At 44.8% G+C, this 144,179-nt stretch overlaps 3 protein-coding genes across 12 annotated transcripts; 1 reads left to right on the top strand and 2 right to left on the bottom strand.

Annotated features, from left to right (window-relative positions):
- Positions 1–31,786: 31,786 nt before the first annotated feature.
- On the bottom strand, positions 31,787–62,263 carry LOC134292966 (uncharacterized). Of its 6 annotated transcripts, none has more exons than XR_010000048.1 (4): positions 61,558–62,263; positions 41,535–41,721; positions 38,404–38,590; positions 31,787–37,334 (listed from the first exon to the last, which is right to left on the bottom strand). XR_010000048.1 is itself a non-coding variant. In XM_062958900.1 (4 exons), exon 1 carries the CDS (start codon positions 45,708–45,710, stop codon positions 44,664–44,666), a length of 1,047 nt encoding a protein of 348 aa, XP_062814970.1. In that variant the 5' UTR covers positions 45,711–45,999; the 3' UTR covers positions 31,787–37,361; positions 38,404–38,590; positions 41,535–41,721; positions 42,851–44,663. The 6 variants fall into 6 exon arrangements, 3 of the variants coding, with proteins under 3 accessions (XP_062814970.1, XP_062814969.1, XP_062814971.1); XM_062958900.1 differs by lacking the exon at positions 61,558–62,263 and adding an exon at positions 42,851–45,999 and having other exon boundaries at positions 31,787–37,361; XM_062958899.1 differs by lacking the exon at positions 61,558–62,263 and adding an exon at positions 42,851–45,999.
- A 7,427-nt stretch (positions 62,264–69,690) lies between these two features.
- stk11 (serine/threonine kinase 11) lies at positions 69,691–119,860 on the top strand. Of its 5 annotated transcripts, none has more exons than XM_062960013.1 (11): positions 69,691–72,389; positions 84,882–84,965; positions 86,906–86,995; positions 88,856–88,988; positions 89,263–89,399; positions 90,872–90,999; positions 98,936–98,993; positions 100,654–100,859; positions 101,273–101,344; positions 116,822–117,070; positions 118,985–119,860. In XM_062960013.1, exons 1-10 carry the CDS (start codon positions 72,103–72,105, stop codon positions 117,064–117,066), a joined length of 1,440 nt encoding a protein of 479 aa, XP_062816083.1. In that variant the 5' UTR covers positions 69,691–72,102; the 3' UTR covers positions 117,067–117,070; positions 118,985–119,860. The 5 variants fall into 5 exon arrangements, with proteins under 5 accessions (XP_062816083.1, XP_062816082.1, XP_062816086.1 ...); XM_062960012.1 differs by having other exon boundaries at positions 101,270–101,344; XM_062960014.1 differs by having other exon boundaries at positions 69,692–72,389; positions 101,309–101,344.
- Positions 119,861–120,458: 598 nt separating this feature from the next.
- Positions 120,459–140,454, bottom strand: cbarp (CACN subunit beta associated regulatory protein). The gene is made up of 10 exons (XM_062960008.1): positions 140,409–140,454; positions 140,207–140,283; positions 138,476–138,624; positions 137,502–137,563; positions 134,858–135,023; positions 129,203–129,380; positions 127,050–127,190; positions 125,438–125,633; positions 124,819–125,002; positions 120,459–123,256 (listed from the first exon to the last, which is right to left on the bottom strand). The coding sequence occupies exons 2-10, from the start codon at positions 140,255–140,257 to the stop codon at positions 122,113–122,115; spliced, it is 2,271 nt and encodes a 756-aa protein (XP_062816078.1). The 5' UTR covers positions 140,258–140,283; positions 140,409–140,454; the 3' UTR covers positions 120,459–122,112.
- Positions 140,455–144,179: the final 3,725 nt, after the last annotated feature.

The following is a 144,179-nucleotide window of genomic DNA, read 5'->3' as shown; positions in this document are numbered from 1 at the left end:
TTCCTTGCGCAAAGGCCTAGCGCACTGCTCTTGAATGCAAAGGCCTAGGAGCCTGCTCTTGAATGCAAGGTAGGCGTTAAATGCCTGGTCTAACATTAATGACAGGGGATCTCAGTGGGGGGGCCCTCCCCATCAGTGGGGGGCCCCTCCCCCTAGCAACAACATACTACTATAGAACATATGAATATTGTGCTAGGATAATAATATACTCTATTGTATATTAATGTCATATTGATACTAATATGAATAAATAATATTAACATACATACTACTATATAACATAATAACATTGTGCTAGGATAATAATATACTCTATTGCAGGGGTCCCCAAACCTTTTAAACAGGGAGCCAGTTCACGATCCTTCAGACCATTGCAGGGCCAGACTATAGTTGGCCACCAAGCAATAATAATAATTAATAATAATAATAATTATGAGGGTTGGAAGGGTTGGCCATTGAGTCCAATCCCTTTCTGCCTTTGTGCACCGAAAGCACAAGCAAAGCACCCCTGACAGATGGCCACCCAGCCTCAATGCTAATAATAATAATAATAATAATAATAATAATAATAATAATAAGGGTTGTGCTGTGGGGGCCGGATAAATGGCTTCGATGGGCCGCATCCCGCACACGGGCCTTAGTTTGGGGACCCCTGCTCTATTGTATATTAATGTAATATTGATACTAATATGAATAACTAATATTAACATCTAATGACTAATACTGACATCTAATAATTAAGATGCTCCTCCCCTAATAACATGCTATTCTAATTTTTATATACAGTAGAGTCTCACTTATCCAACACTCGCTTATCCAACGCATTTTTGTAGACAATGTTTTCAAGACATCATGATATTTTGGTACTAAATTCATAAATACAGTAATTACTACATAGCATTACTGCATATTGAACTACTTTTTTTGTGAAATTTGTTGTATAACATGATGATTTGGTGCTTAATTTGTAAAATCATAAACTAATTTGATGTTTAATAGGCTTTTCCTTAATCCCTCCTTATTATCCAACATATTCGCTTATCCAACATTCTGCTGGCCCGTTTATGTTGGATAAATGAGACTCTACTGTGTGTGTGTGTGTGTGTGTGTGTGTGTATATATATATATATATATATATATATATAAAATTTAATATATAATAATTACAACATATTGTATATACATATATTCATAATATTATATTGTAATACGATATACTAATAATACAATATAATAATATTAATTATATATTATATTTTGCATGTAATATTACTAATAATACTACCATATATTGATATAGTACAATATAGTAATTTATTGCCAGTATTGTACTATGCTAATAATATAATATTGTATGTAAATTTAATTTTTAAGCCGTTCTGAGTCCCCTTCGGGGTGAGAAGGGCAGCATATAAATCTAATAAATAAATAAATAAATAAATAAAGCAATATAATACTAACAATGATACAATAATATTAATTACATATTATATTTTAAATGTAATATTGCTAACAATATTTCTATATAGTGGTATAGTGCAATGTAGTAATATATAATGCTAATATTGTGCTATGCTAATGAGATAGTGTATATAAATATAACTTGTAAGCCGCTCTGAGTCCCCTTTAAGGGAAAAGAGGGCGGGGTATAAATGTAGTAAATAAATAAATACATAAATCTCTTTTTACCAGGCTTCAAATTAATAATATGGGATCCCTTCATGCCTGGCTATGCAGTCATTGAGAATAAGGCTGGACCCCATAGGCCTGCATTGAGGTTAAGATTCTGCCAGGCATCCTATTAAAAATGGAGGGTCCCTCCCCTTACGTTAACCAGAGGGGATCTCCTTTATCCAACAAGAGAGGTTCCCACCTGCTAGGTTTGGCTTTAAACGCAGCGGGTCCCTCAGAAGCCTGGTTTTAAATTAATTGCAAACCTCCTTTAACGAGGGTTTGCCTTACAAATAGAGTTTTCCACGTGCCAGGCCCTTTTTATCAAGGTTGGCCCGGGCTGTGGCGCAGGCGGGAGAGGAAGCCAGCTGCAATTATAACTGCAATGAATCACTCTGACCAGGAGGTCATGAGTTCGAGACCCGCTCGGAGCTTATGTTTGTTTGTCTTTGTTCTATGTTAAAAGGCACTGAATGTTTGCCTATATGTGTCATGTGATCCGCCCTGAGTCCCCTTTGGGGTGAGAAAGAAGGGCGGAATAGAAATGCTGTCAATAAATAATAAATAAAAGGGGCTCCACGTATACCTTGAATGGGTTCTCTTTGCGAGCGCTTGGCCGGAAGCCCCAAACTGCTTCAAGGCATTTCCAATGGCCAATTGCCGGAGTGGGAGTCCCCGATCTATTGGGGGGAGAGTCCCTGAGGGCCCCCAGCTGTATATGCGTGTGTGTGTGTGTCATGTGTGTGTCATGTGTGTGTGTGCAAAGCAGCCGTGGAGGTTGGAAGGAACGTCTCACCTGGCTTTAGGGCTCCGCTGTAGGAATCTCCTTCCCGGAATCTTCTTTTTACCTGTGTAGCAGATGCTTTCCAAACAGGAAGGATCCCTCTCGGCCGATGGGAGACGGTGTCCGGCAGGAGCCCTCCGGGAGTCCAGGCACATGAAACGGGAGAGAAAAGAGAAGGTCTATACCCGACTTTTCATGAAAAAAGAATAGGATATCTCCCCAGGCAGGCCTTAAGGGTTAAAAGAACCAGGGATCTCCCCACGGTTGGCCTTAAGGGTTAAAAGAACCAGGGATCTCCCCACGGTTGGCCTTAAGGGTTAAAAGAACCAGGGATCTCCACATCGCCTGGCGTTACCTTAAAGAATAGGAGATCTCTATAGGCCAGGCCACCTTAGTTTAACAACAAGAGATCTCTATAGGCCAGGCCACCTTAGTTTAACAACAAGAGATCTCTATAGGCCAGGCCACCTTAGTTTAACAACAAGAGATCTCTATAGGCCAGGCCACCTTAGTTTAACAAAAGGGGATCTCTATAGGCCAGGCCGCCTTAGTTTCTGGATAGGAGATCTCTATAGGCCTTACTTTAAGAATAGAGGATCCCCTTTAACCAGGTCCCCTGGGTGGGTGGCCTTACATAAATAAAAGGGGGTCCCTACATGCCTATGTTTGCAGTCCAAAACCAGGTTGGCCATGTTCTGGCGGCCACGGCTGGCCTCCCCTTGTGTGTGGCGCCGAAGCTCCGCCCGGGGAGGGAGGGGGCGTCCGTTGGCCCTGGGCGGACGAGATACAGGCGGCAGGGGTCATGGGTTGGGGGAGAGCGGGGGGCCCAGCCCTGGCACCGTGGGGGGCACACTGAGGGCCCCAGGGGCTGCTCTCAGGACACCTTGCGGGCATTTTGAATGTCCTTCTAGGGGAGCCCTTCTATGGGGGGCCAGGAGGCCCCCTTCCCTCCCAGCTTGGTTCTTGCCAGCAGGCAAAACACAGTCCTATTTAAAAGGCCAGCCTGCCCTAGTTAGAATGGTGTTAGTAGGGTTAGTAGGTGAGTTAAGGTATTAATATTTTTATTGCTAGCCACTGTCTAAGTTTAAGGGAGCTTTTAAAATGCCCGTAAGGTGTGCTGCTCCCCGCGGTGCCAGGGCCGGGCCCCCCGCTGCCCCCCAAGCTGTGGCCCCTACGGCTTGTATAGGAAAACCCCCATCATCTGCCTAGAACAAAGGGAGGACCCGTCCGTTCCCGAGTGGGAACCTTCGATGCCACACACGAGGGGAACCGTGTTATTCATGCAAAAGCCTAGCACACAGGTAGCCTGTTTTTTATTGCAAAGATAGACATTAAATGCCTAGCCTGACACCCATTACCCTGACAATGACCTTTTTTGGGGGGCGGGCGGTGTCCTTGCGAGAGTGTCTTCAAGCATCTTCTGTCTTCTGTCTCTTCGACCTTTTGTTTCTTCCCTTTCTTCCCTTTGACTTGAATTCAGCGCTGGGAGAAGAGTGAGTGGGAAGAAAGCTTTCAGAAAAAAAAAAAAACAGGCATTGTCTTCTTTCTATTTTGCAAGGCCAGGAAGACAGTTCCCATCTTGTCTCCCGTAACATGCTATGCTAATAATATAATATGTATTGTGTATATATAGTATATTGTATATAATATACAATATAATAGACAATGATATATCATAATATAATATATTGAATATAAATATAATATTGAGAATATTATAATGTAATACAATATAATTCAAATACTAATGAAATATAATATTAATTATTTTATATATTACATGTAATATTTCTAATAATATTACAGTATGATGGTATAGTACAATATAGTAATATATAATGCTATTATTGTGTATGCTAATATAATACTTTGTATGTACATATATAATTATATATAATATATATAATATATAATCAATATCATTGTTTTATTATTAAATTGTATTACATTACAATATTACTATCAATATTATATGTATATTCATTAGATTATAATATATTATATTGTCCATTATATACAAAATTATTTTTATATATATATATATATATATATATATATATATATATATATAATTTTCAGCATAGCATGTTATGGGTCTTAAGGCTGGAAATAAATCAGATTGGTAAAAAAAATGCAATTATTATTCTACTCATTTCCTCTGGAAAGCTGTGTGAATTTTCAAAAATGTTGCCATGTGTTGTCAAAGGCTTTCATGGCCGGAATCACTGGGTTGTTGTGAGTTTCTGGGCTGCCACCTCAAAAAGCAGGGCCAGCTAACACCTCCAAACACAGGATTCCCCCAGGCAGGAAGCAGCCAGGCCTTGAAACTGCAGGCCATTCAATGCTAATCAAGGTGGCCAATAGCAGCATTCACATTGGCCTCCAACAGACAAGAGTTCTTTCTCCCACCCTGGACATTTGGCAGATATATAAAAACTTCACCAGCAATCTATGGTTTCCTGCCATAGATGCGGGCGAAACGTCAGGAGAGAATGCTTCTGGAAACCAATTATTATTTCAGATTATAATAAATAAAATGCAACAATATTCACCTGGTCCCTTCAGAAAAAGCTGTGCTAATTTTCAAAAGTTTTGCCTTTGTTTCTCCCTTCCGTTTCACAAGGCTTGGCCATTTCTGAGGTAAAGTCTGAGGTGACAATCTCTTAATAAATAAAATTGGCATTTTCTTCTTTCTATTTCACAAGGCTTTTCTGAGGTAAAGGTTCGATAAAGAAATTTCTGAAATAATAAGGAAACATACATGAATAAAGTGAAAAGAAGTTCTCCAGATGACAGAAAAAACATATTCTGAGGTAAAACTTATGGCTCAGAGTAAAGCCACCTGGCTCTTTATGGCCCTTTGTGGGTCTTAGGGCGGGAAATAAATCAAATGGTGTAAATTTCCAAAAATGTTGTTCTTTGTCTTTCTCTGGACAAAAGTTTTGTCATTTTTGAGGTGATAGAATAATAAACTATTCATCAATAAAGCAGGTATTACAGTAGAGTCCCGCTTATCCAACGTAAACGGGCCGACAGAACGTTGGATAAGCGAATATGTTGGATAATAAGGAGAGATTAAGGAAAAGCCTATTAAACATTAAATTAGTTTATGATTTTACAAATTAAGCACCAAACCTTAATGTTATACAACAAATTTGACAGAAAGTCGTTCAATATGCAGTAATACTATGTAGTAATTACTGTATTTACGAATTTAGCACCTAAATATCAGGATTTATTGAAAACATGGACTACAAAAATGCGTTGGATAATCCAGAACGTTGGATAAGCGAGTGTTGGATAAGTGAGACTCTACTGTATTTGTGAATATTTTTTCTGAGTATTTTGCTTATTTTTGGCAAATGTTTCCACAAATATTTGTATGATTTTTTGGGTGAATATTTTATTTCAATGTTTGTGAATGTTTCCATGATTGTTTTTTTTCTGAATACGTTTGTGAATATTTTTATGAATATTTTTCCCCAAATACTTTGCTTATTTTGGGCAAATGTTTCTGCAAATATTTTTTATGACTATGTTTGTCAATACTTTAATGATTTTGTAAATATTTCAGTGAACATTGTTTCCAACTGTATCTTCTCTCTTACTAGAGAAAGGCTTTGTGACGAGGTGATTTCGGAGGCAAAACCTCATGGAAGTCTTAATCAACGAAATAGTTTCCTTCTTTCTGTTTCACAAAGCCTTTATCCACCTTTATCTGGAGAAAGACCTGGTGCTATTTGAGGCCGTTTTTGAAAATTTAAGACCAGAGTAATATAATAAAGCAGGCCTTTCCTCCTCTTTGTATTTCACTTTTGAGGGGATTCCTGAGGGAATGAAAGAACCCCCAAAACAACAAGGAAACCAACCTAAAACCGAGTGGGAGAGAGAGGGTCCTCTGGACGGGAAGAAAAGCCTTTCCTGAGGTAAAAGTGACTCCCCAAAGGAAAGGCGTCTCTCTCCTCTTGAAACTCTTCAACTGGGCGCCAAACGAGGCCCCGTTTCCTGAGGTAAATTCACGGCTGAGGCGCCAAGAAGAAGCCCCGCCTCCACCACGGCCGCCTTTTCGGCCATGGTCCCACCCCTCCTCCCTCTGCCGCCGCCCGATTGGACGATTCTCCCGCACGTCACAGGCTCAGCGAGGGCTTCGCCCATTTGGGCGGGAAAGCAGGGAGCGGCTCGACGCATGCGCACTCCGTTGTCATCTAAAATAGATACAGTAGTCTCACTTATCCAACGTTCAGGATTATCCAACACATTTTTATAGTCAACGTTTTCAATATATCGTGATATTTTGGTGCTAAATTCATAAAGTAATGACAACATAACATTACTGCGTATTGAACTGCTTTTTCTGTCAAATCAACTTATGATTTAGCACTAATATGTTACATAATACTAATAATATAACATACCCGTGGTGTATTATAGACATTGTGGTATATGATTAATATAGTACAATCTAAGAAAAAATAATTGGTTTCCCAGAAGCATTCTCTCCTGACGTTTCGCCCACATCTCTTATGCAACTTATGATTTAGCACTGGTATGTGACATAATACTAATGATATAACATACTAGGGGTGTATTATAGACATTGTGGTATATGATTAATATAGTACAATCTAAGAAAAAACAATTGGTTTCCCAGAAGCATTCTCTCCTGACGTTTCGCCCACATCTCTTATGCAACTTATGATTTAGCACTGGTATGTGACATAATACTAATAATATAACATACTAGTGGTGCATTATAGATATTGTGGTATATTATTAATATAGTACAATCTAAGAAATCATAATTGGTTTCCCAGAAGCATTCTCTCCTGACGTTTCGCCCACATCTCTTATGCAACTTTTGATTTAGCACTGGTATGTGACATAATACTAATAATATAACATACTAGTGGTGTATTATAGATATTGTGGTATATTATTAATATAGTACAATCTAAGAAATCATAATTGGTTTCCCAGAAGCATTCTCTCCTGACGTTTCGCCCACATCTCTTATGCAACTTATGATTTAGCACTAAAATGTGACATAATACTAATAATATAACATACTCGTGGTGTATTATAGACATTGTGGTATATGATTAATATAGTACAATCTAAGAAAAAATAATTGGTTTCCCAGAAGCATTCTCTCCTGACGTTTCGCCCACATCTCTTATGCAACTCATGATTTAGCACTGGTATGTGACATAATACTAATGATATAACATACTAGGGGTGTATTATAGACATTGTGGTATATGATTAATATAGTACAATCTAAGAAAAAACAATTGGTTTCCCAGAAGCATTCTCTCCTGACGTTTCGCCCACATCTCTTATGCAACTTATGATTTAGCACTGGTATGTGACATAATACTAATAATATAACATACTAGTGGTGCATTATAGATATTGTGGTATATTATTAATATAGTACAATCTAAGAAATCATAATTGGTTTCCCAGAAGCATTCTCTCCTGACGTTTCGCCCACATCTCTTATGCAACTTTTGATTTAGCACTGGTATGTGACATAATACTAATAATATAACATACTAGTGGTGTATTATAGATATTGTGGTATATTATTAATATAGTACAATCTAAGAAATCATAATTGGTTTCCCAGAAGCATTCTCTCCTGACGTTTCGCCCACATCTCTTATGCAACTTATGATTTAGCACTAAAATGTGACATAATACTAATAATATAATATACTCGTGGTGTATTATAGACATTGTGGTATATGATTAATATAGTACAATCTAAGAAAAAATAATTGGTTTCCCAGAAGCATTCTCTCCTGACATTTCGCCCACATCTCTTATGCAACTTTTGATTTAGCACTAAAATGTGACATAATACTAATAATATAATATACTCGTGGTGTATTATAGACATTGTGGTATATGATTAATATAGTACAATCTAAGAAATAATAATTGGTTTCCCAGAAGCATTCTCTCCTGACGTTTCGCCCACATCTCTTATGCAACTTATGATTTAGCACTAAAATGTGACATAATACTAATAATATAATATACTCGTGGTGTATTATAGACATTGTGGTATATGATTAATATAGTACAATCTAAGAAAAAACAATTGGTTTCCCAGAAGCATTCTCTCCTGACGTTTCGCCCACATCTCTTATGCAACTTATGATTTAGCACTGGTATGTGACATAATACTAATAATATAACATACTAGTGGTGCATTATAGATATTGTGGTATATTATTAATATAGTACAATCTAAGAAATCATAATTGGTTTCCCAGAAGCATTCTCTCCTGACGTTTCGCCCACATCTCTTATGCAACTTATGATTTAGCACTAAAATGTGACATAATACTAATAATATAATATACTCGTGGTGTATTATAGACATTGTGGTATATGATTAATATAGTACAATCTAAGAAAAAATAATTGGTTTCCCAGAAGCATTCTCTCCTGACGTTTCGCCCACATCTCTTATGCAACTTATGATTTAGCACTGGTATGTGACATAATACTAATGATATAACATACTAGGGGTGTATTATAGACATTGTGGTATATGATTAATATAGTACAATCTAAGAAATAATAATTGGTTTCCCAGAAGCATTCTCTCCTGACGTTTCGCCCACATCTCTTATGCAACTTATGATTTAGCACTGGTATGTGACATAATACTAATGATATAACATACTAGGGGTGTATTATAGACATTGTGGTATATGATTAATATAGTACAATCTAAGAAATAATAATTGGTTTCCCAGAAGCATTCTCTCCTGACATTTCGCCCACATCTCTTATGCAACTTATGATTTAGCACTAATATGTTACATAATACTAATAATATAACATACTAGGGGTGTATTATAGACATTGTGGTATATTATTAATATAGTACAATCTAAGAAAAAATAATTGGTTTCCCAGAAGCATTCTCTCCTGACGTTTCGCCCACATCTCTTATGCAACTTATGATTTAGCACTAAAATGTGACATAATACTAATAATATAACATACTAGGGGTGTATTATAGACATTGTGGTATATGATTAATATAGTACAATGTAAGAAATAATAATTGGTTTCCCAGAAGCATTCTCTCCTGACGTTTCGACCACATCTCTTATGCAACTTATGATTTAGCACTAAAATGTGACATAATACTAATAATATAATATACTCGTGGTGTATTATAGACATTGTGGTATATGATTAATATAGTACAATCTAAGAAATAATAATTGGTTTCCCAGAAGCATTCTCTCCTGACGTTTCGCCCACATCTCTTATGCAACTTTTGATTTAGCACTAAAATGTGACATAATACTAATAATATAACATACTAGGGGTGTATTATAGATATTGTGGTATATTATTAATATAGTACAATCTAAGAAATCATAATTGGTTTCCCAGAAGCATTCTCTCCTGACGTTTCGCCCACATCTCTTATGCAACTTATGATTTAGCACTAAAATGTGACATAATACTAATAATATAATATACTCGTGGTGTATTATAGACATTGTGGTATATGATTAATATAGTACAATCTAAGAAAAAATAATTGGTTTCCCAGAAGCATTCTCTCCTGACGTTTCGCCCACATCTCTTATGCAACTTTTGATTTAGCACTAAAATGTGACATAATACTAATAATATAACATACTAGGGGTGTATTATAGACATTGTGGTATATGATTAATATAGTACAATCTAAGAAATAATAATTGGTTTCCCAGAAGCATTCTCTCCTGACGTTTCGCCCACATCTCTTATGCAACTTTTGATTTAGCACTAAAATGTGACATAATACTAATAATATAACATACTAGGGGTGTATTATAGACATTGTGGTATATGATTAATATAGTACAATCTAAGAAATAATAATTGGTTTCCCAGAAGCATTCTCTCCTGACGTTTCGCCCACATCTCTTATGCAACTTATGATTTAGCACTAAAATGTGACATAATACTAATAATATAATATACTCGTGGTGTATTATAGACATTGTGGTATATGATTAATATAGTACAATCTAAGAAAAAACAATTGGTTTCCCAGAAGCATTCTCTCCTGACGTTTCGCCCACATCTCTTATGCAACTTATGATTTAGCACTAAAATGTGACATAATACTAATAATATAACATACTAGTGGTGTATTATAGATATTGTGGTATATTATTAATATAGTACAATCTAAGAAATCATAATTGGTTTCCCAGAAGCATTCTCTCCTGACGTTTCGCCCACATCTCTTATGCAACTTATGATTTAGCACTAAAATGTGACATAATACTAATAATATAACATACTAGGGGTGTATTATAGACATTGTGGTATATGATTAATATAGTACAATCTAAGTAATAATAATTGGTTTCCAGAAGCATTCTCTCCTGACGTTTCACCCACAATGTAATTTTATTGGTATCTATTTTTATTTCTGAAATTTCCCACCCTCGGCTTATACTGGAGTCAATGATTTCCCAGGGTTTTTTTTGTGGTAAAATTAGATGCCTCGGTTTATATTCGGGTCGGCTTATATCCGGGTATATAGGGTATTTGAAGAATATTCCATGGAGAGGCCTTCGTCCTCATCCTCCTCCTCCTCATCCTCCTCCTCCGTCTCCATTGACGGCAATGCGGGGAATTTTCCAGTCCGCCTGCAATGCGCGCCTTTCACCACTGGATGGAGACAAACACACACAGCGGCTTCTTCCCATTCATTTTCTCTCCGCCTGCAATGCGCGCCTTTCACCACTGGATGGAGACAAACACACACAGCGGCTTCTTCCCATTCATTTTCTCTCCGCCTGCAATGCGCGCCTTTCACCACTGGATGGAGACAAACACACACAGCGGCTTATTCCCTATTCACTTTCTCTCCGCCCGCAATGCGCGCCTTTCACCACTGGATGGAGACAAACACACACAGCGGCTTCCTGGCCATTGAATAGCCTTGCAGCATCAAAGCCTGGCTGCTTCATACCTAGGGGACTCCATTGTCGGCAAACTTGAATCCCATTGAATAGCCTTGCAGCATCAAAGCCTGGCTGCTTCATACCTAGGGGACTCCATTGTCGGCCAACTTGAATCCCATTGAATAGCCTTGCAGCATCAAAGCCTGGCTGCTTCATACCTAGGGGACTCCATTGTCGGCCAACTTGAATCCCATTGAATAGCCTTGCAGCATCAAAGCCTGGCTGCTTCATACCTAGGGGACTCCATTGTCGGCCAACTTGAATTCCCATTGAATAGCCTTGCAGCATCAAAGCCTGGCTGCTTCATACCTAGGGGACTCCATTGTCGGCCAAGTTGAATCCCATTGAATAGCCTTGCAGCATCGAAGCCTGGCTGCTTCATACCTAGGGGACTCCATTGTCGGCCAACTTGAATCCCATTGAATAGCCTTGCAGCATCAAAGCCTGGCTGCTTCATACCTAGGGGACTCCATTGTCGGCCAACTTGAATAGCCTTGCAGCATCAAAGCCTGGCTGCTTCATACCTAGGGGACTCCATTGTCGGCCAACTTGAATCCCATTGAATAGCCTTGCAGCATCGAAGCCTGGCTGCTTCATACCTAGGGGACTCCATTGTCGGCCAACTTGAATCCCATTGAATAGCCTTGCAGCATCAAAGCCTGGCTGCTTCATACCTAGGGGACTCCATTGTCGGCCAACTTGAATAGCCTTGCAGCATCAAAGCCTGGCTGCTTCATACCTAGGGGACTCCATTGTTGGCCAACTTGAATACCCTTGCAGCATCAAAGCCTGGCTGCTTCCTACCTACGGGGAATCCTCTTTATGCCACAAAGAAAACCCCACTAAGGACTACGCCACAGCAACGCGTGGCCGGGTACAGCGAGTTATATTATACGACTATATTGCAATATTATTAGTAATATTTCATATAATAAAAATATACAATTATAGTGAATTATATGTACATCCTCTGGAGGAGAGAGGGCGGTCTAGAAATAAAGTTTTGTTGTTATTATGTTATTCTTATTGGAAAACTAAGCAAGGGGGGGTTATATCTCCTAGGCTCCAATGGCATTGAGCTGTTGTAGAGTTTGTCTAGGATGGTGGGAGTTGTAGTTTGACAAGGCACCGGCACTCCTGGGCAGAAGACGGGAAAGACCTTGCAAAACCCTAACTCCCAGGATGTTATTATTAGTAGTATTACTATTGTCATGTAATTATATTTCCCAAATGGCTCAATGATCTATCAATGGGATTCCTAATGTCTTTTCTCTTTGTCGCCCTCCTGTGGACAGAAGAATATTGCACTTGCCTTGGGATTCTGAGTCTTCGCTCTCTGCTGCCATCCAATGGTCAGAGGCGGAAGTGCAGCCTCGAGCGTTGAAGGCGCCTTTGTGCTGCACTTTTCTATCTGACCATTGGATGGCAGCAGAGAGCAAAGAATCAGAGTTTCAAGGCAAGTGCAATCTTCTTCTGTCCACAGGAGGGCGACAGACAGAAAAGCCATTAGGACTTAATGTAATATTAATTGATATTTCTTTGATCCAGGGTAATCTTAAATAATATTAATATTAATAATAATAATCTTGGGAGTGAGAGGTTGGCCCGCCCTGTTTTTTTTTTTTTACTGTTTTCTCTGATTTGTGCTGTAATGTATTTGATTATTTTTGAACTGTTATATTGTGTTTTGATATGTTGTTTTATTTTGTTTTCTCTGATTTGTGCTGTAATGTATTTGATTATTTTTGTACTGTTATATGGTGTTATGATATGTTGTTTTATTCTGTTATATTGTATGGTGTCTGGGCATGGCCCCATGTTAGCCGCCCCGAGTCCCCGTTGGGGAGATGGTGGCGGGGTATAAATAAAGTTTTATTATTATTATTATTATTCTCTATTATTCTATTGTGAAATTGATACAGGAGACATGATGGACAGGTGTCTTCCTGGTCCCGCCTTCTTCCTTCTGGTCTACTTTTTTACTTTCTCAAACCTATTAGTAGAAATAATTTCTAAGCCGAAGCGCCGGCGTTGTCCGTAGACACCTCCAGGGTCATGTGGCCACTGGCACGACGGCATGGAGCGCCGTTACCTTCCCGCTGGAGCGGTACCTATTGATCTACTCACACTCTGGAGGTTGGTGCTCACCTCCATTTCTTTTTTTTAAATCATTTTTATTGAAATACATAAAAATACATAAAAAAGAAGAGGCCTGGGTGAACTTGGGACTCCAACTCCCACAATGCCTAGCAGCCAGCCTACGGGTTGGGAAGAGTCCCAAACTCCGGCAGGCAGGGAGGGCGCGCAGGCCAAGGGGGTTTTCCTGCCTGGGATTCCTTCCCCGCCTTGGCCTGCAAACGTCCGGGCAGTGAAGGGAGGCAGGCGCGGCCTCACGCCCAACCCCGGCTCGGTTTGGAAGGCCACGCTCCCGGCGCCCTTCCTCCTCCTCCCGGGCCTTGGCGACGAAGCCTCGACGGACCCGGGTCACCGTGGAAACGCCGCCCCGAACGCCTCTGACCGGGCCGGGCCGCCATCTTGCCGCCCTGTGACGGAGCTTCCGGTGACGCCGAGGAGGCCGCGCAGGCGCAGAAGGGAGGGAGAGGGATGCCTGTCGTGGGCGGGGCCACGTTCGCTCTCCTAGGGAGCAGGCCGCACAGGCGCATAAAGGGATGCCTGCAGTGGGCGGGGCCAGGTTCGCTCTCATACGGAGCAGGCCGCACAGGCGCATAAAGGGATGCCTGCAGTGGGCGGGGCCAAGTTCGCTCGCATAGGGAGCAGGCCGCGCAGGCGCATAAAGGGATGCCTGTAGTGGGCGGGCCAAGTTCCCTCGAATCGGGAGCAGGCCGCGCAGGCGCAGGAGTGTCTGCAGTGCCTTTTCTGTTGCATGCTTGCTGCGGGGCAGAGTGCTGGGCTTGGTGGTCCCTGTGTAGACTTGCCCACGGCTGCATGGGACAGGAAAGGCCCTGCAGACTCATCCTGCCAGAGAAGTCAACCATGAACCAACCTGGACACAGAATATTTATTTATTTATTTATGACAGTATTTCTTCCCAAACCTTCTCACCCAATAAGGGGAGACTCAGGGTGGCTTACAAATAGAAAATACACATATAAACAATTACAATGACATTTCAATTCAATTCAAAATTCAGTGACATTAAAACATTCATAAAACTATTATTATTAAGGCAAAAATTCAATGCCTTATTATACAAAGCAAAAAAAAAACATAACATAAAATCAATAGGAACAATCAACATATAAATACACTTTAGTGCCATGTAGGCAGAGTTAAATACTCTTTGGCACTTGCCAGAGGTACTTGGGGTGCAAGAAAATTATATATAATAAATATTATAAATAATAATAATAATACAAAATAATACTTTATTTTTATATTCCCGCTCCCATCTCCCCCAGGAGGACTCGGGGTGGCTCACATGGGAAACAAGCCCAATGTCACATGTAATAAACAGTCATACATTAAAAATATAAACAATATAAACAATTAAACCATATAACAGCATATCAGAACAATGAGTCTGAGCATAGTACAATATATATATAGAGAGGCAAAAATTATACAGGTACTTTATTTGTAAAAACAAGGTCAGGTGTATAAAATGCAGTAACATAAACTGTCCTGTAATCTAGATGTTTAATGCTGTCAAATATTGAACGTTGTGCCTTTGAATAATAACCAGAACACACTTTTTTGGGAAGAGTTTTCTTCTTGAAAGCTGACCTCGTTGGAAAGGGGTCGACCTCAGCAGCTCCGAAAAGGCAAGGCGTCCTGCTCTCCGCTCTCTCTCTGGGATCTCCGTCCGTCCGTCCGTCCGTCCGTCCGTCCTTGGCTCTTGTCCAGGAGGAGCCCCTCCCTCGGGGATTTTGGAGACATGGAACAAGGGAGAAGACAGGGGTCAGGAGGGCTGAACCCAGGGGAGCATCTCGCTTTTGGGGGGCTCTTGGGAACGACGGGAGCAAAGGCACCGCTTTACGCACGTGGCTTTTCCTCCTGCTAAGAGGAGAGGATCCCCTGTCACCAGGCATTTGTGGGGGTCCCTGGGGGGGTGGCCCTGCACGGAGACAAGGGGGGGGGGTCCTGGGCCCCACGTTTGCATTCAGAAACAGGCTCCCGTGCGCCAGACCTTTGCGTGAGGAACGCGGCTGCCCCTGGGAGGGAGGGAGGGCCGTCCGTTGGCCCTGGGCGGATGGTGGGGGGCTTTCCTAGGCCGTCGGATGGGGGCAGAGCGGGGGCCAAGCCCGGTACCACAGGGAGGCCTCTGGGGGCCCGGGCGGGGGGCTCCCAGCACAGGGCAGGGGCCGGGGGGCCGGGGGGGCCGGAGCCCTTCTTCCCACGGGAGGCCCGGAGGCCCCCTCCCACTTGGTTCTTGCCAACAGGCAAAAACAGTCCTATTTAAAAGCCTAGCCTGCCCGGGTTAGAACTGGGTTAGTAGGGTTAGCGGTTAGTGCAGGGATTAATCTGAGCTACTACATCCCGGGGACGTTTTAAAATGCCCGTGACGTGGGCTGAGAGCGGCCCCTCGGGTCCCCAGGGGGGTGCCAAGGCCGGGCCCCCGCTCTCCCCCCAGCCGTGACCCCCTGCACATCCAGGGAGACCCCCCCCCACGACCTGCCCAGGGCAAAGGGAGGACCCGTCCGTCACCGAGTGGGGCCTCAACGCCACGCACAAGGGGAGCCGTGGGTGGTGTTCCTTGCGCAAAGGCCTAGCGCACTGCTCTTGAATGCAAAGGCCTAGGAGCCTGCTCTTTAATGCAAAGGTAGGCGTTAAATGCCTGGTCTAACATTAATGACAGGGGATCTCAGTGGGGGGGCCCTCTCCATCAGTGGGGGGCCCCTCCCCCTAGCAACAACATACTACTATATAACATATTAATATTGTGCTAGGATAATAATAGACTCTATCGTATATTAATGTCATATTGATACTAATATGAATAAATAATATGAACATACATACTACTATATAACATAATAACATTGTGCTAGGATAATAATATACTCTATTGCAGGGGTCCCCAAACCTTTTAAACAGGGAGCCAGTTCACGATCCTTCAGACCATTGCAGGGCCAGACTATAGTTGGCCACCAAGCAATAATAATAATAATTAATAATAATAATAATAATAATTATGAGGGTTGGAAGGGTTTGGCCATTGAGTCCAATCCCTTTCTGCCTTTGTGCACCGAAAGCACAAGCAAAGCACCCCTGACAGATGGCCACCCAGCCTCAATGCTAATAATAATAATAATAATAATAATAATAATAATAATAATAATAATGGTTGTGCTGTGGGGGCCGGATAAATGGCTTCAATGGGCCGCATCCCGCACACGGGCCTTAGTTTGGGGACCCCTGCTCTATTGTATATTAATGTAATATTGATACTAATATGAATAACTAATATTAACATCTAATGACTAATACTGACATCTAATAATTAAGATGCTCCTCCCCTAATAACATGCTATTCTAATTTTTATATACAGTAGAGTCTCACTTATCCAACACTCGCTTATCCAACATTCTGGATTATCCAACGCATTTTTGTAGACAATGTTTTCAAGACATCATGATATTTTGGTACTAAATCATAAATACAGTAATTACTACATAGCATTACTGCATATTGAACTACTTTTTCTGTCAAATTTGTTGTATAACATGATGATTTGGTGCTTAATTTGTAAAATCATAAACTAATTTGATGTTTAATAGGCTTTTCCTTAATCCTTCCTTATTATCCAACATATTCGCTTATCCAACATTCTGCTGGCCCGTTTATGTTGGATAAATGAGACTCTACTGTGTGTGTGTGTGTGTGTATATATATATATATATATATATATATATAATTTAATATATAATAATTACAACATATTGTATATACATATATTCATAATATTATATTGTAATACGATATACTAATAATACAATATAATAATATTAATTATATATTATGTTTTGCATGTAATATTACTAATAATACTACCATATATTGATATAGTACAATATAGTAATTTATTGCCAGTATTGTACTATGCTAATAATATAATATTGTATGTAAATTTAATTTTTAAGCCGTTCTGAGTCCCCTTCGGGGTGAGAAGGGCAGCATATAAATCTAATAAATAAATAAATAAATAAAGCAATATAATACTAACAATGATACAATAATATTAATTACATATTATATTTTAAATGTAATATTGCTAACAATATTTCTATATAGTGGTATAGTGCAATGTAGTAATATATAATGCTAATATTGTGCTATGCTAATGAGATAGTGTATGTAAATATAACTTGTAAGCCGCTCTGAGTCCCCTTTAAGGGAAAAGAGGGCGGGGTATAAATGTAGTAAATAAATAAATACATAAATCTCTTTTTACCAGGCTTCAAATTAATAATATGGGGTCCCTTCATGCCTGGCTATGCCGTCATTGAGAATAAGGCTGGACCCCATAGGCCTGCATTGAGGTTAAGATTCTGCCAGGCATCCTATTAAAAATGGAGGGTCCCTCCCCTTACGTTAACCAGAGGGGATCTCCTTTATCCAACAAGAGAGGTTCCCACCTGCTAGGTTTGGCTTTAAACGCAGCGGGTCCCTCAGAAGCCTGGTTTTAAATTAATTGCAAACCTCCTTTAACGAGGGTTTGCCTTACAAATAGAGTTTTCCACGTGCCAGGCCCTTTTTATCAAGGTTGGCCCGGGCTGTGGCGCAGGCGGGAGAGCAAGCCAGCTGCAATTATAACTGCAAGGAATCACTCTGACCAGGAGGTCATGAGTTCGAGACCCGCTCGGAGCTTATGTTTGTTTGTCTTTGTTCTATGTTAAAAGGCACTGAATGTTTGCCTATATGTGTAATGTGATCCGCCCTGAGTCCCCTTTGGGGTGAGAAAGAAGGGCGGAATAGAAATGCTGTCAATAAATAATAAATAAAAGGGGCTCCACGTATACCTTGAATGGGTTCTCTTTGCGAGCGCTTGGCCGGAAGCCCCAAACTGCTTCAAGGCATTTACAATGGCCAATTGCCGGAGTGGGAGTCCCCGATCTATTGGGGGGAGAGTCCCTGAGGGCCCCCAGCTGTATATGCGTGTGTGTGTGTGTCATGTGTGTGTCATGTGTGTGTGTGCAAAGCAGCCGTGGAGGTTGGAAGGAACGTCTCACCTGGCTTTAGGGCTCCGCTGTAGGAATCTCCTTCCCGGAATCTTCTTTTTACCTGTGTAGCAGATGCTTTCCAAACAGGAAGGATCCCTCTCGGCCGATGGGAGACGGTGTCCGGCAGGAGCCCTCCGGGAGTCCAGGCACATGAAACGGGAGAGAAAAGAGAAGGTCTATACCTGACTTTTCATGAAAAAAGAATAGGATATCTCCCCAGGCAGGCCTTAAGGGTTAAAAGAACCAGGGATCTCCCCACGGTTGGCCTTAAGGGTTAAAAGAACCAGGGATCTCCCCACGGTTGGCCTTAAGGGTTAAAAGAACCAGGGATCTCCCCACGGTTGGCCTTAAGGGTTAAAAGAACCAGGGATCTCCCCACGGTTGGCCTTAAGGGTTAAAAGAACCAGGGATCTCCCCACGGTTGGCCTTAAGGGTTAAAAGAACCAGGGATCTCCCCACGGTTGGCCTTAAGGGTTAAAAGAACCAGGGATCTCCCCACGGTTGGCCTTAAGGGTTAAAAGAACCAGGGATCTCCCCACGGTTGGCCTTAAGGGTTAAAAGAACCAGGGATCTCCCCACGGTTGGCCTTAAGGGTTAAAAGAACCAGGGATCTCCACATCGCCTGGCGTTACCTTAAAGAATAGGAGATCTCTATAGGCCAGGCCACCTTAGTTTAACAACAAGAGATCTCTATAGGCCAGGCCACCTTAGTTTAACAACAAGAGATCTCTATAGGCCAGGCCACCTTAGTTTAACAACAAGAGATCTCTATAGGCCAGGCCACCTTAGTTTAACAACAAGAGATCTCTATAGGCCAGGCCACCTTAGTTTAACAAAAGGGGATCTCTATAGGCCAGGCCGCCTTAGTTTCTGGATAGGAGATCTCTATAGGCCTTACTTTAAGAATAGAGGATCCCCTTTAACCAGGTCCCCTGGGTGGGTGGCCTTACATAAATAAAAGGGGGTCCCTACATGCCTATGTTTGCAGTCCAAAACCAGGTTGGCCATGTTCTGGCGGCCACGGCTGGCCTCCCCTTGTGTGTGGCGCCGAAGCTCCGCCCGGGGAGGGAGGGGGCGTCCGTTGGCCCTGGGCGGACGAGATACAGGCGGCAGGGGTCATGGGTTGGGGGAGAGCGGGGGGCCCAGCCCTGGCACCGTGGGGGGCACACTGAGGGCCCCAGGGGCTGCTCTCAGGACACCTTGCGGGCATTTTGAATGTCCTTCTAGGGGAGCCCTTCTATGGGGGGCCAGGAGGCCCCCTTCCCTCCCAGCTTGGTTCTTGCCAGCAGGCAAAACACAGTCCTATTTAAAAGGCCAGCCTGCCCTAGTTAGAATGGTGTTAGTAGGGTTAGTAGGTGAGTTAAGGTATTAATATTTTTATTGCTAGCCACTGTCTAAGTTTAAGGGAGCTTTTAAAATGCCCGTAAGGTGTGCTGCTCCCCGCGGTGCCAGGGCCGGGCCCCCCGCTGCCCCCCAAGCTGTGGCCCCTACGGCTTGTATAGGAAAACCCCCATCATCTGCCTAGAACAAAGGGAGGACCCGTCCGTTCCCGAGTGGGAACCTTCGATGCCACACACGAGGGGAACCGTGTTCTTCATGCAAAAGCCTAGCACACAGGTAGCCTGTTTTTTATTGCAAAGATAGACATTAAATGCCTAGCCTTACACCCATTACCCTGACAATGACCTTTTTGGGGGGCGGGCGGTGTCCTTGCGAGAGTGTCTTCAAGCATCTTCTGTCTTCTGTCTCTTCGACCTTTTGTTTCTTCCCTTTGACTTGAATTCAGCGCTGGGAGAAGAGTGAGTGGGAAGAAAGCTTTCAGAAAAAAAAAAAACAGGCATCGTCTTCTTTCTATTTTGCAAGGCCAGGAAGACAGTTCCCATCTTGTCTCCCGTAACATGCTATGCTAATAATATAATATGTATTGTGTATATATAGTATATTGTATATAATATACAATATAATAGACAATGATATAGCATAATATAATATATTGAATATAAATATAATATTGAGAATATTATAATGTAATACAATATAATTCAAATACTAATGCAATATAATATTAATTATTTTATATATTACATGTAATATTTCTAATAATATTACAGTATGATGGTATAGTACAATATAGTAATATATAATGCTATTATTGTGTATGCTAATATAATACTTTGTATGTACATAGGGTTGTTGTGAGTTTCTGGGCTGCCACCTCAAAAAGCAGGGCCAGCTAACACCTCCAAACACAGGATTCCCCCAGGCAGGAAGCAGCCAGGCCTTGAAACTGCAGGCCATTCAATGCTAATCAAGGTGGCCAATAGCAGCATTCACATTGGCCTCCAACAGACAAGAGTTCTTTCTCCCACCCTGGACATTTCGCAGATATATAAAAACTTCACCAGCAATCTATGGTTTCCTGCCATAGATGTGGGCGAAACGTCAGGAGAGAATGCTTCTGGAAACCAATTATTATTTCAGATTATAATAAATAAAATGCAACAATATTCACCTGGTCCCTTCAGAAAAAGCTGTGCTAATTTTCAAAAGTTTTGCCTTTGTTTCTCCCTTCCGTTTCACAAGGCTTGGCCATTTCTGAGGTAAAGTCTGAGGTGACAATCTCTTAATAAATAAAATTGGCATTTTCTTCTTTCTATTTCACAAGGCTTTTCTGAGGTAAAGGTTTGATAAAGAAATTTCTGAAATAATAAGGAAACATACATGAATAAAGTGAAAAGAAGTTCTCCAGATGACAGAAAAAACATATTCTGAGGTAAAACTTATGGCTCAGAGTAAAGCCACCTGGCTCTTTATGGCCCTTTATGGGTCTTAAGGCGGGAAATAAATCAAATGGTGTAAATTTCCAAAAATGTTGTTCTTTGTCTTTCTCTGGACAAAAGTTTTGTCATTTTTGAGGTGATAGAATAATAAACTATTCATCAATAAAGCAGGTATTACAGTAGAGTCCCGCTTATCCAACGTAAACGGGCCGACAGAACGTTGGATAAGTGAATACGTTGGATAATAAGGAGAGATTAAGGAAAAGCCTATTAAACATTAAATTAGTTTATGATTTTACAAATTAAGCACCAAAACATTATGTTATACAACAAATTTGACAGAAAAAGTCGTTCAATATGCAGTAATACTATGTAGTAATTACTGTATTTATGAATTTAGCACCTAAATATCAGGATTTATTGAAAACATTGACTACAAAAATGCGTTGGATAATCCAGAACGTTGGATAAGCGAGTGTTGGATAAGTGAGACTCTACTGTATTTGTGAATATTTTTTTCTGAATATTTTGCTTATTTTTGGCAAATATTTCCGCAAATATTTGTATGATTTTTTTGGGTGAATATTTTATTTCAATGTTTGTGAATGTTTCCATGATTGTTTTTTTCTGAATACGTTTGTGAATATTTTTATGAATATTTTTCCCCAAATACTTTGCTTATTTTGGGCAAATGTTTCTGCAAATATTTTTTATGACTATGTTTGTCAATACTTTAATGATTTTGTAAATATTTCAGTGAACATTGTTTCCAACTGTATCTTCTCTCTTCCTAGAGAAAGGCTTTGTGACGAGGTGATTTCTGAGGCAAAACCTCATGGAAGTCTTAATCAACGAAATAGTTTCCTTCTTTCTGTTTCACAAAGCCTTTATCCACCTTTATCTGGAGAAAGACCTGGTGCTATTTGAGGCCGTTTTTGAAAATTTAAGACCAGAGTAATATAATAAAGCAGGCCTTTCCTCCTCTTTGTATTTCACTTTTGAGGGGATTCCTGAGGGAATGAAAGAACCCCCAAAACAACAAGGAAACCAACCTAAAATCGAGTGGGAGAGAGAGGGTCCTCTGGACGGGAAGAAAAGCCTTTCCTGAGGTAAAAGTGACTCCCCAAAGGAAAGGCGTCTCTCTCCTCTTTCAACTCTTTCCAGATGAATCCCCAAGAAAGGAGGCTGAACCATGGTATATGATTAATATAGTACAATCTAAGAAAAAATAATTGGTTTCCCAGAAGCATTCTCTCCTGACGTTTCGCCCACATCTCTTATGCAACTTATGATTTAGCACTAAAATGTGACATAATACTAATAATATAACATACTAGGGGTGTATTATAGACATTGTGGTATATGATTAATATAGTACAATCTAAGAAAAAATAATTGGTTTCCCAGAAGCATTCTCTCCTGACGTTTCGCCCACATCTCTTATGCAACTTATGATTTAGCACTAAAATGTGACATAATACTAATAATATAACATACTAGGGGTGTATTATAGACATTGTGGTATATGATTAATATAGTACAATGTAAGAAATAATAATTGGTTTCCCAGAAGCATTCTCTCCTGACGTTTCGCCCACATCTCTTATGCAACTTATGATTTAGCACTAAAATGTGACATAATACTAATAATATAACATACTAGGGGTGTATTATAGACATTGTGGTATATGATTAATATAGTACAATCTAAGAAAAAATAATTGGTTTCCCAGAAGCATTCTCTCCTGACGTTTCGCCCACATCTCTTATGCAACTTATGATTTAGCACTAAAATGTGACATAATACTAATAATATAACATACTAGGGGTGTATTATAGACATTGTGGTATATGATTAATATAGTACAATGTAAGAAATAATAATTGGTTTCCCAGAAGCATTCTCTCCTGACGTTTCGCCCACATCTCTTATGCAACTTATGATTTAGCACTAAAATGTGACATAATACTAATAATATAACATACTAGGGGTGTATTATAGACATTGTGGTATATGATTAATATAGTACAATCTAAGAAAAAATAATTGGTTTCCCAGAAGCATTCTCTCCTGACGTTTCGCCCACATCTCTTATGCAACTTTTGATTTAGCACTAAAATGTGACATAATACTAATAATATAACATACTAGGGGTGTATTATAGACATTGTGGTATATGATTAATATAGTACAATGTAAGAAATAATAATTGGTTTCCCAGAAGCATTCTCTCCTGACGTTTCGCCCACATCTCTTATGCAACTTATGATTTAGCACTAAAATGTGACATAATACTAATAATATAATATACTCGTGGTGTATTATAGACATTGTGGTATATGATTAATATAGTACAATCTAAGAAAAAATAATTGGTTTCCCAGAAGCATTCTCTCCTGACGTTTCGCCCACATCTCTTATGCAACTTATGATTTAGCACTAAAATGTGACATAATACTAATAATATAATATACTCGTGGTGTATTATAGACATTGTGGTATATGATTAATATAGTACAATGTAAGAAATAATAATTGGTTTCCCAGAAGCATTCTCTCCTGACGTTTCGCCCACATCTCTTATGCAACTTATGATTTAGCACTAAAATGTGACATAATACTAATAATATAACATACTAGGGGTGTATTATAGACATTGTGGTATATGATTAATATAGTACAATGTAAGAAATAATAATTGATTTCCCAGAAGCATTCTCTCCTGACGTTTCGCCCACATCTCTTATGCAACTTATGATTTAGCACTAAAATGTGACATAATACTAATAATATAACATACTAGGGGTGTATTATAGACATTGTGGTATATGATTAATATAGTACAATGTAAGAAATAATAATTGGTTTCCCAGAAGCATTCTCTCCTGACGTTTCGCCCACATCTCTTATGCAACTTATGATTTAGCACTAAAATGTGACATAATACTAATAATATAATATACTCGTGGTGTATTATAGACATTGTGGTATATGATTAATATAGTACAATCTAAGAAAAAATAATTGGTTTCCCAGAAGCATTCTCTCCTGACGTTTCACCCACATCTCTTATGCAACTTATGATTTAGCACTGGTATGTGACATAATACTAATAATATAACATACTAGTGGTGTATTATAGATATTGTGGTATATTATTAATATAGTACAATCTAAGAAATCATAATTGGTTTCCCAGAAGCATTCTCTCCTGACGTTTCGCCCACATCTCTTATGCAACTTATGATTTAGCACTAAAATGTGACATGATACTAATAATATAATATACTCGTGGTGTATTATAGACATTGTGGTATATGATTAATATAGTACAATCTAAGAAAAAATAATTGGTTTCCCAGAAGCATTCTCTCCTGACGTTTCGCCCACATCTCTTATGCAACTTATGATTTAGCACTAAAATGTGACATAATACTAATAATATAACATACTAGGGGTGTATTATAGACATTGTGGTATATGATTAATATAGTACAATGTAAGAAATAATAATTGGTTTCCCAGAAGCATTCTCTCCTGACGTTTCGCCCACATCTCTTATGCAACTTATGATTTAGCACTAAAATGTGACATAATACTAATAATATAACATACTAGTGGTGTATTATAGACATTGTGGTATATGATTAATATAGTACAATCTAAGTAATAATAATTGGTTTCCAGAAGCATTCTCTCCTGACGTTTCACCCACAATGTAATTTTATTGGTATCTATTTTTATTTCTGAAATTTCCCACCCTCGGCTTATACTGGAGTCAATGATTTCCCAGGGTTTTTTTTGTGGTAAAATTAGATGCCTCGGTTTATATTCGGGTCGGCTTATATCCGGGTATATAGGGTATTTGAAGAATATTCCATGGAGAGGCCTTCGTCCTCATCCTCCTCCTCCTCATCCTCCTCCTCCGTCTCCATTGACGGCAATGCGGGGAATTTTCCAGTCCGCCTGCAATGCGCGCCTTTCACCACTGGATGGAGACAAACACACACAGCGGCTTCTTCCCATTCATTTTCTCTCCGCCTGCAATGCGCGCCTTTCACCACTGGATGGAGACAAACACACACAGCGGCTTCTTCCCATTCATTTTCTCTCCGCCTGCAATGCGCGCCTTTCACCACTGGATGGAGACAAACACACACAGCGGCTTCTTCCCATTCATTTTCTCTCCGCCTGCAATGCGCGGCTTTCACCACTGGATGGAGACAAACACACACAGCGGCTTCTTCCCATTCATTTTCTCTCCGCCTGCAATGCGCGCCTTTCACCACTGGATGGAGACAAACACACACAGCGGCTTCCTGGCCATTGAATAGCCTTGCAGCATCAAAGCCTGGCTGCTTCATACCTAGGGGACTCCATTGTCGGCCAACTTGAATCCCATTGAATAGCCTTGCAGCATCAAAGCCTGGCTGCTTCATACCTAGGGGACTCCATTGTCGGCCAACTTGAATTCCCATTGAATAGCCTTGCAGCATCAAAGCCTGGCTGCTTCATACCTAGGGGACTCCATTGTTGGCCAACTTGAATCCCATTGAATAGCCTTGCAGCATCAAAGCCTGGCTGCTTCATACCTAGGGGACTCCATTGTCGGCCAACTTGAATCCCATTGAATAGCCTTGCAGCATCAAAGCCTGGCTGCTTCATACCTAGGGGACTCCATTGTCGGCCAACTTGAATAGCCTTGCAGCATCAAAGCCTGGCTGCTTCATACCTAGGGGACTCCATTGTCGGCCAACTTGAATCCCATTGAATAGCCTTGCAGCATCAAAGCCTGGCTGCTTCATACCTAGGGGACTCCATTGTCGGCCAACTTGAATCCCATTGAATAGCCTTGAAGCATCAAAGCCTGGCTGCTTCATACCTAGGGGACTCCATTGTCGGCCAACTTGAATCCCATTGAATAGCCTTGCAGCATCAAAGCCTGGCTGCTTCATACCTAGGGGACTCCATTGTCGGCCAACTTGAATCCCATTGAATAGCCTTGCAGCATCAAAGCCTGGCTGCTTCATACCTAGGGGACTCCATTGTCGGCCAACTTGAATCCCATTGAATAGCCTTGCAGCATCAAAGCCTGGCTGCTTCATACCTAGGGGACTCCATTGTCGGCCAACTTGAATCCCATTGAATAGCCTTGCAGCATCGAAGCCTGGCTGCTTCATACCTAGGGGACTCCATTGTCGGCCAAGTTGAATCCCATTGAATAGCCTTGCAGCATCGAAGCCTGGCTGCTTCATACCTAGGGGACTCCATTGTCGGCCAACTTGAATCCCATTGAATAGCCTTGCAGCATCAAAGCCTGGCTGCTTCATACCTAGGGGACTCCATTGTCGGCCAACTTGAATCCCATTGAATAGCCTTGCAGCATCAAAGCCTGGCTGCTTCATACCTAGGGGACTCCATTGTCGGCCAAGTTGAATCCCATTGAATAGCCTTGCAGCATCGAAGCCTGGCTGCTTCATACCTAGGGGACTCCATTGTCGGCCAAGTTGAATCCCATTGAATAGCCTTGCAGCATCGAAGCCTGGCTGCTTCATACCTAGGGGACTCCATTGTCGGCCAACTTGAATCCCATTGAATAGCCTTGAAGCATCAAAGCCTGGCTGCTTCATACCTAGGGGACTCCATTGTCGGCCAACTTGAATCCCATTGAATAGCCTTGCAGCATCAAAGCCTGGCTGCTTCATACCTAGGGGACTCCATTGTCGGCCAACTTGAATCCCATTGAATAGCCTTGCAGCATCAAAGCCTGGCTGCTTCATACCTAGGGGACTCCATTGTCGGCCAACTTGAATCCCATTGAATAGCCTTGCAGCATCAAAGCCTGGCTGCTTCATACCTAGGGGACTCCATTGTCGGCCAACTTGAATCCCATTGAATAGCCTTGCAGCATCGAAGCCTGGCTGCTTCATACCTAGGGGACTCCATTGTCGGCCAAGTTGAATCCCATTGAATAGCCTTGCAGCATCGAAGCCTGGCTGCTTCATACCTAGGGGACTCCATTGTCGGCCAACTTGAATCCCATTGAATAGCCTTGCAGCATCAAAGCCTGGCTGCTTCATACCTAGGGGACTCCATTGTCGGCCAACTTGAATAGCCTTGCAGCATCAAAGCCTGGCTGCTTCATACCTAGGGGACTCCATTGTCGGCCAACTTGAATCCCATTGAATAGCCTTGCAGCATCAAAGCCTGGCTGCTTCATACCTAGGGGACTCCATTGTCGGCCAACTTGAATCCCATTGAATAGCCTTGCAGCATCAAAGCCTGGCTGCTTCCTACCTACGGAGAATCCTCTTTATGCCACGAAGAAAACCCCACTAAGGACTACGCCACAGCAACGCGTGGCCGGGTACAGCGAGTTATATTATACGACTATATTGCAATATTATTAGTAATATTTCATATAATAAAAATATACAATTATAGTGAATTATATGTACATCCTCTGGAGGAGAGAGGGCGGTCTAGAAATAAAGTTTTGTTGTTATTATGTTATTCTTATTGGAAAACTAAGCAAGGGGGGGTTATATCTCCTAGGCTCCAATGGCATTGAGCTGTTGTAGAGTTTGTCTAGGATGGTGGGAGTTGTAGTTTGACAAGGCACCGGCACTCCTGGGCAGAAGACGGGAAAGACCTTGCAAAACCCTAACTCCCAGGATGTTATTATTAGTAGTATTACTATTGTCATGTAATTATATTTCCCAAATGGCTCAATGATCTATCAATGGGATTCCTAATGTCTTTTCTCTTTGTCGCCCTCCTGTGGACAGAAGAATATTGCACTTGCCTTGGGATTCTGAGTCTTCGCTCTCTGCTGCCATCCAATGGTCAGAGGCGGAAGTGCAGCCTCGAGCGTTGAAGGCGCCTTTGTGCTGCACTTTTCTATCTGACCATTGGATGGCAGCAGAGAGCAAAGAATCAGAGTTTCAAGGCAAGTGCAATCTTCTTCTGTCCACAGGAGGGCGACAGACAGAAAAGCCATTAGGACTTAATGTAATATTAATTGATATTTCTTTGATCCAGGGTAATCTTAAATAATATTAATATTAATAATAATAATCTTGGGAGTGAGAGGTTTGCAAGACCTGTCACGCCCTCCGCCCAAGAGTGCTGGTGCCTTATATCATTATAATAGTGTATTATTATTATATTGTAATACATTGGAATATTATCAATATTATATGTATATTATAATATTAGTACAGCACAATATAAGCATTGTAAATTATTATATTGTACTATATTACTATATTGCAATATTATTTGTAACATTACATGGAATATAAATATACAATAGTATATTATTATTATTACATTGTATTAACCCTAGGGGAGTGATGGCATATACGTTTAAATAATAAATAAATAAATATTACATCAGAATATTATTATCAATAATATATGTATATACAATATATTATAATATTAGTACACCTCAATATAAGCATTATATATTATTGTATTGTACTATATGACTATGTTGCAGTATTACTACTAACATTACATGTAATATAAATATTTAATTATAATAGCATATTATTATTATTATATTGTAATACATCGGAATATTATTATCAATATTATATGTATATACAATATATTATAATATTAGTACAGCACAATATAAGCATTGTATATTATTATATTGTACTATACGACTATATTGCAATATTATTAGTAACATTACATGGAATATAAATATAAAATAGTGTATTATTATTATTATTATTATTGCATTGTATTGCATCAGAATATTATTATCAGTATTATATGTATATACAATTATAATAGCGTATTATTATTATTATATAGTAATACATTGGAATATTATTATCAGTATTTTATACATTATAATAGTACAGCACAATATAAGCATTATATATTATTATATTGTACTATATGACTATATTGCAATATTATTAGTCATATTACATGTAATATAATTATCAGTATTATATGTATATACATTATAATATTAGTACAGCACAAAACAAGCATTATATATTATTATATTGTACTATAGGACTATACTGCAATATTATTAGTCATACTACATGTAATAAAAATATACAATTATAATAGTGTATTATTATTATTATTATTAAATTGTATTGCATTGGAATATTATTATCAGTATTATATGTATATACAATTATAATAGGGTATTATTATTATATTGTAATACATCGGAATATTATTCTCAGTATTATATTACATGTATATACATTATAATATTAGTACAGCACAATATAAGCATTATATATTATTATATTGTACTATATTGCAATATTATTAGTAATATTACATGTAATAAAATTATACAATTATAAAAGTGTATTATTATTATTAAATTGTATTGCATCGGAATATTATTATCAATATTGTATGTATATACATTATAATATTAGTACAGCACAATATAAGCATTATATATTATTATATTGTACTATAGGACTATATTGCAATATTATTAGGAATATTACATGTAATTTAAATATACAATAGTGTATTATTATTATTATTACATTATATTACATCAGAATATTAATATCAGTATATATATATATTATAATATTAGTACAGCACAATACAAGCATTATATATTATTATTTGTACTAAATGACTATATTGCAATATTATTAGTCATATTACATGTAATAAAAATATACAATTATAATAGTGCATTATTATTTTTATTAAATTGTATTGCATTGGAATATTATTATCAGTATTATATGTATATACAATCATAATAGTGTATTATTATTATTATATTGTAATACATAGGAATATTATTATCAGTATTATATTATAAGTATATACATTATATTAGTACAGCACAATATAAGCATTATATATTATTATTTTGTACTATAGGACTATATTGCAATATTATTAGTAATATTACATGTCATAAAATATATAATTATAATAGCGTATTATTATTATTATATTGTAATACATCAGAATATTATTATCAATATTATATGTATATACATTATAATATTAGTACAGCACAATATAAGCATTATATATTATTAGTAATATTACCTGTAATATAAATATATAATTATAATACCGTATTATTATTATTATTCTATTGTATTACATCGGAATATTATCAATATTATATGTGTATACAGTATATGATGAGTATAGTATAATATGAGTATTCTCTATTATTCTATTGTGAAATTGATACAGGAGACATGATGGACAGGTGTCTTCCTGGTCCCGCCTTCTTCCTTCTGGTCTACTTTTTTACTTTCTCAAACCTATTAGTAGAAATAATTTCTAAGCCGAAGCGCCGGCGTTGTCCGTAGACACCTCCAGGGTCATGTGGCCACTGGCACGACGGCATGGAGCGCCGTTACCTTCCCGCTGGAGCGGTACCTATTGATCTACTCACACTCTGGAGGTTGGTGCTCACCTCCATTTATTTTTTTTAAATCATTTTTATTGAAATACATAAAAATACATAAAAAAGAAGAGGCCTGGGCGAACTTGGGACTCCAACTCCCACAATGCCTAGCAGCCAGCCTACGGGTTGGGAAGAGTCCCAAACTCCGGCAGGCAGGGAGGGCGCGCAGGCCAAGGGGGTTTTCCTGCCTGGGATTCCTTCCCCGCCTTGGCCTGCAAACGTCCGGGCAGTGAAGGGAGGCAGGCGCGGCCTCACGCCCAACCCCGGCTCGGTTTGGAAGGCCACGCTCCCGGCGCCCTTCCTCCTCCTCCCGGGCCTTGGCGACGAAGCCTCGACGGACCCGGGTCACCGTGGAAACGCCGCCCCGAACGCCTCTGACCGGGCCGGGCCGCCATCTTGCCGCCCTGTGACGGAGCTTCCGGTGACGCCGAGGAGGCCGCGCAGGCGCAGAAGGGAGGGAGAGGGATGCCTGTCGTGGGCGGGGCCACGTTCGCTCTCATAGGGAGCAGGCCGCACAGGCGCATAAAGGGATGCCTGCAGTGGGCGGGGCCAGGTTCGCTCGCATAGGGAGCAGGCCGCACAGGCGCATAAAGGGATGCCTGCAGTGGGCGGGGCCAGGTTCGCTCTCATACGGAGCAGGCCGCACAGGCGCATAAAGGGATGCCTGCAGTGGGCGGGGCCAAGTTCGCTCGCATAGGGAGCAGGCCGCGCAGGCGCATAAAGGGATGCCTGTAGTGGGCGGGCCAAGTTCCCTCGAATCGGGAGCAGGCCGCGCAGGCGCAGGAGTGTCTGCAGTGCCTTTTCTGTTGCATGCTTGCTGCGGGGCAGAGTGCTGGGCTTGGTGGTCCCTGTGTAGACTTGCCCACGGCTGCATGGGACAGGAAAGGCCCTGCAGACTCATCCTGCCAGAGAAGTCAACCATGAACCAACCTGGACACAGAATATTTATTTATTTATTTATGACAGTATTTCTTCCCAAACCTTCTCACCCAATAAGGGGAGACTCAGGGTGGCTTACAAATAGAAAATACACATATAAACAATTACAATGACATTTCAATTCAATTCAAAATTCAGTGACATTAAAACATTCATAAAACTATTATTATTAAGGCAAAAATTCAATGCCTTATTATACAAAGCAAAAAAAAAACATAACATAAAATCAATAGGAACAATCAACATATAAATACACTTTAGTGCCATGTAGGCAGAGTTAAATACTCTGGCACTTGCCAGAGGTACTTGGGGTGCAAGAAAATTATATATAATAAATATTATAAATAATAATAATAATACAAAATAATACTTTATTTTTATATTCCCGCTCCCATCTCCCCCAGGAGGACTCGGGGTGGCTCACATGGGAAACAAGCCCAATGTCACATGTAATAAACAGTCATACATTAAAAATATAAACAATATAAACAATTAAACCATATAACAGCATATCAGAACAATGAGTCTGAGCATAGTACAATATATATATATATAGAGGCAAAAATTATACAGGTACTTTATTTGTAAAAACAAGGTCAGGTGTATAAAATGCAGTAACATAAACTGTCCTGTAATCTAGATGTTTAATGCTGTCAAATATTGAACGTTGTGCCTTTGAATAATAACCAGAACACACTTTTTTGGGAAGAGTTTTCTTCTTGAAAGCTGACCTCGTTGGAAAGGGGTCGACCTCAGCAGCTGGGAAAAGGCAAGGCGTCCTGCTCTCCGCTCTCTCTCTGGGATCTCCATCCGTCCGTCCGTCCGTCCGTCCGTCCTTGGCTCTTGTCCAGGAGGAGCCCCTCCCTCGGGGATTTTGGAGACATGGAACAAGGGAGAAGACAGGGGTCAGGAGGGCTGAACCCAGGGGAGCATCTCGCTTTTGGGGGGCTCTTGGGAACGACGGGAGCAAAGGCACCGCTTTACGCACGTGGCTTTTCCTCCTGCTAAGAGGAGAGGATCCCCTGTCACCAGGCATTTGTGGGGGTCCCTGGGGGGGTGGCCCTGCACGGAGACAAGGGGGGGGTCCTGGGCCCCACGTTTGCATTCAGAAACAGGCTCCCGTGCGCCAGACCTTTGCGTGAGGAACGCGGCTGCCCCTGGGAGGGAGGGAGGGCCGTCCGTTGGCCCTGGGCGGATGGTGGGGGGCTTTCCTAGGCCGTCGGATGGGGGCAGAGCGGATGGGGGCCAAGCCCGGTACCACAGGGAGGCCTCTGGGGGCCCGGGCGGGGGGCTCCCAGCACAGGGCAGGGGCCGGGGGGCCGGGGGGGCCGGAGCCCTTCTTCCCACGGGAGGCCCGGAGGCCCCCTCCCACTTGGTTCTTGCCAACAGGCAAAAACAGTCCTATTTAAAAGCCTAGCCTGCCCGGGTTAGAACTGGGTTAGTAGGGTTAGCGGTTAGTGCAGGGATTAATCTGAGCTACTACATCCCGGGGACGTTTTAAAATGCCCGTGACGTGGGCTGAGAGCGGCCCCTCGGGTCCCCAGGGGGGTGCCAAGGCCGGGCCCCCGCTCTCCCCCCAGCCGTGACCCCCTGCACATCCAGGGAGACCCCCCCCCACGACCTGCCCAGGGCAAAGGGAGGACCCGTCCGTCACCGAGTGGGGCCTCAACGCCACGCACAAGGGGAGCCGTGGGTGGTGTTCCTTGCGCAAAGGCCTAGCGCACTGCTCTTGAATGCAAAGGCCTAGGAGCCTGCTCTTGAATGCAAAGGTAGGCGTTAAATGCCTGGTCTAACATTAATGACAGGGGATCTCAGTGGGGGGGCCCTCCCCATCAGTGGGGGCCCCCTCCCCCTAGCAACAACATACTACTATAGAACATATGAATATTGTGCTAGGATAATAATATACTCTATTGTATATTAATGTCATATTGATACTAATATGAATAAATAATATTAACATACATACTACTATATAACATAATAACATTGTGCTAGGATAATAATATACTCTATTGCAGGGGTCCCCAAACCTTTTAAACAGGGAGCCAGTTCACGATCCTTCAGACCATTGCAGGGCCAGACTATAGTTGGCCACCAAGCAATAATAATAATTAATAATAATAATAATTATGAGGGTTGGAAGGGTTGGCCATTGAGTCCAATCCCTTTCTGCCTTTGTGCACCGAAAGCACAAGCAAAGCACCCCTGACAGATGGCCACCCAGCCTCAATGCTAATAATAATAATAATAATAATAATAATAATAATAATAATAATAATAATAAGGGTTGTGCTGTGGGGGCCGGATAAATGGCTTCGATGGGCCGCATCCCGCACACGGGCCTTAGTTTGGGGACCCCTGCTCTATTGTATATTAATGTAATATTGATACTAATATGAATAACTAATATTAACATCTAATGACTAATACTGACATCTAATAATTAAGATGCTCCTCCCCTAATAACATGCTATTCTAATTTTTATATACAGTAGAGTCTCACTTATCCAACACTCGCTTATCCAACGCATTTTTGTAGACAATGTTTTCAAGACATCATGATATTTTGGTACTAAATTCATAAATACAGTAATTACTACATAGCATTACTGCATATTGAACTACTTTTTTTGTGAAATTTGTTGTATAACATGATGATTTGGTGCTTAATTTGTAAAATCATAAACTAATTTGATGTTTAATAGGCTTTTCCTTAATCCCTCCTTATTATCCAACATATTCGCTTATCCAACATTCTGCTGGCCCGTTTATGTTGGATAAATGAGACTCTACTGTGTGTGTGTGTGTATATATATATATATATAAAATTTAATATATAATAATTACAACATATTGTATATACATATATTCATAATATTATATTGTAATACGATATACTAATAATACAATATAATAATATTAATTATATATTATATTTTGCATGTAATATTACTAATAATACTACCATATATTGATATAGTACAATATAGTAATTTATTGCCAGTATTGTACTATGCTAATAATATAATATTGTATGTAAATTTAATTTTTAAGCCGTTCTGAGTCCCCTTCGGGGTGAGAAGGGCAGCATATAAATCTAATAAATAAATAAATAAATAAATTAAGCAATATAATACTAACAATGATACAATAATATTAATTACATATTATATTTTAAATGTAATATTGCTAACAATATTTCTATATAGTGGTATAGTGCAATGTAGTAATATATAATGCTAATATTGTGCTATGCTAATGAGATAGTGTATGTAAATATAACTTGTAAGCCGCTCTGAGTCCCCTTTAAGGGAAAAGAGGGCGGGGTATAAATGTAGTAAATAAATAAATACATAAATCTCTTTTTACCAGGCTTCAAATTAATAATATGGGGTCCCTTCATGCCTGGCTATGCAGTCATTGAGAATAAGGCTGGACCCCATAGGCCTGCATTGAGGTTAAGATTCTGCCAGGCATCCTATTAAAAATGGAGGGTCCCTCCCCTTACGTTAACCAGAGGGGATCTCCTTTATCCAACAAGAGAGGTTCCCACCTGCTAGGTTTGGCTTTAAACGCAGCGGGTCCCTCAGAAGCCTGGTTTTAAATTAATTGCAAACCTCCTTTAACGAGGGTTTGCCTTACAAATAGAGTTTTCCACGTGCCAGGCCCTTTTTATCAAGGTTGGCCCGGGCTGTGGCGCAGGCGGGAGAGGAAGCCAGCTGCAATTATAACTGCAATGAATCACTCTGACCAGGAGGTCATGAGTTCGAGACCCGCTCGGAGCTTATGTTTGTTTGTCTTTGTTCTATGTTAAAAGGCACTGAATGTTTGCCTATATGTGTCATGTGATCCGCCCTGAGTCCCCTTTGGGGTGAGAAAGAAGGGCGGAATAGAAATGCTGTCAATAAATAATAAATAAAAGGGGCTCCACGTATACCTTGAATGGGTTCTCTTTGCGAGCGCTTGGCCGGAAGCCCCAAACTGCTTCAAGGCATTTCCAATGGCCAATTGCCGGAGTGGGAGTCCCCGATCTATTGGGGGGAGAGTCCCTGAGGGCCCCCAGCTGTATATGCGTGTGTGTGTGTGTCATGTGTGTGTCATGTGTGTGTGTGCAAAGCAGCCGTGGAGGTTGGAAGGAACGTCTCACCTGGCTTTAGGGCTCCGCTGTAGGAATCTCCTTCCCGGAATCTTCTTTTTACCTGTGTAGCAGATGCTTTCCAAACAGGAAGGATCCCTCTCGGCCGATGGGAGACGGTGTCCGGCAGGAGCCCTCCGGGAGTCCAGGCACATGAAACGGGAGAGAAAAGAGAAGGTCTATACCCGACTTTTCATGAAAAAAGAATAGGATATCTCCCCAGGCAGGCCTTAAGGGTTAAAAGAACCAGGGATCTCCCCACGGTTGGCCTTAAGGGTTAAAAGAACCAGGGATCTCCCCACGGTTGGCCTTAAGGGTTAAAAGAACCAGGGATCTCCACATCGCCTGGCGTTACCTTAAAGAATAGGAGATCTCTATAGGCCAGGCCACCTTAGTTTAACAACAAGAGATCTCTATAGGCCAGGCCACCTTAGTTTAACAAAAGGGGATCTCTATAGGCCAGGCCGCCTTAGTTTCTGGATAGGAGATCTCTATAGGCCTTACTTTAAGAATAGAGGATCCCCTTTAACCAGGTCCCCTGGGTGGGTGGCCTTACATAAATAAAAGGGGGTCCCTACATGCCTATGTTTGCAGTCCAAAACCAGGTTGGCCATGTTCTGGCGGCCACGGCTGGCCTCCCCTTGTGTGTGGCGCCGAAGCTCCGCCCGGGGAGGGAGGGGGCGTCCGTTGGCCCTGGGCGGACGAGATACAGGCGGCAGGGGTCATGGGTTGGGGGAGAGCGGGGGGCCCAGCCCTGGCACCGTGGGGGGCACACTGAGGGCCCCAGGGGCTGCTCTCAGGACACCTTGCGGGCATTTTGAATGTCCTTCTAGGGGAGCCCTTCTATGGGGGGCCAGGAGGCCCCCTTCCCTCCCAGCTTGGTTCTTGCCAGCAGGCAAAACACAGTCCTATTTAAAAGGCCAGCCTGCCCTAGTTAGAATGGTGTTAGTAGGGTTAGTAGGTGAGTTAAGGTATTAATATTTTTATTGCTAGCCACTGTCTAAGTTTAAGGGAGCTTTTAAAATGCCCGTAAGGTGTGCTGCTCCCCGCGGTGCCAGGGCCGGGCCCCCCGCTGCCCCCCAAGCTGTGGCCCCTACGGCTTGTATAGGAAAACCCCCATCATCTGCCTAGAACAAAGGGAGGACCCGTCCGTTCCCGAGTGGGAACCTTCGATGCCACACACGAGGGGAACCGTGTTATTCATGCAAAAGCCTAGCACACAGGTAGCCTGTTTTTTATTGCAAAGATAGACATTAAATGCCTAGCCTGACACCCATTACCCTGACAATGACCTTTTTTGGGGGGCGGGCGGTGTCCTTGCGAGAGTGTCTTCAAGCATCTTCTGTCTTCTGTCTCTTCGACCTTTTGTTTCTTCCCTTTCTTCCCTTTGACTTGAATTCAGCGCTGGGAGAAGAGTGAGTGGGAAGAAAGCTTTCAGAAAAAAAAAAAAAACAGGCATTGTCTTCTTTCTATTTTGCAAGGCCAGGAAGACAGTTCCCATCTTGTCTCCCGTAACATGCTATGCTAATAATATAATATGTATTGTGTATATATAGTATATTGTATATAATATACAATATAATAGACAATGATATATCATAATATAATATATTGAATATAAATATAATATTGAGAATATTATAATGTAATACAATATAATTCAAATACTAATGAAATATAATATTAATTATTTTATATATTACATGTAATATTTCTAATAATATTACAGTATGATGGTATAGTACAATATAGTAATATATAATGCTATTATTGTGTATGCTAATATAATACTTTGTATGTACATATATAATTATATATAATATATATAATATATAATCAATATCATTGTTTTATTATTAAATTGTATTACATTACAATATTACTATCAATATTATATGTATATTCATTAGATTATAATATATTATATTGTCCATTATATACAAAATTATATATATATATATATATATATATATATATATATATATATATATAATTTTCAGCATAGCATGTTATGGGTCTTAAGGCTGGAAATAAATCAGATTGGTAAAAAAAATGCAATTATTATTCTACTCATTTCCTCTGGAAAGCTGTGTGAATTTTCAAAAATGTTGCCATGTGTTGTCAAAGGCTTTCATGGCCGGAATCACTGGGTTGTTGTGAGTTTCTGGGCTGCCACCTCAAAAAGCAGGGCCAGCTAACACCTCCAAACACAGGATTCCCCCAGGCAGGAAGCAGCCAGGCCTTGAAACTGCAGGCCATTCAATGCTAATCAAGGTGGCCAATAGCAGCATTCACATTGGCCTCCAACAGACAAGAGTTCTTTCTCCCACCCTGGACATTTGGCAGATATATAAAAACTTCACCAGCAATCTATGGTTTCCTGCCATAGATGTGGGCGAAACGTCAGGAGAGAATGCTTCTGGAAACCAATTATTATTTCAGATTATAATAAATAAAATGCAACAATATTCACCTGGTCCCTTCAGAAAAAGCTGTGCTAATTTTCAAAAGTTTTGCCTTTGTTTCTCCCTTCCGTTTCACAAGGCTTGGCCATTTCTGAGGTAAAGTCTGAGGTGACAATCTCTTAATAAATAAAATTGGCATTTTCTTCTTTCTATTTCACAAGGCTTTTCTGAGGTAAAGGTTCGATAAAGAAATTTCTGAAATAATAAGGAAACGTACATGAATAAAGTGAAAAGAAGTTCTCCAGATGACAGAAAAAACATATTCTGAGGTAAAACTTATGGCTCAGAGTAAAGCCACCTGGCTCTTTATGGCCCTTTGTGGGTCTTAAGGCTGGAAATAAATCAAATGGTGTAAATTTCCAAAAATGTTGTTCTTTGTCTTTCTCTGGACAAAAGTTTTGTCATTTTTGAGGTGATAGAATAATAAACTATTCATCAATAAAGCAGGCATTACAGTAGAGTCCCGCTTATCCAACGTAAACGGGCCGACAGAACGTTGGATAAGCGAATATGTTGGATAATAAGGAGAGATTAAGGAAAAGCCTATTAAACATTAAATTAGTTTATGATTTTACAAATTAAGCACCAAACCTTAATGTTATACAACAAATTTGACAGAAAGTCGTTCAATATGCAGTAATACTATGTAGTAATTACTGTATTTACGAATTTAGCACCTAAATATCAGGATTTATTGAAAACATGGACTACAAAAATGCGTTGGATAATCCAGAACGTTGGATAAGCGAGTGTTGGATAAGTGAGACTCTACTGTATTTGTGAATATTTTTTCTGAGTATTTTGCTTATTTTTGGCAAATGTTTCCACAAATATTTGTATGATTTTTTGGGTGAATATTTTATTTCAATGTTTGTGAATGTTTCCATGATTGTTTTTTTTCTGAATACGTTTGTGAATATTTTTATGAATATTTTTCCCCAAATACTTTGCTTATTTTGGGCAAATGTTTCTGCAAATATTTTTTATGATTATGTTTGTCAATACTTTAATGATTTTGTAAATATTTCAGTGAACATTGTTTCCAACTGTATCTTCTCTCTTACTAGAGAAAGGCTTTGTGACGAGGTGATTTCGGAGGCAAAACCTCATGGAAGTCTTAATCAACGAAATAGTTTCCTTCTTTCTGTTTCACAAAGCCTTTATCCACCTTTATCTGGAGAAAGACCTGGTGCTATTTGAGGCCGTTTTTGAAAATTTAAGACCAGAGTAATATAATAAAGCAGGCCTTTCCTCCTCTTTGTATTTCACTTTTGAGGGGATTCCTGAGGGAATGAAAGAACCCCCAAAACAACAAGGAAACCAACCTAAAACCGAGTGGGAGAGAGAGGGTCCTCTGGACGGGAAGAAAAGCCTTTCCTGAGGTAAAAGTGACTCCCCAAAGGAAAGGCGTCTCTCTCCTCTTGAAACTCTTCAACTGGGCGCCAAACGAGGCCCCGTTTCCTGAGGTAAATTCACGGCTGAGGCGCCAAGAAGAAGCCCCGCCTCCACCACGGCCGCCTTTTCGGCCATGGTCCCACCCCTCCTCCCTCTGCCGCCGCCCGATTGGACGATTCTCCCGCACGTCACAGGCTCAGAGAGGGCTTCGCCCATTTGGGCGGGAAAGCAGGGAGCGGCTCGACGCATGCGCACTCCGTTGTCATCTAAAATAGATACAGTAGTCTCACTTATCCAACGTTCAGGATTATCCAACACATTTTTATAGTCAACGTTTTCAATATATCGTGATATTTTGGTGCTAAATTCATAAAGTAATGACAACATAACATTACTGCGTATTGAACTGCTTTTTCTGTCAAATTTGTTGTAAAACGTGATGCTTTGGGGCTTAATTTGTAAAATCATAACCTATTCTGATGTTTAATAGGCTTTTCCTTAATCCCTCCTCATTATCCAACATATTCGCTTATCCAACGTTCCGTCGGCCCGTTTATGTTGGATAAGTGAGACTCTACTGTACTTTTTCTGTCAAATTTGTTGTAAAACATGATGCTTTGGGGCTTCATTTGTAAAATCATAACCTATTCTGATGTTTAATAGGCTTTTCCTTAATCCCTCCTCATTATCCAACATATTCGCTTATCCAACGTTCCGTCGGCCCGTTTATGTTGGATAAGTGAGACTCTACTGTACTTTTTCTGTCAAATTTGTTGTAAAACATGATGTTTTGGGGCTTAATTTGTAAAATCATAACCTATTCTGATGTTTAATAGGCTTTTCCTTAATCCCTCCTCATTATCCAACATATTCGCTTATCCAACGTTCCGTCGGCCCGTTTATGTTGGATAAGTGAGACTCTACTGTACTTTTTCTGTCAAATTTGTTGTAAAACATGATGCTTTGGGGCTTAATTTGTAAAATCATAACCTATTTTGATGTTTAATAGGCTTTTCCTTAATCCCTCCTCATTATCCAACATATTCGCTTATCCAACGTTCCGTCGGCCCGTTTGTGTTGGATAAGTGAGACTCTACTGTACTTTTTCTGTCAAATTTGTTGTAAAACGTGATGTTTTGGGGCTTAATTTGTAAAATCATAACCTATTTTGATGTTTAATAGGCTTTTCCTTAATCCCTCCTTATTATCCAACATATTCGCTTATCCAACGTTCTGTCGGCCCGTTTGTGTTGGATAAGTGAGACTCTACTGTACTTTTTCTGTCAAATTTGTTGTAAAACATGATGTTTTGGTGCTTAATTTGTAAAATCATAACCTATTTTGATGTTTAATAGGCTTTTCCTTAATCCCTCCTTATTATCCAACATATTCGCTTATCCAACGTTCTGTCGGCCCGTTTGTGTTGGATAAGTGAGACTCTACTGTACTTTTTCTGTCAAATTTGTTGTAAAACATGATGTTTTGGGGCTTAATTTGTAAAATCATAACCTATTTTGATGTTTAATAGGCTTTTCCTTAATCCCTCCTTATTATCCAACATATTCGCTTATCCAACATTCCGTCGGCCCGTTTATGTTGGATAAGTGAGACTCTACTGTATATAAAAACTTCACCAGCAATCTATGGTTTCTTGCCATAGATGTGGGCGAAACGTCAGGAGAGAATGCTTCTGGAAACCAATTATTATTTCAGATTATAATAAATAAAATGCAACAATATTCACCTGGTCCCTTCAGAAAAAGCTGTGCTAATTTTCAAAAGTTTTGCCTTTGTTTCTCCCTTCCGTTTCACAAGGCTTGGCCATTTCTGAGGTAAAGTCTGAGGTGACAATCTCTTAATAAATAAAATTGGCATTTTCTTCTTTCTATTTCACAAGGTTTTTCTGAGGTAAAGGTTCGATAAAGAAATTTCTGAAATAATAAGGAAACATACATGAATAAAGTGAAAAGAAGTTCTCCAGATGACAGAAAAAACATATTCTGAGGTAAAACTTATGGCTCAGAGTAAAGCCACCTGGCTCTTTATGGCCCTTTATGGGTCTTAAGGCGGGAAATAAATCAAATGGTGTAAATTTCCAAAAATGTTGTTCTTTGTCTTTCTCTGGACAAAAGTTTTGTCATTTTTGAGGTGATAGAATAATAAACTATTCATCAATAAAGCAGGTATTACAGTAGAGTCCCGCTTATCCAACGTAAACGGGCCGACAGAACGTTGGATAAGTGAATACGTTGGATAATAAGGAGAGATTAAGGAAAAGCCTATTAAACATTAAATTAGTTTATGATTTTACAAATTAAGCACCAAAACATTATGTTATACAACAAATTTGACAGAAAGTCGTTCAATATGCAGTAATACTATGTAGTAATTACTGTATTTACGAATTTAGCACCTAAATATCAGGATTTATTGAAAACATTGACTACAAAAATGCGTTGGATAATCCAGAACGTTGGATAAGCGAGTGTTGGATAAGTGAGACTCTACTGTATTTGTGAATATTTTTTTCTGAATATTTTGCTTATTTTTGGCAAATATTTCCGCAAATATTTGTATGATTTTTTTGGGTGAATATTTTATTTCAATGTTTGTGAATGTTTCCATGATTGTTTTTTTCTGAATACGTTTGTGAATATTTTTATGAATATTTTTCCCAAAATACTTTGCTTATTTTGAGCAAATGTTTCTGCAAATATTTTTTGATTATGTTTGTCAATATTTTAATGATTTTGTAAATATTTCAGTGAACATTGTTTCCAACTGTATCTTCTCTCTTCCTAGAGAAAGGCTTTGTGACGAGGTGATTTCTGAGGCAAAACCTCATGGAAGTCTTAATCAACGAAATAGTTTCCTTCTTTCTGTTTCACAAAGCCTTTATCCACCTTTATCTGGAGAAAGACCTGGTGCTATTTGAGGCCGTTTTTGAAAATTTAAGACCAGAGTAATATAATAAAGCAGGCCTTTCCTCCTCTTTGTATTTCACTTTTGAGGGGATTCCTGAGGGAATGAAAGAACCCCCAAAACAACAAGGAAACCAACCTAAAATCGAGTGGGAGAGAGAGGGTCCTCTGGACGGGAAGAAAAGCCTTTCCTGAGGTAAAAGTGACTCCCCAAAGGAAAGGCGTCTCTCTCCTCTTTCAACTCTTTCCAGATGAATCCCCAAGAAAGGAGGCTGAACCATGGTATATGATTAATATAGTACAATCTAAGAAATAATAATTGGTTTCCCAGAAGCATTCTCTCCTGACGTTTCGCCCACATCTCTTATGCAACTTATGATTTAGCACTAAAATGTGACATAATACTAATAATATAATATACTCGTGGTGTATTATAGACATTGTGGTATATGATTAATATAGTACAATGTAAGAAATAATAATTGGTTTCCCAGAAGCATTCTCTCCTGACGTTTCACCCACATCTCTTATGCAACTTATGATTTAGCACTAAAATGTGACATAATACTAATAATATAATATACTCGTGGTGTATTATAGACATTGTGGTATATGATTAATATAGTACAATCTAAGAAAAAATAATTGGTTTCCCAGAAGCATTCTCTCCTGACGTTTCACCCACATCTCTTATGCAACTTATGATTTAGCACTGGTATGTGACATAATACTAATAATATAACATACTAGTGGTGTATTATAGATATTGTGGTATATTATTAATATAGTACAATCTAAGAAATCATAATTGGTTTCCCAGAAGCATTCTCTCCTGACGTTTCGCCCACATCTCTTATGCAACTTATGATTTAGCACTAAAATGTGACATAATACTAATAATATAATATACTCGTGGTGTATTATAGACATTGTGGTATATGATTAATATAGTACAATCTAAGAAAAAATAATTGGTTTCCCAGAAGCATTCTCTCCTGACGTTTCGCCCACATCTCTTATGCAACTTTTGATTTAGCACTAAAATGTGACATAATACTAATAATATAACATACTAGGGGTGTATTATAGACATTGTGGTATATGATTAATATAGTACAATCTAAGAAATAATAATTGGTTTCCCAGAAGCATTCTCTCCTGACGTTTCGCCCACATCTCTTATGCAACTTTTGATTTAGCACTAAAATGTGACATAATACTAATAATATAATATACTCGTGGTGTATTATAGACATTGTGGTATATGATTAATATAGTACAATCTAAGAAAAAATAATTGGTTTCCCAGAAGCATTCTCTCCTGACGTTTCGCCCACATCTCTTATGCAACTTTTGATTTAGCACTAAAATGTGACATAATACTAATAATATAACATACTAGGGGTGTATTATAGACATTGTGGTATATGATTAATATAGTACAATCTAAGAAAAAATAATTGGTTTCCCAGAAGCATTCTCTCCTGACGTTTCGCCCACATCTCTTATGCAACTTTTGATTTAGCACTAAAATGTGACATAATACTAATAATATAACATACTAGGGGTGTATTATAGACATTGTGGTATATGATTAATATAGTACAATGTAAGAAATAATAATTGGTTTCCCAGAAGCATTCTCTCCTGACGTTTCGCCCACATCTCTTATGCAACTTATGATTTAGCACTAAAATGTGACATAATACTAATAATATAATATACTCGTGGTGTATTATAGACATTGTGGTATATGATTAATATAGTACAATCTAAGTAATAATAATTGGTTTCCAGAAGCATTCTCTCCTGACGTTTCACCCACAATGTAATTTTATTGGTATCTATTTTTATTTCTGAAATTTCCCACCCTCGGCTTATACTGGAGTCAATGATTTCCCAGGGTTTTTTTTGTGGTAAAATTAGATGCCTCGGTTTATATTCGGGTCGGCTTATATCCGGGTATATAGGGTATTTGAAGAATATTCCATGGAGAGGCCTTCGTCCTCATCCTCCTCCTCCTCATCCTCCTCCTCCGTCTCCATTGACGGCAATGCGGGGAATTTTCCAGTCCGCCTGCAATGCGCGCCTTTCACCACTGGATGGAGACAAACACACACAGCGGCTTCTTCCCATTCATTTTCTCTCCGCCTGCAATGCGCGCCTTTCACCACTGGATGGAGACAAACACACACAGCGGCTTCTTCCCATTCATTTTCTCTCCGCCTGCAATGCGCGCCTTTCACCACTGGATGGAGACAAACACACACAGCGGCTTCTTCCCATTCATTTTCTCTCCGCCTGCAATGCGCGCCTTTCACCACTGGATGGAGACAAACACACACAGCGGCTTCTTCCCATTCATTTTCTCTCCGCCTGCAATGCGCGCCTTTCACCACTGGATGGAGACAAACACACACAGCGGCTTCTTCCCATTCATTTTCTCTCCGCCTGCAATGCGCGCCTTTCACCACTGGATGGAGACAAACACACACAGCGGCTTCTTCCCATTCATTTTCTCTCCGCCTGCAATGCGCGCCTTTCACCACTGGATGGAGACAAACACACACAGCGGCTTCTTCCCATTCATTTTCTCTCCGCCTGCAATGCGCGCCTTTCACCACTGGATGGAGACAAACACACACAGCGGCTTCTTCCCATTCATTTTCTCTCCGCCTGCAATGCGCGCCTTTCACCACTGGATGGAGACAAACACACACAGCGGCTTCTTCCCATTCATTTTCTCTCCGCCCGCAATGCGCGCCTTTCACCACTGGATGGAGACAAACACACACAGCGGATTCCTGGCCATTGAATAGCCTTGCAGCATCAAAGCCTGGCTGCTTCATACCTAGGGGACTCCATTGTCGGCCAACTTGAATCCCATTGAATAGCCTTGCAGCATCAAAGCCTGGCTGCTTCATACCTAGGGGACTCCATTGTCGGCCAACTTGAATCCCATTGAATAGCCTTGCAGCATCAAAGCCTGGCTGCTTCATACCTAGGGGACTCCATTGTCGGCCAACTTGAATAGCCTTGCAGCATCAAAGCCTGGCTGCTTCATACCTAGGGGACTCCATTGTCGGCCAACTTGAATCCCATTGAATAGCCTTGCAGCATCAAAGCCTGGCTGCTTCATACCTAGGGGACTCCATTGTCGGCCAACTTGAATAGCCTTGCAGCATCAAAGCCTGGCTGCTTCATACCTAGGGGACTCCATTGTCGGCCAACTTGATTCCCATTGAATAGCCTTGCAGCATCAAAGCCTGGCTGCTTCATACCTAGGGGACTCCATTGTCGGCCAACTTGAATCCCATTGAATAGCCTTGCAGCATCAAAGCCTGGCTGCTTCATACCTAGGGGACTCCATTGTCGGCCAACTTGAATCCCATTGAATAGCCTTGCAGCATCAAAGCCTGGCTGCTTCATACCTAGGGGACTCCATTGTCGGCCAACTTGAATTCCCATTGAATAGCCTTGCAGCATCAAAGCCTGGCTGCTTCATACCTAGGGGACTCCATTGTCGGCCAAGTTGAATCCCATTGAATAGCCTTGCAGCATCGAAGCCTGGCTGCTTCATACCTAGGGGACTCCATTGTCGGCCAACTTGAATCCCATTGAATAGCCTTGCAGCATCAAAGCCTGGCTGCTTCATACCTAGGGGACTCCATTGTCGGCCAACTTGAATCCCATTGAATAGCCTTGCAGCATCGAAGCCTGGCTGCTTCATACCTAGGGGACTCCATTGTCGGCCAACTTGAATCCCATTGAATAGCCTTGCAGCATCAAAGCCTGGCTGCTTCATACCTAGGGGACTCCATTGTCGGCCAACTTGAATAGCCTTGCAGCATCAAAGCCTGGCTGCTTCATACCTAGGGGACTCCATTGTTGGCCAACTTGAATACCCTTGCAGCATCAAAGCCTGGCTGCTTCCTACCTACGGGGAATCCTCTTTATGCCACGAAGAAAACCCCACTAAGGACTACGCCACAGCAACGCGTGGCCGGGTACAGCGAGTTATATTATACGACTATATTGCAATATTATTAGTAATATTTCATATAATAAAAATATACAATTATAGTGAATTATATGTACATCCTCTGGAGGAGAGAGGGCGGTCTAGAAATAAAGTTTTGTTGTTATTATGTTATTCTTATTGGAAAACTAAGCAAGGGGGGGTTATATCTCCTAGGCTCCAATGGCATTGAGCTGTTGTAGAGTTTGTCTAGGATGGTGGGAGTTGTAGTTTGACAAGGCACCGGCACTCCTGGGCAGAAGACGGGAAAGACCTTGCAAAACCCTAACTCCCAGGATGTTATTATTAGTAGTATTACTATTGTCATGTAATTATATTTCCCAAATGGCTCAATGATCTATCAATGGGATTCCTAATGTCTTTTCTCTTTGTCGCCCTCCTGTGGACAGAAGAATATTGCACTTGCCTTGGGATTCTGAGTCTTCGCTCTCTGCTGCCATCCAATGGTCAGAGGCGGAAGTGCAGCCTCGAGCGTTGAAGGCGCCTTTGTGCTGCACTTTTCTATCTGACCATTGGATGGCAGCAGAGAGCAAAGAATCAGAGTTTCAAGGCAAGTGCAATCTTCTTCTGTCCACAGGAGGGCGACAGACAGAAAAGCCATTAGGACTTAATGTAATATTAATTGATATTTCTTTGATCCAGGGTAATCTTAAATAATATTAATATTAATAATAATAATCTTGGGAGTGAGAGGTTTGCAAGACCTGTCACGCCCTCCGCCCAAGAGTGCTGGTGCCTTATATCATTATAATAGTGTATTATTATTATATTGTAATACATTGGAATATTATCAATATTATATGTATATTATAATATTAGTACAGCACAATATAAGCATTGTAAATTATTATATTGTACTATATTACTATATTGCAATATTATTAGTCATATTACATGGAATATTACATGGAATAGTGTATTATTATTATTATTATTATTATTATTATTACATTGTATTAACCCTAGGGGAGTGATGGCATATACGTTTAAATAATAAATAAATAAATATTACATCAGAATATTATTATCAATAATATATGTATATACAATATATTATAATATTAGTACAGCTCAATATAAGCATTATATATTATTGTATTGTACTATATGACTATGTTGCAGTATTACTACTAACATTACATGTAATATAAATATTTAATTATAATAGCATATTATTATTATTATATTGTAATACATCGGAATATTATTATCAATATTATATGTATATACAATATATTATAATATTAGTACAGCACAATATAAGCATTGTATATTATTATATTGTACTATACGACTATATTGCAATATTATTAGTAACATTACATGGAATATAAATATAAAATAGTGTATTATTATTATTATTATTGCATTGTATTGCATCAGAATATTATTATCAGTATTATATGTATATACAATTATAATAGCGTATTATTATTATTATATAGTAATACATTGGAATATTATTATCAGTATTTTATACATTATAATAGTACAGCACAATATAAGCATTATATATTATTATATTGTACTATATGACTATATTGCAATATTATTAGTCATATTACATGTAATATAAATATACAATAGTGTATTATTATTATTATTACATTGTATTGCATTGGAATATTATTATCAGTATTATATGTATATACATTATAATATTAGTACAGCACAAAACAAGCATTATATATTATTATATTGTACTATAGGACTATACTGCAATATTATTAGTCATATTACATGTAATAAAAATATACAATTATAATAGTGTATTATTATTATTATTATTATTAAATTGTATTGCATTGGAATATTATTATCAGTATTATATGTATATACAATTATAATAGGGTATTATTATTATATTGTAATACATCGGAATATTATTCTCAGTATTATATTACATGTATATACATTATAATATTAGTACAGCACAATATAAGCATTATATATTATTATATTGTACTATATTGCAATATTATTAGTAATATTACATGTAATAAAATTATACAATTATAAAAGTGTATTATTATTATTAAATTGTATTGCATCGGAATATTATTATCAATATTATATGTATATACATTATAATATTAGTACAGCACAATATAAGCATTATATATTATTATATTGTACTATAGGACTATATTGCAATATTATTAGGAATATTACATGTAATTTAAATATACAATAGTGTATTATTATTATTATTACATTATATTACATCAGAATATTAATATCAGTATATATATATATTATAATATTAGTACAGCACAATACAAGCATTATATATTATTATTTGTACTAAATGACTATATTGCAATATTATTAGTCATATTACATGTAATAAAAATATACAATTATAATAGTGCATTATTATTTTTATTAAATTGTATTGCATTGGAATATTATTATCAGTATTATATGTATATACAATCATAATAGTGTATTATTATTATTATATTGTAATACATAGGAATATTATTATCAGTATTATATTATAAGTATATACATTATATTAGTACAGCACAATATAAGCATTATATATTATTATTTTGTACTATAGGACTATATTGCAATATTATTAGTAATATTACATATCATAAAATATATAATTATAATAGCGTATTATTATTATTATATTGTAATACATCAGAATATTATTATCAATATTATATGTATATACATTATAATATTAGTACAGCACAATATAAGCATTATATATTATTAGTAATATTACCTGTAATATAAATATATAATTATAATACCGTATTATTATTATTATTCTATTGTATTACATCGGAATATTATCAATATTATATGTGTATACAGTATATGATGAGTATAGTATAATATGAGTATTCTCTATTATTCTATTGTGAAATTGATACAGGAGACATGATGGACAGGTGTCTTCCTGGTCCCGCCTTCTTCCTTCTGGTCTACTTTTTTACTTTCTCAAACCTATTAGTAGAAATAATTTCTAAGCCGAAGCGCCGGCGTTGTCCGTAGACACCTCCAGGGTCATGTGGCCACTGGCACGACGGCATGGAGCGCCGTTACCTTCCCGCTGGAGCGGTACCTATTGATCTACTCACACTCTGGAGGTTGGTGCTCACCTCCATTTCTTTTTTTTAAATCATTTTTATTGAAATACATAAAAATACATAAAAAAGAAGAGGCCTGGGCGAACTTGGGACTCCAACTCCCACAATGCCTAGCAGCCAGCCTACGGGTTGGGAAGAGTCCCAAACTCCGGCAGGCAGGGAGGGCGCGCAGGCCAAGGGGGTTTTCCTGCCTGGGATTCCTTCCCCGCCTTGGCCTGCAAACGTCCGGGCAGTGAAGGGAGGCAGGCGCGGCCTCACGCCCAACCCCGGCTCGGTTTGGAAGGCCACGCTCCCGGCGCCCTTCCTCCTCCTCCCGGGCCTTGGCGACGAAGCCTCGACGGACCCGGGTCACCGTGGAAACGCCGCCCCGAACGCCTCTGACCGGGCCGGGCCGCCATCTTGCCGCCCTGTGACGGAGCTTCCGGTGACGCCGAGGAGGCCGCGCAGGCGCAGAAGGGAGGGAGAGGGATGCCTGTCGTGGGCGGGGCCACGTTCGCTCTCCTAGGGAGCAGGCCGCACAGGCGCATAAAGGGATGCCTGCAGTGGGCGGGGCCAGGTTCGCTCGCATAGGGAGCAGGCCGCACAGGCGCATAAGGGATGCCTGCAGTGGGCGGGGCCAAGTTCGCTCTCATAGGGAGCAGGCCGCACAGGCGCATAAAGGGATGCCTGCAGTGGGCGGGGCCAAGTTCGCTCTCATAGGGAGCAGGCCGCGCAGGCGCATAAAGGGATGCCTGTAGTGGGCGGGCCAAGTTCCCTCGAATCGGGAGCAGGCCGCGCAGGCGCAGGAGTGTCTGCAGTGCCTTTTCTGTTGCATGCTTGCTGCGGGGCAGAGTGCTGGGCTTGGTGGTCCCTGTGTAGACTTGCCCACGGCTGCATGGGACAGGAAAGGCCCTGCAGACTCATCCTGCCAGAGAAGTCAACCATGAACCAACCTGGACACAGAATATTTATTTATTTATTTATGACAGTATTTCTTCCCAAACCTTCTCACCCAATAAGGGGAGACTCAGGGTGGCTTACAAATAGAAAATACACATATAAACAATTACAATGACATTTCAATTCAATTCAAAATTCAGTGACATTAAAACATTCATAAAACTATTATTATTAAGGAAAAAATTCAATGCCTTATTATACAAAGCAAAAAAAAACATAACATAAAATCAATAGGAACAATCAACATATAAATACACTTTAGTGCCATGTAGGCAGAGTTAAATACTCTTTGGCACTTGCCAGAGGTACTTGGGGTGCAAGAAAATTATATATAATAAATATTATAAATAATAATAATAATACAAAATAATACTTTATTTTTATATTCCCGCTCCCATCTCCCCCAGGAGGACTCGGGGTGGCTCACATGGGAAACAAGCCCAATGTCACATGTAATAAACAGTCATACATTAAAAATATAAACAATATAAACAATTAAACCATATAACAGCATATCAGAACAATGAGTCTGAGCATAGTACAATATATATATAGAGAGGCAAAAATTATACAGGTACTTTATTTGTAAAAACAAGGTCAGGTGTATAAAATGCAGTAACATAAACTGTCCTGTAATCTAGATGTTTAATGCTGTCAAATATTGAACGTTGTGCCTTTGAATAATAACCAGAACACACTTTTTTGGGAAGAGTTTTCTTCTTGAAAGCTGACCTCGTTGGAAAGGGGTCGACCTCAGCAGCTGGGAAAAGGCAAGGCGTCCTGCTCTCCGCTCTCTCTCTGGGATCTCCGTCCGTCCGTCCGTCCGTCCGTCCTTGGCTCTTGTCCAGGAGGAGCCCCTCCCTCGGGGATTTTGGAGACATGGAACAAGGGAGAAGACAGGGGTCAGGAGGGCTGAACCCAGGGGAGCATCTCGCTTTTGGGGGGCTCTTGGGAACGACGGGAGCAAAGGCACCGCTTTACGCACGTGGCTTTTCCTCCTGCTAAGAGGAGAGGATCCCCTGTCACCAGGCATTTGTGGGGGTCCCTGGGGGGGTGGCCCTGCACGGAGACAAGGGGGGGGTCCTGGGCCCCACGTTTGCATTCAGAAACAGGCTCCCGTGCGCCAGACCTTTGCGTGAGGAACGCGGCTGCCCCTGGGAGGGAGGGAGGGCCGTCCGTTGGCCCTGGGCGGATGGTGGGGGGCTTTCCTAGGCCGTCGGATGGGGGCAGAGCGGGGGCCAAGCCCGGTACCACAGGGAGGCCTCTGGGGGCCCGGGCGGGGGGCTCCCAGCACAGGGCAGGGGCCGGGGGGCCGGGGGGGCCGGAGCCCTTCTTCCCACGGGAGGCCCGGAGGCCCCCTCCCACTTGGTTCTTGCCAACAGGCAAAAACAGTCCTATTTAAAAGCCTAGCCTGCCCGGGTTAGAACTGGGTTAGTAGGGTTAGCGGTTAGTGCAGGGATTAATCTGAGCTACTACATATCCCGGGGACGTTTTAAAATGCCCGTGACGTGGGCTGAGAGCGGCCCCTCGGGTCCCCAGGGGGGTGCCAAGGCCGGGCCCCCGCTCTCCCCCCAGCCGTGACCCCCTGCACATCCAGGGAGACCCCCCCCCCACGACCTGCCCAGGGCAAAGGGAGGACCTGTCCGTCACCGAGTGGGGCCTCAACGCCACGCACAAGGGGAGCCGTGGGTGGTGTTCCTTGCGCAAAGGCCTAGCGCACTGCTCTTGAATGCAAAGGCCTAGGAGCCTGCTCTTGAATGCAAAGGTAGGCGTTAAATGCCTGGTCTAACATTAATGACAGGGGATCTCAGTGGGGGGGCCCTCCCCATCAGTGGGGGGCCCCTCCCCCTAGCAACAACATACTACTATATAACATATGAATATTGTGCTAGGATAATAATACACTCTATTGTATATTAATGTCATATTGATACTAATATGAATAAATAATATTAACATACATACTACTATATAACATAATAACATTGTGCTAGGATAATAATATACTCTATTGCAGGGGTCCACAAACCTTTTAAACAGGGAGCCAGTTCACGATCCTCCAGACCATTGCAGGGCCAGACTATAGTTGGCCACCAAGCAATAATAATAATTAATAATAATAATAATAATAATAATAATAATAATGAGGGTTGGAAGGGTTGGCCATTGAGTCCAATCCCTTTCTGCCTTTGTGCACCGAAAGCACAAGCAAAGCACCCCTGACAGATGGCCACCCAGCCTCAATGCTAATAATAATAATAATAATAATAATAATAATAATAATAATAATAATAAGGGTTGTGCTGTGGGGGCCGGATAAATGGCTTCGATGGGCCGCATCCAGCACACGGGCCTTAGTTTGGGGACCCCTGCTCTATTGTATATTAATGTAATATTGATACTAATATGAATAACTAATATTAACATCTAATGACTAATACTGACATCTAATAATTAAGATGCTCCTCCCCAATAACATGCTATTCTAATTTTTATATACAGTAGAGTCTCACTTATCCAACACTCGCTTATCCAACATTCTGGATTATCCAACGCATTTTTGTAGACAATGTTTTCAAGACATCATGATTTTTTGGTACTAAATTCATAAATACAGTAATTACTACATAGCATTACTGCATATTGAACTACTTTTTCTGTCAAATTTGTTGTATAACATGATGATTTGGTGCTTAATTTGTAAAATCATAAACTAATTTGATGTTTAATAGGCTTTTCCTTAATCCCTCCTTATTATCCAACATATTCGCTTATCCAACATTCTGCTGGCCCGTTTATGTTGGATAAATGAGACTCTACTGTGTGTGTATATATATATATATATATATATAATTTAATATATAATAATTACAACATATTGTATATACATATATTCATAATATTATATTGTAATACGATATACTAATAATACAATATAATAATATTAATTATATATTATGTTTTGCATGTAATATTACTAATAATACTACCATATATTGATATAGTACAATATAGTAATTTATTGCCAGTATTGTACTATGCTAATAATATAATATTGTATGTAAATTTAATTTTTAAGCCGTTCTGAGTCCCCTTCGGGGTGAGAAGGGCAGCATATAAATCTAATAAATAAATAAATAAATAAAGCAATATAATACTAACAATGATACAATAATATTAATTACATATTATATTTTAAATGTAATATTGCTAACAATATTTCTATATAGTGGTATAGTGCAATGTAGTAATATATAATGCTAATATTGTGCTATGCTAATGAGATAGTGTATGTAAATATAACTTGTAAGCCGCTCTGAGTCCCCTTTAAGGGAAAAGAGGGCGGGGTATAAATGTAGTAAATAAATAAATACATAAATCTCTTTTTACCAGGCTTCAAATTAATAATATGGGGTCCCTTCATGCCTGGCTATGCAGTCATTGAGAATAAGGCTGGACCCCATAGGCCTGCATTGAGGTTAAGATTCTGCCAGGCATCCTATTAAAAATGGAGGGTCCCTCCCCTTACGTTAACCAGAGGGGATCTCCTTTATCCAACAAGAGAGGTTCCCACCTGCTAGGTTTGGCTTTAAACGCAGCGGGTCCCTCAGAAGCCTGGTTTTAAATTAATTGCAAACCTCCTTTAACGAGGGTTTGCCTTACAAATAGAGTTTTCCACGTGCCAGGCCCTTTTTATCAAGGTTGGCCCGGGCTGTGGCGCAGGCGGGAGAGCAAGCCAGCTGCAATTATAACTGCAAGGAATCACTCTGACCAGGAGGTCATGAGTTCGAGACCCGCTCGGAGCTTATGTTTGTTTGTCTTTGTTCTATGTTAAAAGGCACTGAATGTTTGCCTATATGTGTCATGTGATCCGCCCTGAGTCCCCTTTGGGGTGAGAAAGAAGGGCGGAATAGAAATGCTGTCAATAAATAATAAATAAAAGGGGCTCCACGTATACCTTGAATGGGTTCTCTTTGCGAGCGCTTGGCCGGAAGCCCCAAACTGCTTCAAGGCATTTACAATGGCCAATTGCCGGAGTGGGAGTCCCCGATCTATTGGGGGGAGAGTCCCTGAGGGCCCCCAGCTGTATATGCGTGTGTGTGTGTGTCATGTGTGTGTCATGTGTGTGTGTGCAAAGCAGCCGTGGAGGTTGGAAGGAACGTCTCACCTGGCTTTAGGGCTCCGCTGTAGGAATCTCCTTCCCGGAATCTTCTTTTTACCTGTGTAGCAGATGCTTTCCAAACAGGAAGGATCCCTCTCGGCCGATGGGAGACGGTGTCCGGCAGGAGCCCTCCGGGAGTCCAGGCACATGAAACGGGAGAGAAAAGAGAAGGTCTATACCCGACTTTTCATGAAAAAAGAATAGGATATCTCCCCAGGCAGGCCTTAAGGGTTAAAAGAACCAGGGATCTCCCCACGGTTGGCCTTAAGGGTTAAAAGAACCAGGGATCTCCCCACGGTTGGCCTTAAGGGTTAAAAGAACCAGGGATCTCCCCACGGTTGGCCTTAAGGGTTAAAAGAACCAGGGATCTCCCCACGGTTGGCCTTAAGGGTTAAAAGAACCAGGGATCTCCCCACGGTTGGCCTTAAGGGTTAAAAGAACCAGGGATCTCCACATCGCCTGGCGTTACCTTAAAGAATAGGAGATCTCTATAGGCCAGGCCACCTTAGTTTAACAACAAGAGATCTCTATAGGCCAGGCCACCTTAGTTTAACAACAAGAGATCTCTATAGGCCAGGCCACCTTAGTTTAACAACAAGAGATCTCTATAGGCCAAGCCGCCTTAGTTTAACAACAAGAGATCTCTATAGGCCAGGCCGCCTTAGTTTAACAACAAGAGATCTCTATAGGCCAGGCCACCTTAGTTTAACAACAAGAGATCTCTATAGGCCAAGCCGCCTTAGTTTAACAACAAGAGATCTCTATAGGCCAGGCCACCTTAGTTTAACAACAAGAGATCTCTATAGGCCAGGCCACCTTAGTTTAACAACAAGAGATCTCTATAGGCCAGGCCACCTTAGTTTAACAACAAGAGATCTCTATAGGCCAGGCCACCTTAGTTTAACAACAAGAGATCTCTATAGGCCAGGCCACCTTAGTTTAACAACAAGAGATCTCTATAGGCCAGGCCACCTTAGTTTAACAACAAGAGATCTCTATAGGCCAGGCCACCTTAGTTTAACAACAAGAGATCTCTATAGGCCAGGCCACCTTAGTTTAACAACAAGAAATCTCTATAGGCCAGGCCACCTTAGTTTAACAAAAGGAGATCTCTATAGGCCAAGCCGCCTTAGTTTCTGGATAGGAGATCTCTATAGGCCTTACTTTAAGAATAGAGGATCCCCTTTAACCAGGTCCCCTGGGTGGGTGGCCTCACATAAATAAAAGGGGGTCCCTACATGCCTATGTTTGCAGTCCAAAACCAGGTTGGCCATGTTCTGGCGGCCACGGCTGGCCTCCCCTTGTGTGTGGCGCCGAAGCTCCGCCCGGGGAGGGAGGGGGCGTCCGTTGGCCCTGGGCGGACGAGATACAGGCGGCAGGGGTCATGGGTTGGGGGAGAGCGGGGGGCCCAGCCCTGGCACCGTGGGGGGCACACTGAGGGCCCCAGGGGCTGCTCTCAGGACACCTTGCGGGCATTTTGAATGTCCTTCTAGGGGAGCCCTTCTATGGGGGGCCAGGAGGCCCCCTTCCCTCCCAGCTTGGTTCTTGCCAGCAGGCAAAACACAGTCCTATTTAAAAGGCCAGCCTGCCCTAGTTAGAATGGTGTTAGTAGGGTTAGTAGGTGAGTTAAGGTATTAATATTTTTATTGCTAGCCACTGTCTAAGTTTAAGGGAGCTTTTAAAATGCCCGTAAGGTGTGCTGCTCCCCGCGGTGCCAGGGCCGGGCCCCCCGCTGCCCCCCAAGCTGTGGCCCCTACGGCTTGTATAGGAAAACCCCCATCATCTGCCTAGAACAAAGGGAGGACCCGTCCGTTCCCGAGTGGGAAACTTCGATGCCACACACGAGGGGAACCGTGTTATTCATGCAAAAGCCTAGCACACAGGTAGCCTGTTTTTTATTGCAAAGATAGACATGAAATGCCTAGCCTGACACCCATTACCCTGACAATGACCTTTTTGGGGGGCGGGCGGTGTCCTTGCGAGAGTGTCTTCAAGCATCTTCTGTCTTCTGTCTCTTCGACCTTTTGTTTCTTCCCTTTCTTCCCTTTGACTTGAATTCAGCGCTGGGAGAAAAGTGAGTGGGAAGAAAGCTTTCAGAAAAAAAAAACAGGCATTGTCTTCTTTCTATTTTGCAAGGCCAGGAAGACAGTTCCCATCTTGTCTCCCGTAACATGCTATGCTAATAATATAATATGTATTGTGTATATATAGTATATTGTATATAATATACAATATAATAGACAATGATATATCATAATATAATATATTGAATATAAATATAATATTGAGAATATTATAATGTAATACAATATAATTCAAATACTAATGCAATATAATATTAATTATTTTATATATTACATGTAATATTTCTAATAATATTACAGTATGATGGTATAGTACAATATAGTAATATATAATGCTATTATTGTGTATGCTAATATAATACTTTGTATGTACATATATAATTATATATAATATATATAATATATATTCAATATCATTATATTTTATTATTAAATTGTATTACATTACAATATTACTATCAATATTATATGTATATTCATTAGATTATAATATATTATATTGTCCATTATATACAAAATAATTAATATATATATATATATATATATATAATTTTCAGCATAGCATGTTATGGGTCTTAAGGCTGGAAATAAATCAGATTGGTAAAAAAAATGCAATTATTATTCTACTCATTTCCTCTGGAAAGCTGTGTGAATTTTCAAAAATGTTGCCATGTGTTGTCAAAGGCTTTCATGGCCGGAATCACTGGGTTGTTGTGAGTTTCTGGGCTGCCACCTCAAAAAGCAGGGCCAGCTAACACCTCCAAACACAGGATTCCCCCAGGCAGGAAGCAGCCAGGCCTTGAAACTGCAGGCCATTCAATGCTAATCAAGGTGGCCAATAGCAGCATTCACATTGGCCTCCAACAGACAAGAGTTCTTTCTCCCACCCTGGACATTTGGCAGATATATAAAAACTTCACCAGCAATCTATGGTTTCCTGCCATAGATGTGGGCGAAACGTCAGGAGAGAATGCTTCTGGAAACCAATTATTATTTCAGATTATAATAAATAAAATGCAACAATATTCACCTGGTCCCTTCAGAAAAAGCTGTGCTAATTTTCAAAAGTTTTGCCTTTGTTTCTCCCTTCCGTTTCACAAGGCTCGGCCATTTCTGAGGTAAAGTCTGAGATGACAATCTCTTAATAAATAAAATTGGCATTTTCTTCTTTCTATTTCACAAGGTTTTTCTGAGGTAAAGGTTCGATAAAGAAAATTCTGAAATAATAAGGAAACATACATGAATAAAGTGAAAAGAAGTTCTCCAGATGACAGAAAAAACATATTCTGAGGTAAAACTTATGGCTCAGAGTAAAGCCACCTGGCTCTTTATGGCCCTTTGTGGGTCTTAAGGCGGGAAATAAATCAAATGGTGTAAATTTCCAAAAATGTTGTTCCTTGTCTTTCTCTGGACAAAAGTTTTGTCATTTTTGAGGTGATAGAATAATAAACTATTCATCAATAAAGCAGGTATTACAGTAGAGTCCCGCTTATCCAATGTAAACGGGCCGACAGAACGTTGGATAAGCGAATATGTTGGATAATAAGGAGAGATTAAGGAAAAGCCTATTAAACATTAAATTAGTTTATGATTTTACAAATTAAGCACCAAAACATTATGTTATACAACAAATTTGACAGAAAAAGTCGTTCAATATGCAGTAATACTATGTAGTAATTACTGTATTTACAAATTTAGCACCTAAATATCAGGATTTATTGAAAACATTGACTACAAAAATGCGTTGGATAATCCAGAACGTTGGATAAGTGAGACTCTACTGTATTTGTGAATATTTTTTCTGAATATATTGCTTATTTTTGGCAAATGTTTCCACAAATATTTGTATGATTTTTTGGGTGAATATTTTATTTCAATGTTTGTGAATGTTTCCATGATTGTTTTTTTCTGAATACGTTTGTGAATATTTTTATGAATATTTTTCCCAAAATACTTTGCTTATTTTGAGCAAATGTTTCTGCAAATATTTTTTGATTATGTTTGTCAATATTTTAATGATTTTGTAAATATTTCAGTGAACATTGTTTCCAACTGTATCTTCTCTCTTCCTAGAGAAAGGCTTTGTGACGAGGTGATTTCTGAGGCAAAACCTCATGGAAGTCTTAATAAACGAAATAGTTTCCTTCTTTCTGTTTCACAAAGCCTTTATCCACCTTTATCTGGAGAAAGACCTGGTGCTATTTGAGGCCGTTTTTGAAAATTTAAGACCAGAGTAATATAATAAAGCAGGCCTTTCCTCCTCTTTGTATTTCACTTTTGAGGGGATTCCTGAGGGAATGAAAGAACCCCCAAAACAACAAGGAAACCAACCTAAAACCGAGTGGGAGAGAGAGGGTCCTCTGGACGGGAAGAAAAGCCTTTCCTGAGGTAAAAGTGACTCCCCAAAGGAAAGGCGTCTCTCTCCTCTTGAAACTCTTCAACTGGGCGCCAAACGAGGCCCCGTTTCCTGAGGTAAATTCACGGCTGAGGCGCCAAGAAGAAGCCCCGCCTCCACCACGGCCGCCTTTTCGGCCATGGTCCCACCCCTCCTCCCTCTGCCGCCGCCCGATTGGACGATTCTCCCGCACGTCACAGGCTCAGAGAGGGCTTCGCCCATTTGGGCGGGAAAGCAGGGAGCGGCTCGACGCATGCGCACTCCGTTGTCATCTAAAATAGATACAGTAGTCTCACTTATCCAACGTTCAGGATTATCCAACACATTTATATAGTCAACGTTTTCAATATATCGTGATATTTTGGTGCTAAATTCATAAAGTAATGACAACATAACATTACTGCGTATTGAACTGCTTTTTCTGTCAAATTTGTTGTAAAACGTGATGTTTTGGGGCTTAATTTGTAAAATCATAACCTATTTTGATGTTTAATAGGTTTTTTCTTAATCTCTCCTCATTATCCAACATATTCGCTTATCCAACGTTCTGTCGGCCCGTTTATGTTGGATAAGTGAGACTCTACTGTACTTTTTCTGTCAAATTTGTTGTAAAACGTGATGTTTTGGGGCTTAATTTGTAAAATCATAACCTATTTTGATGTTTAATAGGCTTTTCCTTAATCCCTCCTCATTATCCAACATATTCGCTTATCCAACGTTCTGCCGGCCCGTTTGTGTTGGATAAGTGAGACTCTACTGTACTTTTTCTGTCAAATTTGTTGTAAAACGTGATGTTTTGGGGCTTAATTTGTAAAATCATAACCTATTTTGATGTTTAATAGGCTTTTCCTTAATCCCTCCTCATTATCCAACATATTCGCTTATCCAACGTTCTGTCGGCCCGTTTGTGTTGGATAAGTGAGACTCTACTGTACTTTTTCTGTCAAATTTGTTGTAAAACGTGATGTTTTGGGGCTTAATTTGTAAAATCATAACCTATTTTGATGTTTAATAGGCTTTTCCTTAATCCCTCCTCATTATCCAACATATTCGCTTATCCAACGTTCTGCCGGCCCGTTTGTGTTGGATAAGTGAGACTCTACTGTACTTTTTCTGTCAAATTTGTTGTAAAACGTGATGTTTTGGGGCTTAATTTGTAAAATCATAACCTATTTTGATGTTTAATAGGCTTTTCCTTAATCCCTCCTCATTATCCAACATATTCGCTTATCCAACGTTCTGTCGGCCCGTTTATGTTGGATAAGTGAGACTCTACTGTACTTTTTCTGTCAAATTTGTTGTAAAACGTGATGTTTTGGGGCTTAATTTGTAAAATCATAACCTATTTTGATGTTTAATAGGCTTTTCCTTAATCTCTCCTCATTATCCAACATATTCGCTTATCCAACGTTCTGCCAGCCCGTTTATGTTGGATAAGTGAGACTCTACTGTACTTTTTCTGTCAAATTTGTTGTAAAACGTGATGTTTTGGGGCTTAATTTGTAAAATCATAACCTATTTTGATGTTTAATAGGTTTTTTCTTAATCTCTCCTCATTATCCAACATATTCGCTTATCCAACGTTCTGCCGGCCCGTTTATGTTGGATAAGTGAGACTCTACTGTACTTTTTCTGTCAAATTTGTTGTAAAACGTGATGTTTTGGGGCTTAATTTGTAAAATCATAACCTATTTTGATGTTTAATAGGTTTTTTCTTAATCCCTCCTCATTATCCAACATATTCGCTTATCCAACGTTCTGTCGGCCCGTTTGTGTTGGATAAGTGAGACTCTACTGTACTTTTTCTGTCAAATTTGTTGTAAAACGTGATGTTTTGGGGCTTAATTTGTAAAATCATAACCTATTTTGATGTTTAATAGGCTTTTCCTTAATCCCTCCTTATTATCCAACATATTCGCTTATCCAACGTTCTGTCGGCCCGTTTCCGTTGGATAAGTGAGACTCTACTGTATATAAAAGCTTCACCAGCAATCTATGGTTTCTTGCCATAGATGTGGGCGAAACGTCAGGAGAGAATGCAAAAATTTAGCCTTTTTTTTCTTCTTCTCTGGAAAAGACCTTGTAATTTTTTTTGGTTTGATATAATAAAGTATTATTACCTAAAATAGAAATTGTTTTATATTTCACGAGGCTTTGCCGTTTCTGAGGTAAAAGTTTGAGGTAAAGAAAGAAATGACTAAAATAATCAGGAAACAGACACGAATAAAGTGAAAAGATCTGGATTGCTTGAGGTAAAAGTTGTGGCTGAAAGAAATGTGGCTCTTCTGGCTCCATGAGGGTCTTTGGCAAGAAATAAACCAGATTATAATAAATCAAACGCAACACTATTTATCTCGTCCCTTCAGAAAAAGCTGTGCTAATTTTCAAAAGTTTTGCCTTTGTTTCTCCCTTCCGTTTCACAAGGCTCGGCCATTTCTGAGGTAAAGTCTGAGATAACCATCTCTTAATAAATAAAATTGGCATTTTCTTCTTTCTATTTCACAAGGCTTTTCTGAGGTAAAGGTTCGATAAAGAAATTCCTGAAATAATAGGGAAACGTACATGAATAAAGTGAAAAGAAGTTCTCCAGATGACAGAAAAAACATATTCTGAGGTAAAATTTATTGCTCAGAGTAAAGCCACCTGGCTCTTTATGGCCCTTTGTGGGTCTCAAGGCGGGAAATAAATCAAATGGTGTAAATTTCCTAAAATGTTGTTCTTTGTCTTTCTCTGGACAAAAGTTTTGTCATTTTTGAGGAGACAGGATATTAAAGTATTCATCAACAAAGCAGGTATCATCTTCTATGTCGCCAGGAGAAATGGCACAGCTGAGGCAAGAGTGACAACTGAAGAGCCAAGAAGAAGCCCCGCCTCCCAATCCGGCCGCCTTTTTGGCCTTGGTCCCACCCCTTCTCCCTGGGCCGCCTCCCGATTGGACGATTCTCCCGCACGTCACAGGCTCAGACAGGGCTTCTCAAAATTGGGCGGGAAAGCAGGGAGCTGCTCAACGCATGCGCACTCCGTTGTCATCTAAAATATATGTTAGCCTGCCAATCCGGCCGCCTTTTTGGCCTTGGTCCCACCCCTTCTCCCTGGGCCGCCGCCCGATTGGACGATTCTCCAGCTCGCCAATTTGGGCGCGAAAACAGGGCGCTGCTTGACGCATGCGCACTCCGTTGTGATTTAAAATATATGTTAGCTTCCCAATCCGGCCGCCTTTTTGGCCTTGGTCCCACCCCTTCGCCGTGTGTCGCCGCCCGATTGGACAATTCTCCCGCACGTCACAGGCTGAGACAGGTCAAATTGGGCGGGAAAGAAATAATAATTTGTTTTCCAGAAGCATTCTCTCCTGACGTTTCGCCCACATCTCTTATGCAACTTATCATTTAGCACTGGTATGTGACAGAATACGAATAATATAACATGCTAGTGGTGTATTATACATATTGTGGTATATGATTAATATAGTACAATCTAAGAAATAATAATGGGTTTTCCAGAAGCATTCTCTCCTGACATTTCGCCCACATCTCTTATGCAATTTATGATTTAGCACTGGTATGTGACATAATACGAATAATATAACATGCTAGTGGTGTATTATAGACATTGTGGTATATGATTAATATAGTACAATCTAAGAAATAATAATGGGTTTTCCAGAAGCATTCTCTCCTGACATTTCGCCCACATCTCTTATGCAACTTATCATTTAGCACTGGTATGTGACATAATACGAATAATATAACATGCTAGTGGTGTATTATAGACATTGTGGTATATGATTAATATAGTACAATCTAAGAAATAATAATGGGTTTTCCAGAAGCATTCTCTCCTGACATTTCGCCCACATCTCTTATGCAACTTATCATTTAGCACTGGTATGTGACATAATACGAATAATATAACATGCTAGTGGTGTATTATAGACATTGTGGTATATGATTAATATAGTACAATCTAAGAAATAATAATGGGTTTTCCAGAAGCATTCTCTCCTGACATTTCGCCCACATCTCTTATGCAACTTATCATTTAGCACTGGTATGTGACAGAATACGAATAATATAACATGCTAGTGGTGTATTATAGACATTGTGGTATATGATTAATATAGTACAATCTAAGAAATAATAATGGGTTTTCCAGAAGCATTCTCTCCTGACATTTCGCCCACATCTCTTATGCAACTTATCATTTAGCACTGGTATGTGACATAATACGAATAATATAACATGCTAGTGGTGTATTATAGACATTGTGGTATATGATTAATATAGTACAATCTAAGAAATAATAATGGGTTTTCCAGAAGCATTCTCTCCTGACATTTCGCCCACATCTCTTCTGCAACTTATCATTTAGCACTGGTATGTGACAGAATACGAATAATATAACATGCTAGTGGTGTATTATAGACATTGTGGTATATGATTAATATAGTACAATCTAAGAAATAATAATGGGTTTTCCAGAAGCATTCTCTCCTGACATTTCGCCCACATCTCTTCTGCAACTTATCATTTAGCACTGGTATGTGACATAATACGAATAATATAACATGCTAGTGGTGTATTATAGACATTGTGGTATATGATTAATATAGTACAATCTAAGAAATAATAATGGGTTTTCCAGAAGCATTCTCTCCTGACATTTCGCCCACATCTCTTCTGCAACTTATCATTTAGCACTGGTATGTGACAGAATACGAATAATATAACATGCTAGTGGTGTATTATACATATTGTGGTATATGATTAATATAGTACAATCTAAGAAATAATAATGGGTTTTCCAGAAGCATTCTCTCCTGACATTTCGCCCACATCTCTTATGCAACTTATCATTTAGCACTGGTATGTGACATAATACGAATAATATAACATGCTAGTGGTGTATTATAGACATTGTGGTATATGATTAATATAGTACAATCTAAGAAATAATAATGGGTTTTCCAGAAGCATTCTCTCCTGACATTTCGCCCACATCTCTTCTGCAACTTATCATTTAGCACTGGTATGTGACATAATACGAATAATATAACATGCTAGTGGTGTATTATACATATTGTGGTATATGATTAATATAGTACAATCTAAGAAATAATAATGGGTTTTCCAGAAGCATTCTCTCCTGACATTTCGCCCACATCTCTTATGCAACTTATCATTTAGCACTGGAATGTGACATAATACGAATAATATAACATGCTAGTGGTGTATTATTCATATTGTGGTATATGATTAATATAGTACAATCTAAGAAATAATAATGGGTTTTCCAGAAGCATTCTCTCCTGACATTTCACCCACATCTCTTATGCAACTTATCATTTAGCACTGGTATGTGACATAATACGAATAATATAACATGCTAGTGGTGTATTATAGATATTGTGGTATATGATTAATATAGTACAATCTAAGAAATAATAATGGGTTTCCAGAAGCATTCTCTCCTGACATTTCGCCCACATCTCTTCTGCAACTTATCATTTAGCACTGGTATGTGACATAATACGAATAATATAACATGCTAGTGGTGTATCATACATATTGTGGTATATGATTAATATAGTACAATCTAAGAAATAATAATGGGTTTTCCAGAAGCATTCTCTCCTGACATTTCGCCCACATCTCTTATGCAACTTATCATTTAGCACTAGTTATATTATGTAATACTAATAATATAATATACTAGGGGTGTATTATAGACATTGTGGTATATGATTAATATAGTACAATGTAAGAAATAATAATTGGTTTTCCAGAAGCATTCTCTCCTGACGTTTTGCCCACATCTCTTATGCAACTTATGATTTAGCACTAGTATGTGACATAATACTAATAATATAACATACTAGTGGTGCATTATAGATATTGTGGTATATGATTAATATAGTACAATCTAAGAAATAATAATGGGTTTTCCAGAAGCATTCTCTCCTGACGTTTCGCCCACATCTCTTATGCAACTTATGATTTAGCACTAGTATGTGACATAATACCAATAATATAACATACTAGTGGTGTATTATAGATATTGTGGTATATTATTAATATAGTACAATGTAAGAAATAATAATGGGTTTTCCAGAAGCATTCTCTCCTGACGTTTCGCCCACATCTCTTATGCAACTTATGATTTAGCACTCGTATGTTACATAATACTAATAATATAATATACTATTGGTGTATTATAGATATTGTGGTATATGATTAATATAGTACAATGTTAGAAATAATAATTGGTTTCCAGAAGCATTCTCTCCTGACGTTTCACCCACAATGTAATTTTATTGGTATCTATTTTTATTTCTGAATTTTCCCACTCTCAGCTTATACTGGAGTGAATGATTTCCCAGTTATTTGTGGTGAAATTAGGTGCCTCGGCTTATATTCGGGTCGGCTTATACTCGAGTATATACGGTAATGTAATTTTATTGGTATCTATTTTTATTTCTGATATTACCCACCCTCTGCTTATACTGGAGTCAATGATTTCCCAGTTTTTTTGTGGTAAAATTAGGTGCCTCGGTTCATATTCGGGTCGGCTTATATTCGAGTATATAGGGTATTTGAAGAATATTCCATGGAGAGGCCTTCCTCCTCCTCCTCCTCCTCCTCCTCCTCCTCCTCCTCCCTCTCCATTGAGGGCAATGCGGGGAATTTTCCAGTCCGCCTGCAATGCGCGCCTTTCACCACTGGATGGAGACAAACACACACAGCGGCTTCTTCCCCATTCACTCTCTCTCCGCCTGCAATGCGCGCCTTTCACCACTGGATGGAGACAAACACACACAGCGGCCTCCTGGCCATTCACTCTCTCTCCGCCTGTAATGCGCGCATTTCACCACTGGATGGAGACAAACACACACAGCGGCTTATTCCCTATTCACTTTCTCTCCGCCTGCAATGCGCGCCTTTCACCACTGGATGGAGACAAACACACACAGCGGCTTCTTCCCATTCATTTTCTCTCCGCCTGCAATGCGCGCCTTTCACCACTGGATGGAGACAAACACACACAGCGGCTTATTCCCTATTCACTTTCTCTCCGCCTGCAATGCGCGCCTTTCACCACTGGATGGAGACAAACACACGCAGCGGCCTCCTGGCCATTCACTCTCTCTCTCTGCAGAGAAGGTACTACCACCTAGTGGCAGAGAAGGTGCGCCTGATGAGGTTTGTGAGTCTGTGTGCCAAAATATGTTTTCCTACTTGTGTGAGATGCACCCCATCACTTGCCAGTAGGCCATCCTCCTGGAAGACTAGGCCATGGTCAAGGCAGCCAAAATGCTCCTCTTGGCACCATTTTCTGAGCCAGTTATTGACCTGTACTATTTTTCCAGCCCTTGTAGAGCCGTGTCCTACAACGGGGAGGAGGGATGAAAAGATAACATGTACATTACACCGTTTTAGCTTTGTTCCCAGAGCTCAAAAATCATTTGTGATCTTTTGAAAAGTATGCCTAGCGGTGTCTTTGGTTCCTACATGAATCAACATAAGGTGGGGAGGGTGATGGGGCTTGAGGAGCCTGCTGAGCCTCTGAGTGATATGGTGTATTTTTGCCCCCGGGAGGCAGCATGTTTCTCGGGCCATCCCATCCGGTCTGGAAATGATGGCTTCCGTTCCTCTAAGGAGGGAGTCACCTACTACCAAGACCTGTTTCCTTTGAGGATTGACAGGGTCCCTTTTGTGCAAGACAGTGTGTATGTCCCCTGAAGACTGCTTTCGGCATAGACTGCTATCAATATGCGGACGACACCCAACTCCTTCTGCGCTTGGAGCCTGGAGCAACGTCAATACCAGACCATTTCACCGTATGTCTGGAGGCTCTGTCGAACTGGCTACGTGCTAGGAGACTGAAGGTGAACCCGGCGAAGACTGAGATTCTCTGGCATGGCCGCTCGACTGGTCTGACCCACTTGCTTCCCACCTTCGATGGTGCTGCCCTATCTCCTTCGCCCACCGTTAAGAGCCTGGGTGTCGTTTTAGATTCACAGCTGACAATGGAAGCTCAGGTCGCTGCTGCCAGCAAACAGGCCTTTTTCCACCTACGACAAGCGAGGCAACTGGCACCTTATCTCTCTGATGAGGCTCTGGCAACAGTCATCCAGGCCACGGTCACGTCTAGGCTGGACTATTGCAACGCCCTGTATGTTGGGCTTCCGATGTCCACGACCCGAAAGCTCCGTCTTGTTCAGAATGCGGCAGCCAGGCTACTCACAAGAACACCCATGAAATGCCACATCACACCAGGGCTGCAGCATCTGCATTGGCTTCCAATTGATTACCGTGGTCTATATAAGATGCTAGTCCTGACTTTTAAAACTCTTTTTGGCCAGGGCCCATCGTCCCTTAGGGACCGTCTCTCCTTCTCCCATCATCGGAGGTCACAACAACCATCCCAACGAGACTTACTTTATGTACCGGGTCCTAGAGAAGTGCACTTGGAGAGGACCAGGCGCAGAGCTTTTTCTGTTTCTGCCCCTGCCTTATGGGATGCCTTGCCGCCCCATATGAGAGCCATGCGTGAGTTGGGGCCTTTGACCCTCGCACTCAAGACATGGCTCTTTACTAGAGCTTTTAATCTATGTTAATTTTATTAATATTTGTATGTATGTGTTTTTATCCTTTACAATTTTATCTTGTAAATCGCCTAGAGCATCGTGGATGGAGGGCGATTAATAAGTAATTAAATGATGATGATGATGATGATGATGATGAAGAGTGTTTCTGTTGAAGTGAATCGTGTAGGTGTAAAGTGTTGTCCTCCTCCTCCTCAACATCCCCAGTGCATTCATCAATGACAATCCATTGAGATACCTCCGAGAGCCCATCACTCTCCCAAGGATGTTCCTGTTGCTCCTGGTCTACGATTGAGGATGGAGCATTTGCATGATTACATAAGTGTGAATGTGGTGATGCACTGTCCCCGACAGGGCTACCCCCTGCGCATTGATCAAGGGTGGCCCACTGAGGGGTATCTAAGAGACTGTGGTCCTCCACAAGATGTGTTTCCTGATTGGATGTTAATGATGTAAGAATTTCTAATCTGTTGTGTAAATGCAGCTGAGCAGAGGAGTTCAGCGGAGGCTGCCTGGTCCTGTGTCTCCTTCTATGGGTGACCTCCTTCCAAGCCTGAGGAAGTTGAGTTGATCTTTGAGTTGATCTCCTTCCCCATAAGGTTCCTGATCATGGTCATGGTGGTGTTGGTGTGATGCAGGCTGCAGATCTACAGCAGCGTGTTGTGCAGTGTCCAAGAAGAGCTCGAGTGCCTGAGTGTCCTTAAGGGTCTTAATACGGTGCTCGAGCTTTGGATCCTCTGCTCCATCAGAGTCATCTGTTTGCATTTGGAGCAGATGTAGTTGACTAGTTTTTGTGTGAAAAAGCAGAACATGCCACAGCTGGTGCATGTGCTGGGAATGTTTTGCTTTTGTTGCATCTCTTGGTGAGTGTGGTGGCCAAGTGGGATCTTTGTACAGTTAAGTAATATGCATGCACTTTATGTGCAGACTGCCCAAAACCACCTCTTTGTGTATTTGTTTATGTTGTTTTGTTTTCTGTATGTACTGCAAAGGATAGTTAGTAAAGGTGTCTTTATGGCAAATAAAGCTTTCCCAGGCACTCAATTAACAGGGGACAAAGCCTGCTGTCAATCAACTTAAGTACCTGGCTCTCCTTCAACACAACAGTCACAACAGCGGTTTGGACTCCAACTCCCACAATTCCTCACAGCCTTTCCGCTTAAGCGGCTGAGGAGGAAAAGGCCTGAGGCTGTTTGGAATTGTGGGAGTTGGAGTCCAAAACACCCGGAGGGAGGGAGGGAGGGGGGCCCAGGTTGGCCCAGGCCCGGTACCGAGGGAAAGGGCGCCTAAGCGGACCTCGCAGGCCCCTCGCCAACAGCTCCGCCTCCTACACGGACAGCGCCAAGCGAACTGATTCGCCCGGGAGGCTTGGCAAGGAAGGGGCAGGCTTCCGCGAGGACTAGGCCGCAAAGCCTCTCCGTGCCTACGCGTCGCCATGGCAACTCCTCCATGGCGACGCGTAGGAAAGGAGAGGCTTTGGGGCCTAGGCCCCGCCCCCTCCGTGCTCTGCCTCTCTCCTCCAATCGCCGCCTTCCCTTTCCCTCAACCGGGCCAATCCAAAGTCGCGGAGGGGGAAGGGAAAGGCGGGGCGGGGAGCCAATGGCGTCGCCCGCGCGCTCGCGCCCGGGCCCCGCCTCCATCCCCGGCCCGAGCCAGTGCGCAGGCGCCGAAAGGGAAGGCGAGAGGGGTAAACAAAATGGCGGCGGCGTGCTAAGCCTGCGGCGGGAGGAAGGCGAAGGCGAAGGCGAAGGCGAGGCGAGGCGAGGCGGCTTTTGGGGGAAGGACGGGGCGCCCGTCGGGGAGGGGCTCAGAGAGGGACGGGGCCGGTTGGTCGGTCTGTCGCGCTAGCTGGAAGGAGAGCGCGTGAGGGCCGGCGGGGCCTGCCTCCCCTGCGTGGATTTCGGGGCAGAGCCGTGAGGAGAAAGTAGGCCTCTGCGCCCTTCGGCCTCGAGTGAGGCCCTCGGCCTCCCTTTCCTTTCCTTTGCGGGGAATGCTTCACAGTCGCCCGGCCCTGCTGGCGGTGGATGTGCCGCTCGGCCCTGGCCTGGTTGGGCCTGGGAGGGCTGCAGGGAGCCGTCGGTCTCCCTTCCCAGAGGCGTTTCTCACTGGACACCGCTTTGGGGCAGAAGAGATACAGCCTGTGCATATAGATATGTAGAGATAGATACACGCCCCGAAGCTTCTTATTTATAGTATATACACGTTTATCTATCTTTCCCTTCACTGAACGTGAGAAAGGCCGTGGGAGTGTTTGTGTTGCTGGAGGCAAAGCCAGCCCTGGTTTCCTACAGCACCACGAAGGCCTGTCTGTGCATTTTGCCCCTTTTGCTTGCCTGCCTCCCGGATCCAGAGGGAGAGGGTTGTGCCTTTTGCTGCCCTTTGCTTCCCTTTTCAGGGACAGGTTTCCTTCCGCTGCCACCCTGTCCCGTTAATACTCCCAGTTGCGCTTGGACATCACCGTGGCCTCCTTTGCAGTGGCCTCATTCATTGCCCCCTTTTCCGAACAAGTGTTGTAGGTCCTTCCACGGTTTCTGTGTCTCCGTTGTTCTCCCTCTTTCGGCTCTTCTTCCCCCAATTTCTGCCCCTTTGGGATTAAGTTGGCTCGTTGTTTTCCTCCCGTAGCAGAGCGTTGTCGGACAAGAAACTCTCGCTGAGCAGGGCCCTCGGATGTTGTTGAGCTGAGGCTGTCAGGTGGGATTCCCCTCCTGTCTTCGTTCTAGAGCAAGGAAGACCCGCCTCTTTGACATATTTATTTTATTTCCCCGGATGCCAAAGCTTTTTGCTTGCAAAGAAAATCCCAAAGGGCAACAACCCCTTTTGCAATTGGAGGGAGGTGAGGAAAGATGGGGGGAAAAGACCGGCGTTGGTGTTCTTCCCACCTCTTGCTCCCTGACTGCTGAGTGTACCTGTCCAGCACTCTCCCTGCCCTTCCTGTCTCAGATTGTTAGGTGTTTCTTTGCCTCTCCTTGCTTGGATTGAAGGGAAAGGTGAAGTGATCTTCAGTAGCGGTAGGGAGGTGGACATTACTGCAAAAGTTGGAGTTGATGAAGATGGTTCGGAGGCTATTTTTCTGGAGAAGGATAGTGGCTTAATCCGACTGAATCCATTGAGTCACTTAAGCTTGTCTCGGGAGGAGTTTGCTCTGGCCTTGTCCCCTTTTACGGTGGGAGCTTATCTCTAGGAGACGTGAGTGGGTCTTGCCTGCCTGCCTGCCTGCCTCAAAGCCTTGCCGCCTGAAGCACTGGGGTGACACATCATGTGTCAGGCAGACCCCAGGCTGTTGAAGGATGCCCCTGGAAGTACTTACTACTAGGCACAGAAGGCCTCGAACCTTTGTTGCTGACCCCGTTGACCTCAGTATTGACAATTCCTTTAAAGAGACTTGGTTCCAGCTTCCCAACGGCTGAGAGAGAGGCCCCTTCCCGGGAGGCCATCTTTCCCTGAGTGGCGAAACCAGCAGAAGTCATTGGTTTCGGTCCTTCACTTTGACAGCAGAAGCCACCATTCCCTCCTGGTGATGGAATCCCCTTATAGGAGCTAATTTGCTGCTTTGATTTTGAATATGGCCAGCATTTCAAGGATGACATAAGTGTCAAGCAAAGGAGGACTTTGAAAGGTGGGAAAATAGACTGGCCTGAAGGTTTGCAGCAATAAAGCAACATCTGAAAGTTAAAGCTAACTCAGCTGAAGAGGAGGGAAAAGGCGTAATATATATTTTTTCCTTTACCCATCTACATGCACATGTTCTTTAAAAGAGACACTGTGGTATTGGAATAAGGTGCTGGATCTCTGCAGGACCTTGTTGGGCCATCAGAAGAATTCTCATAGCCTCCTTGTGGTTTTTTCATTTTAAAATTAAGCCGTTTGTACAATCTTCTGGACAACTTCTTACTGATTTACCTCTGTTGAATCCATCTCCTTCGGGTCCTTTCATCCCCGCCCCTCCCCTCAAAAGTTTGGAATAAAAGGGAGAGTCTTGGATACACCAGGAAACTGGATTTATAAATTTTTGACGCACACCTGTTTGACTGGTTTAGGGTTTTCTTTTTTAAAGAAGTCCAAAATGGATCTGGAGCCCCAGCAGTTGGGCATGTTTGTCGAAAGCGAATTGATGTCGGTAGGCATGGACACGTTCATCCATCGCATCGACTCCACGGAAGTGATCTACCAACCCCGGCGGAAGAGAGCCAAGCTCATTGGCAAATACCTGATGGGGGATTTGCTCGGAGAAGGGTCTTATGGCAAAGTCAAGGAGATGCTGGACTCCGAAACCCTCTGCAGGAGAGCGGTCAAGATCCTGAAGAAGAAGAAACTGCGCCGGATCCCCAACGGCGAAGCCAATGTGAAAAAGTAAGTAGGAGGAGGGGGAGTGGCAGCCCATGCCTACAAAGATTGGGTCACGGGATTTCCATGGTTTATGTGGTAAAGCTGCTCCCTCCCTTGTGATCATGCAGATGTATTAGAACAGTGGTTCTCAACCTGCTCAGGCAGGAAGGTAACTGCGCTCCATGCAGTCATGCCAGTGCCCACATGACCTTGGAGACTTCGGCTTAGAAATTGAGATGAACACCAACCCCCAGAGTCAGACACGAGGAGACTCAATGTCAGGGGAAAACCTTTACCTTTTAACCTCGCAACCTGTGGGTCCCCAGGTATTTTGGTCTACAACTCCCAGAAATCCCAGCCAAGCCCAGTAATGCAACAGTAAAATACAACAACGTAAGATACATTCAATGTGTTGTTGAAGGCTTTCATGGCCGGGATCACAGGGTTGTTGCATGTATTCCGGGCTGTATTCCCTTCTGGAACATAGCCATATGGCCCGGAATACATGCAACAACCCTAAGATACATTCAACTACCATGAACTAATACATAAAGACATGTATGTTAGGATTTCTAGGAGTTTAAAGCCAAAACATCTGGGGACCCACAGGCTGTGAACCACTGTATTAGAACACGCACCCTCCAGCTGTTTGGGCCTCCAACTCCCAGGCTTCCTGGCCATTGAACAAGCTGGCAATGGGAGTGTCTGGGAGTTGGAGGCCCAAACAACTGGAGGGCCACAGGTTGAAGGTTTAGCATTGAATAGCCTTGCAGCTTCGAAGCCTGGCTGCTTCCTGCCTGAGAAAATCCTTTGTTGCAAGGTATTAGCTGTCTCTGGTTGTTTCATGTCTGGAATTACTCTATCTTCTGGGTGGTGTTCATTATTTACTGTCCTGATTTTAGAGTTTTTTTTAATACTGGAAGCCATGTTTTGTTCATTTTCATGGTTTCCTCCTTTCTGTTGAAATTGTCTACAAGCTTGTGGATTTCAATGACTTCTCTATGTAGTCTGACATGGTGGTGATTAGAGTGGTCCAGCATTTCTCTATTCTCAAATAATAATATGCTGAGACCAGGTTAGTTCATCAAGTGCTCTGCTACGGCTGACTTCTCTGGTTGAGTTAGTCCGCAGTGTCTTTCACTGTGGACAAGTCTACATAGGGATCGCCAAATGCAGCAGCATTGTCCAAACACAAATCAAGGAACATGAAAGACTCACTCAGCCAGAGAAGTCAGTCATAGCAGATTACTTGATGAACCAACCTGGTCACAGCATATTATTTGAGAACGCAGAAATGCTGGACTACGCTAACAACCATCATGTCAGACTACACAGAGAAGCCATTGAAATCCACATCTGGCGGGGAATTTTAACAGAAAGGAGGAAAGCATGAAAATGAACAAAATTTGGCTCCCAGTATTAAGAAACTCTAAAATCATGATAGTAAATAAAGAACAACACTCAGAAGACAGGGGAATTTGAGACATGAAATAATCAGGGCCAATTTATACCTCCCAACAAAGGATTCCCCCAGGCAAGGAGCAGGCAGGCTTTGAAGCTGCAAGGGTAATCAAACTGGCCAATGGGAACCTTCACACTTGCCTCAAACAGAGAGGAGTTCTTTTTCCCATCCTGGACATCATTCCACAGAGATATAAACCCCACTTAGTTTCCCACTTAGTTTCCAACAGACCTCACAACCTCTGAGAAAGCCTGCCACAGATGTGGGCGAAACATCAGGAGAGCATGCTTCTGGAACATGGCCATACAGTCCGGAAAACACACAGCAACCCAGTGATTCCGGCCATGAAAGCCTTCGACAACAGTCTAGCTTGTGGTTTGTGGTGAGAGAACCGTTTCCATCAGGGCATCCTGTGCTTCATCTTGAGACACCCGTTTCCCAAAGAGCCTAGGATTCTCTCTATTACACTCACAGGTTTTTGTGCAAGTCCTGACTCTGTAAATCAGAATGTTCCTGCTGCCTATCATTCTGTTCTGAAAGGCGCTTTTCACCTGAATGCAAGTGGGCGTTCTGAAAGGCGGGGTGTGCCTACCTTCGCTCCCTTCACTTCACTCATGCTTGATGAGCAGGACTCTGCCTCTCCATGGAGAAGAGAGAACAAGTCTGCTCTGGAGCAGAATGCATAGAGCGAATGAAGCCATCTTGGTGCTAAAGGGGGAAAACATGAAGTCTGTTTGCATAATATATTTGTTTGGAGAGTACCAAAAATGTGTGAAACCTTTAGGATGCTACATATGTCATTGCCAAGCAAAATGTATTTTTGGAGAGTGGTGAAAAACTTGACAGTGCTTTAGTTCTGGTGTTTGGAAAAGGAAACCAGAAGGAAGGGTCTGCTGCCCGCGTGCAGCTGTTTTGTTTGAGGAAAGAGGAAAGCTGTTTTGTTTGAGGAAAGATCAAATATAGATCTAATAAGTGTGTACTGCTGTTTCCCAGGAGGGCGGAGCAGTTTGGTCTTTTGTTGGGTTGCAACTCCCGTCAGTCCAAGCCAGGATAACCAGCGCAGAAGGATGAATGCTAGGAGTTGTAGTCTTTGAAGGCTAGCACTTTCCTTGCCCATTCTATTGTAGATGTAGCAGTGAGGGGCTTTGCTTGGAGTGAAACTTAAGAATGCCAGGAGAGAGAAACCTTTCATTTTTTTACTTCAGATTGTGTCCATCTTTCATGGATCATACTGCCTCCTTTGCAAAGTAGTACAACAGTAGGCAGTGTTGATCTTTCAGAGGTTCAAGAGACTTGTGTACCATGGGTTGTGTTTTTTTTAAGCCAATAGTAGCTAAACTTTATTGAGAGCAAGGATTGTGCACACACTGGATCCGATCATGGCCACCAAGTTGGCCGTTGTGAATCTAAGATTGAATGGGCATCTTTCAGGAGGGCTCCCATTGTGTGTCCCCGTGCAGCTAGAGAGAATGGCTCTTGCAGTCCATTTTGATTCTGTGACCCTCTGATTTCAGGTGATTGGAAGCATTACTGCCAGTTGGATTTGAGATCTTCCTTGGGGAGTCTCCTTTGCTGGTTTGGGGGCACCTCTCCTGAAATGGTACTTGGAAGCAGTTGTTGCTGGGAATGTTTTTAGTCTGAATTTCTTTTTTTTCACTAGCTGCACTTTTTAATTGTTTGTGGGGTGCCTGGTGGGGCTTTTGGGGGTCCCAGGAGCTGCACAGTTCCCCAGTATAGATGTTGGGTGGAGGGAAGCACCCAGAGAATAACGTTCCAGTTTCCTGTTGTTTCTCCAAACACATTTGTGATGGAAAGGCAGAACAACAGACCTGCTCAAGGCTTTTCCCCAGTGTGGCCAATATTAGAGAATGAGAGGAGTCACGGCCCAAAATATCTGTTGTCAAGGAGGGTATCCACGTAACTTCTTTTCTCAGCCCCTGTGAACATCAAGCAGCCCCTCTGCTCCAGTCTGCCTCTGGTGTAAACGTATCTGCCGTCGGAGGAAGTGAATGCAATGGAGCTGTCTTCGGGTAGCCGGAGCTGAGCAGGAGGAAGCTATAAATAGGGTTTGGCTTGATTAAATGTTGCTTTGCCCGTCCCTGGGCGCCCTGAGCACTACTTACTCTTCCTGTGGAATCTCTCACCTTCCTTGGTGTAAATAACGGCATGCCTTTTTCCAGAGGAAGGGCTTTGGGCACGTTTTGTTGCCGCTGCATAAGGAAAGGGGCCGGGTCACATCAGGGCTCGTCCAGCATAATGGGCTGGAAGAAATAGTGGGGAGAGTTCACTGTCTCTGTTCAGTTAAAACACCTCTGTTCACAGTTATCTTTCACCATCAGAAAATTTGGGGCAAACAGCAGAAGACGAACGGCAACTAGGTTCATTGTCTTCAGTTCCAGGTGTGGTTTTGCCATCCTTGGCCAACTCAGTCTTGAGCCCCAGGGCAGGTGTCTTCAAACTACAGCCCTCCAGTTATTTGGGCCTCCATCTCCCAGAATTCCTGACCACTGAACAAGCAGGCAATGGGGGTTTCTGGGAATTGGAGGGCTGCATTTGAGGATGCCTGGCCATCTATGGGAATATCTGCACTGTAGCATTAATACAGTTTGATACCATTATTTAGCCTTTTCTGCCAAAAAAGTGCTGATGCCTCACTAAGCTCCTAACCCCAAGGATTTTAATAGTTTTGAGCCATGGCATTTAAAGTGGCAAACTTGCATTCATTCTACAGCGTAGTGGCACTCTAGGTTGGCTTTACATTTGTAGCAGGCATTTAGGGAAACTGGGAGACCTGAGCCCCATTCTTCACTTCTGGTTTTCCCTAGGTGCCCATACTTGGGACACCATTGTTTCGTTGGCTTCTCTCCCGTTCTTCTTACTAAGCTGTTTTCCCAATAGAGAGGTTAGCATTGTGACTGTTGCTTCCACAGGACTTTGTTTTGGGCATCCCCAAGTCTCAGGTTGGCAGCATGCGTGCCTTCGTTTATGGTGTCCATCCATCTTTTCTTGCTGATCGCTTTTATTCCTAGTCTTTGATGGATGTCATCGTTTGGCCCATGGTCAAGAAGTGTCAAGCCAAGTGTCCATCTCAGCATTTCCATTTCCATTGTGTTAAAGGCTTGTTCATGTTTCTTTGTTGCTGGCCAGCACTCTTCCCTGTTGAGGGAGGGCTACTAGGCAAACCACTGTAGTGTAGATCTTAGCCATGAGTTGTTCAGGCATTTTTTAGTCACACAGAATGCCAGTAGTTTGCTGCCATTTCAGCCAGGCTGCACTTATTCATGACCGTACGTCTGCATTGTGCCGCCATATATGTGGACCAGTGACCTTAGGTATTTAAATCGACTGGCCTTCTTTAGTGCTTGTCCATTAATTTGAATTGTTTTTACAGTTTGAAGACCACATTCCAGATTCTCTGTTTTGGGTATGTTCAGTTGAAGGCCATCTTCAGTGAGTCTATCACTCCATGTCTGCAGCTGTTGTTGGAGGGCTGCACGTTTTTAATGTTGTAGTGCTATGTCGTCTGCATATAGGAGTGTCCAGGGATGCATAGCCTGCAAATCTGCTGTAGTTGTGTCCATGCAGAGTATGAATAGTAATGGTGAGAGTGCTGATCCCTGATGCACGCCAACAGTGATGTTGAAGGGTGGTGAAATCCCTGCAGGGCACTTTTTGCATTATTGTATAGTAGCTTTATCCATGTTACATTGTCTTCCGAATTCCATGTGACCGTAGTGCTCACCAGATCAGGTCATGGGGAACCTGATCAAATGCTTTTTCAAGATCAAGGAATGCAAAGTGCAGTGGTCTCTTCTTTTCCTGATGTTTTTCCATGAGAAACTGGACAGCATGTATTGCACCCGACAAACCCCCTGACAAAGCCACACTGATTTGGTGTAACGGCTGTGCGACTTCTTAGCCTTTCATTATACAGTACTTTCATTGCATGACACAATAGACGTGTTGGGTTGTATGTTGAGCAATTGCAGATATCTCCTTTGCCCTTTCAAATTGGTATGGTTATTCTGATAGCCCAGTCCTTGGGGGTGATTTTTCTGTTATGATTTTGTTGAATAGTGGTGCTAGAAAGGTAGCCCCACAGTCTTTGAGCATTTTCTAAATTTCAGCTGGCATGTCATCTGGGCCGGTGGCCTTTGCGTTCTTTATTTTTTGAATGGCTGTCTTTATTTCAGTGGCTGTGATGGCTGATACTGGGCCAAAGACTGGAGCTTGGGTAATGTCCTGTGTCATTCTTTGGCGTAATTTAGCAAACCAATACACCATGTTTGCTCCTTCTGGTATATCTAAATTATCATAGACGTGTTGGTAGTAAGCATCTTTTGCATCTTTTACTGCATCTTTTACTTTCTTGCATGTTGAAATGCCCTTTCAGAGGCATAGGTGATTCAGTGGCACTTGGTCAGATATGTGGCTTCAGGTGCCTGTGATACAGCTGGGAACATCTCCCCCACAGATTCAGGTACAGAGGTATTTGTATTTTATTAAAGCCGAAGCCAGTTCTCGTCTCTTCCCGCATCACACACATTTTTTAATCTGAGGTGACTCTTGGCCTGATTTCGAAAGTCCTCTGCAAATGTTTGCTTCTGGAGGATGTCCTTTTCCCCATTTTAATCAAATCTGCAGAAGCCTGGCTGTATTTAAAGGCCGACTTTATTGACAGACATTAGATGGCAGGTGCTATAGCCTCCTAAGGTTTTCTTTTTCATTGTTTTGAAAGAAAGAATCTTAAGCAGGCAGAGACTGTAATGGCTGAATTGCAAAGATCGCACTTTTTGCCGCTTATTGCATATGACATTCAGCAGCAAATACTTCTTTTTGGTTTCAGGGTTTTAAAAATGAAAGCGTGCCTTACATTAGATGGTGTGTTTGTCTCAAATCAGTACAGTCGTTCTCTCATTTAAACTGCCTTGAACTCTAGTGGAAGAAAACCTCTCCATGAGTTGGGGAAGGCCTTGGCTTTCGCTTTATATCTGGTGGATGAGTTGGGGTCAGCTGGGGCAAACCCCCCCCCCCCCCGTCATTGCAGGAGGGAGAGGGGGAAAGGTTTGTTTTCCTTCCTTCCTTCTCCGCACACCCCTTTCCTTTTTTGGCTCTGGCCACAGATTCCTGCCTCCTGCTGCGTCATTGGGATGACAGTAAACAGAAAGGCTGAATCCCTCAGTGAACCTGTCTGCGATCAGAGGCCTGCCTGAGTACGCAATGCCTTCAAAATAAGATTTTCCCTCGGACATGGAGGCCGATTCTCAGGAGACCCAGGGCACCATTGAGCAAACCAGAGGTTCACAGGGTTAGGCCAAAAGCCGCAATTTGCGTCCTCCTGCGCAGCCCTGAATGTGTCAATGGCTTCCAAGCGTCCCCTTATTAGGAAACCATGAGCTGGCAACTTTCGTGAGAGAATGTGTTGTATTTGTCTTGCCAAATAGCTGTGCATTGCAGCAGTGACAGGGAAGGTTAGGCAACGCTCCCGTGCAGCCTTTGGTCAAGACATTGAATGTTGATGGTTTGCTTCCTCTCCAAAGTTGTCCATCCATCAAGGGTGAGCCAGCTGCCTGGGCCTTGCTTTCCTAGCGTGTCAGGGACTGGCTCCATGTTTGCACCCATCGATGGCAATTGTGTCTTTATTCCCCTGGAAACCTTCTGTGAACTGGTAGCCACCAGCAGCATGCATGCATCTATGCAGCACTGGTCCGTGGACTGCTACATTGACCCATAGTGCTACAACTTCTCTTTTCAGGGCAATGCGGGTAGAAGATCCTGTGGGTGGCAGGTCTGAAACAGTCCCCCACACAACCACAACGTCCCTGAGTTATTTGTGGCTTTTCAGCGGCTTCTCTGCTGTAAGAGAGGCGAGTCTTGCTCATTGCAGGTGACTCAGCGGCTATATTCAGCCACCCAGCCTGACTGACGCCCAAGGCTTTTTCCTTACCCAAGCGCCGCTGCAAGAGGCTTGTTCTGTAGCCGGTGCTTTTCCCCCTCTGTTGACGCACGCAGGCTGTGCCATCATTAGGGCGGCCCTTGGAGGCCAGAGGCCTGAGATCCCCCCTCCACGCGCATCCGTCTGATGCCTTTGCACTCGGGGTTTTTGCTGCTGCATCCCCTGCGCCAAAGGTGTGGGGACACATCCGGAGCCTCGCTTCCACCCCTCGCGCACCTCCCGTCCAGTGCCAGAGCCATGCACACCTCCTTTGCCAGCCTCTCTGGGCCGGAAAAAAGAGGAGGGAAAAAAAAGGAAAAAATGTGTTCTTCCATTCTTCTTTGTGATGAAAAAATATTTCTTCTTCTATTTGTTTTATAGTAACTTCTCCTTCTATAGCAGGGGTCCCCAAACTTTTTAAACAGGGGGCCAGTTCACGATCCTTTAGACCATTGGAGGGCCGGACTATAGTTGGTCACCAAGCAATAATAATAATAATATTAATAATAATAATAATAAAAAAGAGGGTTGGAAGAGACCCTTTGGGACATTGAGTCCAACCCCCTTCAACCTTTTTGCACCAAAAGCACAAGCAAAGCACCCCTGACAGATGCCTCTCTACCTCAATGTTAATAATAACAATAATAATAATAATAGAAGAGAAGAGGAGAACCCTTGGGTCATTTAGCCCAACCCCCTTCTGCCTTTGTGCTGTGGGGGCCGGATAAATGCCTTTGATGGGCCGCATGTGGCCCCCGGGCCTTAGTTTGGGGACCCCTGTTCTATAGCATATAGCAGTACTGATCTGTTTACATTGTCCATTTTAATCAGTCCTCTCATATTTTTAAATTGTCCATTTGACTTTATTAATTTTTAGCCACTCGATGAAGGGGGTCCAGTCCGTCTCTTTCGTGTTCTTCCCTTGTGATCTTGAAAGTAGTACAATCAATTTATCCATGTTCATGACGTCTATTACTTTTCCTATCCATTCTTCCCTATAGAGAATAGAGCCCTATTCTTGACCTGCATGTTCTTCCACAGTGAGGGCATCGGTTTCCAGGTGGTCTCGGTCAGGGTTGGCTTGATGCGCTTTCTTCCTCCTGGCACAGTTCTCCCTCTCGCTCTCCATTGGTGCCTCTTCAAATTCAACAGCAGTGCTGGTCACAGCTGACCTCCAGCTAGTGCGCTCAAGGGCCAGGGCTTCCCAGTTCTCAGTGTCTGCCACAGTTTTTAAGGTTAGCCTTTACCTCTGCTTTCCTGTCCACAAACGTTCCATTTTCCGTTCTTGAGTTGGGAGTAGAGTCACATGTATACATGACAAACATTCAATGCCATTTGACATACGACATATAGACAGATGCAACTATACGACATATAGACAGATGCAACTTGACAGATGCAACTATCTTTTGAGCTGCTTAGGGTTATTAAACTTGCCAGTGTGGGATTGGTAGATTGGTTTGTTGGAATCATTAATGCTTCATTTGATCAGGGACATATGCCATTGAGCCTTAAACAAGCAATAGTAAGGCCTTGCCTAAAGAAGACGTCTCTTGATCCATGGTTTTAAACAACTACCGCCCAATCTCCAATCTCCCTTTTCCTGGGCAAGGATCTGGAGCGGGTGGTTGCCACGTAGCTCCGGGGTTTCCTCGACGAGACCAGCTATCTAGATCCATCGCAGTCTGGCTTCAGGCCTAGTCACAGCACCAAGACAGCTTTGGTTGCCTCGATGGATGACCTCCACAGGGAACTTGATGGGGGGAGTGTGTCCCTGTTGTTTCTCTTGGACATCTTTTGGCTTTCGATACCATCGACCATGGTCTCCTTCTGGGTCGACTCCTTCTGGGTCGGTGCAGAGCAGCACCCCCAATATTTCGTATCACAAAATCACAAGTCGAACACTTCCCAAGTGTCTAGGACTGTGTGATGTATTTTCGGATGATGCGTGCAGATCCCAGTCGGGTGGCCTTTTGCAGTTGGCAGATCGTAATTTTGTCAATGTCTATTGTTTCCAAATGCCGGCTGAGATCTTTTGGCACGGCACCCAATGTGCCGATCACCACCGGGACCACCTGCACTGGTTTCTGCCAGAGTCTTTGCAGTTCGATCTTGAGGTCCTGATAGTGGCTGAGTTTTTCCTGTTGTTTGTCGTCAATGTGACTGTCACCTGGGATGGCAACATCAATGATCCAAACCTTTTTCTTTTCTACAACTGTGATGTCTGGTGTGTTGTGTTCCAGAACTTTGTCAGTCTGGATTCGGAAGTCCCACAGTATCTTTTACTGCTCATTTTCCAACACTTTTGCAGGTTTGTGATCCCACCAGTTCTGTGCTGCTGGGAGGTGATACTTGAGGCATAAGTTCCAATGAATCATTTGGGCCACATAGTTGTGCCTCTGTTTGTAGTCTGTCTATGCGATTTTCTTACAGCAGATGAGGATATGAACAATCGGTTCGTCGGTTTCCTTGCACAGTCTGCATTTTGGGTCATCAGCTGATTTTTCCATCTTGGCCTGAATGGCCTTTGTCCTGATGTCTTGCTCCTGGGCTGCAAGGATCAGGCCTTGTGTCTCCTTCTTCAGGGTCCCATTCGTGAGCCAGAGCCAGGTCTTCTCCTTATCAGCTTCTCCTTCAATTTTGTCAAGGAACTTTCCATGCAGAGTTTTGTTGTGCCAGCTGTCAGCTCTAGTTTGTAGTGTGGCTTTCTTGTACTGGTTTTTTGTCTGCTGTGCTTTGAGGAGTTTCTGATTTTTGACTTCAGTCAAAGCAGGTTCTTCTCTTTGCTTTATATATTCTGCCAGGGCATGTTCTTCTTATTCTATATTATTCTTATAATATATATTAATATATATTCTATATATTTTTATTATTCTTATAAAATATATTAATATATATTATACATAATAATAATATATAATAATAATAATAGTAATAATAATGCATGTTATTATTATTATAATTATTACAGTAGAATCTCACTTATCCAAGCCTCGCTTATCCAAGCTTCTGGATAATCCAAGCCATTTTTGTAATCAATGTTTTCAATATATCATGATATTTTGGTGCTAAATTCGTAAATACAGTAATTACAACATAACATTACTGCGTATTGAACTACGTTTTCTGTCAAATTTGTTGCCTAACATGATGTTTTGGTGCTTAATTCGTAAAGTCATAACCTAATTTGATGTTTAATAGGCTTTTCCTTAATCCCTCCTTATTATCCAAGATATTCACTTATCCAAGCTTCTGCTGGCCTGTTTAGCTTGGATAAGTGAGACTCTACTGTATTATTAAATGTTGCCAAGTTGTATGTGGGGGATCCAATGGCACTCACAATGGGTCTGAGCAGGGTGGAGTCCTTATGGGTTTTTGGGAGTCCATAAAGCCTAGGCGGGAGGGCTTCTGATGCACAATGTTGGCATATGTTGAGGTTAATGGAGGAGTTACTCATGAGACTCCCCAAAGCCCATATGGACTCCACCCCGCAGCATCTTCCCAAGAGGAAGGAGCGCTGGCTGCTTTCTGTGTCCTTGGAGGCAGAGTGGGGGGAGGGAGGGGACAGGCATGTCCTAAAAAAGGAAGGCACCGAGGTGCCCAAAGGAACAGCCTGTCCCCTCACTTGGTGCGTTGTCGTCGTCGTCGCTGCTTTCCTTGCTTTTGGCAGCTGGGGCCGCAGCAGCGGTGTCCTCCCTCCCTCCCTGGTGTCCTCGATTCCTCCCTCCGCTCCTGCTTCCCCCCCTCCCTCCGCTGTCCCGCTGGGGCTCCCCTTCCTGTTTTCCAGCTTGTGGGACAATGTGGGGAAGGGAGGCAGGGGCCGATCTGTGTGCACAGGAGAGAAGGGCAAGCCTGAGGCCCACAAGGTTTGGCACTCGCTTGCCGCATTCGAAATCCAAAGTGGCCCTCTCCTTTGGGGTCCACCACTTTCGATGTACAGTAGAGTCTCACTTATCCCAGCTAAATGGGCCGGCAGAAGCTTGGATAAGCGAATATCTTGGATAATAAGGAGGGATTAAGCCTATTAAACATCAAATTAGGTTATGATTTTACAAATTAAGCACCAAAACATCATGTTATACAACACATTTGACAGAAAAAGGAGTTTAATACGCGGTAATGTTATGTTGTAATTACTGTATTTTCGAATTTAGCACCAAAATGTCATGATATATTGAAAACATTGACTACAAAAATAGCTTGGATAATCCAGAAGTTTGGATAAGCGAGGCTTAGATAAGTGATACTCTACTGTATTATGTTTCTTTACAAAATAAAAAATAATGAGTCACGAAAAAACATTACTGTTTTCTGTGTGTCTTCTGGGCTGTCTGGCCATGTTCCTGAAGCATTCTCTCCTGACGTTTCTCCCACATGTATCACAGCCATCTTCAGAGGTTGTGAAGTCTCTTGGAAATTAGGCCAGTGGGGTTTGTCTATCTTTGGAGTAACGTCCAGGGTAGAAGAAAGAACTCTTGTCTGCTTGAGGCAAGCGTGAATGTTGCAGTTGGCTAGCTTATTCACTTCACTTCACTTTATTTCTTAATTAGTCGCTCTCCACCAGAGTGCTCCGAACGACTTACAATTCAAAATATCATTCCACAATATAAAAACATTCAACATAAAAACATTCAACCTAAAAACATTCAACAGTGACTATTTGACAAATTAGATCTGATTTACATAAATGCACAGCCAAACAGCCAAGTCTTGAGCGCTTTTCCAAAAGGTCGCAACTCCGACATTGCTCTAACATATGGAGGCCATGAGTTCCACAGAATTGGAGCATCGGCCGAAAAGGCTCTACGCCTTGTAGCTTCCATATATTTAGCATTTAATGGTCCTGCAGCCGCTTTAGCTCCTCTTAAGGCCAGCTTCTCAAGGAAAGCGTTCCTTCTAGGAATCTCTACTTCCTCCCTCCGGCACAACTCTGTGATCCCCATCCTGCTGAAGTTGGCCATCGAGTCCTCTAGTGAGGCCAGTAGATTTCCGGGGAGACCGCATTAATCAAATCTGCAAAAGCAAAACCCACAGATGTGGAAAACTGTCCTGTGTTGTTGTGACTGACGGGGGGTTGGTTTGACTTTGCTGTCATCTGCTCTTCTCTTCTGTCTTTCAGGGAAATACAGCTCCTGCGTCGGTTACGGCACAAAAACGTAATCCAGTTGGTCGACGTGTTGTACAACGAGGAGAAACAGAAGATATATCCTTTCTTTATGCCTGTGGCTGAGTTTCTTCATGACAGAGATCCAGATAGGAACCCTCCCCCCCAGTCTTCCTGGTATCACAGCACACCTTTGGTCCTCGGTGGCCGAGTTCCTTTTTCTGTTGTGTCTTTTGACCCCACTCCTTAAGTAGGGTATAAATAAACATGGTTGTTATTATTGACACAAAGACATAGTATGACACAACAAACGAGATCTATATGCTGGATTTAGTTTTATTTATTTATTTGTCATGCCAGAAGCAAACAGAGCATACAGTTGTAATGTATTTACAAACACAAACAAAGTTTAGAACTAGGCCTGATACTAAATGTCCTTTGACCAGAATCTGGCCACTTGGAGTGAGTGCCTCTGGTGTGGCTGTGAGAAGGTTCTCCATGGTGCATGTGGGAGGGCTCGGGCTGCCTTGGAGTCGGTGGTCTGTGGTTTGCTCTCCTCCACACTCGCATGTCGTGGACTCCACTCGTAAGGTTGGCTCTGAATCTCATGGTGCTGGAGGGCAGACTGTTCAGAGCCTTCCAAGTTACCCAGTCCTCTTTGTGCCCAGGGAGGAGTTTCTCATCTGGTTGAGGTTCCAGGTTTTAGCCTGCCACTATTGGACTCTCCCTTGCTCGGTGTTCCTGTGTAGGTCTTAGGAATCTGTTTCTTGATTTAACTCATTGGCATGCTGGCTGCTATCCAAACAGGATGGGCCGGAGATGTCACTGCCTTGGTCCTTTCATTTCTGGCTGCTACTTACGAACAGATGTCAGGTAGTGCAATGCCGGCTAAACAGTATAATTTCTCCAGTGGTGTGGGGCGTCCTGTGATGACGTCTCCTTAAGAGCCCCTGTTTTAACGTAGTGAGATGAGTTCCACACTGGGCGTGCGTACTCAGCAGCAGAGTAGCAAAGCGTAAGGGCAGATTTCTCCACTGTATTTGGTTGCATGATGTTATTTCTAGTGTCCACTTTTTGCTTGATAGCCAAGCAGTGCTTCTTGTAAGTCAGGCACGGTCCAGAGCGACTCCCAGGAAGGTGGTTGTGCTGCAATGCTCCAGTGGGATCCCTTCCCGGGTCATCCTCAGAGCTCGAGATGCTCGTCTGTTCTTGAGGTGAAAAGCACACGCCTGCATTTTAGATGGATGAGGAATCAGCTGGTTTTCCCTGTAATAGGCAGTAAGAGCACCTAAAGCTCCAGCAATCTTCTGTTCCACCCTTTCAAAGCTCTCTGCTTGAGCCATGATGGCATGATCATCAGCATAGATGAAACTCTTTGTCCCTTCTGGCAGTGGCTGGCCATTTGTGTTAACGTTAAACATGGATGGAGCAAGCCGGCTTTCCTGAGGCAGGCCGGGTTTTTTAACAATAATAATAATAATAATAAATAAAATGAATAAATCAAATCACATTTTATTGCTTAGCCTAATGTATTTTGTCAGATGGACTCGCCAAGAGGTTTGATGTCCCAGGTACGTGAAGGTGCAAACTTGCTCCATTGGTCCACCATCCAGGAACCATCTATTTCTGTTACGTTGTTTGCCAGATACCATTATTTTTGACTGACTAATAATCGGGCCTTGAGGACATGGGAAGCGGAAGTCCTTCTCTGGAGGAATCCTCTCCGCTAGGCTTCGACAAGACGAGCGTAGGCAGAAATCTGGGAGCAACCCCCAAGGAGGCCCTGGCTCCTCAGACTTACAAGTAGAGGATGCAGAGATACGGCCTTGTGTAGAGAGAGAGGGCTTAGGCCTCGGGTTCTATGGCCATGTTCCAGAAGCATTCTCTCCTGACGTTTCTCCCATATCTTTGGCAGGCATCCTCAGGGGTTGTGGGGCTCATCGGAAAGCCTTCCCTTGGGTGGTGGGCAGGATGAGGGCATTGGCAGGGCTCTGGGCCCGCGTGAGGCTAAGTCTGGCTTCCTTAGCGCTGCCTCCCACGTATATGGTGATGGAGTACTGTGTGTGCGGCATGCAGGAGATGTTGGACAGCGTCCCTGAAAAGAAGTTTCCGGTCTTTCAAGCACACGGGTAAGTCAGCCCGGAGGAGGCGTCTTCCCAGTCCTCGTCTCAGCCCCGGGGCAGAGCCATAGAACCAGAGTCCTAGAGTCGGAAGAGACCCCAAAGGCCATCTAGTCCAACCCCTTTCTTTCTGCCATGTAGGAAAGGCACAAAGTGCCCTGACAGATGGCCATCCAGCCTCTTTTTCAAAGCTTCCCAGAAGGAGCCCCCACCAGACTCCGAGGCAGAGAGTTCCACTGCTGAACAGCTCTTCTTACAGTCAGGAAGTTCTTTCTAATAATGTTCAGGTGGATTCTCCTTCCCTGCCGTGTGAAGCCGTGGCTCCATTGAGGCCTAGTTTCCAGGGCAGCAGAAAGGACGCCTGCTCCTCCTTCCTTGTGGCCCTTGCTTTGCGCAGAATTGGACGCCCAGGTAAAGGGATTTGACCAAAGCCAGAGAGAGGGGCGCCATGACTTCCCTCAATCTAGACTCCTTTAGATGCAGCCCAGAATCCCATTGGCTTTTTGAACTGCTGCATCACACTCTTGGCTCATGTTTAGCTTGTTCTCCACGGAAACTCCAGCCCTATCAGACCCATAGTCTGGCCCCTGGACTCCCTTCCATTGGCTTGCATGCCATTGCTGGGCGTGAAGTCGAAGGCTTTCGTGGCCAGAATCACAAGGTTGCTGTGGGTTTTCCGGGTTCTATGGCCATGTTCCAGAAGCATTCTCTCCTGACGTTTCTCCCATTTCTTTGGCAGGCATCCTCAGGGGTTGTGAGGCCCATAGGAGAGCCTTCCCTTGGGTGGTGGGCAGGGTGGAGGGCATTGGCAGGGCTCTGGGACTGCTCACGGCGCTCGTTGTAGCCTACCACGTCCTTGGAGGGAGGGAGGGAGGGAGGGAGGGACATTGGTGTCTGCTGAGCGGTGGGAGTTAGCGCTGTCTGTGGAGGTGGGCGCCCCAGCCACACACACACACACACATTTTCACTTTCACTATGTGTATAGATGGATGTATTTCCAAAGTGTACAGATTATAACATTCACTATTGGTATATACAGCCACCACAAAGACAAGTATCCACTATGACGGTAATACAGAGATCATTAAATCTAAATTTAGTTCAATACATCAGTATGAAAACAGATACAAAAGGTGTTGCTAAACAACCAAACAAAGGACTGTTACGTTCACAGTAAAAACAATATTTTTCTCTTGAAGGATGAATTTACTCCTCTTCTCATGAACAATAAATGTTCTTTAGTTCTTTAATTGTTCCAAATACACAAATTGAGTCCTCTTCTTATATATAATAATTGTTCTTGTTTCTTTATTATGGATAGTAGACTTCAACTCAAAAGAGTCTTCATCAGGTGGATTGTAGTCCTTTTTTTCAGTTGGTTTTTTTTTTGAGTTTTTTAAAATGTGGATCAGGAAGATCTAAGTTTTAAACACGCATACTCTGCAAACAGTTTGATTCCAATGCGAGTATACTTTCTGATCCACATTAAAAAAAACTTTAAAAAAACCTGGAAAAAAGGACTACAATCCACCTGATGAAGACTCTTTTGAGTTGAAACCGGTTGTTTTTACTGTGAACGTAACAGTCCTTTGTTTCATTGTTTAGCAACGCCTTTTGTATCTGTTTTCATACTGATGTATTGAACTAAATTTAGGTTTAATGATCTCTGTATTACTGTAATAGTGGATACTTGTCTTTGTAGTTCCAGGGAACCCATTTTCTTTTTTGGTATATAGAGCCACCAACCAGCAGTAGCCATTTTACACTTTCTAATAAAAGTAAAACAAATGTATCTTATTTGAAAGAAAAGCTTCCCAACCCTACACCGGGATGAGAGACTCTCACAGTATTTTGTCCTCCCCGTTGCAGGTATTTTTGCCAGCTGATCGATGGCTTGGAGTATCTGCACAGCCAGGGCATCGTTCACAAAGACATCAAACCAGGGAACCTCTTGCTCACAACCAACGGGACGCTGAAGATTTCAGACCTGGGAGTGGCAGAGGTAGGGGCCCGGGAGCCGTTTGGGACCCTCCTCTTTGGCCGGAAAGGGCATGGCCATCAATCTGGAAGCCGGTGGGGGTGGGGAGGGAATCGGACCGTGTGCTTAGTTCACATCCCGCCAAGTGTATAGTCCTCGTCCAGGAAATCACAGGCAGGTGGGTGAGCTGGCAGGTAAAACCTTTCCCGTGGCCCTCCTTGCCTGCCGCCAAGGTGTCCCTGTGCTATGGAAATATCAGCGGGGTTTCTTCGCCTCCCTCCCTCCTTCCCTCCCGCAGGCTTTGCACCCGTTTGCTGAGGACGACGTGTGCCGGACGAGCCAGGGCTCCCCTGCTTTTCAGCCTCCGGAAATCGCCAACGGCCTCGACACCTTTTCGGGCTTCAAAGTGGATATTTGGTCCGCGGGCGTCACACTGTAAGTACACGGCAGCATCAAAACCCAGCAACGGAAGCGGAGGTCGGTCAAGGGGGCAAAAGGCCCAGAAACCAGCCCCTCTCCGGGATCGCTGTCTTTTCATTCTGTTTTTACCACACCGTGTCCGTTTCTAGTTTCTTTTTTTTTTTTTTAATAATTTTTATTGAAATTTTCAGTGCTTACATAAAAGAATAAGCATGGGTGGATATAAGTGAGGAGAGGAAATTGAAAAATAGGAAGGACAAGAAAAAGGAAAAACAGAGAGAGAGAAAGAAGGAAGGAAAGAATTTAAAGGGAAGGTTGGTTGGGGAAGGGTAATGACGGTAAAGTTTGTTTTGGTCTTCCGTTTCTACTTTTCCTAGTTGTATTTAGATATTTAATTGTCTTTTCTTGTTTGTTGGTCACCATCATCGTAGTTTGAATTCACCAGTTTCTCCTTTTTGTTTCTTTCAGTCCCTTGCTAGTTTTCTATAGGCTTCATATTTTTTCCAGTCAGTCATCTTTATTGGTTTGCCTCTGGTTTCTTTCATTATATATGTAAGTCTGTCCATGTCATAGATTTCGTCTAGCTTTTCTAACCAGAGGCCTTTTATTGGTATTTTGTCCAATTTCCATTGTCGAGCAAAGGTTATCCTTGCGGCTGTTGATATATAGGTAAATATAATGTCATCATTTTCAGTAAAGGTTGTTATACTTTCTCTTAGGCCTAATCTGAATTTGGCTTCATCTGAATTTTTTTTTGCAAGATTTTTTGTGTCTCTTCATGCACTTCTTTCCAAAATTTAGTTGTTTCCAAGCATGTCCATCAGGAGTGGAAATACGTTCCCTCCTGCAAATTACATTTCCAACATTTGTTTTTGATACGTTTATACATAATTCCTAATTTTTTTGGTGTGATGTACCATCTATGGAACATCTTAATCCAATTTTCCTGGAAATCTAAGGCATATATATATTTTAACTTTTTTTTCCAAATCTTTTCCCATTCTTCAAATTTAATTGGGCGACCAATATTCTTGGCCCATTTTATCGCACAATTCTTAACTATTTCCAGTTTCTAGTTTCTGATACAGAACATATGCCATCCAGTAGTTGCCATCTACTCATCCACAGAAAACCATATTTAATCATCTAGAGCTGATGTGGTCTCTCCAGTGCAATGGTCAGCTCTGCGGAAAGGAGCGGAAAGAAAATTAATAAAATAAAATCAAGAAAGAAAGAGGTTTGCGGACCAGATTTTTCTTCGGCCCACAGGTTGAGAACCAGAGCTTTAACAAGTCCAAGATTCGGCCCGTTGCCTTTCCCTTTGCATTCAGTCCTGGGCAAGAAAGGGTTCTTGTGTGTTTTCCAGGCTGTCTGGCCATGTTCCAGAAGCAGCATTCTCTCCTGGCATTTTGCCCACATCTATGGCAGGCATCCTCGGAGGTTGTGAGGTATATTTGACCGTGCTTTTCTCCGTCCCTCTTTTGCAGGTACAACATAACAACCGGCCTTTATCCCTTTGAGGGCGATAATATTTATAAGCTGTTTGAAAACATTGGGAAAGGGGACTACACGATCCCGGAAGACTGTGGCCCTCCGCTCTCGGACCTGCTTAGAGGTGAGTGTCCCTCTTCCTCAAGGAGTGTGCGCTCCATTGTTCACAGCCAATTAGCATCAATGGAAGAAAGAGGCAACACTCGCAAGTAGTTGAGGGGGAAGCGTGGGCCGTTTGCCCTTCCAGGTATCTCCCAGGTTTTTGCAGAAATATTAGCAAATACAGTAGAATCTCACTTATCCAATACTCGCTTATCCAACGTTCTGGATTATCCAACGCATTTTTGTAGTCAATGTTTTCAATACATCATGATATTTTGGTGCTAAATTCATAAATACAGTAATTACTACATAGCATTACTGTGTATTGAACTACTTTTTCTGTCAAATTTGTTGTATAACATGATGTTTTGGTGCTTAATTTGTAAAATCATAACCTAATTTGATGTTTAATAGGCTTTTCCTTAATGTATCCTTATTATTCAACATATTCGTTTATCCAACATTCTGCCGGCCTGTTTATGTTGGATAAGTGAGACTCTACTGTAGATTAAAATTAACCCTACTTAAGATTTTACATGAAGGCCAAGCAGGCTTCCTCCCAAATGTTGAGATGTTTTGTTAGGTTAGGAAAAACTCCCAAACATACAGGAGAGCACCCAAAATACGCAAAAGCATTCAGCTCACAGCAAGTAGAGCATGAAGTGTCCTGTGGCTGGAAAGAATTCGGAGCTTCGGAGGCCAAGGTGCAGAGTTCGGTCTGTATAATCACAATTTTTTTTTATTTTTTACAAAAATAATAGCTACATTTCTAGATAGTAAACTAGCTGTGCCCGGCCACGCGTTGCTGTGGCATTGTCTGGTGGTGTTGGTGAGAAATTGTTGAGGTAGTGGTGGTATTGAATATCTGTTGTATGGTTGTTTAGTATGCATTTGGTTGTTTGTGTCCTGTGAAAGTGGTGAGGGTAGAGGGGGGTCTATGTCCCTGTGTCGTATTGTATAGTATTTATACGTTGTCCATGTGTTGTGAATGCTTGGTTTGTGTCCTGCTGCATAGTAGAAAGGGTTGGGCTGGATGGCCCTTTGGGGTCTCTCCAAACTCTTGGATTCTATGCTTCTATCATCATCATCATCATCATCATCATCATTATTATGTAGAGGCTGGATGGCCATCTGTCAGGAGTGCTTGGATTGTGTCCTCCTGCATGCTAGAAGGAAGTTGATCTGGATGATCCTTAGGGGTCACTCCAAACCTTAGGATTGTATGATGATGATATTATTATTAGTAGTAGTATTAGTATTGAGAGGCTGGGTGGCCATCTGTTGGGAGTGCTTGGCTTGTGTCCTGCATGGCAGAATTGGGTTGGGCTGGATGGCTCAACCCAAAAGAGAGGGAACGTCTCCAAGCACGACATCTCTCCTGGCACACAAGCAGAGAGAGGTCTCAAAACACGCACTCAGGGGAAAAGCAGAAGTCAGAAGCAAAAGGCTGGCAGTAGGAAAGCATCCATTCTGCACAACCAATCAGAATGAGAGCAGAACTGAGAGGAGAGAAGAAATAGACGCATACAAACGGGTTTAAACCATATTAGAGGAGGCTGAAGAAGACCCTGACAGAGAAGCTGCACTTCCGTTTCTCGATGCAGAGGAAGCTTTTGATAACCTTTGTTGGGGATTTATAGAAGACTAGCTGTGCCCGGCCACGCGTTGCTGTGGCGAAGTCTGGTGGTCTGGGAAATAAAGTATTGAGGAATTGGTGGTAGTTAAGGTAAAGGGTAAAGGTTTTCCCCTGACCTTAAGTGCATTATAAATGGGTTATATAGCTGTGTGGAAGGGCCTTGAGTCTACACTGCCATATAATCCAGTTCAAATAAGATCATCAGTATTTTATAGGCAGTGTGGAAGAGGCCTAAGTGAGGCCTAACTCTGCCTGTCCCCTGGGCAGAGCTTAGCCTTCTAAACGGCAGCAATTGGATAAAAACAATTATTCCTCTCCCTCTAATTAGGACTTCATTTTTATTTTATTTTTGTTGTATGAACGTAGAGGCATGGATGAGGGGTTGTGCTGCCAAGTTTAGTGTTTCTGGGATGTATAGTTTTGTTGTTTTGTCCTAGGCCAAAATTTCATTACCCTTTTATATATATAGAAGCATTGGTTCACTGGGGGGGGGGGGGGTTAACCATTGAAAAGGGCAGAGTTGGGTGCTGCGTATTCAAACAACAAGTCAAATTCAGGATAAATGGCCAAGTGTCAAATGATATAGCGATACGAAAAAGAACCAGACAAGGCTGTCCTCTGCCACCTCTACTCTTTGCATGGCTGTTGAAAGCATTAAATATTAGGATGAGGGAAGGCGGTGGTATTAAAGTGGAGGCATATGCTGGCGATAGGGTACTTTACTTACTTTGGCGATCCCTCGTAGTTTGAGGATGATGGTCTTCCACTCGTGGGGACCTGAGGGTGAATTCTTCGGTGGCTGAAGAGATCTCTTCTTGATCTGCATGTTCTCCCTTCCGCAGTGAGGACATTGGTTTCCGGGTGGAAGGCGGTCCCGGTCGGGGTTGGCTTGACGGGCCTTCCTCTTGGCACGTTTCTCCCTTAAGCCCTCCATTCGTGCCTCTTCGAACTCCGCAGCACTGCTGGTCACAGCTGACCTCCAATTAGAGCGCTCAAGGGCCAGGGCTTCCCAGTTCTCAGTGTCTATGCCACAGTTTTTAAGGTCGGCTTTGAGCCCATCTTTAAATCTCTTTTCCTGCCCACCAACATTACGTTTCCCATTCTTGAGTTCGGAGTAGAGCAACTGCTTTGGGAGCCGGTGATCTTTGGGCATTTGGACAACGTGGCCTTCAGTCCGGCGGAGTTGATGGCGTAGGAGCATCGCGTCAATGCTGGTGGTCTTTGCTTCTTCCAGCACGCTGGCATTTGTCTGCCTGTCTTCCCAAGAGATTTGCAGGATTTTCCTGAGACAACGCTGATGGAAACGCTCCAGGAGTTGAGTGTGATGTCTGTACACAGTCCACGTTTCACAGGCATAGAGCAGGGTTGGGAGGGGAATGGCTTTGTAAACAAGCCCCTTGGTCTCTCTACGGATGTCCCGGTCATCAAACACTCTCTGCTTCATTCGGAAAAATGCTGCACTCGCAGAGCTCAGGCCGTGTTGTATTTCAGTGTCGATGTTGACTTTTGTGGAGAGGTGGCTGCCAAGGGAGTGGAAATGGTCAACATTTTCTAATGTTACACCATTAAGTTGTATTCCTGGCTTTGCAGCGGGATTGGCTGGTGCCTGTTGGAAGAGCACTTTGGTTTTCTCGATGTTCAGTGAGAGGCCGAACTTCTCGTATGCTTCTGCGAAGGTGTTTAGAGTGACTTGTAGGTCTTCTTCTGAGTGCGCACAGACTACGTTGTCATTGGCATTTTGGACTTCTATAACAGATGTTGTGGTGACCCTGGTTTTGGCTTTCAATCTGCTGAGGTTAAATAGCTTGCACTGCAGAAGACCCCACCAAGAGCGTCCAAAGCCTGACGGAAAGGAAACTCAATAGGCACGGAAATGCGCCAGGATTCAAAATAAACAGGCATTGGTGAAACCAGTCCCTTGCTGTGTGGGCTGATGGGAACCATGGTCGCAGGCACCTCGCGTAAAGTGTTTGGACTACTGCTCCCATCAGCCCTCGATGGCACGGCCAGTCTTGTGGGTCTTGAAAGAGTGCGCAGAGCCTTCCTTTCGCCAGGCCAGGGCTTTCTAGGAGGTTGGATGGCCTCTCCCATCACTCCCGGTCCGGCTGATCAGAGAGAGATGGGGGTGCCGTCCTTCAAGGCATCGTCCGTTCCGCCCTCCTCGGCTTCAGGGCCAGGAGGGCTGCACCTTCTCCTTGCCACCCACAGGTGGCGCCATGGGCATGGCTTATTCTGCGCTCCGATCTCGGAAGGACAACCGCGGGTCTAAAGCCAACGGCTCGGGCAAGCCCGGGACCTCCCTCCCAAGTGCTTTGGACTTCAGCTCCCACAATTTCTCACAGCCAGTAGAACTCCCCCAGGCAGGAAGCAGCCAAGCTTTGAAGCTGCAAGGCCATTCAATGCTAATCAAGCCTGGTCAGTTGCAGCAGTCATACTTGGCTCAGGCAGACAAGAGTTCTTTCTCTCTCCCACCCGGGACATCCTTCCACAGGGATATAGATATATAAACCCCACCGGCCTAGTTTCCGACAGACCTCGTAAACTCCAAGGATGCCTGCCATAGGGGTGGGTGAAATGTCAGGAGAGAATGCTTCCAGAACATGGCCAGACAGCCCAGAAGACTCACAGCAACCCAGTGATTCCGGCCATGAAAGACTTTGACAACACATTATTATCTCTATATATAAAAGAGTGATGGCATCAGGGCAGCGGACAAAACAACAAAACTACAGGCCCCCCAACCTCAAAATTTGACAACACAACCCATCATCCACGACTCTAGGTTGATACAACAAAAAGAAAAGAAAAATAAAGTCCTAATTACAGGGAGAGGAATAATAGTTTTTATCCAATTGCTGCCAGTTAGAAGGCTAAGCTCCACCCACTTGGTCTCCTAGCAACCTACTCAGCCCAGGGGACAGGCAGAATTAGGCCTCACTTAGGCCTCTTCCACAGATTATCAGATTTTAACTGGATTATATGGCAGTGTAGACTCAAGGCCCTTCCACACAGCTATATAACCCATTTAGAATCTTATATTACCTTCTTTGAACTGGATTATCTTGACTCCACACTGCCATATAATCCACTTCAGTGTGCCTACTAAACATAAAGACAACCATACAACAGACATTCAATACCACCACTACCTCAACAATTTGTCACCAACACCACCAGACAACGCCACAGCAACGCGTGGCCGGGCACAGCTAGTTATTATTATGATTACTTATCATTAATCAGAGGCTGGTTGGCCATCTGCCAGGGCGCTTTGGTCGTACATTTCACTCCTGGCAGAAATCAGGGGGTGGGACAAGGTGCCTCCCTTTGGGGTCTCTTCCAGGTCGAGGTTTCTATAATTCTGTGAAATTGTTGACTATCTGGAATGATGGGGAGGGGGCGGGGACAGGAAGCGGAAAGCCCCCCCCCCCCCCCCCCATGTCTGCTCCCTTTCTCGGCCTCAACTGAAACCAGGCTGGAACAAGCTGTCCTTGGATCAAAGGCCTTCCGCGTTTCCTCCCGAGCAGAACCCCGGTCTCTGAAGCCCCCTCCCCTTGCAGCCGTGCTTCCTGTGGAGGATAATGCCACTCAGGGTATCGTTGGATCAGAGGGACCCCCAGATGCAGCAGCAGCAGCAGCAGCAGCAGCCCCGGCCCCAACCAAGGAGCATGGAGGGTCCGCAGACGTTCTCAGCTAGAGAATCCAGCCAGAGCAGAGCCCGTCACGAACCAGCCTGGACACAGAAGATGATTATCTGAGAACACAGACATGTTGGACCCGTCTCACAGCCACCACGTCAGGCGACACAGAAAAGCCAGTGAAGTCCACGAGAAGAAGGTGGCAATTTCAACAGAAAGGAGGAAACTGTGAACACGAACACCATCTGGCTTTCAGTATTTAAAAACTATAAAGTCAGGGCAGTCAGTAAATAGAATTTGTAATTTTTATCCTGTACAAGTGTTTCTCTCGGGGGCCCCAATGGCGCAGTGTGTTAAAGCGCTGAGCTGCTGAACTTTCGGACCAAAAGGCCCCAGGTTCAAATCCCGGAATGAGCGCCCGCTGTTAGCCCCAGCTCCTGCCAACCTAGCAATTCGAAAACATGCCAATGTGAGTAGATCAATAGGTACTGCTCCAGCAGGAAGGTAACGGCGCTCCATGCAGTCATGCCAGTGGCCACATGACCTTGGAGGTGTCTACGGACAACGCCGGCTCTTCGTCTTAGAAATGGAGATGAGCACCAACCCCAGAGTGTGAGTACATCAATAGGTACTGCTCTGGTGGGAAGGTAATGGCGCTCCATGCAGTCATGCCAGTGGCCACATGACCTTGGAGGTGTCTACGGACAACGCCGGCTCTTCGTCTTAGAAATGGAGATGAGCACCAACCCCAGAGTGTGAGTAGATCAATAGGTACTGCTCTGGTGGGAAGGTAACGGCGCTCCATGCAGTCATGCCAGTGGCCACATGAACTTGGAGGTGTCTACGGACAACGCCGGCTCTTCGTCTTAGAAATGGAGATGAGCACCAACCCCAGAGTGTGAGTAGATCAATTGGTACTGCTCTGGTGGGAAGGTAACGGCGCTCCATGCAGTCATGCCAGTGGCCATACCTTCATAACCACCGCCTTTCTCCCACCCTGGACCTTCCATAGATACAGAAACCCCACTGGCCTAGTTTCCAACAGACCTTACAACCTCTGAGGATGCCTGCCATAGATGTGGGAGAAACGTCAGGAGATAATGCTTCTGAAACATGGCCAGGCAGCCTGGAAAACTCACGGCACGACAACTCCCACGACTCCACCGCATTGAGTCACAACAGGCGCACACCGAAATTCTAGGCTTTCAGTTCAGCCTTTAACACAACAACCTGTTTGTGTTTTTTTGAACTTGCTGTGTTTTAATTGTGATGTTGTTTTTTAGCGGTGCTTTCAGCTGCCTCCCTCCCTCCCTCCCTCCCGAGAACAAGGGGGCGAGAGTTTCACCAAGTGCGCCGGGGGATAAAACAGTCATTCATCGGGGGGGGGGGGGGGCTGTGTGTGGTTTTTAGAAAAGAGGCCCCAGGTTTTGTCACATCAAAAGAAAGGTCCCGGAAGAAGCTTTCTAACAAACCCAGATTGGGTGGGATTCGTGCATGATGGGGTGTTCCTGCCTGGCAGAAGCGGGCTTGGCTGGATGGCCATTGGGGTCTCTTCCAACTCTAGGAATATTATTATTATTATTATTATTATTATTATTATTATATTGTATGACACAGCAAACAAGATAGATGTGCTGGATTTCGTGTCACAAAACCACAAGTCGAACACTTCCCAAGTGTCTAGGACTGTGTGATATATTATTATTATTATTATTATTATTATTATTATTATTATTATTATTATTATTATTATTATGACACAGCAAACAAGATAGACATGCTGGATTTCGTATCACAAAATCACATGTCAAACCCTTCCCAAGTGTCTAGGACTGTGTGATGTATTTTCGGATGATGCGTGCAGGTCCCAGTCGGGTGGCCTTTTGCAGTTGGCAGATTGTAATTTTGTCAACGTCTATTGTTTCCAAATGCCAGCTGAGATCTTTTGGCACGGCACCCGGTGTGCCCATCACCACCGGGACCACATGCACTGGTTTCTGCCAGAGTCTTTGCAGTTCAATCTTGAGGTCCTGAGAGCGGCTGAGTTTTTCCTGTTGTTTTTCGTCAATGCGACTGTCACCTGGGATGGCGACATCAGTGATCCAAACCTTTTTCTTTTCTGCAACTGTGATGTCTGGTGTGTTGTGTTCCAGAACTTTGTCAGTCTGGATTCGGAAGTCCCAGTTAGGGTTCTTTGCCTGCTCATTTTCCAAGACTTTTGCAGGTTTGTGATCCCACCAGTTCTGTGCTGCTGGGAGGTGGCACTTGAGGCCTAAGTTCCCATGAATCCTTTGGGCCACATAGTTGTGCCTCTGTTATTATTATTATTGTTATCATTAGTATTAAATCATCTTCCTTCCTGGCTGGAGGGGGTAGACTGGAGGGCCCACCAGATCTCTTCCAACTCTAGGATTCTGGGATGCAAATGCCCTTTGCCTTCAACGAACAGGGAACAGTCTCCCAGTTAAGTGGGTCCAATGCCCTTAGCAGAACACAACGTTCCATCGCCTACTGGCTGAAATGCCTATCCCTCCCCACCTTCAAAACAATCCCTCACACCGTGCTTGTTCCTTGATGACCTATCAACAACAACAACAGGGAAATCTGCCCACCGAAGGCCATTTCAGGAGCGAGAGCCCTCCTTTCCCCACTCTCTCTGACCCCTCTTTCTTCCTTCTTTGCAGGAATGCTTGAATACGATCCATCCAAGAGGTTTTCAATACAACAGATCAGGCACCACAAGTGAGTATTCATCCATTCCTCCCGTTCATTCTCCTCGTCTGTTCAGATACATATTGTGCAAATGTGTGAATAGCAGAAATTCTGTGAAGACTTATTACTGTCTCCCTTGATGTGTCTTTATGTCAGGATGTGAAAGCCCAGCATTCATCATAACTGTACTCTCCACATCCTGCCAGAGCAATGGGGGTGGGGGGGGGGGGGGTGGGAGATAATCTAAATGATAAGAGCCATCTGGCCAGGGATGGGTTTTATGGCCAGCTCTGGTTTTTCAAGCCTGGGAAAGGACTATATAACATACATGTGAATGTGGGGAGGGGGAAGGTAGGAGGTGGATATACTCGGGGTTTGGCAGGAATGCGTCAGTTCCAGCTTCGTTTTCATCTTGTAAAGAAGGTCCTCAATAAAGCGTTTCCACGGAGCTGCCTGTGTGAGCCTGCTTTGAGTCCTATAGATTTCAAGAGCTGACACTTTACATCAAGCCTGAACCAGGAGGCCTGCCTGCCTGCCTGCCTGTCTTCCTTCCTTCCTTCCTTCCTTCCTTCCTTCCTTCCTTCCTTCCTTCCTTCCTTCCTTCCTTCCTTCCTTCCCAGAGGAGCCACCTGGGCCCTTGCGACATTTGTGTTTACTGCCCACCTTGATCTCAGTGCGGATCTCAAGGTGGATTTGCACCTATTTCTAGGAAGGTTTTTTGGAGCCATTCTGCTTCAAAAACACAAAGCTTGAAACGCAGTCTGTATAGATATAAAAGTCAAAATAGGTTTGCCTGTACCACGAAGGCTGTTGCTAGGTGAAGTGGCCCTCTGCAATGTCACTGAGGTGGCTGTTGCTTAGTGAAGTGGCCCTCTGCAATGTCACTGAGGTGACTGTTGCTTGGTGAAGTGGCCATCTGCAATGACACCAGGAAAGAAAGGGGACATGGGTTGCTGTGAGTTTTCCGGGCTGTGTGGCCATGTTCCAGAAGCATCCTTTCCTGATGTTTCACCCACAGCAATGGCAGGCAACCTCAGGTTGTGACGTCTGTTGGAAAACTAGGCAAGTGGGGTATATTTATCTGTGGAATGATGTCCAGGGTGGGAGAAAGGACTCTTACATGTTGCCATTGCCCACTTTGATTAGCCCTGAATAACCTTGCAGCTTCAAAGCTTGTCTGCTTCCTGCCTGGGGGAATCCTTTGTTGGGAGGTTTTTATGTTGATTTTAACTATTGTTTTTACTGTAATTGATGTTTTTATTGGATAACTGTTTTATTGCTGTGTTTTGATATTTGATTGTTTTATCGGGCAAGGCCCCATGTAAGCCGCCCCGAGTCCCTTCAGGGAGATGGGGGGGGGGGGTATAAAAATAAAGTTATTATTATTATTATTATTCTCTGGCTGAGTCAGCTTGCTGTGCCTCTCGTGTTCCTCAATCCGTGCAAAGGGCTGGAGGGACCGTCTCCCCTCTGCAGGAGTCTTCAATTCACCTTTAGTTTGTGTCCTTAGACCCGCAGACCCTCCTTTCTGTTGTCGTTTCTCCATCTGACTGTCTCCGGGCCGTTCCTCGCACAAAGGCTTGATTTCCAGGTCTTTGGGTTGTTGTGGGAACACAAATCAGACTCCTGAGAGCTTTTTTGTCAGTGGGACTCACATCTCCCTCCTTGCGTTTTTGCCTTCTCGATAAAGCTGGTTCCGGAAGAAACACACGCAGTCGGAGGCCCTGGTGCCCATCCCGCCCAGCCCGGAGACCAAGGACCGGTGGCGGAGCATGACGGTGGTGCCTTACCTGGAAGACCTGCACGGCTACAACGAGGAGGAGGACGACGACGAGGGCCTGAAGGAGGACTATCTGGAGGACGAGATCATCTACACTCAGGACTTCACCGTTCCAGGTAAGGAGATAGCCTATTGATACAAAACCTAATTTTTTCCTCATCCGCTATCGGACCGGCAGTGATTTACGGTGCCCCTGTGATGATGAGGCCACTGAGGGCCCTCCCGGCCTTTCAGTCCCGGCCCCAGGCTTTCAGGATTGAATCTCCATATTGACTTTTTGATAGATTTTTAGTTAAGAACATGGGTTTCTCTTCATTTATTTTAAATCCTGCCACAATTCTGCACCAACTGATAGTTTCCATCAAGCTTTGAATACTCCTTATTGGGACTTCTATGGGACGTATCATGTCATTCGGCATAAACCTTTACTTTAACAATAATAGTAGTAGTAGTCATCGTAATGTGGTGTTGAAGTCTTCCATCGCCAGAATCTGTGATTTTTCCTGGCTGTCTGCCTATGTTCCAGAAGCATTCTCTCATGATGTTTCACCTACATCTGTGGCAGGCATCCCCAGAGGTTGTGAGGTCTGTCATAAACAAGGCAAGTGGGGTTTATATATACAGTAGAGTCTCGCTTATCCAACATAAACGGGCCAGCAGAACGTTGGATAGGCGAATATGTTGGATAATAAGGAGAGATTAAGGAAAAGCCTATTAAACATCAAATTAGGTTATGATTTTACAAATTAAGCACCAAAACATCATGTTATACAACAAATTTGACAGAAAAAAGTAGTTCAGTATGGAGTAATGCTATGTAGTAATTACTGTATTTACGAATTTAGCACCAAAATATCACGATGTATTGAAAACATTAACTACAAAAATGTGTTGGATAATCCAGAACATTGGATAAGCGAGTGTTGGATAAGTAAGACTCTACTGTATATATATCTCTCTCTGTGGAATAATGTCCAGGGTGGGAGAAAGAACTCTTGTCTGTTGGAGGCAAGTGTTGATGTTGCCATTGCTCACCTTGATTAGCATTGAGTGGCCTTGCAGCTTCAAAGCCTGGCTGATTCCTGCCTGGGGGAATCCTTTGTTGGGAGGTGTTAGCTGGCCCTGATTGTTTCCTGTCAAGAATTCCCCTGTCTTTTGAGTGTTGCTCTTTATTTACTGTCCTCATTTTAGAGGGGTTTTTGTTTTAAAAAATACTGGGAGCCAGATTTTGTTTGTTTTCATGGTTTCCTCCTTTCTGTTGCAATTGTCCACCTGCTTCCTGTGGAATTCAGTGGCTTCTCTGTCTGACGTGGTGGTTGTGAGAGTGGTCCAGCATTTCCGTGTTCTGCAATAGTGTCCAGGTTGAGTTCCTCAGGTTCTCTGCTAGGACTGAGTGAGTCTGCAGAGCCTTTCGTGTCCCTTGGTCCGTGCCTGGGCAATGCGGCTGCATTTTGTGGTCCCTCCGTAGTCTTGTCCACAGCTGCGTGGTACGTGGTAGACTCCTGCCGAGGGGAGAGGATCCCTCCGGTCCTTCGCTGAACGGAGCATTGGCTGGATTTCCTTGGTGGGCCTGGTGATAGCTTGTAGGTCGTGCTTCTTCCTCATATTCCCTCTGCCGTCAGTGGTTCCCCTGGTGTCGGGTGAGAACCCTTTCCCTCTGGGTGGGTCTTGGTCTTTCCTCCCGTGCCTCGTTCCCGTGCCTCGTTGCAGCTCTTTCGATGTCTGTGGTGGAGTCTCCATTGGCCTGGGGAGCCCAGTCTAGGCGGTTCCCTTCCCCTTGGAGGAGGTGGGCTTCGCAGATTCCTTTGCACGGCCTGCCGATAATATAATATACTAGCTGTGCCCGGCCACGCGTTGCTGTGGCAAAGTATGGTGGTATGAGAAATAAAGTATTGAGGAATTGGTGGTAGTTAAGGTAAAGGGTCCCCTGGGCTGAGTGGGTTGCTAGGAGACCAAGTGAGCGAAGCTTAGCCTTCTAACTAGCTGCAATTGGATTAAAACAATTATTCCTCTCCCTCTAATTAGGACTTTTTCTTTTCTTTTTGTTGTATCAACCTAGAGGCATGGATGAGGGGTTGTGCTGTCAATTTTCGAGGTTATGGGGTGTTTACTTTTGTTGTTTTGTCCGCTGCCGTGATGCCATCACTCTTTTATATATATAGATTGTATATACATATGCAGTAGAGTCTTGCTTGTCCAACATATACGGGCAAGCAGAACGTTGGATAAGCGAAAATGTTGGATAATAATGAGGGATTCAGGAAAAGCCTATTAAACATCAAACTATGTTATGATTTTACAAATTAAGCACAAGGACATCACGTTTTACAACAAATCAACAAAAAATGCAGTTCAATACACAGTAATGTTATGTAGTCATTACTGTATTTACACACAGTAACGTTATGTAGTCATTACTGTATTTACGAATTTATCACCAAAACGTTGCAGTGTATCGAAGATATTGACTACAAAAACACTTGACTACTAAAAGGCAGACTGCGTTGGATAATACAGAACGTTGGATAAGTGAAGGTTGGATAAGCGAGACTCTACTGTAATATTGATAATATTGATAATGCACTATTATAATTGTATATTATATGTGACATGTAATATTACTAATAATATTTCAGCATAGTAATATATAATGCTTATATTGTGCTGTGCTAATAATATAATATATTGTATGTACATATAATTTGTAAGCTGCCCTGATTCCCCTTTGGGGTGAGAAAGAAGGGTGGGATATCAATGTCGCAAATAAATAAGCAGGGTCAGCCCTGGTTGATAACAACAACAACATCACACAGTCCTAGACACTTGGGAAGTGTTCGACTTGTGATTTTGTGAAACGAAATCCAGCATATCTATCTTGTTTGCTGTGTCATAATAATAATAATAATAACTTTATTTTTATACCCCGCCTATATCTCCCCAAAGGGGACTCAGGGCGGCTTACATGGGGCCAAGCCCGAATAAAAACAATAGCAATATAAAACACAACAATAGACATGAGACATGCACAATTATAAAAATTTAAACATTACCCAATAAAAACAAATGACAAGAACTAATAAAAACATGGATTAAAACCGAGAGGTTGTAAAAGTAGACTGGGTAAAGTGCACCATATAAATATTGTAAGCATGAGGTGACTGATAAAGTGCTGCAAATTCCTGGAAGTGCAAATTGGGATGGCAGTAGACCCTGCTGTGTCTATTTATTTTATTTCTTTATTTACAGTATTTATATCCCGTCCTTCTTTCTCACCCCAAAGGGGACTCAGGGCGGATTACAATGAACGCATATATGGCAAACATTCAATGCCAACAGACAAGAAACATATATAGACAGACACAGAGGCATTTAACATTTTTTTCCAGCTCCTCGATTCTGGCCACAGGGGGAGCTGTTGCTTCACTGTCCACTAGTGGCTGTACTTCCTCATTCCATTCCTCGTGCTTTGCTGGCAGTTTTATGATGTTGTAAATTAGTTAAATTAGCCTCCCGCATAAAGCGTACCTAAATTTCCCTAATTGACAGATGCAACTGTCTTTCGGGGTTGCATAGGTCAACGGCAAGCTGGGCTATTTAATGGTCGGGGGCTTAGCCTGACCCGGGCTTCGAACTCATGACCTCTCGGTCAGTAGTGATTTATTGCAGCTGGTTACTAGCCAGCTGCGCCACAGCCCGGCCCAGACCCTGTGTCTATATCAAGTTGACAAAGGTAAAAAGTGCAATGGCCACAGATACAGGATTGTGATGGGGATGAGCAACCTAAGAGCCAGGTTTTCAAGCTCCTTCTGAAGGCTACCCGGGTGGGGGCTTGCCTGATTTCCCTGGTACTTGCACGGGGCGCTGCCAACAAGGTGCGGGTGTCTTTCAGAGGAAGTTTATTTATTTATTTATTTATTTATTTACAGTGTTTATATTCCGCCCTTCTTTCTCACCCCGAAGGGGACTCAGGGCGGATCACATTAAGTACATATAGAGCAAACATTCAATGCCCATAAACACATCGAACCGAGACAGAGACAACAGACAGACAGACGCAGAGGCAATTTAACCTTCTCTGAGGGGATGTTCGATTCTGGCCACCGGGGGGAGCAGTTGCTTCATCATCCACTCTGATGGCACTTCCTCGTTCCAACGTTGTAAATTAGTTAAACTTGCCTCCCCACTTTTTATAAGTGGTACCTTATTTCCTACTTGATAGATGCAACTATCTTTCGGGTTGCTAGGTCAGCAACGAGCAGGGGCTATATTTTATTTTTAATTGACGGGTGCTCACCCCACCACGGGCTGGCCTCGAACTCATGACCTCATGGTCAGAGTGATTTATTGCAGCAGCTGTTTACCACCCTGCGCCACAGCCCGGTGCCAGCAACCACAATATTCAGAATCTTTTGTTGTAATTTTTTAAAAAACATAGACGGAAATCTAATGCTAAGATAAGCATTTAAAAGACAGAGAAAAATATTAGGGAAAATATTTTAAAAGTCATTAGTACTGGGATTTCAGGTGACTGATAAAGAAAGAAAGAAAATGAACTACAATGCAGTTTGAAGCTGGCCCAAGGGTGAGGTGTTCAAAAAACATACACTCTCGATATGTGTTAGAGTGCACATAAGCTAAGTGGCCAGACCAGATCCAAGCCTGCCTTGCTCTGATAACCCCCCTGTGAAATGCACCTGTCGGCAGGTGAGTGGCGGCACGGGCCCAGGCTCCCTCCCTTCTTTCCCTAACGGTCCGTCCTCCCTGCATCCGTCCGTCCGTTCTTGGTTCTCCGCAGGTGTCAGCAAGGCAGGGCTTAGAGAGGAGGAGGAGGAGGAGGAGGAGGAGGCCGGCGCGGAGGAGGAAGGCCTGCTGGCGTCCCTGTTCGGAGAAGGCGATGGCGGCGAGGAGGGAAGGAGCGCGGCCTTGCGTAGCTTAGTTGGAGGACAGAGAGAGCAGGACCAGGACCCCGGAGGAGACGGCAAGCCCGACGCCCGCACCTCCCCCAGATAGGGACAGTCTAGAGCCGCTCCGTTCAGGTTTCATGAAGTTTTGTTATGTTTGGTTGAAGGGGGGGGGGGGGGCAAGGAAACGCACCCTGTTCTGTGGAAGTCTGGAACGGCACCCTCTGAGGGTCCCCGCACTCCGCCTCCCAGCATTCCTGGGCATCAGCTCTGCAGGCAGCGAGTCGTGGGAGCTGGCATCCGGCAAGATACAGCCAGCCAAAGGTTTGGGTGCAGAGGTTGCCATTTTTAGCCGTCCCCGCACTCCAGAGCCCATCCTGCGTCCTCCCCAAAGTTGCCCTTCCCAGAGTCCCCGGGGGGAGATGGTGGCGGGGGATAAATAAAGTTTTATTATTATTATTATTATTATTATTATTATTATTATTATTATTATTTCAGCCTACAGTTTGTTAGCCCCCCCCCCCCCCCGCCCGTGCTTTTTTCCTGCCTCTAGATGTCATTGGACTGCAACTCCCATGATCCCCCATGGTTGGCAAGGAACCCAGAACAGACGGGAGCCATGAGCACCTGGATCTCCCCACGGCGCCTGCCCTCACCCTCAGGGGAGCTTGGGTTTATTTTGGGGGGCTGCAACGTCCTTGGCCAAGCCGAATGGGGGGGTTGTGGGAGTTGCAGTGGCAAAAAGAAGGAAGGAAGGAAGGAAGCCTTTCCCAATTTCTGAGTGAGCGAGGCGGGGCAGCAGCGAGGCGGCTCTGAAAGGCACCGCAGGGGCAGCCGTGGGTGAGAGGCTTCAACCTCCGCAACCGCTCTCGGTGGTGGTGGGCTGCAAAGAAGAGGACTGGGAAAGGTATACAAGAAGGGGGGGGAGGTTGGGGTGAAGCCCGTTGGTGACTTAACAGCCCATTCGGCAGGGGCTTTGACTTCCTTGGACGTGTAGCCGTGACCCACGGTGACCCACGGCTCCGCTCCACCCTCCCCATCGTTTGTGGGTTTTCAGTCTTCCAAGCCAGCTCTTGTTTCTAGCCGGGCCGCGGAGGACGCGAGGAGCCGGCCCTTTAAGGCGGCCCCTTTTCCTGGCCATCTCAACTGGGAAGACCACCGGGGCCCCGTTTGAACAAACCTGGGCCGCCATTGGAGCCCCCCCCCCCCCCCCCCCCCGTGCCATGAGACCCTGCTGGGTGGCTCCCAGGCCCCACTAGCCCACTGTCTCGGCCTCGGCACCCAAGAGACCAAGTGCCAGGGCTTGCAGCTGACCTCACAGCTGACCTCTCTTTGGGGCTTATCCAGGCGGGACATCAGCCCCCGCCCTCCCTCCCTCCCTCCACGCGTGTGCGTGCGTGCGCCCTCCTCCTCACTCTCCTCGCTAATCGGGGCAATTATCTGCGGCTTATGCAAACAGCCACTGCGGTGTCTCTGGTGGCTCTGAGCTCAGCGAGAGAGAGCTGTCACTTGGGGGGGGCGGGGGGGCTTGATGCGCAATTATGGGAAGATGGCTGCTGCGCCGTTGCCTTTCCAAGCACCTCCTCCACCACCTTCCTTCCTTCCTTCCTTCCTTCCCCCTCCGTTGTCGTTGTGGGCGTCTCTCTTGGGGAATGACACACTCCCCCCCCCCCCCCCCAACACACACACACCCCAGTTGCACTCACCGGTTATTTTTTATAATAATAATAATAATAATAACAACAACAACAACTTTATTTTTATATCCTGCCTCTATCTCCCCAAAGGGGACTCAGGGCGGCTTACATTTTTGGTCTATTATTATTATTATTATTATTATTATTATTATTATTATTATTGGTTTTACTTAGTCAGTCAGGTCTGGTTTTAGACGAGTCAAATAAATGTCTCTTCCCTCCCGTCCCTCCCTTCTGTCCTTTTCTTCATAGAACGACTGCCTTGGGTCCCCAGCCGGCAGTGCCCGGGTTATTTGGGAAAGGCACGGCTGGTTTTGGAGCGTTGGCTAATATCATTTAGTTAATTGGGAACGCCATGTAGTAGAAAAAAGACAGTCTTTGATTTTGTTTTTTGTGAATGCTCCCATTAGAAAATACATAAGGATGTTCCCGGAATCGTGGGTCAATCCTCCCCAAACCAGGCCTGGGTGCACAGCTGGCCATGTTTGTCTGTGTGCCAAGCTCGGTCCAGATACGTTATCGGCCGGGTCCGGGGCTCTCTGGATAAGGGTGAACTACAACCCCCAGATCCAAGGGCAATCACCCCCACACCCCATCTGTGGGCACAGTTGGCCATGTTGGGTCTGGATGCCAAACGTGGTCCAGATCTATATATATTAAAGGGTAGTGAAATTTCAGCCTAGGACAAAACAACAAAACTACACATCCTAGAAACACTAAACTTGGCAGCACAACCCCTCATCCATGCCTCTATGTTCATACAACAAAAAGAGAAATAAAGTCCTAATTAGAGGGAGAGGAATAATTGTTTTTATCCAATTACTGCCAGTTAGAAGGCTAAGCTCCGCCCACTTGGTCTCCTAGCAACCCACTCAGCCCAGGGGACAGGCAGAGTTAGGCCTCACTTAGGCCTCTTCCCCACTGCCTATAAAATACAGATTATCTGATTTTAACTGGATTATATGGCAATGTAGACTCAAGGCCCTTCCACACAGCTATATAACCCATTTATAATGGACTTAATGTAAGGTAAAACCTTTACCCTTTACCTTAACTACCACCAATTCCTCAAGACTTTATTTCCCATACCACCGGACTTCGCCACAGCAACGCGTGGCCAGGCACAGCTAGTTAATAAATAAATAAACTTCTGAGGATGCCTGCCATAGATGTGGGCGAAACGTCAGGAGAGAATACTTCCGGAAGATGGGAGCAAGGGGGGGGGTCCTTGGGAAAACACCGAAATCACAGAAAGGATGACAAATGTAAGAGAAGAACAACACAAACTGACTGGCAGAAGAAAGAAGGAGTCAAGCGAGAGAGAGATGGATGGAGAGGGACCCAGGAAATGGAGCAAGGCCGGGAACTGGAAGTGCCTGTGGAAAAGGGTATAGAGGACCCCCCGCCCACCCTCACCTTCACGTGTGGTCACAGGGATGATAATCCGCCCAAGGCGTTGTTGGCACTGCAGATTAAATTAAGGCTGTTGCGCCCAACTAGAGCAGTCGCCAGCATAATAAACAAAGTACAGTAGAGTCTCACTTATCCAACATAAATGGGCCAGCAGAACGTTGGATAAGTGAATATGTTGGATAATAAGGAGAGATTAAGGAGAAGCCTATTGAACATCAAATTAGGTTATGATTTTACAAATTAAGCACCAGAACATCATGTTATACAACAAATTTGACAGAAAAAGTAGTTCAATATGCAGTAATGCTCTGTAGTAATGACTGTATTTATGAATTTAGCACCAAAATATCACGATGTTTTGAAAACATTGACTACAAAAATACGTTGGATAATCCAGAATGTTGGATAAGCGAATGTTGGATAAGTGAGACTCTACTGTACAACCATGACAGAAACACACCCACGGAACAGAGCGGTCCCTCCTTCCACGCACTTGTGTTGCCACTCACTGTGTCATGAGAATGTATTAGAATACTAGCTTGGGTCCCCGCTGTCACCTGGGTTATTTGAAACAGTCAGCATTTTAACTGTGGGTGAACTACAACTCCTCTATTGTGCCAGGTGAAGCCTGTACAACTCCACCAGTCCTTAAAGTTTGTGATGTTGGGCAAGTTTGCTCTGGATGCATCATCGGTAGGGTTCAGTGCGCTCTCTGGCTCTGAACCCTACCGATGATGCATCCAGAGCAAGTACAACTACAACTCCCACCATGGAGAGAGAGTCCCTCAAACCCCTCCAGTACATTGAGTGGGTCATGGGGGTTCTGTGTGCCAAGTCTGGTCCAGGTCCGTCATCCGGGGAGGTCAGTTTCCCTGGCTGTTGGTGGACTACAACTCCCAGAAAGGAAGGCCAGTTCCCCCCAAACCCTTCCAGTAATCACATTTTGGCATTTATTTTATTTATTTACTTACATCATTTATATTCCGCCCGAAGGGGACTCAGGGTGGATCACATTATTATTATTATTATTATTATTATTATTATTATTATTATTATTAAACTTTATTTGTACCCCGCTAGCATCTCCCGAAGGACTCGATGCGGCTTACAAAGGCCAAGGCCTCAACACACAATATAACAATACAAAACAAAAAGCAAATTAAAAACAATTAAAACAGTATAAACAACAAGCAATAAACAATACGCTAAAACACAATATAACTGGGCCAGGCCAGAGTAATGGGTACAAGATTAAAAGTGCTGATGTGACAGGTGATATATAAGGCTTCTAGGGCAGGTGCAGAGTGCGATATACAATCTTAGTTCTAATAAAGTGCTTATGGGACTTGGTGCTGGAGATTTCCTATTAATCTGGGAAGGCACATTGGAACAGCCAGGTCTTCAAGTTCTTTCTGAAGACTGCCAGTGTAGGGGCCTGTCTGAGATCCTTGGGGAGGGTGTTCCAGAGTCGGGGGGCCACCACGGAGAAGGCCCCGTCTCGTGTCCCCACCAACCGCGCTTGCGACGCAGGCGGGATCACGAGCAGGGCCTCTCCAGATGACCGAAGTGAACGCGTGGGTTCGTAGGCGGAGATGCGGTCACGGAGGTAGGATGGTCCCAGTTCAGGGCTCAACATTCAATGCCTTTTAACATAGAACAAAGACAAGACAAACATAGGCTCCGAGCGGGCCTCGAACTCATGACCTCCTTCCTGGTCAGAGTGATTCATTGCAGCTGGTTGCAGCTGGCTTGCTCTCCAGCCTGCGCCACAGCCCGGGCATATCAGGTCTGTGTGCCAAGTCTGGTCCAGATCCGTCGGTGTTTGGATTCACAGTGCTCTCTGGATGTTGGTGAACTACAACTCCCCCAAATCAAGGTGAATTTCCCCCAAAACCTCCAGCGCCTCTTCCTGTTCATGGGGGCTCTGGCACAAGTGGAGGGCTCCGCATCTCCTGGGCAGTCGACCCACAGAGGCCACTGCAGCAGGGTTGTTTGCGCAGAGAGAGAGGGAAGCGGAAGAAGGAACCGGAGACGACGGTGCGGGTGAGTCACTGGCGGAGGCGTGGGCCCCGTGGCGGTGCGTGTGGTGTGGGGAGGAGAGGAGAGGCTCCGCGGAAGGATGGAGGAGAAGCAGGGGCTGCGGTGCTTGCCTGCCGCATTGCTCTCCTTCCCTTTCCTCTGAAATGTTGGTTACGTTGCTTGGGTGGGCGCTAAGGGCCTCCTTCCTCCCTGTCCTTGCCTTCCTTTTGAGAGGCATTAAAAGCTTCGCTGAAAATACGAATGGGAGGCACGCACATCGGCCAAGGATGCCGATTGGAAATGCTTTTCATAGAATCATAGAACAGTAGAGTTGGAAGAGACCTCATTCTGACTGAAGAGCCCCAGGTAGAGGCTATGTAGTTGTTGCAGCCTTCACAGCCTATCGATGCTCCTCTCTTGTTGATTTTATTTTTAAATGAGATTACTGTCTTCCTGATCGCCCTATATTTTATCCTGAGCCTTACGTTGAGCCTGTATAATTTTTGTCTCTCTATATATTGCACTAATAATAATAATAATAATAATAAAACTTTATTTATACCCCGCCACCATCTCCCCGTGGGGACTTGGGGCGGCTCACAATGTTACAAAAGTAACAGCACAAATACATTAACAATACACACAGTTTAAAACACAAGAAGATGATAAAACAAGCTAAAACAAAGATTTAAACAACAATAATAATATCAATAGTAATAATATCAAACAACCACCACTAGGCTCAGACTCATGGTTCTGATATGCTGTTTTATACTGTTTTGTGCTGTTATGTGGTTTTATTATTACTTATTTATTATTATTTTATTATTTTTATTATTAGTATACACACACACACTAGCCTAGTTTCCAACAGACCTCACAACCTCCGAGGGTGCCTGCCATAGATGTGGGCGGAACGTCAGGAGAGAATGCTTCTGGAACATGGCCAGACAGTCTGGAGAACTCACAGCTTTCCTCGCTCATCCCATCGTAGACGGTACAATCATGCCGAAAGATTCCTAGGGAGCACGTTGGCCACGAATCGTCAAATCCGCAGAGGTGGAAGGACAGCGGCGCTATGGTTCTGATGCCGGCGTGTTTATTGATTTATTTGCAGTAGGGGACTCAGGGTGGACCACAGAACATGCACATGCGGCAAACATGTGATACCCAGACAGGACAGACAACAGGAAAGGCAGAGGCATGGAGGCATTTCCCACCTTCGGCGTCCTGGGGGTTGTGCTCGATCCCGGCCACAGGGGGCGCTGTCGCTCCGTCCTCTGTGTTCACAGACTTCCTCCTTTCTTTGATCGCCGGCATTTTTCTGTTGCAGTAGAGTCTTGCCTGTCCAGCACAAACGGGCCGGCCGAACGTTGGATAAGCAAAAATGTTGGATAATGAGGGGTTAAGGAAAAGCCTATTAAACATCAAATTAGGTTATGATTTTAGAAATTAGGCACCAAAATCATGTTTGTTTGGGAGCGTGGCTGCCCTTGTGTTGTCGAGCGTGTTGGCCCGCTGGCTGCGCATTGCTGCCGAGAGAAACAGCCGTGGATCCGGGCGGGAGGCAGACCGTGTTGGATAATACAGAACGTTGGATGAGCCAAGGTTGGATAAGCAAGATTCTACTGTATGGTGCCATTAAAATACCTCCCTGCTTAAGCCAGACCTATTTATCTACTCATCGCTGTTTTCAACCGGCTGGGTGGGCAGTGAGCTGGGCCGGAGGTCGGGCGCTCACCCCGACCCGGGCTTTGAACTGCCGACCTTTGGACTGGCAGCTGGTGGTTAATCTGCGTGTGCGAAAGCCGGGCACATGAAGCTAAAAGGGATTTTCAGCAGTTGCATATCGAAATCGAAGCCGGCCCTCCCTCCCTCCCCGGAGTCTGACTCACCCAGAGTGTCGTGTGCGTTCGTTCGTTCTGCTCTGCGCGGAAATGGAAATGTGGGAGGAGGCTGCAGCTCTGCATTGGGTTTGGCCTTGCGTTGTGTGCGCACACACACACCCCCACGTGCACCCCGCTTGCTGAGCTAAACAGACTCTAAAACAGGGGTGTCTGTTGGAGGGATCCCCAAACTAAGGCCTCCAGGGCCATGTGCCTGGCCCCCGACCGCCCACCCTCCGTTTTAGGCTTAGGCTTCGTCTGAAATGACTTGAAGGCACACAACAACAACAACAGCAATCCTAATTAACAACAAACTTTATTTATTTATTTACAGCATTTATATTCCGCCCTTCTTCCTCACCCCGAAGGGGACTCGGGGCAGATCACATTATACATATAAGGCTAACATTCAATGCCTTTTAACATAGAACAAAGACAAACAAACATAGGCTCCGAGCGGGCCTCGAACTCATGACCTCCTGGTCAGAGTGATTCGTTGCAGTTAATTGCAGCTGGCTTGCTCTCCCGCCTGCGCCACAGCCCGGGCCTAACGCTCTATCTCAGAGCAGTTTACACATGGTAAACATTCAATACCAACATACGTCACACAATGCAACAAATCAATAATAACAAACATAATAAAAATTGTTTTAAAACATTTTAAAACGATGTAAAACCTTTGATATAAAAAGCAAATGACAGATTGCTCCATTGCAACCAATGGGAATAATTTCCGGATCGGACAAGACGGCCGAATGGGCCAGAGTAGGGATCCCATAGGAAAATAAGCTAAAGCTTAAAGTGAAGTGTGACTGATAACAAGGACCACGGGCCAAGATTCCACCACTGCAAACCTACAGCAAAGCTATAAGGGAACAAACACACCATCGAGGAAGTGGGTCAAGGGCAGGACTTGGACCACGCCGTGGGCACGGTGCCTCCAGGGCTTCAGATCAGTCGCTTCCACAAGCCTGTTGGGACTCCGAGCTGCCACGTGATTGATGGCCAAGGTGCGTCTAGGGCCTCAGGTTAGTCATTTCCAAAAACCACCTGAAACCACCAATTAGCTTGACTATCCCGTCAGCAAGAAGCAAGCCCACACTTCCCATTGAAATGTGTTATCAAAGGCTTTCATGGCTGGGATCACAGGGTTGTTGTATGTCTTTTGGGCTGTGTGGCCATGTTCCAGAAGCATTCTCTCCTGACGTTTCACCCACATCTATGGCAGGCATCCTCAGAGGCTGTGAGGTATGGATAAACTAAGTAAGGAAAGGAAAGAATATATATCTGTGGAGAGTCCAGGGTGTGGCAAGAGTCCTTTGTCACTGGGAGCCAGCATTAATGTTTCAGTTAATCACCCTAATTAGCATTGGAAAGGTTTTGTCTCTTGCCTGGGGGCATCCTTTGTTCAGTCATTAGCTGTCCTCTGCCCTCAGAGTGTTGGTTCCCATCTACTGTTTTGATTTTAGATTTTTAAAATATATTTTATATATTCTTTCCTTTCCTTACCTAGTTTATCCATACCTCACAAACCTCTGAGGATGCCTGCCATAGATGTGGGCGAAACGTCAGGAGAGAATACTTCTGGAACATGTTCCCATTGAAATCCTGATAGGTTTATGTTGGTTAAAATTGTTCTTATTTTTAAATATTGTATTTTTGCTCATGGTTGTGAGCAAATGGGCCCAATATGGGTTCCTTAGGTAAAGGCATTAAGCCCAGTCGTGTCCGACTCTGGTGCACATCTCAATTCCTAAACCGGAGAGCCGGCGTTGTCCGTAGACACCTCCAAGGTCATGCATGTGGCCACTGGCCAGGCTGCATGGAGCGCCAGTGTTACCTTCTCACCAATAGAAGTAGTACCTAGTGATTTACTCACATTGGCATGTTTTTGAACTGCTAGGTGGGCAGAATGGATCCTGGATTACTTATGTACATCATGACCAAAATAAATGATCTGATTGATGGTTGATACATCAATCACATGTATTAGGTTTTCTTTGCAGAGAGGGGGGGATGGGTTTTGACCTTGATTCTTTCATAAATTGTTAATATCATAGATTTCAATATTTTATATTTAATACATATTTATTCATTTCAGTAAATAATTGAAATAATTGTCATGTTAAAAAGGTAAAGGTAAAGGTTTTCCCCTGACGTTAAGTCCAGTCGTGACCGACTCTGGGGGTTGGTGCTCATCTCCATTTCTAAGCCCAAGAGCCGGCGTTGTCCGTAGACACCTCCAAGGTCATGTGGCCACTGGCATGACTGCATGGAGCGCTGTTACCTTCCTGCCGGAGCAGTACCTATTGATCTACTCACACTGGGGGTCGGTGCTCATCTCCATTTCTAAGCCCAAGAGCCGGCGTTGTCCGTAGACACCTCCAAGGTCATGTGGCCACTGGCATGACTGCATGGAGCGCTGTTACCTTCCTGCCGGAGCAGTACCTATTGATCTACTCACACTGGGGGTCGGTGCTCATCTCCATTTCTAAGCACAAGAGCCGGCGTTGTCCGTAGACACCTCCAAGGTCATGTGGCCACTGGCATGACTGCATGGAGCGCCATTACCTTCCTGCCGGAGCAGTACCTATTGATCTACTCACATTGGCATGTTTTTGAACTGCTAGGTAGGCAGAAGCTGGAGCTAACAGTGGCCGCTCACGCCGCACCCGGGATTTGAACCTGGGACCTTTCGGTTTGCAGCTCAGTGCTGTAACACACTTTTCATGTTAGAAATTAAAAATTAAATTATTATTTTAATAGAATCATAGAATAATAGAGTTGGAAGAGGCTTCATGGGCCATAAATAATTAAAATTTAATTTATCATCGAAGGCTTTCATGGCTGGGATCACTGGGTTGCTGTGAGTCTTTTGGGCTGCCTGGCCATGTTCTGGAAGCATTCTCTCCTGACGTTTCCCCCTACATCTGTGCAGGGATCCTCAGAGGTTGTGAGGTCTGTTGGAAACAGGAGAGAAAGCTTCTGGAACATGGGCAGACAGCCCAAAAGACTCACAGCAACCCAGTAAATTTTAATTAAATGTTAAAAAAATTACGGCTAGGCGAAAGTAAGCTAGAAAGCAAGAGACGCCCGTGGAAGGGAGACCCCAGGGACCCTCAGCCCATTCCCCTCAGACGCCTAGAGAGAGGGGCGAGAGACTCCACGAGCTAGAAGAGGCAGACCCCCCCCGGGGGGCATCAGCCCAGCCCTGCCAGGCAGGAAGAGCCGGCCAAAGCACTCCCGGCAGATGGCCATGCAGCCAGCCCCTGCTCCAAAACCTCCAGAGGTCTTGCCAGTGGCCGCCTTGGATGGCTGCTTTCATACAATCATAGAAGAGTAGAGTTGGAAGAGACCTCATGGGCCATCCAGTCCAACCCCATTCTGCTAAGAAGCAGGAAATCGCATTCAAAGCCCCCTGGACAGATGGCCATCCAGCCTCTGCTTAAAAGACTCCAAGGAAGGAGCCTCCACCACACTCTGCGGCAGAGAGTTCCACTGCTGAACAGCCCTTCTCACAGGGAGGAAGTTCTTCCTGAGGTTCAGACGGAATCTCCTTCCTTTCCTGTCCTTTGAAGCCCTTGTTCCCTTGTGTCCTAGTCTTCAGGGCAGCAGAAAGGAAGCTCCCTCCCTCCTCCCTAGGACTTCCCTTCACGAATTTGTACATGGCCCTCATCATGTCTCCTCTCAGCCTTCTCTTCTGCAGGCTAAACATGCCCAGCTCTTTAAGCCGCTCCTCATGGGGCTTGTTCTCCAGACCCTTAATCATTTTAGTCTCCCTCCTCTGGACGCTTTCCAGCTTGTCAACATCTCCCAGAATTGGACACAGTGTGATTCCAGGTAAAGTGGTCTGACCAAGGCAGAATAGAATAAGGGGAGCAGGACTTCCCTGGATCTAGACGCTATTCCTCTATTTATGCAGGCCAGAATCATGTTGGCTTTCTTAGCTGCCGCATCACATTTTTGGCTCATGTTTTGGCTCAGGTCCCCCATTCTGTCTCTTTGATTTCCATTTTTTCTGCCGAAGTGAAGTCTCTTGCCTTTGTCCCTGTTGAACTTCATTGTGTTAGTTTCGGCCAATCGTCTCTCTAGTCTGTCAGAGGGTCTTGGCGGGGGGGAGACCCCTCTGACCCGGCCGCGGTGTTTCTGGCTCCCTTTCCAGGACAGGTGCCCGACCGGGAGGCCCAGCAGAACGGACAGAGCCGGCACCGAGGAGGAGGGGGGGGGACGCTGCTGCCGAAGCCCCTCTGCATGAACGGGACCGAGTCGGGGCCGCCGGGAAACAAGGCCAAGGCCGAGCGCAGGGACAGCAAGTCGGCCGCCTCCATCCCGCCCCGCAAGGCCTCCGCCACCGCCGCCACCGCCGGAAGCAAGATCCGCAAGCTCTCCACCTGCAAGCAGCAGTGAGACCGTGAGTAGGCCCTCCTGCCTCCACCCCTTCCACCCTTCCCTCCCTCCCTCTCTCTCCCTCCCTTTTGTCTTTCCTTCCTTCCTTCCTTCCTTCCTTCCTTCCTTCCTTCCTTCCTTCCTTCCTTCCTTCCTTCCTTCCCATCTCTCCCTCCTTCCTTTTTCTTCTTTTCCTCCCCCTTCCCACCCTTCCCTCCCTCCCTCCCTTTTGTCCTTCCTTCCTTCCTCTTCCTTCCTCCCTTCCCCTCATCCCTTTCCTCCCTTTGTTCCCTCCTCGCTTCCACCCTTCTTCCTTCCTCCCTTTCATCTTTCCTTCTTTCCATCCTTCTTCCTTTTCTTCCCTCCATTCCCTCCCTCCCTCCCTCCCTCTGTTCCTTCCTTCCTTCCCTCTTTCCTTCCTTCCTTCCTTCCCTCCTTCCTTCCTTCCTTCCTTCCTTCCCATCTCTCCCTCCTTTCTTTTTCTTCTTTTCCTCCCCCTTCCCACCCTTCCCTCCCTCCCCTTTGTCTTTCCTTCTTTCCTCTTCTTTCCTTCCTTCCTTCCTTCCTTCCTTCCCCTCATCCCTTTCCTCCCTTTGTTCCCTCCTCGCTTCCACCCTTCTCTCTCTCCTTCCTTCCTCCCTTCCTCCCTTCCATCTTTCCTTCTTGCCATCCTTCTTCCTTTTCTTCCCTCCATTCCCTCTGTTCCTTCCCTCCTTTCCGTGGGTCAAGGATCCACCGTGTTGCGCATTTGGGGTCGTGTTTTAGGACTTGGGTCTGACCCCCCCCCCTCCCCACTGGCAGATTCTCCCTCCCTCCCCCTCCCCCCTTGCCACTCTCTCTCGCCCACTCGCTGCTGCTCTTCTCCTCCCTCCCGCTGCTTCCTTCCTTCCTTCCTTCCTTCCTTTCTCTCCTGATTCATCATCAGCGCATCCCCAGGCGTCATCCATCCATCCATCCCTCCCGCTGAAGAACAAGGTCTCTGCCTCTGCTCCCCCCTCCCTCCCCCCCCCCCCCCACCGTCCTTCTCTCTCTGGACCCCCAAAAGCCTTGCCCTGGGACCTTGGCCTGTCCAAAGAAGGGCCCCCAAAGGCCATCTAGCCACCCCCTGCGCCTTCCCTCAGTCGCATCCTTTGGGCTGCCCTGAAGGCCTGGCCTCTCGGATTTCTTGGCCTGCCCAGAAATTGTCCTTCGTGTCCAAAGTGGTTTTATGAATGAATGAATGAATGAATGAATGGTTTAATGTGTTGTCGAAGGCTTTCATGGCCAGGATCACAGTGTTGTTGTATGTCTTTCGGGCTGTGTGGCCATGTTCCAGATGCATTCTCTCCTGACGTTTTGCCCACATCTATGGCAGGCATCCTCAGAGGTTGTCATTAGCTGTCCTCTGCCCTCAGAGTGTTGGGTTAGGGTTAGGGTTAATGATTGAACAAAGGATGCCCCCAGGCAAGAGACAAAAACCTTTCCAATGCTAATTAGGGTGATGAACTGAAACAGTAATGCTGGCTTCCCAGTGACAAAGACTCTACACAGATATATATTCTTTTCTTCCCTTACTTAGTTTATCCATACCTCACAACCTCTGAGGATGCCTGCCATAGATGTGGGTGAAATGTCAGGAGAGAATGCTTCTGGAACATGGAGATATATTCCTCACAACCTCTGAGGATGCCTGCCATAGACGTGGGCAAAACGTCAGGAGAGAATGCTTCTGGAACATGGCCACACAGCCCGAAAGACATACAACAACCCAGTTCCGGTTAGGTTATCCGACATTTGGCCCGCCCGTTTATTTCGGATAACCGGAACTCTACTGTACTTGGTTTCCATAAGGGGAAGAAACCATTTGCACTGTGAATTGTTCCAGTTGTGCTTTAACCATGTTGGCGAATGTGAAAAGGAAGGGACTAATGCCGTGTTTCGGTGTCTCCCGTGTCCGCAGCCGGAACCTCCTCCTGCCCCCCTCCCTCCTCCCCTCCCCTCCTTCCCTTCCCATAGGAAGACAGTCCGTATAGAACACGCTTGCAGTCAAAGGACGGACGGACGGACAGAAGAAGAAAGAGAAGGAAAAGACTTGGAGGAGTGAGCTGCCCGACTCCTCCTTCGCGCCACTTTCGAGGTCTGGCGGTCCTTCCTCGGACAATTCCGCGCTTCCTCTGGCCGCTGACCGGGACTCTGTAGGGACGGATGGACACATGGACGGACGGACAGGGGGAGATATTCCTGTTGGGGAATATTCCGGGTGTGGGAGACGGACGGACGGACGGACGGGTCTCCTTTCGGCAGGAGTCCCCTCTTGCCTTCCCGGGTGCGGGAATCGTTTCGCAAGCCATCCAAACACGCACTTTATGTAGTAACTACTGTTATATATATATATATATATAGATATATATAATATATATATTATATTATATATATATTCCCTTTTTCTTGGGGGCCCGCCTCCCTTTCCTTTTCTGTTTTGTTTTTCCTTTATATATATATATTTTTTCGGTATCTCTCTCTATACACCTTCCACATTGCGACGCATTGAGCCAGGGCCGGGTGGGGAGCGAGTGCGAGGCCTTTGGCAACGGAAAGACGGGGTCATCCGAAGGGGCCGGGGAGGGGGTGCGGGGGTCCGGCCTGGCATTGGACCACCACAGACTCAAACCCGTCAAGCCAAACCGTGAGTAATGAAATGGAGAAACAAGTCTGCATGCTGTTTATAAAAGGGCTGGAATAAAGGGAAACGAGTGGGGCTTTTTTCTTCCTTTTCTTTCCTTCCTTCCTTTTTTTCTTTCTTTTTAAAAAAATGAAAATAAAACTAAAATGGAGAGATTGGGGTTTTGGAGCCTGTTTTATGGGTCCGTTCCCAGAATACAAAAGCGGGTTTGCGTCCACCGTGGAAGCTTCTGATTGGCCGGGGAAAGGCAGCCATGTTAGGCTGCGCTAAGCTCCCATTCAAGGTAGGTTGCAGAAACAAATTTTTTAAAAAAAATATTTTAAAAAACATTTAAATTTGGGGGGGGGGGGTGGAATTAACAAAACATTAAGAGACAATTAGAGAATGGGCCAACAATAGTTCAAATTACATTGCTGGTTGCACTGTGAGACAATGTCTCGGAATGCGTATCAAAAAGCGAGAATCCGAAATAATTCCGATATACGATTCAAAACGATTTTTTGGACATGTCCATTGCACATTGTTGGAGAATGGCAAGATGCGTCCGCACAGGAGGAGACAAAGGCAGAAGGGAAGGAAAACGGAGGCCGACCGTGTGCGAAGAGACAGGGCAGCTGTCCGAAGGGATGCCGCAGGCATTGCAGGAAGTTTTGCATCTGTCCCTTTCCTTGAAGAGCACAAATCTTTGTCCATTTGGGCCCCGATCCCCACTTCCACCCCATTTCTCTGTTGCAAAGAACCAGCCACACACTTCTCGTTGGCACGTTGTTTTTAATAAAGTTTTTGTTCCCTTCCAAAAAGAGGTTTGTGGGGTTTGGGGTTTGGACACTGGCCGCAGGGTGGTCGGGAGAGGCCGCCAGCCAAGACCCGGCTTGAGCCCAAAAGGCGGCCGAGAGGGAGGCGAGAGACACACGAGGAATCAACGCCGGATTTCCCGCCATCGCCCTTCTTCCGCTGCGTTTGGCTCGTGGTCTCGTCCTCTCGCCGCCTCTTTGACACTTGAAGTTCGGGCTTGAACCCCGGAGGACCCGCACCCCCTACACGTTCCCCCCACAAAAACACCCGACCGACCGAATGCACTCCGCATTGGCATGCACATATTTCAAGCAGAAAACAATAAAATGTGTACGCAACCCAAGGTGTTGGCACATTCACAGGATGGCTGGAGAGCGACCTCTGAACCCCCCCCCCCCAAACCCGGCCCAATTAAATTAAATATTAAATTAAAGATCAGCTTCCAAATGTGCAACAAAATGCATCACTTCCTGTATTTTTTTAAAAAAATAACACACAAATAAATATATTTTTAAAATACATTAAAATCACGCACCCGCTTGGCTTGAGTTGGGGAGGCATCTCGGAATGAGGACAGACATGCGTTTGGAGTCTGAACGGTGCGGACGACGCGTCCGTGTCCTGCTTTGGACCCCCAGACACCCATCCTCCCCTGTCTCACGGATGGGGACGAGAGAGTCCTTTCGCGATCCCGGCCTCATGAGGACTAGACACTTTGGCCTCATGTACGAACCAGAACTCTGAGCTGCTGCCCCGTCTCCTCCGCTCGCTCGCCCGTAACACAACGGCATCACAGCGAAGCGGCACCCGACTTGGAACCGGAGGAGAGGAGAGAGAAACGCCGCTGGGGAAACTGAGGAACGGGCAGCGAGGGGTCCGGCCGAGTCCTGAAGGGACGAGAGGAAGGAAAGGTTGCCTGGAGAGGGAACAAGAGACGGGGTCACTGGAGGAGACGGGACTTCGTTGCCACAGGATGGTGAGACACCGACCGCCACGAGGATGTCTGAGGACGGATGGCAAGTGGGACGAGGAGGAGGAGGAGGAGGAGGAGGAGGAGGAAAGGCCTTGGTTATTGCTTTGAAAAACCAGAGCGAGGCCGAGAGAGAGTGCACGGAGACGGAGGCGTCGAGGACGTTTGCTACAACCAGGTCTCGAGGTAACTGCCAGGCCTCTGCGAGGTGTCACTTGGCTGCCCGTTCAAGCAAAGTCCCAGCTTCTTCTGGATGCTTTTGCTGTGGCAGGTGTCGGGCAGGCAGTCAGGCGGGGGAGAGAAGGCCCAACGGACCGGGTCAGGACCTCCCTCCCTTGTCAGGGGCTGCGAAGGGACGGGACCCCTGCTGACCGCGATGGGCACCCCGGGATCCGTGGGTCCGGGCCCGGCGAGGGTGTCCTCCGGTCCTTGGACCCGGCATGGCGGAGGGCGCTCCCGGTCGGACGTGCCTTCCTCTGCCCGGCACTGGTCGGAGAGCACCGCTCGTTCTGGTCCGCGGCGGCCCCTCGCCCCTTCGGGTTGCCCACGGCCCCGGCCAGCTGGCCAACCCTGCGTGGGCGCCGCCGCCACTGGAGACGGAGAGAGACAGAGATGGACCGGCCCGGAGGCCCTGCTGCCTCTACTCGGGGCTGCGGTCGGGAGAGGCCTCTGCCGCCACGGCCACCCGCTCCGGGCTCTCTCTGGGCTTCTTCAAGTGCATGTAGAACCTTTCCTCCAGCCCTCCGGCGATCTTGTCCATCAGTTCGGAGCCCAGGCGGCCGAGGCCAGGGCACTGCCCGTCCTCGCACTCGCCCCCGTACGTCCCGGGCGCCGCTTTGCCTTCCTCGGGCGGCTCCTCCTCGATGGCCTGGATGGTGTCGGCACCTTCCTCGGCCGGCGGCACGGCCTCCTCGTCTCCGGCGCTGACGATGCGGGGCAGCGTGCCGTGGAAGCGGCCGTCCGGGGGGTAGTTGACGCTGTCGCCGCGCCGCAGGGGGGTCCGGTGCCGCTCGAGGGCCGGCGGGTAGCGCACCCCGGGGTCGCTGTACTGCTTGGTGCGCTGCCACTGCTTCCGCAGGTGCGTCCGGGACCGGTGCTTGGCCCGCAGCGGGGACTCGTCGAACTGGGGGTCGTGGCGCATGAAGGCGTTGAAGAGCGCGTCCGTCTTCTCGTCGATGCTGTAGTCCCGGCGGGGCGGGGCCTCCCGGGTGGGGAAGAGCTGCCCGAAGGGGGCCCAGACCAGCAGGCCGTGCGGGGGGAGCCCACCTGCCGCACCACCCGCCGCACCCACTGCCGCACCCACCGCACCCTCCTCCTCTTCCTCCAGCTCCTGGCCCTCGAAGCTCTCAAAGATGGTGGCCTTGCGCCCGGCGCTGGTGAAGCAGAACCGCTTCTCCGAGGCTGTCTGGTCCTCGCCCACCCGGCCGCCGGGAGCCTCGATGGAGGCGTAGCCGCTGTCCATCTGCAAGAGCTTTCGGGTGCCGGACTCCGACTCCACGCTGTCCTGCTTGGGCTTCCCCCACGGCCGGTCTTCCTCTTCGGCCTCGTCCACCAGGGAAGAAGGGAAGCTGGGCAGGCCGCCGCTGGAGGAGAGGCCGTCCCCGCCGTCGTCGCTGCGGACGGACTCCCGGTCGGTGCCGTGGTCCGCGGCAGGGGAGGCGGAGGCGGCGTACCTCTCCAGCGAGGCCCGGAGGCTCCATATGTCGTGGTAAAGCGGGGCGGGGGGCTGGTCCAAAGCGGGGGGCTCGGCCGGCGGGGAGGGGGGCAGCTTGGGAGGCTCTATCCTGTAGCCGGGAAGGAAGGAAGGAAGCAAGACAGACAGACCGATTACACCCAAGTTAGTAATAATAATAATAATAATAATAATAATAATAATAATAATAATAATAATAATATGCAGACTGTGCAAGGAACCTGACGAAACCATGGATCATATCCTCAGCTGCTGTAAGAAAATCGCACAGACAGACTACAAACAGAGGCACAACTATGTGGCCCAAATGATTCATTGGAACTTATGCCTCAAGTGCCACCTCCCAGCAGCAAAGAACTGGTGGGATCACAAACCTGCAAAAGTCTTGGAAAATGAGCACGCAAAGATACTGTGGGACTTCCGAATCCAGACTGACAAAGTTCTGGAACACAACACACCAGACATCACAGTTGTGGAAAAGAAAAAGGTTTGGATCATTGATGTTGCCATCCCAGGTGACAGTCGCATTGATGAAAAACAACAGGAAAAACTCAGCCGCTATCAGGACCTCAAGACTGAACTGCAAAGACTCTGGCAGAAACCAGTGCAGGTGGTCCCGGTGGTGATGGGCACACTGGGTGCCGTGCCAAAAGATCTCAGCCGGCATTTGGAAACAATAGACATTGATAAAATTACGATCTGCCAACTGCAAAAGGCCACCCGACTGGGATCTGCAGCATCATCCGAAAATACATCACACAGTCCGAGACACTTGGGAAGTGTTTGACTTGTGATTTTGTGATACGAAATCCAGCATATCTATCTTGTTTGCTGTGTCATAAAATAATAATAATATACCAGTTGTTGGGAAGCTGAAGGGAGTTGGAAGTCCAAGACACCGGGAGGGATGGAGGGAGGGCCGAAGTTGGCCCAGGACTGTTAAAAAGCTGAATCCTACCAGTCCCATGATCCCATAGCATGGAGCGAGTGGTATCATCAAAACACATTCCTTCTGCAATATAGATGGCCCCGGTGATGCAACATGCAAGGGCCGGGCTGTGGCGCAGCTGGCTAGTAACCAGCTGCAATAAATCACTACTGACCAAGAGGTCATGAGTTCAAAGCCTGGGTCGGGTAAAGCCCCTGACCATTAAATAGCCCGGTTTGCTGTTGACCTATGTAGCCCCGAAAGGCAGTTACATCTGTCAAGTAGGGAAATTTAGGGACGCTTTATGCGGGAGGCTAATTTAACTCATTTACAACACCATAAAAAACTGCCAGCAAAACACGAGGAAAGGAATGAGGAAGTACAGCCACTAGTGGACGGTGAAGCAACAGCTCCCCTTGTGGCCGGAATCCTGAAGCTGGAAAAAAAATGTTAAATGCCTCTGTGTCTGTCTATATATGTTGTTTGTCTGTTGGCATTGAATGTTTGCCATATATGTGTTCATTGTAATCCGCCCTGAGAGAAAGAAGGGCGGAATATAAATACTGTAAATAAATAATAATAAATAAATAAACATCAGAGCCTGTAGAGCAGGCCTGGGCAAACTTGGGCCCTCTGGGTGTTTTAACTTCAACTCCCACAATTCCTAGCAGCTTACACCCCACCACCCCCTCCCCGCCCGTTCCCACTTATCTACAGAAAAATACCTGCCGAGAGATAATGTGGGGCTGGCGGGGGCCGGGAGGAGGGGGCCGGCCGTGGGGCGGAAGACCACGTCCTCGGTCCGGGCGATGTACTGGATGATGTCTGTCTGGTGCGCGTCCCGGTCCTCCTGGTCCATGCTCTCGCTGGCAGCCCTCTGGCGCTGGAACTGGTGCCGCTTCGGGGAACCTGCGTGTTGGGGGGCACGGGAAGGGGCGGCTCAAGCTATAGGCGAACTAGGCCATTGCGGGAGGCAGAATCCTTTGGGGGCGCAGTTGAGGCCCCCCTGAGAGTGCAATTAGCCCGCCTCCCAACCGCCCGCTTGCCTCCAAAGCCGGGGGGGGGGGGGAGCGAAAGAGCACTTGGTTGGGGGGGGGGAGGGTGTGCCAAAAATACTCCTTGCTTACACTTGAAAATTACCTAAGGCCGGCCCTGGTTGTAGTTCATCCACAACCTTATGCATTTTGTACCATTAAATAACAGACAATGCCAGCTAGCAATAAGAATAATACGAATGCATTCTAATACGAATACTGGACACATAGCCACAAGCGAGGCATACGAGACAAACACAAGGAGGAGGAGGAGGAGGGGGCTGGCGTGGCCTCGGCGTGGCCCACCCACCTCGGGTGTCCAGGCTGGAGGCCCGCTGGCTGCTCTCCAGCTTCCACTTCTTGATCTTGAAGTAGGGGCTGGCTCCTTCCAGGCTGGCGTGGCGGCGCAGGCGGGTGAAGAAGTGCAGGACGGCCCCCTGGGGCGGGGGGGCGGGGGCGGGCTCCCCGGCGGTGGCGCCCTTGGGACTGCGTGCCGCGCCGTCGGACTGAGAGGAAGAGGGAGAGAGACGGGGAGGCGCTTCAGAGGGCGACTGTGATTTACTGTGATTTACTAAAATCCTGGCACAAAAGGTGTTTGACCTTTCAGCCTGAGGCAAGAGATAACAACTCTCCGAATCCTTTCCTGAACCAGTGACTCACAAACAAAAGCACTCCCTTATTGTTTAAGGAAACCCCGTGTCTTTTCCCTTGGATTCTGGACTTTCCTATGAAGCTTTATGAACTCATCCTGGACCTTTGGGTGGGTGGGAGTGGGCAATATGATTTCTGGTTCTATGAATGTATTCTATGTATATATATCTCCCTTCCCAAAATGCCTCATATATGAACTTTTAAAATATGAAATGTCACCTTGGCATGAACCCAGCATTTCGTCATCAAGGCACATAATCACACACACTTAAAGGTCTCAATCAAGACATTTTGCATGAACAATAATCCTCTTGGGCATCGCCTGCCTCGCCCTCCTCCCGGCATAATTCCAAGGGATGGCCTGAAGATCCGGGGAGGAGGATTGGGGCAGTCGGCGCATGTCCCATGTTCCTCCTGGCGTAAGGCCGGGCCAAGCAGCTCCATCCTTCTGCCAGGAGGACAACCTGAGGATGGAGGAATTTATAGGAGTTGTAGTTCAGCTATATCCAGAGTGAACCCAAACAAGGATGGATCTGGACCAGACTTGGCATGCAGACCCAATGTGCCCACATTTGAATACTGGTGGGCTGAGCATTTTGGAGTTGTAGGGACTGGGATGTATAGTTCACCTGCAATCAATGAGCATTCTGAACTCCACCAAAGATGGAACTGGACCAGACTTTTCACACAGAGTCCCCACGACCAGCACAAAATACTGGAGGTCTTTGGGGGAAATTCACCTTGATTTGAGGGAGTTGTAGTTCACCTCCATCCAGAACCCAAACAATGATGGATCTGGTCCAGACTTAGCACGGATACGCGATATGCCGAAATGTGATTACTGGAGGGGTTTTGGGGGGTCCAACCTTCCTTTCTGGGAGCTGTAGGTCACCCACAACCGGTAATGGACGTGGACCAGACGTGGCACAGAGAACCCCCAGGACTCACTCAACCTGCTGGAGGGGTTGGAGGGAACGGGCTCAACCCCACCCGTGGTGCATCCAGAGCAAAGTTGCCCAATGTCACAAACTGGACTTTCTGGGGGTTAACCTGGCATGATGGGAGTTGTAGTTCACCCACACCCTTATGCATTTTGTATAATTACAAATGGACTTTTTCAAATAACCCAGGCAATGATGGGGACCCAAGCTAGTTAATAATAATAGGTAGGAAGGGAACCCAGGGCATGCAACAGGGGGAAATGTTCCGTGCAACCCACTCCCGCAAGTGAGGTGCGTCTGAGCTGCCTCTGGAGCAGCCGCTCAACCTACCGAGGTCCCTTCGCCAGAATCGGAGGAAACGGACGGACTGACTTCCACGGTAGAGTTGAACGTGTCCCCCGGCAAGGCCGAGCTGGGACACATCCCGTGGCCGGTCAGCGCCGTCTGCGGCAGGAGGGCGGCACCCCGGGGCTGCGGAGGGAGGAAGAGGAGGCAATAATGATAATAATGATCAGTAAAGAATGCACACAAAGGGTCAGAAGAATTCTCAAAAGCAAGCTCAATGGAGGCAACACCATCAAGGCCATAAACACCTGGGCCACACCTGTCATAAGATATACTGCTGGCATTATAAATTGGACACAGATGGAACTGGACAATTTGGACAGAAAAACAAGAAAACTCATGACCATTCATCATTCACTGCACCCTCGCAGTGATGTTGACCGGCTCTATCTGCCTAGAAGATCAGGGGGCAGAGGACTTTTACAAGTAAAGCCAGCAGTCAAAGAAGAAGAACATGCCCTGGCAGAATATGGAAAGCAAAGTGAAGAACCTGCTTTGATTGAAGACAAAAATCAGAAACTCCTCAAAGCACAGCAGACAAAAAATCAATACAAGAAAACTGCACTACAAACTAGAGCAGAATCAGTACAAGAAAACCGCACTACAAACTAGAGCTGACAGCTGGCACAACAAAACATTGCATGGAAAATTCCTTGACAAAATGGAAGGAAAAGCTGATAAGGAGAAGACCTGGCTCTGGCTCACGAATGGGACCCTGAAGAAGGAGACAGAAGGCCTGATCCTTGCAGCCCAGGAGCAAGCCATCAGGACAAAGGCAATTAATAATAATAATAATAATAATAATAATAATAATAATAATAATAATAATAGAAGACCTGGCTCTGGCTCACGAATGGGACCCTGAAGAAGGAGACAGAAGGCCTGATCCTTGCAGCCCAGGAGCAAGACATCAGGACAAAGGCCATTCAGGCCAAGATCGAAAAATCAGCTGATGACCCAAAATGCAGACTGTGCAAGGAAACCGACGAAACCATGGATCATATCCTCAGCTGCTGTAAGAAAATCGCACAGAAAGACTACAAACAGAGGCACAACCATGTGGCCCAAATGATCCATTGGAACTTATGCCTCAAGTCCCACCTCCCAGCAGCAAAGAACTGGTGGGATCACAAACCTGCAAAGGTTGTGGAAAATGAGCATGCAAAGATACTGTGGGACTTCCGAATCCAGACTGACAAAGTTCTGGAACACAACACACCAGACATCACAGTTGTGGAAAAGAAAAGGTTTGGATCATTGATGTCGCCATCCCAGGTGACAGTTGCATTGACGAAAAACAACAGGAAAAACTCAGAACGTCAAGATTGAACTTCAAAGACTCTGTCAGAAACCAGTGCAGGTGGTCCCGGTGGTGATGGGCACACTGGGTGCCGGCCCAAAAGATCTCAGCTGGCATTTGGAAACAATAGACATTGACAAAATTATGATCTGCCAACTGCAAAAGGCCACCCTGCTGGGATCTGCAGCATCATCCGAAAATACATCACACAGTCCTAGACACTTGGGAAGTGTTCGACTTGTGATTTTGTGATACGAAATCCAGCATGTCTATCTTGTTTGCTGTGTCATAATAATAATAATAATAATAATAATAATAATAATAATAATAATAGGGAAAAAACAAAGTATGGATTGCAGATGTTGCAATCCCAGGTGACAGCAGGATTGACAAGAAGCAACTGGAAAAGATGACATGATATGAAGATTTGAAGATCGAACTGCAAAGACTCCAGCACAAGCCAGGGAAGGTGGTCCCAGTGGGGATCGGCACACTGGGTGCAGGGACTCAAGACCGTGGCCGGCGCCTGAAAACAATCGGTGCTGACCAAATTGCCACCTGTCAGCTGCAAAAGGCCACCCGACTCGGATGTTCACATATTTGTACATCACAGAGTCCTAGACACTTGGGAAGAGTCCAAAGTGTGATCCAATACAACAGGCAGCAGAGTGACCATGTCTGCTGTGTACCCGTGTATCAAATAATAATAATAATGTTCGTCCCTCCTGCAAAGACAATTTAATAAACTTTCCCCGTGTTTGTATGATGGACCCAATTAGGAAATAAAGGCACTGATAACCCAGAAACAAACCCTGCTGCGAAACATGGCGGAGCTCACCTGGAAGATGGCGAGGCTGGGCTTGGCGGGGGGGCGGCGGGGCGTCATGCCGACGTTGTTCTCGCTGGACTCGCACTCGTGGATGGTCACGATCTTGAGGGCGGCCGAAGGGGGCAGCGGGAGGTGGCTCAGGCGGGCGTTCTTCAGGTGGTGGAAGTCCCCCTCCGTCAGGGTGTACCTGCCCGGGAGAGAGAGGGGGGGGGAAGGTTAGGTGGAGTGGCCTTCTGCGATGTCCCTGGGAGAGAAAGGGGACACGCGAAGGAGGGGAGGGGAAGCCTTGCGAGCTGGAGAGGGGAGGAAGTAGGCAGGAAGCCGTCACAAGACACTTGGGCAACATCTAGTATAATGCCATTATTATTATTACTACTACTACTACTAATAATAATAATAATAATAATAATAACCATTGATCATATCCTCAGCTGCTGTAAGAAAATCGCACAGACAGACAAAGCACAGCAAATAAAAAACCAGTACAAGAAAACCGCACTACAAACTAGAGCAGAATCAGTACAAAAAAACCGCACTACAAACTAGAGCTGACAGCTGGCACCACAAAACTCTGCATGGAAAGTTCCTTGACAAAATTGAAGGAAAAGCCGATAAGGAGAAGACCTGGCTGTGGCTTACGAATGGGACCCTGAAGAAGGAAGGAGACAAAAGGCCTGATCCTTGCAGCCCAGGAGCAAGACATCAGGACAAAGGCAATCAAGGCCAAGATCGAAAAATCAGCTGATGACCCAAAATGCAGACTGTGCAAGGAAACCGACGAAACCATTGATCATATCCTCAGCTGCTGTAAGAAAATCGCACAGACAGACTACAAACAGAGGCACAACCATGTGGCCCAAATGATCCATTGGAACTTATGCCTCAAGTCCCACCTCCCAGCAGCAAAGAACTGGTGGGATCACAAACCTGCAAAAGTATTGGAAAATGAGCACGCAAAGATACTGTGGGACTTCCGAATCCAGACTGACAAAGTTCTGGAACACAACACACCAGACCTCACAGTTGTGGAAAAGAAAAAGGTTTGGATCATGGATGTCGCCATCCCAGGTGACAGTTGCATTGACGAAAAACAACAGGAAAAACTCAGCCGCTCTCAGCACCTCAAGATCGAACTGCAAAGACTCTGGCAGAAACCAGTGCAGGTGGTCCCGGTGGTGATCGGCACACCGGGTGCCGTGCCAAGAGATCTCAGCCGGCATTTGGAAACAATAGACATTGACAAAATCACGATCTACCAACTGCAAAAGGCCACCCGACCGGGATCTGCAGCATCATCCGAAAATACATCACACAGTCCTAGACACTTGGGAAGTGTTCGACTTGTGGTTTTGTGATACGAAATCCAGCATGTCTATCTTGTTTGCTGTGTCATGCAATAAAATAATAATAATAATAATACATCACACAGTCCTAGACACTTGGGAAGTGCCCAGTATGGAATATATCTCACCACGTTAAAACAGTGGGTGTGGCTCTTAATAAGACATGTTGCATTATCGCAGGAGGTCTACGCCCAACACCACTGGAGAAATTATCCTGTTTAGCCGGCATTGCACCACCTGAAGTATTAGCCAGCAATGAAAGGACCAAGGCAGTGACATCTCCGGCCCACCCGCTGTTTGGAGATCAGCCAGCATGCCAAGGCCTTAAATCAAGAAATAGCTTCCTAAGATCTACAGAGACACTCACAGGAATACCTCAGCAAGCAAGAGTCCAAAAGTGGCAGGCTAAGACCTCAATCAGTGGCTGAGACCAGACGAGAGACTCCCTCCTGGGCACACAGACTGGGAAGGCACTGAACACGCTGCGCTCTGGCCCCACGGGATGCAAAGCCAACCTTCGGAAATGGGGCCACAAAGTCCACGGCACGCGAGGAGAGCAAACCACAGACCACCGACTCCAATGCGGCCTGAGCCCTCCCACATGCACCATGGAGAACCTTCTCACAGCCACACCAGACATAAAGCCCTGATTAGAGGGAGAGGAATCATTGATTTTATCCAATTGCTGCCAGTTAGAAGGCTAAGGCACTTGGTCTCCTAGCAACCCACTCAGCCAAGGGCACAGGCAGACTTAGGCCTCCCTTAGGCCTCTTCCCCACTGCCTATAAAATACAGATTATCTAATTTGCACTGGATTATATGGCAGTGTAGACTCAAGGCCCTTCCACACAGCTATAGAACCCATTTATAATATTATATTATCTGTTTTGATCTGGATTATCTGGACTCCACACTGCCAGATAATCCACTTCAGTGTGCATTTTATCCAGCTGTGTAGAAGGGGCCTCATATAATCCAGTTCTAAGCAGCTATATATATGCATGTATGTATGTATGTATGTATATGTATATATATATATATATATATACACACACACACACACACAATGTAATTTACCATAATATATAATAATATAATATATTGTATATACATATAATATTGATAATATTATATTGAAATACAATATAATACTAATTAATACAATATAATAATACAGTAGAGTCTCACTTATCCAACACTCGCTTATCCAACGTTCTGGATTATCCAACGCATTTTTGTAGTCAATGTTTTCAATATATCGTGATATTTTGGTGCTAAGTTCGTAAATACAGTCATTACTACATAGCATTACTGCGTATTGAACTACTTTTTCTGTCAAATTTGTTGTATAACATGATGTTGTGGTGCTTAATTTGTAAAATCATAACCTATTTTGATGTTTAATAGGCTTCTCCTTAATCTCTCCTCATTATCCAACATATTTGCTCTGAGTCCCCTTCGGGGTGAGAAAGGCAAGATATAAATGTAGTAAATAAATATTAAATTATATTGGGTTGTTGTATGTCTAAACTAAGCAAAGAGGTTAATATATATCTGTGGAAAGTCCAGGGTGAGAGAGGTCAGTGTGAATCATAGAATCATAGAATCATAGAATAGTAGAGTTGGAAGAGACCTCAAGGGCCATCTAGTCCAACCCCCCGCTAAGAAGCAGGAAATCGCATTCAAAGCACCCCCGACAGATGGCCATCCAGCCTCTGCTTAAAAGCCTCCAAAGAAGGAGCCTCCACCACAGCCCGGGGGAGAGAGTTCCACTGCCGAACAGCCCTCACAGTGAGGAAGTTCTTCCTGATGTTCAGGTGGAATCTCCTTTCCTGTAGTTTGAAGCCCTTGTTCCCTTGTGTCCTAGTCTCCAGGGCAGCAGAAAATAAGCTTGCTCCCTCCTCCCTATGACTTCCCCTCACATATTTGTACATGGCTCTCATGTCTCCTCTCAGCCTTCTCTTCTGCAGGCTAAACATGCCCAGCTCTTTAAGCCTCTCCTCATAGGGCTTGTTCTCCACACCCTTAATCATTTTAGTCGCCCTCCTCTGGACGCTTTCCAGCTTGTCAGCATCTCCCTTCATCTGCGGTGCCCAAAACTGGACACAGTATTCCAGGTGTGGTCTGACCAAGGCAGAATAGAGGGGGAGCATGACTTCCCTGGATCTAGACGTTATTCCCCTATTGATGCAGGCCAAAATCCCGTTGGCTTTTTTAGCAGCCGCATCACATTGTAGGCTCATGTTTAACTTGTTGTCCACGAGGACTCCAAGATCTTTTTCGCACACACTGCTGTCAAGCCAGGCGTCCCCCATTCTGTATCTTTGATTTCCATTTTTTCTGCCGAAGTGAAGTCTCTTGCATTTGTCCCTGTTGAACTTCATTTTGTGAGTTTCGGCCAATCATCTCTCTAGTCTGTCAAGATCGTTTTGAATTCTGCTCCTGTCTTCTGGAGTGTTGGCTCTCCCTCCCAGTTTGGTGTCATCTGCAAACTTGATGATCGTGCCTTCTAACCCTTCGTCTAAGTCGTTAATAAAGATCCTGAACAGAACCGGGCCCAGGACGGAGCCCTGCGGCACTCCACTTGTCACTTCTTTCCATGATGAAGACGACGCATTGGTGAGCACCCTTTGGGTTCGTTCGCTTAGCCAATTACAGATCCACCGAACCGTAGTTTTGTCTAGCCCACATTTTACTAGTTTGTTTGCCAGAAGGTCGTGGGGGACTTTGTCGAAGGCCTTACTGAAATCTAGATATGCTACATCCACGGCATTCCCTGTATCGACCCAACTCGTAACTCTATCGAAAAAAGAGATCAGATGAGTCTGGCATGACTTGTTTTTGGTAAATCCGTGTTGACTATTAGCAATGACCGCATTTGTTTCTAAGTGTTTGCAGACCACTTCCTTAATGATCTTTTCCAGAATCTTGCCTGGTATTGATGTGAGGCTGACCGGACGGTAATTGTTTGGGTCGTTCTTTTTTCCCTTCTTGAAGATAAATAGGGACCACATTCGCCCTCCTCCAATCTGCTGGGACTTCTCCTGTTCTCCAAGAACTCTCGAAGATGATTGCCAGTGGTTCTGAAATAACTTCCGCTAGTTCCTTCAATACTCTTGGATGTAGCTGATCTGGCCCTGGGGACTTGAATTCGTTTAGAGTGGCCAGGTGTTCCAGTTATTCCAGAATGTTCCAGAATGTGTTCCAGAATGTTGCAGTTAATCACCTTAATTAGCATTGAAAAGCTTATCTACTGTCTTCTTCCTGCCTCTGGGGCATCCTTTGTTTAGAGTCGTTAGCTGCCCCTGGTTGATTCATGTCTGGAAAGCCTCTGTAATCAGAGTGTTGCTTCTTATTTACTGTTCTGATTTTTGAATAATCAATGCCTGGCTGCCGTGTATCATGGCTTTTATAGTCTCGGATTTGGCGCAAACACACACACACACACAAGATCAAGCGACTTGCAGGATGCTCTCGAGTTGGGTGAGCTCCCGCCTGTCAGCTCCAGCTTGCGTGGACATGAGAGAAACTTCCCAGCAGGATGGTAACACATCCGGGCAATGTCCGCTGGGCAACGTCTCTCTAGACGGCCAATTCTCCCACACCAGAAGCCACTTGCAGGATGCTCTCGAGTCGGGTGAGCTCCCGCCTGTCAGCTCCAGCTTGTGTGGACATGAGAGAAACTTCCCAGCAGGATGGTAACACATCCGGGCAATGTCCGCTGGGCAACGTCTCTCTAGACGGCCAATTCTCCCACACCAGAAGCCCCTTGCAGGATGCTCTCGAGTCGGGTGAGCTCCCGCCTGTCAGCTCCAGCTTGCGTGGACATGAGAGAAACTTCCCAGCAGGATGGTAACACATCCGGGCAATGTCCGCTGGGCAACGTCTCTCTAGACGGCCAATTCTCCCACACCAGAAGCCCCTTGCAGGATGCTCTCGAGTCGGGTGAGCTCCCGCCTGTCAGCTCCAGCTTGCGTGGACATGAGAGAAACTTCCCAGCAGGATGGTAACACATCCGGGCAATGTCCGCTGGGCAACGTCTCTCTAGACGGCCAATTCTCCCACACCAGAAGCCCCTTGCAGGATGCTCTCGAGTCGGGTGAGCTCCCGCCTGTCAGCTCCAGCTTGCGTGGACATGAGAGAAACTTCCCAGCAGGATGGTAACACATCCGGGCCATGTCCGCTGGGCAACGTCTCTCTAGACGGCCAATTCTCCCACACCAGAAGCCCCTTGCAGGATGCTCTCGAGTCGGGTGAGCTCCCGCCTGTCAGCTCCAGCTTGCGTGGCCACGAGAGCAGCCTCCCTCCCAGCATTCCCTACCTGCGGCCCTTCTCGTGGGTCTTCTTGCTCTGCTCGAAGAGCGCGGCCTCGTTGAAGGAGACCCTCCTCCCCGTGGAGCTGCCCGAGGTCAGGAACCGCTCGCTCTCCGCGTCCCGGAACCCGGCGCCCGGCACCCCGTCGGGGTCGTCCACCTTGATGGTGATCTCTGGGGAAGGAGAGTAACAAGGCACCTTGTTTGTTTGTCTATGTATTTATTTACAGTCTTTATATTCCGCCCTTCTCACCCCAGAGGACTCAGGGCGGATCACATTGTATATACATATAAGGCAAACATTCCATGCCCATATACACAGAGAACAGAGACCGAGACAGACACAGAGGCAAAATCTGCTTTATCTCCCCGGAGAGACTCAGAGAGACAAGACACATGCGATGCCTTTTCACACAACGGCATACTAGCCGCAGACATCTTTCCCCCTCCAGCGTCCAGAGGCAATGCTCAACTCTGGCCATGGGGAGGCACTTTTACCGCTGAGGCAGTACCTATCAATCTACTCGCATTGCATGGTTTCGAACGGCTAAGTTGGCTTAACCCACTGCGCCACCAGGGGCTCCTCAGGAAGATAAGAGCAGAATATAAATAAAGTGTTGCTGTAATAATTTTATTTTTGTACCCCGCCACCATCTCCCCAGAGGGACTCGGGGCAGCTTACAGATATAAAACCAACATGCAATAATATCAAATACAAAAACACACAAATTATTATTGTTATTGTGTTGTTATAATTATAATTTTGTTATTATTACGGTTAGTAGCCAGCTGAAATAAATCACTACTGACAAGAGGTCACGGGATTGAAGCCTGGGTCAGGTTAAGCCCCCAACCATTAATGGTCTAGCTTGCTGTTTAACTAAGACAGTTGCATCTGTCAAGTAGGAAATTTAGGTACCGCTTTATGTAGGGAGGCTAATTTAACTAATTTACGACAAGATAAAAATGTCCAGCAGCGTGCGGAAGGAATGAGGAAGCACTCCATCAAAGACTCAGTGTCACAAGTGGACGATGAAGCGGCAGCTCCCCCTGTGGCCGGAATCCAGCAGACCCTCATGAAGCCGGAAACTGGAAAATGTTGAATTGCCTCTGTGTCTGTCTATATATGTTGTATGTCTAATGACATGGAATGTTTGCCATGTCTATGTGCAATGTGATCCGCCCTGTCCCCTTCAGGGTGAGAAAGAAGGGCGGAATAGAAATACTGCAAATAAAATAAATAATAATAATAATAACAATAGCTGCCGAGGGTTAGGCTGGATGACCTTTAGGGACCCCAGTTTGAGCATCCCTTCCTGCCTAGGTAGCTTGTTGCTCAGCAGATGAAGATGAAAATGAAGATGAAGATGATGATGAAGATGATGACGAAGAAGAAGATGATGATGAAGATGAAGAAGAAGAGGAAGATGATGATGAAGAAGAAGATGAAGAAGATGAAGATGAAGAAGATTAAGAAGACGAATATGAAGAAGAAGATGAAGAAGAGGAAGATGATGATGAAGAAGAAAATGAAGAAGATGATGATGAAGAAGAAGAAGATGAAGAAGAAGATGATGAAGAAGATGAAGATGAAGAAGATGATGATGATGAAGATGAAGAAGAAGGTGAAGAAGAAGATGATGAAGAAGATGAAGATGAAGAAGAAGATGATGAAGAAGATGAAGAAGAAGTCCTTCCCTCCCAGGACATTGCAGGTCACGGTGAGCACATCCCAGGGTTCCCTTCTCTATTCATTTGCATAACCACACCCACTGCCTCTCTCTTAACCCTTTCCTACCCTTTTCTATGGTACACAGCACACGAGAGAGAGAGAGAGAGAGAGAGAGAGAGAGAGAGAGAGAAAGAGAGGTTTGGGGAGAATTCACCCTGATTTAGAGGAGTTGTAGGTCCTGGGATGTATAGTTCGTCTGCAGTCGAAGAGCCCTCTGAGCCCCACCAACAATGGACCTGGAACTAACTTGGCACATAGACCCAACATGGCCAGATTTGTATACTGCAGGGTCCTTGACATCCGGGAGTTATAGTTCACCTGTATTCACTGAACTCATCTGATGACCAAACTTGGCACACAAATCAACATGGCCAACTGGGGACACTGGAGGACCTTGGCACTAGAGAGTTATAGTTCACCCGTATTCGGAGAACACTGAACCCAGCAACACTGACGACAGGCTCCCCGCCGGGCATGACTGCATGGAGCGCCGTTACCTTCCCACCAATAGGAGCAGTACCTATTGATCTACCCACATTTACATGTTTTCTAACTGCTAGGTTGGCAGAAGCTGGGGCTAACAGCGGGAGCTCACCCCATTCCCCGGATTTGAACCGCCAACTTTTTAGTCAGCGAGTTCAGCAGCTCAGTGGTTTAACCTGCTGCTCCACCGGAGGCTCCACGGGGAGATAGAGCGGAATAAGAGTGAAATATCAATAAAATATTGTTGTTGTTATTATTATTGTATGTATCCGGAGAGATATTTATCATTGAGCCGTCAGGACAAAACGGCATTCTGAAGAGGCCAATCTATATTGCTAACCTCCTTGTGTCCCATTATCAGGGAAATAATAATAATAATAATAATAATAATAATAATAATAATAATAATAATAATACATTGACGCAAAGCTCCTCACCTTGAGCCGGTTGGGAGTCATCCAGGTAAGTGGTGTTTGTTTTCTCCGGGTCATCGCTGGCTCTGAAAGCAGGACAGGAGAGACATAGTTTCTTCGCAGCATGAAGGACGCAGCGTGACCGCCGTGTTGCGTTACGGCGCGGCTACAACTCCCATGAGGAACGGCGAGGGGGCGATCGCCTCCGTTCCAGTCCCATTGGGTGTGCTTGGGAGGAGGAAGATCACACGGCGCCAGGAGGGAATTGTGGTTTGTTAAAAATATGTCGCAGTCACCCCACGGCTCGAGAGAAGGAGAAACCTCTAACTGACATCGGTTATGGGCCCGGTTATCCTAACGTTTTGCTTGTTTGCCCCCTAAGATCGAAATTCTTTACAGCCACACGACACTTCACGCTCTGCTTGCTGTGAGCTGAATGCTCAACTATAAGCATATTTTGGATGCTCTGCTATCTTTGGGTAGTTCTTCTAACACCCAGAAAATCCTAACAATAAGGGTTATGGGCCCGGTTATCCTAACATTTTGCTCGTTTGCCTCCCAAGCTCAAAATTCTTTACAGCCACATGGCACTTCACGCTCTGCTTGCTCTGAGCTGAATGCTCAACTATAAGCATATTTTGGATGCTCTGCTATCTTTGGGTAGTTCTTCTAACACCCAGAAAATCCTAACAATAAGGGTTATGGGCCCGGTTATCCTAACATTTTGCTCGTTTGCCTCCCAAGCTCAAAATTCTTTACAGCCACATGGCACTTCACGCTCTGCTTGCTGTGAGCTGAATGCTCAACTTTAAGTATCATGCTTTTGCATATTGCTGGATGCTCTGCTGTTTTGCGATAGTTTTCCCTCCTAACACCCAGAAAATCCTAACAGGATCAAGCCGCATTTTCCGGCTGCAGGCCAAAAACGCACAAGCCTGCTTCCTATTACAATATTTTCCGCAAAATAACATATCTCGATGCCCGTTATTCCGTGTTACCTGGAGTGGCGGCGGTCCGTCTCGCAGCAGCGCCGGCAAATGATCAAGACCCCGAAGAGCAGCACGAGGGTCCCGCCAATGAAGGTGGAGAGCAGCACCAGGAGCAGCACGTACCCGCCCTGGCCGCCGGCCGCGCTGGCCGGAACCGTCTGGAGGGAAAGACGGACCGGTCAACTCAACCCTGAACAGGTGGAAGGCTTGCAAGCATTCCAAAACCTCTGGGTTGTTGCGCATTTTCCAGGCTGTATGGCCATGCTCCAGAAGCATTCTCTCCTGACGTTTCGCCCACATCTATGGCAGGCATCCACGGAGGTTGTGAGGTACCTCCCAACCTCCAAGGATACCTGCCATAGATGTGGACGAAACGTCAGGAGAGAATACTTCTGGAACATGGAGATATATTCCTCACAACCTCTGAGGATGCCTGCCATCAGGCCCGGTCCAATGTTGAAGCGGATGAAGCCGGGGCGCACGTTGCCGGGGGGCGCTGTTGAGGCCTCCCCAGCACCCCCGTCCAGGTGCCGCCACCGCCGCCAGGGACCATGGCTCGCCAAATGGGTGAACGAGGAAGGCCAGGCTCCGGGAAGGCCTAGCTCTTCTAGGGAGACCTCGCGAGGTCTCAAGAAGTCTCCCGAGAAGAGCGTGGCCTTCCTCGTTCGGGCGTTTGGCGAGCGATGGTCCCCACTGCCCCAGCAAGCAGGTATGGGTTTGTGGGGGGGGGGGGACCAAATTGGGATGGGGTGCAAAGATTTGGTTCACCTACCTCCCAAAATTACCTAGGGCCGGCTCCGCCTGCCATAGATGTGGGCGAAATGTCTAGAACAGGGGTCCCCAAACTTTTTAAACAGGGGGCCAGTTCACGGTCCCTCCAACTGTTGTAGGACTGGATTATAGTTGAAAAAAAACCTATAAACAAATTCCTATATACACTGCACATCTCTTATTTTGAAGTAAAAAAAAAACCAAACGGGAACAAATACAGCCTCAATGTTAATCATAATCATAATAAAAATAATAAAGAGTCCAACCCTCTTCTACCTTTGTGCACCAAAAGCACAAGCAAAGCACCCCTGACAGATGGCCACCCAGCCTCAATGTTGTTAATAATGATAATAATGCATCACACAGCAATAAACGCTTGGGAACTTGTGATTTGTGATACGAAATCTAGCATATCTCGTTTGCTGTGTTATACTGTGTCTTTGTGTCAATAATAATAAAAATAATAAAGAAGATTGGAAGAGACCCCTTGGGCCATTTAGTCCAGCCCCCTTCTGCCTTTGTGCACCAAAAGCACTAGCAAAGCACCCCCTTGATAATTAATTAATTAATTATTAAATAATAATTAAAATACCATTATAAACAAGTAAAGCTCTGGAAGCCGCGCACCGGGCAAGGGAGGAGGCGGGGGCCGGATAAATGGCTTCGATGGGCCACATGTGGCCCCCGGGCCTTAGTTTGGGGACCCCTGGTCTAGAACATGGCCATACTGCCTGGAAAACATACAACAACCCTGTGATCCCGGCTATGAAAGCCTTCGACAACACATCTGCCGTGACTGTTTTCTCAGAAGGGAAGGCAACCGGGAAGGCAAGGGAAGAAGGGAAGGGAAAGGAGACGGGGGTGGGAGAGACCCCCGCGATGCCACCCACGCGGGAGGGAGGGAGGGAGGGAGGGGGGAGGGAGGGGGGAGGGAGGGAGGGAGGGGGGCGCCCGCGGCCCGGCACCTACCGTCACGTCCTCGCCGGTCGTGTTCCCCCATGTGCTCAAGTCATTGCTCATGGTCCGCGGCCAAATGGAGCGCCCGCCTACACAGAGAAAGAAGAATCCGTCGCCATCGCCGTGACGGTGAAAAGGGGGGAGGGAAGGCTAGAACCAAAGGAGGAATCGAATCGTGTCACCGACATCAAAGAAGCCAAACGGATGTACCTACATATATCAAACGCGGGCCGAAGAAGAAGAAGAGACGCAGAAGGGGGTCGGGGCGTCTTCGCTCGGCCTCTTCCTCTATCCCCAGGTCTCCATCCTCCCTCCCTCTCTCGCTCGCTCGCTCGCTCGCTCAGAGCGGCTCACATGTTCGGCCGAGGAGACCGTGGCCGCGCGCGGAGCATCATGGCCGGCTGGGCTACAGTATCCGCGCCTCCATCGCTCAGGGCTGGACCACGGCGTCGGCCTCTCCTCCCGCTCTTTCCGCCTCTGAGGAGAGAGAGAGACGGAGAGAGACGGCAGGGTGGGTGTCGGGTCCCTTTGGGAAACGAGGACGGAGGCGGAACGCAGCGAGGAGACGGAGGATGCGGGAAATCAGCCTCGGCCTGCGTCCTTCTCTCTTATGGATTTCGTGCCATCGTTCTCCGCCTGGCCTTGCACAGAAGGCCACAAAGGCATCCCGTTCGTTTCCTCGCTCCGTTCCGTTTCCCCGTTCCACTGCTCCGTTCTGTTTCCCGCTTCGCTTCAGCGTTGTCGGCGTCGTCTTCTCTCGGTCTTAGGCTAGAAAGCGGGGGAAGCATCCATCCCGTCCTCAGATCCCTTTGCCGATTGGCTCCTGGGCTGCCTGCCGCCCACCGGCAAAGGGATGGAATACCCTCCCCGTCCCCATCCTCCTCGTCACGCACAGCCACGCAGCACCCCCTCCGTGTTTGGGGAGAGGGCTGACTCAGAGCTGAGCAAGAGGACACCCGTCACCGGCCTCTGAGCAAAGCAGGGGGCGGGCAGAGAGCGAGAGGACTACGGGGCCCCTCCAGGCAGGACCAGAACCAGGTGTCACCAGAGGGGTCCACGCAACCCCCGGCACAATCCTCACCACCACCTCGGTTTCCAAGACCACGCAGAGACCCTCCCTGGAACGCCCGGCGTGTGGCCGGGGTGGGGACTCAAATCCTGGATTTGGGGCCTGTGTGGAAGCGTCCTGGGAATGAACCCGTGGAAGAGACCCATCCAGGGGGGCCCCATCATCTCCAGGCAGGAAGAAAGACACCGTCAAAGCCACGGCGGAGCAAGAGGACACCCGTCACCGGCCTCTGAGCAAAGCAATCACAGGGCCCGTCCGGACAGGCCCAAAAGTCTCCGTTTCACTGGAGGTGTCCAAGTGACACTTCCAGGAAAACAGAATTAATAAAACACCCGGTAAGATCCGGATCTGATGGGAAGATCTTGCCCGTGTGACCCTGTGTGGGTTGGGCATCACACGACCCCCGGGCACAATCCACACGGACACCCCAGGCTCCCAGGCTCCAAGCACACGTGGCCACACACACGCCCGGGAGAGCCCGAGGTTTGTGACTGGTGGGGGGACTCAAATCCACGGAATGTGGGTCCTGTGAGCAGGGGCGGTTCAACCCCCAGGCCAACTAGGCCGTTGCCTGTGGTGCCATCCCGTAGGGGGCGCCATCGAGGCACCTCCTGTCTCCTGCGGCCTGACTCCGCAAGGTATTGAACTGCTTTTTCCGTTGATTTGTTGTAAAACATGATGTTTTAGTGCTTAATTTGTAAAATCTTAATGTAACTTGATGTTCAATTGGCTTTCCCTTAATCCCTCCTTATTATCAAAAATTTTCGCTTATCCAACGTTTTTATTTTTCAGTGATTGGTTTTTTTTTGGGGGGGGGAGCAAAATTCTGTTCGCCTACACTTGAAAATTACCTTGAGCCGGCTCTGCCTGTGAGGAAGTGCCCACAGAATCAAATTGTGGAAGAGACCCATCTAGGAAGGAAGGAGGGAGGGAAGGAAGAAAGGAAAGGAAGGAAAGGAAGGAAAGAAGGAAGGAAGGAAAAGGGGAAGAAGGAAAAAGGGAAGAAGGGAAGGTAGGTAGGTAGGAAGGAAGGAAAGAGGGAGGGAACGAAGGAAGGAAGGAGAGAAGGAAGGAAGAGAGGAAGAGAGGAAGAGAGGAAGGAAGGAAGGAAGGAAGGAAGGGAAAGGGGAAGAAAGAAAAGGGAAGAAGGGAAGGTAAGTAGGTAGGTAGGAAGGTAGGAAGGAAGGAGAGAAGGAAGGGAGGGAGGGAAGGAAGGAGGGGAAAGGCATGAGGAAAGGAATGAGGAAAGGAAGGAAAGAAGGGAGGGAGGGAGGGAGGGAGGAAGGAAGGAAGGAAGGAAGGAAGGAAGGAAGGAAGGAAGGAAGGAGAGAAGGAAGGAAGGGAGGAAAGAAGGAAGGAAGGGGAAGGAATGAGGAAAGGAAGGAATGAGGAAAGGAAGGAAAGAAGGAAGGAAGGAAGGAAGGAAGGAAGGAAGGAAGGAAGGAAGGAAGGAAGGAAGGAAGGAAGTGGACCCGGGCTGTGGCGCAGGCTGGAGAGCAAGCCAGCTGCAATTAACTGCAATGAATCACTCTGACCAGGAAGGAGGTCATGAGTTCGAGGCCCGCTCGGAGCCTATGTTTGTCTTGTCTTTGTTCTATGTTAAAAGGCATTGAATGTTTGCCCTGTGTGTGTATAATGTGATCTGCCCTGAGTCTCCTTCGGGGTGAGAAAGAAGGGCGGAATATAAATGCTGTAAATAAAATATAAATATAAGGAAGGAAGGAAAGAAGGAAGGAAGGAAGGAAGGAAGGAAGGGGAAAGGAATGAGGAAAGGGAGGGAGGAAGAAAGAAAGGAAGGAGGGAGGGAGGGAGGGAAGACAAGATGGAAGGAAGGGATGAGTGGGGAGAAGGGGGGAAAGGGGGGGCGGAGGCAGGGGCCGGGAGGCTCCACCAGAACTACATAGAGAGTACATATGTAGGTTGGGCTGCTGTGAGTTTTCCCGGCTGCCTGGCCATCTTCCAGAAGCATTCTCTCCTGACGTTTCGCCCACAGCTATGGCAGGCATCCTCAGAGGCTGCGAGGTCTGTTGGAAACTAGGCCAGTGGGGTTTGTCTATCTGTGGAATGAGAAGGAAAGAACCCTCCTCTGTTGGAGTCAGGGGTGAATGTTGTCATTGGCCAGCTTGGTCAGCATTGAATGGCTTTTCAGTTTCAAAGCCTGGCTGCTTGCTACTGGGGGAATCCTTTGTTGGGAGGTGATTAGCTGGCCCTGATGGTTTCTTGTCCAGAATTTTCCTGTTTTCTGAGCATGTTAAACCGCTGAGCTGCTGAACTTGCAGACTGGAAGGTCTCTGGTTCGAATCCTGGGAGCGGGGTGAGTTCCCACTGCTAGCCCCAGCTTCTGCCAACCTAGCAGTTCGAAAACATGCAAAGGTGAGTAGATCAATAGGTACAGCTCCGGCGGGAAGGTAACATTGGTACTCCATTCTGGCCACATGACCTTGGAGGTGTCTATGGACAACGCCGGCTCTTTGGCTTAGAAATGGAGATGAGCCCCAACCCCCAGAGTCAGAGGAAACCTTTACCTGTACTATCTATCTATCTATCTATGAGGCCAGCTGGCCATCTTTCGGGAGAGATTGGATTGTGTCTTCCTATCTACCTACCTACCTACCTATCTGTCTGTCTGTCTATCTATCTATCTATGAGGCCAGTTGGCCATCTTTTGGGAGGGCTTGGATTGTGTATTCCTATCTGTCTGTCTATCCATCTATGTAGGAGGCCAGTTGGCTATCTTCCGGGAGGGATTGGATTGTGTCTTCCTGTCTATCTATCTATCTGTCTGTCTGTCTGTCTATCTGTCTATAAGGCCAGTGGTCATCTTTCGGGAGGGATTGGATTGTGTCTCCCTGTCTATCTGTCTGTCTATTTATCTATCCATCCATCCATCCATTTATGAGGCCAGTTGGTCATCTT

The sequence above is a fragment of the Anolis carolinensis genome, unplaced genomic scaffold (genome assembly GCF_035594765.1).
Source record: "Anolis carolinensis isolate JA03-04 unplaced genomic scaffold, rAnoCar3.1.pri scaffold_7, whole genome shotgun sequence".
NCBI classification, from domain to species: Eukaryota; Metazoa; Chordata; class Lepidosauria; order Squamata; family Dactyloidae; genus Anolis; species Anolis carolinensis.
This window is presented reverse-complemented; position numbering and strand designations above follow the sequence as displayed.

Coding starts and splice junctions, on each gene's coding strand:
- LOC134292966 (XM_062958900.1), bottom strand. CDS start 45,710: ATGAAGCAGCCAGGCTTTGATGCTGCAAGGCTATTCAATGGGATTCAA.
- stk11 (XM_062960012.1), top strand. CDS start 72,103: ATGGATCTGGAGCCCCAGCAGTTGGGCATGTTTGTCGAAAGCGAATTG. Junction 84,966..86,905: donor AACGAGGAGAAACAGAAGAT/ATATCCTTTCTT, acceptor GCTGCCTCCCAC/GTATATGGTGATGGAGTACT. Junction 89,400..90,871: donor TGGTCCGCGGGCGTCACACT/GTAAGTACACGG, acceptor CCTCTTTTGCAG/GTACAACATAACAACCGGCC.
- cbarp (XM_062960008.1), bottom strand. CDS start 140,257: ATGAGCAATGACTTGAGCACATGGGGGAACACGACCGGCGAGGACGTG. Junction 127,191..129,202: donor CCAGCCTCGCCATCTTCCAG/GTGAGCTCCGCC, acceptor CTCCCTCCGCAG/CCCCGGGGTGCCGCCCTCCT. Junction 125,634..127,049: donor ATTCTGGCGAAGGGACCTCG/GTAGGTTGAGCG, acceptor TCTTCCTCTCAG/TCCGACGGCGCGGCACGCAG.